The sequence below is a fragment of the Eimeria necatrix genome, genomic scaffold (assembly GCF_000499385.1).
Source record: "Eimeria necatrix Houghton genomic scaffold, Enh_scaff15, whole genome shotgun sequence".
NCBI classification, from domain to species: Eukaryota; Apicomplexa; class Conoidasida; order Eucoccidiorida; family Eimeriidae; genus Eimeria; species Eimeria necatrix.
In genome coordinates this window covers 1-138,529 of record NW_013654970.1, presented here as the reverse complement: position 1 = coordinate 138,529, position 138,529 = coordinate 1, and the positions used below count along the sequence as shown (strand labels likewise).

The window sequence follows — 138,529 nt, the reverse complement described above, 5'->3', positions numbered from 1 at the left end:
GTAAAAATGCCCCGATAAAAAGAAAGCCCACGAGCCCAAACACTGCCCGGTCGTAATAACGTCGCGATACACCACCCGCTGTGTGTTCGTGAGAAGACTCAGCGTGGGAAATGCGGCAAAATTATGGCTGACGAGCAGTGGTTTCCACGCAGGACAGCAGCAAGTAGAAACCCAAGTCCCACCAGGCTCCTCACCAGTGTGCTTCAAGAAGTCTTCCGCTCCCCTAATCATTCCTTCGAATACGTCCCCACCGGTCTCAGCAGCTTCCCAAGGCTGCCTGGCCAGGGCGTACACACCAGCCTGGAGGTGTGCAAGCGATAAAGCAGGGTTTCCTAAAACAGGGGCAACAAAGAAAGCCTGGTAACATGATGCTTTGCTCTGAGTTGAATTAGGTAGAAACTCTAGACGGCGGAACCCTGTGACGCCAAGGAAATGTGGTTGTGTCGAGTAGTGCTTAAAAACTTATGCAGTACTTCCTGACCTACCTAGAACATCTACAGAAACCAAAATCTTCGACAGATGAGATAAGAACTGCTGTTGATAGAAGTACCGCAGTACCCTTACGACATCTTCCAGCGAGAGAGCTGGCTGCTTGTGGTGCCTCATTAGTCGCACAATATGAGAAAGATCTTGCTCTGTCTGCGGTTGCTGCTTTTGTTGCAGCGCCTGAAGATCTTCAATAAGCTTCTGGCTTGTCAGATGCAGCCCATCCACCTGGAACCGAGCATCTTCAAGGGAAGAAAGACTTACAACGGAGCGCTGCAAAGCGCTGCTGCTGCCGCCCGTGTCCGCCTTAAACGATAGGACAATGCACGTGCTATCTATCGTGAGCACCCGAAAAATGTAGCGCCGTTGCCTTTGCTGCTTGAACTCCTGCATCTCCATCTGAAAAGCCGCTTCTTCTTGGTTGCACAGCAATGGGCGAACGATCAGGGGAAAGGGAGCAAATGCCACATTTGTTCTGGTGATCTTGGACACAAAAAGCGAAAGGGGCGTTTCCCAAGTTCTGCCACTTCTGCATGCCCATGCCATTCCGCTCTTCACAGAATAGTGGTGCTCCAGGCTTTTACTTTCCAACAAAGCACTCTGATTGCACAGAAAAGGCCAGCCTGCAGAAGCCAGAGACGTTTCTGTGTCGTTCCCGTTCTCTGGATCATCGGGTGCGTTGCTGGAGTCTTGTAGGCTCATGGATGAAGTAGCAGCTGCCCAGGCAGACTGCCAACAGCTTATGGCTTCAGACCCTAGATAGAATATGTTTAAATCAATCTTGATGGTGATGGGCTGCAGGAAACATTGCAGACGTATGCTAGAATGAATAGCGGCTTGTTGCGCGCGACCAAAAAGTGTGCAAAGGGCCCCGTACTCACGTGGTTACAGAAATTGTTGAGCAGGAGCTTATTGTATGTTCTCTCACCTGAAGCGACAAGCTACATTTGTCAACGATGACGACCCCATCATCATGACTATCGTAAAGGGGCTTGCGCTGCTGCAACAAGAATTGAACAAGAGCGCTGGCATCATTTCTTTTTTCAGAACATGGAGTCTTCTTAATAGTTGACTGCGTCTTGCTACCCCCGAGTTTATGACTCTTGTCTGTCAGAGTTGCTGCCTGTGGCAGTTGCAAGCAGTTGCTCTCTCCGCTGGGTGTGACCTGAAGAAACCGCAATATCGGCAAAAAATGCTGTGGAAAACAACACGCCTACTAGACGACGCTTCCACATCCAGAGCATAAAGCGACGCAGTGAAGTGGCCAACCTCGTTAAGCATAGGAGGAGCTCTTTGGAGCAACACCGGGTAGTACGCCTGCGAGTGCATGGAATCGATCTACGAACAAGCAAACGCAAGCAAGGATCACATGCAGGAAGAGATACGCCTTCACCTAATAAGAAAAATTTGTACAGGCAGGCGAAAATTAGGACACGGGGGGTCGCAGGCTTGTGGTGAAAGAGCATAAAGTAATGCCCGCAGTAAAGATAAAATTATTACCTGCAGCTCCTGTATCCTGCAAGCAGCGGTGCTGTGGAAGGGACTCCAAAAACACGCGGCTGACAAGCCTTCGAATGTTACCAATATCAGCTCCTCCGGAAGGCGGAATGTCTAGAGTAAACAAACAATTACGAAGAGTGCGAAACCTTATAGCCTTCCCCTTGAGAATATACCATCCCCTCAAATGCGCAACGAGGAAGCCTAATTTCATTCTCTCTGCGACTACGCAACTGTGAATTACACATTTTCCACATGTACACTCCGCTGCAAATATACGCTCATCAACCTGCCACAGCCTCCCCATTTTCACTAGAACAGCCGCCTTTTTCTTAGCCCTCAAAAGAGCTGCATACCTGACGAGACAGCGGGTCAGTGACGGGGCACTGGGATAAGACAGAAAATTGCAGGCGAGGAACTTCAATACGTAGCTCGAATGTCGGGGGATCAGGAGTTGGCCTCACTGGAAGCATCGTCGCCACCTTGGCAATATCTTCCTTACCAGACTTAGCAGAAGCAAACGCTTGCTCAGCATCTGAAGCTGTCTTCTGGTCAGGTGCGTATGAGCCTACAATTGTGCCAGAGAACCGGCACATTGAGGCGTATGACCACTCGGGCACACGGTCCGCGCCGCTGCTGGCTTCGCCGCTGCGAGAGCAGTCTTTCGTCAGATCCGTCGCAACATTATGGAGTTGAAGATACCGTGGCACGATAAGTAAAGAATGGATATCCACAACATCTGGAGAGACCGCCACATGGTCGATCTTCTTTCCTACCCCAGAAGAATGATCTATCCCAGACGAAACAGCAGTGTTCAGTCGCACTGGCGAATTGAAGCTCTCGCTACACATTCGAGCACTGACGTCGTATTTACTCTCGGCCGCATTGGCTATCCCCAGAGTTTCGCCTACAGGGGAGATTTGCACAAGGAGCCTCTCCTCGTGGCGAACAACTCTGAAGAACAGCCACTTTGGAGACGGCTGCGACTGCAGCGGCACGATTCCCTGAACATGGGTGTCGAGAGGAATGCATGCAACAAACGGTTGATTTAACGAAGGTGAGTCCGGCCCGGGCAAAACTCCTTCGGGACCTGCGTTGGATGTAGGTTCAGTTGTTGGAGAAGAAGGGCTTTCCTTATCCGGCCACTGCAACCACGGGTAGGAAGATACCTCTACACAAGGCGAGCAGCGATAATCATCCCAAGTAAATATTACAGTCTCCCCTGGCAGTACCAGTTGTGGGAGGGGCCACACAGATGACAGCGTTGCGTCAAGCGTTGCAGTCGACGTGTCTTTTCTGGCGCTTTTCTCTGCTGCGCACAACTCCTCTGCTACAGCAGATTCAAACCAGCACCAACAACACTGCTCCACCGCGGCATGGCTGCTCGCAGCATCAGTGACGCCATGATGCTGTAGCTGGTCAGCTTTTCTTTCAGAAGCAGCGGCCTCAGCAATGAGAGCGAGTCGGTCTAAAAGCAGCTGGACACCCTCCTCACTGGGAGCTGCGGATATGTGAACCGCATCATAAGAATGAAAAAGTGAAGCTCCGTTTTGCTGTCGTATAGTGTGTTGTTGTTCTGCCCGCCGCTGCTCCTCTAGAAGCATGTTTAGTTGTTGGGTTAAGCCACTGGATACTACCTCGCTGCTACTGTCATACTGACCAAAACTCTTTGAGTCAACAAAGCTGCTCAGTTGGCGTTTTTCCAGATCTTCGCTCTTCGTTGCTGTTCCCCACAATTCAGCGACCGCTGCAGTAACAGAGTCAACCCCAAATGCCGCGACCTGTGGCAGGCCAAGCTTTTGAACCATCTCGGACGACCGGTGGCCCACCTGAACGGATTCACTTTCCGTTTGACTGCCTCTGTGGCGGCACTGGCGCACCATCAGAGGCAGCGCGGTGTCGTTGCAAATCAAGACAACGTCCCGGAATTCAAACTGCTCTCTTTGGATCGTCAAGTTAACAGTGCTGGCGGGGCCTGCTGTTGACTCTAGACGCAAGGACGAGCATCCTAGAGCGGCATAAGCCCGATTCATAAATTGTTCTGGAGGCTGCTGTCGACGGCGAGGTAAATTTCCAGGGGCCTTCACTGAAACTCCCCGACGCAAAAGAGCAACTAAAAAATCTTGTGGCTTCACCGTATGCCCGCTGGCCTGTAACCTTCGAGGCGGTTGCTTGTGTTGATTAAGGAGGCTTTCAGCTTGGTTTTGGTGAAAGTTGGAAGATAATTCTTCTCCTCTGGCGGCGCTTCCGTGTCTTCTGAAGGCAGAAGGGGTAGCTCCCGGTAGCTTAAGAGGCACATTGGGTATACGCATGCACCAATTCTCCCCAGTACAACACAGAGGAGAGTAGCCTGACCACGTGCTCCACACTGAGTCTGACGTGCTGTCGACACTTTCTGCTGTTCTCCCACGACTGCAACCTTCTTGTAACCAACACAGGCTGGGCACCAGTCTGCAGGCACAGCAACCATTGGCAAATGTGCGTCGACTAATTAAACATACGGACATATACACAGGAAAATGGAAGTTATTTTGGAAATACTGTATATCCCAGCAATGGCGAAATGTTGTCCTCTGCATTGGGTGCGTGTTTAGGCGCTATGCATGTCGTTGTAGGACTGTTATGGAGGCGGCTAGCCACAAACACTAAAATTATGCAAAGCTTCAATGACTCGCAGAATCGCTGGATGCTCACCCCTGTAGCTGTATGGCTCGGATGCCGTAGTTGAACTGCCAGACAAGGGGTTCAGTATGCTGAGGCTGCAACTCCATAGTGAAGCCAAGAGTTTCTCGAGAAACCCCCGTATTTCCTTCGAAGAAGCAGCTTGGCCGCGCTTGGCGGATTCTAATAGGGAAGGGGCACCGACTTGTTATCGTGTACATGGGGGAAAGCGTAAGCAACAGCACAGGGCGTAGAAGAGGCAAAGGTGCCTCTAATATTGCAGCAACCACATCTAAACAGGGCCCCCCCATCGAATGCTTGAACGCAGACTCCAGTCTGGACGGCCTGGAAGCTTCGCCGCCTCTGCTTGTGGCCTTCTTGCCAGAAAGGCCTACCTCACCATTTTCAGAACCTTGAGGAGAGCTCATGCAGTCTTTCTCTTCTTTTGAAATCATGCGAGGGTATGTTTCGTAGGTCTGACGCGGTGCTGAGGGGTTTGCAGCCACACTCAGCCTTCTGGGAAATTCCCCCCAAACGTCCAAGTATTCAGAGCAGCCTATCCCTTCAGCTTCCACACGAATGGAAGATGTCTACACGAAGTCAAGGAATACAGACACAAGACGTGAGAATGCAGATCCCGTGCCAAAGGCCTGGCTGCAAGATGCACTTCGATTAAATCACTGCTAGCAGAATCCGCGAGGAGCACTGCTATAGTCGGACGAAAGCAGCGTCTTCTTTGTCAGTCAACAGTGGTCTCCATTAACGTGACTGCACAGACGACTACCACAGCATTTATATGCAGATTAAACGTTACCGCCTTCAGGACTGCCTGACCCACACTAAAATCGAGAAGTCGTATATCTCCGGTGCAGTCCTGGGTGAGGATGCTGCGACAAGGGGATTCAAACTTCGGAACCTTGGACGGCTTTGGCTGTCGTGTGTCCCCCTGTAGGTCTACCGCAGCAGCCGCAGCTGACACTGCCTGCATCGCCCAACTTGCGCCTGTGGTGGTGTTACGACGAATGATACTGTACTCAACAGCAGGCCGCTTCATATTTCTCTCCTCTGCAGAGTCTGGCTTGTCTAGCTTCCGTGGCTGTTGCAGCCACTTTCTTTGGAATGCCCACTGAACGTGTGACACCAGCCACACAGGGGCGTGCAACAGCAAGGAGGGGGAGCGTCCGTCAGATTCACAAAAGATGAGCCACAACTTGACGGAACAGGATCGCCTGTCCAAACACTCAACCTGACAGGAAGTAGAACATGGCATACCTAAAGAGTAGGAGTGAAGCATGCTTCTTTGGGAGAAACCCCTGGCGAGATCAAAATTTTGAACTAGCTCACCTCTATAAAGGTTTCTCCTGCTGCTGTCTCGCCTGAATATTCCTTCTTCAGGCTCTCAAGAATATCGTCCCTTACGCATTCTGCTGGTGCCTTACCAGCCCCTAAGTGCGAACCTGCAGCTGCCGAAGAACTGGAAACCGTTTGTGAAGGAATACTTGCTGAAGAGTGCCTTCGATGGAGTGGTGGTGGTTGCACTTGAGTCCGCTTTGACCATTGGCCTTCTGTCAGTGAGACGGAAAGAAAAGCTACTCCTGCAGTAAACCACCAGATGTTAATAAGTTGCAACACGCATCAAAGTGAGTATTTGACTAAAACCACTTGCACCATGGCAAACACAAAAAACAACAGTGAACAACTGAGAGCAGCTAGCTACAACAGAGAACTCTTTATCTGTCCCTGCCTGCTGGTTGACAAGAATATCAGCTAACTACACAACCAAACTGATTATCATTGAAGTGCCTCCTGAGTTCCCTCAAGGCAAAATAAAATAAGCGAGCTTAAAGCGTACCTGTTAAAGGGAGCGAATGCACTCGTCTCCGCTCATTCAACTGGAGTATTCCCTCTGAGTCCTCTGGAGGATCTTCCCCAGCCTTCACGGGTAGCGGACATTGAACGCGATATCTGTAAATATCGCCCAAATTCATTGGATCCATCTAAAAATGCCATATTTGGCAAAAATATCGCATCAGCGCTCGTGAAAATCGAACGCATACTGCGTCGCAGATCAAAGCAGGAAAAACATAGGGATGCCGAAGAGGTCTCACCTGATGGGAAACGGGATGTTGCTTGCGATGCGCAGAGGAGCCTCAAATGACACTTTGAGCTGTATGCAAGAGAAAGACGTGTGGAAAAGCCGCTCCTGTCGGTAAGAGACCACGATATGGTAGTCAGGTCTTCGCTTCGTTGGGGCATTCTGCACTTCTTGCTGCTCAAAACAGCGTTCTTCGTCAGTGCTTTTCGCATGTCTGCTTGCTTTGCAGCTCCTGCCGGTGCTGCTAATGCAGGGGCTGCACCGCAATAAGTCGGTTTTTGACAGTTGCCTGTTAATTGCATCTCTCCTGGCTTCACTGGCTGCTTCGTCGTGAGGCTTTTGGTGTTGCTGGCCCTCCACAACCCGCCACAATGTGTCTAGACTTAATTCCTTAGACCATGTGAAAGTCTCCCCAGATAGCAATGGTCGGACTCGAAATCTCCCTGTGAAACAAACTGAGCAGTTACAGAAGCGGCACACACAGTTCTGACGTTAAACTTTGAAAACAGCGCATGCTACAGAGATAACGTCATCACTGTCTGTTTTCTTGACGTGGTGCCAGCATAGTGAAACTTCTGACACGGGCCCGCATAGGCTTACAGTTGACTGGTACAGCCAGTGTTTCTCCAGGTTTTAGTAATGGAAGGCACTCATTTTTCTTTTTGTTTCCTCCATTCTCTCGAAGTCTCAGCTCTTCATCCTGCTGGCCGGGGCCACGGGATTCAACCAAAGGCAATAACATAAGCTGCAGTGGGGTACTGCAGGAGCTGCGAAGCACTACTTGAGATTGTACCAACAGCTGCTTCGTCCCACCACTGGCGATCAGGCGACATATTACAAAAGGAACTGATTCCTTAACAGCTGACTTAGCAGGGGATGCTCCAGAAAGTACCGTCATCTTCGTCTCTGGCAAAGGTTGAATGTAGACTCCGATGCGGTCGAGTGGTACTGGCATGCCAAGCATCCACTTCTTGGAGAAGCCATCCAAAGATTCATTATTGTTCTCCGCCTCTGTACAAAACGCCTTCGTCTTCGGAGTAGATCTCCGCAAAGGTTGTTGTGCACCGAACTCCCCCGCAGCCTGATCAGCAAGCTGTAGTGCAACATGAGCAGTTGATGCTGTGCCAACGGAAACCCTCATTTGCGTCAACGCACGTTCTTCCGACGGACTCAGCCATTCCCACCGGGCGGCGGCTTCCCAATTCTGGAGGCCGCTATCTTCGGCCTCATGAACAGTGGAGGGAGAGGGTGGGCATGACGCGGTCACCGTGTCGCTTGACTTGACTGTTGCCGTGCTTATCGCGGATCCAAAAAATCCAAAAGGCGTTTTCTGTAGAGTAGGCCCAAAGTCCCAAGATACAGGGGCTGCAGCTAAATTGCGTCCAATCTCTGCTTCGCTCGTGCTGCTGTTGCTATCATCACTGCTGCTATATTGCCCAGTTCCCCATGTGCTTCTGTTGTGGCGGTGGCACAACCGAAGAGTACGGGGGAGCCCGTATTGTTCTGCCTCGACTGCGCTGATCGTGCGCCTGCCAGAAACAACGTCTGAGTGAGCCGTTCTTGCAGCTGTTTCCTCGGGCAAAAGAAGGATTCCAAGGTGTAGCCCAGTCTGGTTCACAACATGGTAAGGTATGAAGACCTTGCCCCGTTTGGGGTCTGCTGCCTCCAGGTGTGGTCTCTGCTCCTGCTGACAACGTTCTTCATTCACTGCTCCATCGGCTTCTGTTTTGGATGCTGACTTTCCTGCATAATCGCTTACGTGATCTACGTTTTCATGCATACTTATTTGTGTGTCCTGAAATGGCGAGCAACCACTGGGTGAGGCCTCCAAAGAGCATGATGAGCATCTTCGATGAGCCTTTGAAGAAAGATGCCCTCCGAAGCAATCATTCGTTCTCCCAACAGATGCTTGCGGCTCTCGTTCGTGGAAATCCTCTGGCTCCCCGGCGGAATGGCCTTCTATATGATGAAAAGCACTATAGCGCTGCTCCTGTACCTGCCGGGCCTGCTGTTGATCTGAATCTGAAACATGCCGATGAAGCACTTGTGGAGTTCTACGCCTCCTCGTAAGGTGGCCTTGACAGGCAGTGGCCCTCCGCACTTGTCTCTGCCCTTCCTGCGGCTGTTGCATGTGGTGCGCAAAGTCACAATGCCACTTATAGAGGCTCCCTACTACAGACTGCAGCAGCAATGGAGACAAGTTAGCTTCAATACTGCTCCCTGGCGTAGATGACAACAGAATACCCAAGTACCGCTCTGCAGGAGACGTGGCACCGGGAGCTTCTGCAATTGTGCCACCGCAATTCTCAGATCCAGCAGCCCCCTTGATTCCGGATTGGAGCACGAAAGATTCATCACCTTCAAAGTGAGTCGTGACCATGTTTGTTTCCCTGTGCAAGCTTTCAAGCCCCTCCCTCATGTGAAGTTGTGCGGGGGCAAGTCGGTCGTTATCGCTGGAGCTCTTTTGCTGTAGGTTTCGAAACATGCTTGCCTCACGATCTGCAGCGTTCTTCGAAATGTGAGGGAGAAGACGACCCACTGAGTCTGTTGACTCGTCCATCATCCCGGTCTCGTAGCCGCTGCTGCTGCTGTTGCTAGGGTTCTTCGGCAGAGTTGCTGTGTTGAAAGGAACCAAGAGACCCGGCTTCCGTAAGATCCCTCGATTTCTTCCATGTCTGTGCAGGAACGAAGGCGGCCACGAAGATTGACGTTTGGACCTCGCAGTCCGGCCACCGCAGTGCCTTAGAGCAAGGGCCTGATTGTCATCGTCGCAACGCGACCTGTACGCGTATTGCATGAGTGAATACGAAGCTTCACGTATTACGAGAGCCAACGGTAGCGACTCCACTACCGGTTCAAACGCGACAGCGAGAGGATTAAAGGCCCACAAAAACAGCGAACCCTCCAGCAAATTTACTGAAGAGATCTGTTCTCGCTGAGGACGATGACGAAGTATACCCAGCGCCTCCGTACGAAGAGGGGGCAAAACAGAGCATGCCCGAGAAAAACAACTGTCAAGCATCAATAGCTGCAAAAGAGGAGCTTGAAGGCAATCTAAGTGATCATTGAGGAGCGTAACACGTAATAACGGCAAACAGGCAAGCACACGGCTTTGTCGAGGAAACGACGGGGAAGTGTGCAGATTTCTGTTTGCGTAAGGCGTTGGCGCATTTGGCCGCAGCTTCGAGTAAGTGCCTCGCCTGCCTTGCGTGAAAGCTGCACGTGGAACGGAGGACGGAGTGGAGAGGCCCTGAGTGACTACAGAAGGCGTCGGATCACTCTCTACGTACTGCTTCCGACTGAACTGCTGGCCACTTGCTAGCTGCTGTTTCAGAGCCAAGCTGTGGTGGAAAAGCCGCAGGAAAACAGCCACTTGCCTTTCTCTTCTGCATTGCTGCTCTTCTGCCTGGCGTATCTGCTGAGCAGCGCACCTGCAAATTAAGAGGCAGTCCAAGTAGGAAAGCTCCAACTCACATGGGCCAACGTGTAAAACAGTATGCTCCTGTGGATGATGGCAACAGCAATCGCAGATCCGCCCCAAGGACCCTGTATCCACCTTGGCGCTGCTCGATCTCGTGGCTCTCGTGATGCGCGAGCAACAGCTGCTATGCACGCCTATGCTTTCAGAAGCGCTTTTCGAAGCGCTCTTGGAAGCAGCTTTCGAAGAGATTTTAAGTCCATGCAGCAATCCACCTGAGCAGGATTCTGATTGACTCTGATGGGAAAAAGTAGGTGGAGTGGATATGTGACTTAAATGAGCACTAAAATCACTGCATATGATCCGTGCATTACTCTGTAAAAGCGCTCTTGGAGCCGTTGAGTCTGCTTCCTTTGAAGCATCGACAGGTCGATCAACCGGCCCAGAAATCTTGCATTTAGTGTGAACTTTGGCGAACTTCTCAACAGGCGTGTCCCGTGCAAGTGTACTTCCATCAGCAGTGTGTTGGACCAAGACGGTGGCGACGTCCGACGCATTGACGTACGCTTCCACCTCTGCCTGCGCGGTAGCACTCCTCAGCTCGTCAAGCGCCACCTCGCGCACTCCAAGCCCTTGAAGGCTTTGCTTTGGAAATACTTCGGCTGCTGCGCCTGTACGTTTACTGCCAGAGTTTAATCGCCGAAGACTTCTCCAGTGCCGTAGCTGTAGGTGCTTGTGGCGTCTAAGGAGGTCCTTCGTGCTAGCGTCCATTTGTTGCAGCGGCTTACTGTTGCGTAAGCATGTAACCGTCGCCTTTTGCAACAAAATGTCAATACCTCGGATGCCTGGGCAAAATTTGTCTGGTAGGCTACCTAGAGATCTAGTCTCGGCTTCCCTGAGAGGCTCCTGCTGCTGGAGCAATGTGCCGCCAATTTGTTTTTCCTGAGCAGATGCCATATTTGCTCTTACAACTCCCCACAACGTTCTGTCGCCGGCGCTGTCACACTTCCAAATATCCTCAAAAGCACCAGCAGCAGCTGAAGCGTCGCCAGAGGTGTTACAATGCCCTATGGGGTCTAGAATATCATCTGCACGTCTCCGCAGATTGACTGAACCACGAAGCAGCACCGAGCCGCTCTCATACTCGGTGCCATCCACAGGCAGAAGTACTGATGCTTCAGACAAATATATCACTATGTCTTTCGATGTCAGTTGGAGGGGCGGCAGCATCGTCTTCTGTGACGGTGACACGGCTGCGCAAATGCCGAGGAAACCTGCCTGCTGAAGATGATGTCTCTCGTCAATTTCCACTTTTCGAAGTTCGGCGTTGGTCTCGCAAGAACTGTCAACGCCTTCAGAATCGGTTAAGCCGTGTTCTACATATGCGCCCAGAGCATCTTTACTGCTCTGACTACTAATCCCTGACGCAAATCGCTTGACTGAGGCGAAGGAAGACTGGCACAGGGCAAGAGCTTTGCTTCCAAAATGAGTGAGGTGAACATCTCTTCGGTCGTCTCCGGAGACAGAAAATGCAGTATGGCTAGCAGTCCTAGCAAGACTGTTACTGCGTGCCCAGACTGCCGGATCAATATCGCTTAGTTGATTCAAATCATGGCGGCCACTGATGGTGCCTAGCTTCTTGTCTCCAACTGCAGCGCATGATACATCGTTGAGTTTCTTTTTATCGCTTCCCCTTCTGCTGGTTCCTCTGTGCGTCCATCGCCTTCCACCGGGACAGTTGAAACAAACTTTCCTGGCAGAACAAGAAGGTGGCTCACTGCCAAAAGCAGCCTGACTATCGTCAGATATGGACTGGGCTGGTTGGGTGACGTCACAGCTCATGGGCCACACCACACGACCATGATGATTCGCACTTTTCCAGCTATTCCCCTGCGTCATTTCTGCGCTTCCGCCGGTTCTGAAGGCCGCTGCATGCCGATGCACTGTGCCACTTGTTGCTTCGTAATCAGAAAAGAAGCCAGAAATACGAGTGATTAAAGGCAAACTCAAGACACACCGGGTTCTTTCAGACGACAATGAGATGCGCTGTTGTTTCCTCTGGCACTGACGTTGTAGTAGCAGCCGCTGAACCATAAGGAATCTCTCTTTAGCCGTCAAATTTCGACATTCTGGGATATTATGCACGACGTCGTCGAGCAGCGGCGTCACTGGAGATGCTGTGGCCCATTTGCAGAACAAACTCAGCTCTGCCTGCTGTGGCATCAACAGTTTGGCAAGAACTCCATTCTGACCCTTCTGTTGCTGCGAACGCTGCAAGCCACAGCGGAATAGAGGAACATAATTTCCACTAAATGATGGCATTTCGACGGCGGCATCCCTTGAGTCAGTTCGGCCTGCAGTTTTCCAAGCCTTACAGCAAGAAACATGACCTTGGCCAGGAGTAGTGGCAGCACGGGTCTGCGTGGAAGAACAAGAGGTTGGTTGGCAATCCTCGTTCTGTGTGTCTTTCATCTGATCTTCTAGATGCAATGGGTCTACCCATGGAGCCGAAAAAGCCGTCAATAGAGGGTGCTCGTCCTGGCGTAGCAGCCTAGGTGAGTCCATCGGTAGCTGGCTCGCTGACTGCTCCACTCCCTCTGCATCCTCTAAACGGCATCCAAATGCACTGGTTTCGGAGCCCAATGATCTGTCACCCATTTTTACGGCTGCCGCAATGGATCCTGATTCCGCCCGCCAAATGCCTTCTGTTAGGGGCTCCAACTGCTGCTGTAAGAGCCCCAGAGGGCATGTGCTATTCGTGAAAACGACCGAAAAGGGAAGAGCCAGGTCCGGAGAAAATACGGTAGACGAGCCAAGTCTCATTCCTAGGAATGTCCCTCTGACTGGAGGGGGTAGTATACGGTGAGTTTCAGATTGATATTCGCCGTCCCGCTTCCCGTGGTTGCCCTGAGAAGCTGAAGACGAAGTGCTTACCAGCAAGCCCACTTGCTCGGCCTGGTGTGGAGGCAACTGAAGCGATCGAAGCTGTGCCTGTGAAAACACAAAAATGGCAGAAACACGGCAAGTCTTGTCTGGACCTCTTGTACCACATACACACGAACCCTCCTTTTATGTTAGGAAGACCGCAACCCGGCCACGTCTGATAAGCTATCTCGCCACCAACGAAGGAGAATTGCCATAAAATGTTAAATCTTACTCTCAGACGCGTCGCATGAAGCAGAAGAAAAGGTCTTCGTCCAGCATATTCGATTCCACCGTAAGGCGGGAGGTTACTTCTCGGACAATTGTCACTGCAAAACATTGGCTGTCGCCCTTGTTTTTGCTTCAGAGCCCAAATGCGGCTCCTAAAAGCGCCACATTGCTTCCGCAGCAAAAGGGAATGCTTCTTGACAGGGTATTCAAAGGCAGCAAGGTGCAGCCCTTGAACAACTAGTTCCAAGAGATAGGTCTCATGTCCCCACTCCTCTAAAAGCTCCACGAAGTCCACCTGCGGCTCCAATAGTCCCTGCAGCGTTTTTTGCTCCTGTAATCGTTGAAAAAGTACTCCCGTATCACCGTACTTGTCGGAATTTATTGTAGACTTCCCTTCTGATGTCAGTGGGTATTTGGGGAAGCACTTCTCAGCCTTTGAATCCGTATCGCAGTCTGCGCGTTGTACTTCTTGGATAGTCTGGTGGTTTCCACTGCGGTCACGTAGGCTTCCTGCCTGTGGTTCAAATATTGCATGCTTTGATGCAGTGTAATGATCTCTGGTGCTAAAATTGTTCTCAAAAACTTCGAAAATGAGTCTTAGTGCTTGTGCGTCAAGGCTAACGGGTAGCAGTCCTGCCTCCACTCGTATCCAATGGGACGAAGAACGCACCAACGCAGGTCGTAATACGCGGACCACAAAGTCAGCGCTCCCGAAAAGGTAGCTTCCAGGGGAGCCAGAGGTCCTGCAGGTGAACTCTGAAGCTTCTAATGGTGTTGTTGTAGGGACTCCAAACATGTTGACGTCTGGCGCCTCGGCTGGAGGCAGGGCATCCAGTGAACCGCGGCTGCCACAGCGACGGCACGAACCTGCCCAAAATTCTGCACCAGAAGCCTGTTGCTGACACAGGGTTGTTTGCCCCAGTGACGATTGTGCACAGCAGTCGGTGCTGGCAAAGGCTTTCGCTCCCTCAAAAAACACGTTAATGCTTTCAACAATTCCGTGCCTTCTGCTGAGGCGCCAGGAGTTCGTCACTGTGACATTGTCGAGAAGACAGATGATTTGCCGAGCACTAACCAAATTCGACTTATTTGAATCCGCAGCCCAGTTTGTGCAATCGCTGCAGGCGCTAACGTTTCCATCCGCCGTTGGATCTCTCCTGCGATAGCAAGAATCATCTACTAAGCGATACTCCGTAGTACATTTGCAGTGTGAATAAGCTGGAGGCCAGAAAATGGCTCGAGTATCGCTCGATTTACAGGATGCCGGCAGCAGCAAACGGGGACATGAGAACCGCACTTCATAGTGGAACACATTGAACGGTAGGGTTTCCGGTAGCAAAAGGCGTTGTAGCTTTTCTTCACCAGTGTTTCCTTCTTCAACGCCTTGCGTTTGCTGCTGAAAGAGCGGCGTCATGCCGAGAATTGATCTTCCTGCATCAGCAAGCAAGAAAATGTGCTGAAGTCCTTCGTTAGGGACTATGAAGGATTTTCTGTCCAATGCATCGCTGTTAGTGTCCGCATTCTGCCCATCACCCTCCGCTGTAGGCAGAACAAACCCCCTTCTATTGACTTCTGCCTCGGACTTTACAACGCTACGCCTGGCTAGGTCTTGCAGAGAAGGTGAGTGCTGAATGGGCCTTGGTGCAGCCTCTGGCGGGCTTGATCTGCTCGCAGGCTCTCTTGTATTCGAAGAAATTGGTGATGGCACATGCGAAGAAATTAAAGTGCCGAAGAAGTCCCCTATTAGCCAATTAAACAGTCTCCAGAATTGGGAGTGCACATAAGTGACTCGATAAGTCCCCAATTCAACCTTCAGGCTTGAGCTAAGTCCAGAAAACTCGGGTGACAATGGATGCATCGAGTCAAGCGAAACGCTAAAGGCACTAGCGCTGCCAGGAACCACACCAATAACTTCCGTTGTTAGTAGTTTTGTCCTGAAGCGGAATCTCTCATGGATGGACACTCCTTTCGCGCTACATCCAAGGATCCCACAGCAAGCTGTTTGTACAGGTTGCACGCTGGCGCGGCGGGCTTGCTTTCTGGCTGAAACGCAGTTCGGATGCGGCCTATTTTCGACATTAGGGACGACACAGTGCACCGAGAAATCCTGTATGCTAGCTGTAATCTTGGTTGAATGACGATGCAGGCGAAGATTCATGGAAGCTGCTGACAAAGCCGCCGTTGCCAAAGGTGGATCAGCGCCATGGGAACTCCACAAAATATCCACAATCTGAAACTTAACTTTTATGTCTTGCAAAACTGGGTCACTGTAGACTTCTGCGGCATATTTTGGTGGGGCATCGTCTCCTTCCTCAAAAGGGGTCTTTGCGCTATCTCCCTGACGGCTCTGAACTTCACCGCAGCCATCCGCAGAGGCCGAAGTTTCGAGCTGAAACTCCTGCAGACACTCAGTGGCCTTCCCAGCAAGTCTGTAGTCCTGTGGAGCGCCCTTAATGTTTCCAGTTGCTTTGTGGCTCTCGTTGCTATTGTCGATGACGCTGTTTCCGTTGATGCTACCGAACTGCCATGCAGGCGCCTTCAAAAAGCGCAAGAGCCAAGAGACTGGGGTTGGGCGGAAATTGAGTGCCATCGGGCGCATAAAGAACAAGGAAGCACAAGAGTACGAAGTGGCCGCTGCTGAGTTCTTGCACATACCGCTGGATAATTCGAATAGTACGCTTGGCGCTTGTTGACTTATGCTCGCAGGGTTAAAGCATGCAACTGTTGGAAAACTGCCTGACGATGGTAGACGAACTATGTACCGATTCGGGCACGCCACAGGAAAGCATGGCTGTTCCAGAAGCAGCTGGTTCACCTGCAGTTGTTCAATAGTCATGGTACTTCTGCTGTTGAAGCGGCCACGCACACTGATGGCTCGAACCAACAACACATCTTCTACAGCTGCCTGGTAATCTCTCATGGTTGGACTTGACTCGTTCCAGTCTATTCCTCGCGGCATATCTGCATTGTTGTTAAGATTGTGAAAAAACACAGTCATTTTCTCACACCCAACAGAACCAGAAATGTATATTGGAATGATGCCACTGGCTTCAGTGTGCCCATCTATTCTTTGGCCTCTACTGAGTTCTGTACTAGGGCCTACAGCCGCCGCTGGATCCGGAACAGTTTTTCTGCCGCAGCTTGAGTCCACACATTCCCTGGATGAAGTGGCGGTCTCCCTCCGCAACAAGGTTGCTTTGAGGAAATTGACGGCGCTGCAGACCGAAAAAGAAACAAATGCAACTTTAAACATTTAGTAGTAGTTAGTAAAGCTTGAAATAGATTTTTGAAGTTGAAAATACACCAAACGGTGGCAGTGCTACTTTCGAATCCACAGAACAACATCAGCGTCCTCTCACCTCAATAAAGTAGTGCATCCGTAGTGACTTAAAGAGATCTCGACCTCGCCAAAATTTCCATTTACGTCTACTTGTACTTCGCAGCGCAGCTGTGCTTGCCCGTCGCTTGCTCGTATTCCATACTCTTCCTGCCGGTGATGTTTCTGTTCCTGCAATGAACTCTGCGGTATCATTCCCTGAATTTCCGTTTGCTTCTTCTCTGCTGTGTCACATCTGCGGCACGGATGGCAACCGACCGCAGTGGTGGCGGAGCTGAAAAACTGTGTTTGAAGCTGCTGCTGCTCTTTGAGAAAGCAGCGCAACTTGCGAGGCAGAAAAAGCTCCCTCGCATCGTAAATGTCAATGTGTTTTACCTCTATAACTGCCCCAAACTCGGAGGGGAGAAGGATGGGCTGGGCAACACCCTTAATCCCCCGGGGTAAAGAATGCTCCGTTTTATCCATGGGGTGACTCCTGGATTCGCCGAACTCATGATGCCAAATTTTCCTTCTATGCCCACCAAATCTGTATTTCTGGGACCGGAACAAGTGCTCGCAATGACGTCGGTCCCTGCTTGGCCTCTGAGAGGAGCACCAGGCACCTAGGCCACTTCTGCTCCCGCTTGAGTCATGAGACTGGAGCGGCTCCAGTTCCTTCTTCAGCTGCTCTAGATTGCTATGAAATAGTATGTGTGAATCTCTCAGCAGCACGCCATGGTGAGTGATAACGTTGACGCGTCGCAAGAGGTGAGCTCGCGCTGTGGCAGGAAAACAGGAGGCCTCTGTTGCCGGAGCCCTGGCAGTATGCGATCCTGCTGTTGAAGCAGTAAAGCGGTGGCCATACCGTTCATGAAGAAAGCTATCGAAAAACTCAAGGTTGACTGACTCAGCATCATTTTCCTTTCCGCCAGTGGGCTGTGGTAATTGCTTCCGCTGCGCGCTGCAGACCTGCGTTTCATGCACGAATGTCAAACGAAACCCTACAAAGCGTTGTAAGCGTCCATCGTGCATGCAGCTTGACTAATAGGCGGATGAAGTAAAATCGGAAAAAAAGCGTTGACTAACAGCATAATTCCACGGATATTGCAGCTTACAGGCAGTTCCTCTCTGATAAGATGAAGGAGGAAGCCAGCTTGAAATGAGATACTACAGTGCCAGATTCAAGTTCAGAAAGAGCACAATGGAAGCGGCAAGTAAAAAGGGGAAACACACAGGCCATTCTGCTTACTCTCAGCTCTCCAAGATGACACAGCACCGCCCTTCCCTCCAAGGCGGGGGCGATCACTGTTGGGGCCTCTATACAAACCGCATATTGAAGCAAAGCGCTTTCACGAAGTTGCTGCTGGCGTTTAGGAGAAAGACTCAGCTGTCTTTGCGGACCCGCACAGCCTGATGTCACCTGGAACCCAAGAAAGCCGCCACGACCCTCCCTAGTGCATGTGTAATCTCTCCTCATGGTTCCTCTCAGATGCAAAAGGCTGCATTGCTGCGAAACTGCAGCCAAGGCTGTTTCTGCAACAGCAGCAGTAAATCGTTCTTGGATAGTTGTCAATCCCCTCAAAGCCTTTGGATCGAGAATACAAATGAGACGACGGATCGAAAGAGACAAGAAGTTCGAGTCGCGTCCATCCACTTGCCCCTCAAACACAGTACCAACGCAATTCCCTGTAATTTGCACCGATAGCAATGGCTTATCTCCTATCTTATTGTCCTCAAACACCAGAGTCTGCTCATTCTGAAGACCCCTGCCTTTGTAATTGATCCTCAGGTAGTCTACGGAGACGCTCCCAGTTACCTTGTCGTTACCTATGAGGCCATCCACACAGACTGGGCCTACGTTGCAAACTAAATAGTTGTCTTCTGTCCGCTGTGATTCCTTCTGTTGCTGTGGAGGAAGGCGTTGTTGCTGATTCAGCTGTAGTTCAGTCTCTCGAAACGGCTGTACGTCCGTGCAGAAAGTGACAGAAGCAGAGCGCAGAAGCACGGAAGCTGACAACGTGTAAGCAGCTTGTGCGGAAGCGGAGCGAGGCTGCGCTTCGCTTTGCGGATTAGTTGCCTCAGCTGAAGTTGCCGCTGCGGCTGCTGGTGAAGCATCTTCATGCGGCGATAGGGATTGTTGCGGCGGTTGAAAGTCCAAGCAGTCGTAAAATATTTCATCGGCCTCTGAAAGATCAGAACCTTTGCATAGGCCTTCTTTCTCGTCAGTGTTCATGGCGCAAACAGCGGGCTCCACCTCTGTTACCGGAATCGTGGGACATTCATGGCCCTCCTGTCGCGTGATTTCGGAATTGGCCCTCCCACCGAAAGCAGTCAACCCTTGAAGTTGAGGGAGCGTATGGCTTGGTTCTTCTTTACTGTGGCTTCTTTGAAGTGAATGAGTTGCATTTGCGGCTGCGAGAGGTAGCGTTGCATGGGATACTGCTCTTTGTTCTATTTGAAGCACTGAAGTGCTGTCGCCTGTGAAGCGCGCAGTAGCGGGCTGAAAACCGAATCACAGCAGCACCAACAGCACACGTCAGCGCCATGGGAACCAACACTGTCACCAAACAACTACGGAGTCTGTGACTCAAGTTAGATTACTAGAAGCATTCTAGCAAAGATGCAAAGCGCTCGAGCCCGAAGCAAAGGCGGAGGGTACCTGAGAACGAGCATCGAAAAAGTAATCAAATTCTCCTGGCGGCGCCCCCTCAACAGAACTTCCCAGCTGCTCATGCTGCCCGTTGTTTTGCCACTGCTGCTGCAGTTCCTCCCCCTGTGTCTTCCGCTCTCCCCGCTCCTGGTGTCCTCGATTCTGCAGCCTATTCTGATCCAAGATCGCCTGCAGAGAAAGCGGAGGCACGGGACGAACAGAGCAGCCCGTTTTCCGCTCACTAAGAGCTATTTCATTAAAGCCAACGGCTGCTGATGTGTTTCTCGTCGCTCCTGAGCCTTGTTGTGACCTTCTTTTCCCCCACACAGGGAGCCAGCGTGCCCAGGTCTTCCCAGGGGCTCTTCCTGTCACTTCCCCTTGCTGCTCCATGAGATCCTGCCTTGCCGCTGAATGAGCCTTCAGGAGGTGTGGCAGCGGTAAAGTGTTTGTCAGGTGAAGCAACTGTTCTTCTTGCGTCTGTGTTAGCGTGCCTTGCAGCTGCAGGCGTCGCAGGCAGCGATACTTTTCGGATTTTTCGGCGCATAGGCGCAACTTAAGGGTCTCTTCGACAGGCAAAACTCCCTCTGTAGGCACGGTCGCTTGTGAGTTACTGGTGCGCGCGGTGATGCTCATCTCGCGCTGCAAGCGGCAAACCGCACGAATCGCGAATCGCCACCAAATTCCGGGATTTCCGTGCACTGAACACACATGTAAAGGAGAGGAAGTGACAAAAAACTACGGATCAGCATGCGCGCATACAAGTTGGTAAAACTGAAAGCTGGGCTGGTCTTGCGTGCGTGTCTTCCTTTATCCTGCTACCGCTCTGAATTCGTCATCCTCGTGCTTTGTTCGCAAGATCACTGACCAGTGCAAGATGGCGCGAATGGTCTTACAAGGCTGAGGACAGCCTCAGCTGTGTCAATGGCTCTGCGGTGCTCCTCAAAGCTTGCTACCAGCCACCGAAGACCCCGAACGCCTGCCGGGTTAACAGCAAGTTGCAGGCCCTCCGAATCGACTGTAGCGATATAGGCAGGGTCTGTGGTTGTAAAGAGCTTCCCTTGACTAAATACTGCCTGGCAATTATCCATGAAGCTCCCGCCGTCCTCCCTTACTGTAACACCCTCAACTCTGCTGCTGCTTCTGCCACTGGGAAGGTTGCTTTCAACCAGACTCTTCTTTCTTAAAGATATGTAGACATTTACAGGGGCCAAGAGGCACCTGCCGTTTGTGCTCGTTCTACGACACCGGCGCTGCTGTCCAGTAGGTGAAAAATTGCTCGTTGAGGACAATCGGTCATCTACATCGCGCTGTTGACCTCCTTCAGACTGCAGTTGCTTTCCTCCTTTGCGCGCTGAGGGGGGATACTCATTTTCCTGGCGAATTAACACTCGAGAAGCGCGGAGTTTCTCGATCATCTCAGTTACACTGCAAGTGTGCGGTGCCAGTAGATGCAGCTCATTTTGAGTATACGAGGAGAAGCCTCTGACATTAAACTCGCTGCAGAAGCTGTCTTTATTACTGCTACTGTGTCCCTCAATTCTGCCAGCTTTAACCGATGGTTCTGTAGTGGCTTGGTGAGAAGAAGTTGCTGCAGCTTCCGGAATCCCTCGTTTCTCCTGTTGTTCTTCCCTTCTCATGCTAGCGCGTGGAACATTGGACTCCTCAGGTGGGACAGTGCGCATACGCAGCTCCTTAAAATGCAGCCCTAAAGCGAAAGCTGCCCTAGCGCAACTGCTGTTGCTCGTTTTGGAAAGGGGAATAAGACATTCCACGCGAATATGTAAATTAAGGACTTCTACAGAGGCCCACTGGATATGGCGGTCGATCCAGTGCGATATCACACCAGCCACATTTGCTGAAAGGCCACTAGGCTGTAGCAGTTGCTTTTGCTGTTGTTTGCTGTCTATACTATGAAGCAGCGATCTCCGCCTCCGAAGCGCCAACTCTAGTAACTGGTCCCTCGACCATTCCGCTGGTCTCGTTGGTGTCAACACAACAATGACATCCTTCAGAGAAAGAAGCAGAGAACCTGAATCTTTCTTGCCATCGTATTTGTTCTGCTCATCTGGTGCAAGTGGTGTCGTCGAAGAACAAGCCGGAATCCCCTCTGTTGTCCATGAACCTGAAGAGGACGTTGTGTCTTTCCCGACGGACGCTGCAGCTGCTACAGTGAGCGCCCCCTGTCTCCCCATTTGCAGTTGAAGGTTACCTATGCTGCAGTGCAGCAACTCCAGAGGGGCTCCCACGAGTGATGTAAGTTCCTGCGGCTGCAGAGAAACACCGCTTAGGGTCAGTTGTTTTTTAGATATGTTTACTCTGACGCTTGCCGCAGTGGCACCCCGAAGCGCAGACGGGAGGACCCATGGCAAAAGCTGCCGCAGAGCAGCAGATAGAAGCTTTGACAATACAGAGGAGGTGTGGCCGTCTTCTTCACTCGTTTTGGGGGCACTCTCGGGCATATGTCCTGCCGAAGCTGCCGCAGCCAGGACTGAGGACATGGCAGCTCCGACATCATGCTCCTGCTTCAATTCCTGCTGTAGACGTCCGGCCGCAAATAGATCAATTACTTCTTTGCAGTGGTCAGCATGCATGTCAGGTCCTCCTGCAATTTTGCCTGTTTCAGTTGATGTAGTTGCTTCCGCTGGCGTGATTTCGGTAGGTGCAGTTGCTTGTTCTCCCCCCGATTCTGCAGCCTCTGTTGGTTTTGCGTCATCATTTGCTGCATTTTCTTCTTCTCGTTCTGCGTGTAGAGAGACCTTCAATTCCGCACCGGTTCCAGTGACGGTGTCTGCCGTACAGCGTGCTTTGTTGCCAAAGCCTGCGGCAGCCAGCGACTGGCTCTCTGGCTGCTGTTCGTCGGCTTCCGTCTGCCCATGACCCTCAGTATACATCTTTGCCACTGGCATTCGGGCGTCCCCGCATTTTGCAGAACTGCAGGGCTGTGTCACAACCTGGAAGGGGGTGGGTAAGAGGTCGCTCGAGGTAGTTGCTGCTTGATGCTTCAAGTAGATGCTGAATTCCTCTCTTTTGTGGCGGCGGGCAGTTAAAACAGGCTTCTTGCATTCAGTACTTTGCAGCTTCAAATGACAACTGCAGTAGCAGCAGCACCTCGTGCACCAGACTGTTTTACCAGTGACAGGAGCCTACCCGGAAAGCCCCGAGTTTGTCTGAAGCCAAAAAATGATGCAGAAGGCTCACACCACGGTCTTGATTAAATTCTTGCCTTAGACTTGCTCAGCCAAGTACTCCTAAATGTTGGCCTCTCTTTGAGGCGCGCTAGCTCGGTGCAAGCTGCTTGAGATGGAGCCCTTTGAGTCTTCTTTCCTTGGTTGAATCCCGAAAGTGCATAAAAAATGCGAAAAACGGTCAAGAAGAGTCCCAGAAGGGTGTACAAAAGAAAATGGCTTTCCGCCCTGGGGGTCCAGCGCAGCCGAATCGACGTGACGTGTGCCCAAAAGGCAAAACTAACGCAGCGCTTCTCTTTTTGACAATGAAATACTCTCTCATTTCCCAAATCAGAAATGTAGAGGCTTTATTCTGAAGGGTGCGGTCTCTGTCAAAAAGAGCGGGGCCCCCCTAGGAGCACAAGGCGCTCGCTGCTTGCTGCCTGTGTATCTGCCCCCAAATTTGCTACTGCAAGAAGCGAGCGGTTCATTTGCATGACGTAACAACCTGAGCAAGTCGAGAAATCGAAGGACTAGTGAATTCCAGGCACCAGTAACTGGGGGCGCATTCTGCGCCCCAGCATATGGCACACTTCCCTTACACATGGCGCCCAATCGATTGCAGTCATGCTCTTGCGATCCAACGATGACATGTATTTCCCGTTAACGCTACTTGTCAAATCTGAACTAGTGTCTTCAGCATAGAGGTTTGGGTGAAAGCCCTTCCTTTTGAGAGGAACACAGGGTGGGCGGATATTTCTCACAGAGGGTCCGCAAGAGGGCGGCTTCTTTTGAGTGTTCTGACCGTGTTCACAGCAAACAGCGTATTCCAGCATCGAAAAAGGAACATTTCGAATGCGACATGCTGCCGCCGACAGAGGAAAGCGTCATGGTTAGACCGTGTCAAATATTGGGCATAAACATCAGAGACTCAAGCGCTTGCTTTTCCCTCCTATACAACTACGGGTTTGATATATATTGTTTCCCGAAACCAAGAATTTATCTGGAAGATGATGCGACTGAAAAAATACCTTAGGCTTGTGGGGAGAGAGGTGAAGAGGCTTTCCTTTTTCCTCAGCCGCGTTCCAGGACAGGCTTGCAGAGCTAGGGGCTCCAGAATTGGCTCGTGCATTCAGATTATCCCGGCCAATGTGGGGCATTAGGTAGTATTATGCAGAGATTATACAATGCGAAGCTTGAGTGTTTCGCTGCATGTACATGGGTTACCAGATATCTTGAAAGTTCGTCCACTTGGTGCTGAGCATATTCGACAAATCCGGTATAATGCTACTTTCAGTTTATTTGCCCGCACAGTATCGCAATAGTGTCCATAGCAGGTAGCAGCTGAGCAGGAAGATGCATCGCCAATGATGAGCCCTGCAGTCCGCTAATGATGGTTGTTATAGAACGAAATGATGACACACTGCCTCATACTGTTCGTTAAATAGAAAGGTAATAAGCAAATATTAAGCATTCATTGGTGAACAAGGCCTCAACTGGGTGAACGCGAGTTACGTTGCTTCTTCGCAGAGGCTTGCACATTAAGTAGAGGTAGACTCATGTAGGCAAACGTTGGCATCGGGATGCTCATATGTGGCACTGAAAGTAGCACAATCGCGCACCCGATAGCCTTTGATTGCTACAGATTATTCTAGATGCAGTGAAATTTTCATTTATCATATACGGCAAGTCAGTATGCAGTGTGGGCTTGATGGCAGTGCTTGTTTTTGAGACACTAGCGCACAGGCCTGAACGGTTCCACGCTACGACTCATTCAGCTGCTGCAAATTAGTGAGTGCTTGACGATCACTAGACGCCCGTTAACTGGAGGCTAACAATAATTGAAGTCATGCTTACAATGACAAGTTCTCGCACATTGAATATTTCTGCACAGCCGGGCTCAAAACATGGCTGAGGAAGAGGGTTGGCTTGTGTTCTTTTTCCAGAACCGGCGCTACTGCGGAGCCTGAGGAGTGGGTTGTTCAGGAACCTCCCCTACTGCAGACCCTGAGGCGTCCATGTATACCCCGAAAGTCTTCGCTCTATCGGGAACTTGCAGGGGGCGTACAATCCATTATGTGCTTCTTCGTGCGCCGTAGAGTGTGGTTGTGATGTTTTGTCCACTGGGAAGCGTCATCATTCCACGTGAGAATATAAGTTGGACGAGCAAAGCATGCGAACTCAGGAGCCATAAATACGCGGCAGAAGTTGATAGCACCGAGGAATAGATACGCTTGTCGTTAGCCAGCTCCTCCTACCACAGCCGAATAGCGTGTAGCTTGCCAATAACTGGGCTGATACACGCAGGGCTGACGGAGCAGCACAGACAAGTGAGCTCTTGTCCAGCAAACTCGTATTTGCATGCCTTTAGGATAGAATCAACACTTTAGAAAGATGCTGAACTCCTGCTGCAAAATGCTGCTGCTGCAAAATGTTAACGTCGTTGGAGAGATCAGGGCTGTATGTTAGTACGTCGTCAAGATAAGCGGTGGAGCACTGACGCAGCAAATGCTGTACATGCCTACTGATATCAATGTGGAATGTAGCCGAGGCAACCTTGATTATGAACAGTATAGCCAGTTACTCAAGTTATCGCGAGACTGAGTGAAACACAGCCTTCCAAAGGCCATTGCTTTTCATAAGATTATGATACAATCTCGCTTCGAGATCAACTGTATGGAAATATTTAGCTGTTTGGCGCATCTCTAGAACGGTGTTGATAGGGAGCAGAGTAAAATCAGAAGCATTAATGGGGACGTTTGATTCTTGGTAGTTGACAGTCATGCATACTCTCCTGTCTTCTGAATTATCTTGCCTACTGTCAACCATGATAGTCGACGCATACGTTGGGAAAAAAGAAGGGCCCTCTTTACCATCAGCTTATGAAATGTGAACGGGTCCGGCGTCATTCTGTACATCAAGACCTTGGTCGGGAGCTTACCTATCTTCAGTAGGATGTGATGATAATGTTAACGCTGTGGTGGCAATCCTGCATATAACTGTCTGCGAACACTTCTGGATGCAATTTAACCATCGCAAGTCTGATGTTCTTGATTTTCTTCAAGCACCTCAAGTATGTGCAGAATTACTGCATTCGCTCTGTTCGATGGAATCCAGTTTGAAGATGGCGGTGGGGTAAGGTGGCTCTTACTCGTCAGTCGCGCCTTCTCTGTAGGCCGGAAGTGATATTCAGGACGCACGCACACACAGGAGCGGTTTTTTATGCTCCTCACGTACGTGAATGGAGGATAACTTTCCCACGCCCGGCAAAACCAACAGGACACTAAGTCCCTGAAGTGCGTGTGTTAACTTGGACCTCGTGCAGTAGCTCTTCTATTGGGATCCTGAGCTTCGCGTTGCGATTTTCCTTATGGTGCTTGAGAGTGTGGGGAAACGGTGCATCTTTCGTTGCCGCAGTTATTTGGGAGACGTCCTAGGCCAGCATCTAGTATGCGTGCTCCACTGGTGTCCTCGCTCGCACTTTTTTTGGTTATGTTTTGTGTTATTTTGATTGCTGGACTCTTTCGCTGACCACTCATGTAGCTCCTTAGTTTACCTGACTTTAAATGCCAGACTGTTAGTCCCTTAGCTCGCCTAGTCCAGGATAAGGTCATGAGGTGCAGTTTCCCCTAGGGAGCACCCATTAGTGATGCACTACCACGCCACCTCGACAGCCCCTTTTTCGCGTGGTCGGTGTGTAGCGGTTCTTTATTGGCCATGGCAAAACGAGAGGCTTTCTGTGGGCGACGTAGCACGAGGTTCGCACCTTAAGCATGATCGGGCTAGTGAAACTGCATGGTAAGCGCTCTCCCACAATCGCTTCACATTCATGCATCCGTATCTCAGAGGAAAGCTTAGCTCCCTTAACCACGCTGCACAGTAGCCTCCAGATGTTACCTGCCGTCTACAGCTACTGGTATCACATCTGAGGTGTCATTTCCACTTCAGCTCTATTGGGAACCCCATGCGGTTCGGTGGCCTTTCCTCTTTCCTACTTAACAGTAGTCACGCTAGCAAGGTCTACCTTTTGTGAGCTCTGCTTCCCTCTTTCAACATAAGCCTTGGCCACTGCTGTAGCATCTGCATATAAGGCATTGGCTCAGTCTTGCATCAGGTGCCAATGCTTCCAGCTTGGGGAGACTTACATGGCTTTTGGCCTTATCGCTGGTGCATAGGAGACTCGTCTCCCGCAATTCCCATGCTTTGCTGTTGCCTTTCGTCGCCCTTACCCTGAGTTCTCTCAGTGCCTATGGCCACTTCTTAGTATGTAGGTCTTGGCCTGTACGGGCTGGCACAGTTTGTAATGTAATGGACTTTACCCCCCCGCCTCTTGCAGGTTTCACCTGACCGAAGAGCCTTGAGTTCCCATGAGAGGGAACCTTTCACAACGTGTCCCTGTATGTTTGATTCAACACACATCACGCTGCTCATGCTGCTTTTCGGGGGCAGCGCACTCAATCGCCTTCGCTTGCCTGAAGTTAGTTGCCCCTCTGACGACATCCGCTGGGGCCGAGCTCTAATTCGCCTCCTCGTTTCCCCCGCTATCCCTCTGCGGCAACCCATACGCCTTACACTACTGGCATCTCCGCTTCTGCTTCTCTTCAGCTCTTGAAATTGACGGTGGAACCTTTCGTTAAGACACTGCACATCTTAACTGACACACTAGCCAAGCAGTGTTCCACGACACCTGTTGCAAAGAACTATTTCCTTCGCTCAACGACCTTCACAAAGGCAGCGGAATACTTCCGGTGGTCTCCTTGTTGCCAATTAGATGTAACCTGTCAAATAAGGGGAGCGCAGCTGCTGGTAGTGTAAAGGCGTAGCACCATGCGGCGCTTGACTCTCATCTAGCCTTTCAAGTCCTGTCCTGTTCCCTTTAGGTAGGTTCAGTGTACGAGAGCATCACCAAATAGGTTTGCCTTAAGTTCGCTCCCCCAGTAAATGTTGTCGGGTTACACCCTCATGAGCCGCATCGTTGCTACATTGGAAAAGGTTTTTACGTTGCCGTCTTCGTTCTGTGGAAGTCGTTGTGATGTTGGCAATGCCCGTCGTTTCACGTTCAAATGGAGAATGAAACTTTGCGACTGCTCCAACTAGCTCTCCAGTAGGATGAAAGAACGGCAGCGTAGTGCCCTTCCTGATGTGATATCTGCAGGTCCATTATTTAGGCCTTTCACTGTTCTCTTTTTTTCTTTCAGGGGTTCTACAAGGTTTGCTTTCTGTTACTTCTCCGATGCGAACCCACAACGTGCAAGTATGACCAGACCGTTAAAAGGTCAATCTCCCACACATCTTTCCCGCGTTCTCAGGGTGACTTTCATGTGTGAGTTGCTCTTTATAATGTGGAAGATGTAGCGTGGGTAGGAGCGGGAAGCAGCCTGTACTTGCATTGCTCTAAGCTGTAACCGTCCACGGTTTACTAGGAGTGTTTTTTCCCCAGCTCGGCTTTCTCAACAGAAATCTGAAGCGATAAACACCCTCATGTTTTAGCCTGCTCTGCTTAACATTTCCCATTCATAGCATAGGCCTGCATAAACCGTTCTATCGCGTTTGCTGCAACAGCCTTTGCTCTTTCATTGGAGCGCGTAACACTGCAGCAAATGTTGTTGAGGCGGTAGCATTTTCAAAGGGTTTGCTAGACCGTGGGAAAACATCACTCAATATCGAAAGTTAATTTGTGTACGGCTTTTCAAACCGCACACAAATTTGCGAACACAAGTGATAGCCAATGGAACAAAAGAGCGCCTCATCCACTTTCCGGCACTGCCTCGCTTAGGCCGGTACTCTTTTTTTCTAGCCTTTTTCCGACTGTTCTTACCATGTTGGGTATTCTTTCACTACAGAACTCGCCCTGATGCTGCGTGCGCTTACGGATCAAGTGTGGCTTAGGAACCTGTAGAGACTGTACTTTGGAGCCAGCACCCTATCTACAACTACACTTAGTGGATCCACGACTGACGTTCCAGCGGCCGTTGAGCGCTACGAGCTATTTTCTTCAGTTTGTGTATGGTAGTTGACAGATGCTCTATCAGCTCAGCTGCGGCAGCGTATCGAACGCCGTGACGAATGCAGCCAGTCCCTGACTCCCAAAACTAGGCAAATGCGGAAAGGCGTATTTTCGGTGAGTGGCAGGAGAACTTGAAAAAGAAGTAGTTAACGGTTCGATTATGGGGTGTCAGAAGCCGGGGCAAGCACAGGGATTCTAGTGTCTAGAAATCAAAATGCCCGGATTGACAACATGGGGCGAAAATGAGGCTAGCGCTAGGGGAAAAAGCAGTGGTAAAGAGACTAAAAACTGGGCGTTTTCATATCCTAGCTATAGTTTCCTCTTTGCCTGCGGTCTAGTAAAGCCATAGCATGTTCGAGGGGTCGACTTCGACGCCACTGCATGTGCCATGATGAGCCCTCTCCGTGCTCTTGTTATTTCTGTTTATTTGCCTTTGCTGTTTTTCAAGTGGTGTTGCTGGGAATTCTGGGGAATCCTAAAGCACACGCTCAGATAGCCTCGATGGGAACGGTGGGCAACTCCACTACTGGCAATCGTCCGCAGAGGTCCTTCATGAATTTCCGCCGTCACTTCTGTTTATCGAATATCACTGATAATAAGAGGAATTGCTCTCCGTTGATTGTTTGCTGCGGGGCTCACCTATCACCTTATTTCCGCCAGTTACCCCTGAGGGCTGAAGCAGGGATGCCATCCTTCTAAGCTTGCAAGACTATGCAAAGATATTTCGTACGTCACCATTGAACAGTAGAGAAGGAGGAGTGCGGCAGGCAGAGGAAGTTGTCGAGATGAATCTGCTCGCATAATAGACACAGTGCTTTGCGGAGTAAAATTCACTGGTCTTTAGGAATTGTTTCCCGAACAGGGAGGTTCCCTTGGACCGCAGAGAGCATCGTGCCATCAGACAGAGATCGTCCTACGTGCGGAATGCTCTCATCGCAACCTCGGGGCCGGGGCGTATCCCCTCCTGTACGGGAGTTTGGAGTCCCTACGGTTTGCGCAGCATGTGCAGTGATCGCTGGGGCCACTGTGGCCCTGCAAGTTTCAGGTGGGATGCGAGGCAATGTAACTGTCATAGCTGTGGAAGTTGGTGCTGCCGTGGCATTGGCTGGCTTCCTTGCTTGGCGTTTTCTGGGAGGTAGTGCTTCTGGAGCCGAAAAGGATATGCAGTGCGAACCAGCGAAACTACAGGATGCCGATGCCGGCAAGCTGCAGTCACATAACGGCTGTTGTAGTGGTGCCTGTGGTTGTGCCGGTGAGGGAGAGGCCGAGGAAAAGGAAGTGGAAGAAGCAGATATCAGCGGCACCGACCTTGAGGACTTACGAAGTAGCGATGACGACATGAAAAGAGCTGCACGCTCAAGGGGTCTGTACACATACTTTCAACCAAGTACGACGAGGCGACGAACTACAAAGCAGATGGACAGCACAAAACAGATGGACAGCGAAGGCAATCAAACCAGTGACAGGGACAACTCGACGGCTGCAACGACTCCCCCATCATCGGCTGCTAACGCTGTTGAAGGGGCCTTTCTTCCAGGACGCGCGAAGATTTTTTTTAAGACTTTCGGGTGTTCCCACAACGTATCGGACTCGGAGTACATGCGTAGGTACTCCTTGTGCTCACTGTCTCTACTCGTTCAGTGTTTATGGCCTCCTAATGGAATGGAATTGTGGATGAGAGTCAGAGGGCTGGTGTTCCCCACAGATATCACAAAGGCTACCTTGCGCGGCATGTGGAATGTGTTGCATACTTTTCCTTATGCAATATGGTGTTCGTGTCATTTGTTTTCTGCAACATGGTATTTTTTGCCCCTTACATGATTTCCACAGTGCGGCTTGTGCGTGCTTCTGCGGATATTTTTTGGTCTGCAGAAGGCCTGCTGCACGAGTCGGGGTACCGCTTTGTAGACTCTCTGGAGGAAGCAGATATTTGTGTGGTGAACTCTTGCACAGTGAAAAGCCCATCAGAGTTCGCCTTATATTCAGTCATCAGAGCTGCACTGGGCGAAATGCCAAACAATGCGGAGACCACAGGAACCTGTAGTACGAGGCAACAGGGAAGGACTGCCTATTTCTCTCAATCCCGCATGGACAGTGCGCATAGGACTTATGACAGTGGGACCCACAGCTTAGTGGAACAGCAGCAACAGCAGAAACAGCAGCACGGAGAGCAGCGCCAACGGGACGGAGCAGATCCGGAAAGGGGGCAAACGCGCACAACTCGGAGACTCACACGGAGGATCCCCTGCGTTGTGGCAGGCTGCGTTCCTGGGGCATCCAAGGGAGGCAGACGAGACCAAAGCACACGAGAGGCACAGCTATCCTGGCAAGACGCGTTGCTGTCTCAGTGCTCAATCGTAGGTGTAGCATGTATTGGGCGGATTGTGGAAGTTGTTGAAGAAACACTTCAAGGTAGAATTGTCCACCTCACGAGCGGCAAAGGGTGAGGTGTTTCAACACCACAGTGTGCCCCTCATGGCCTTACAACTATAGTCTCGAGCAATTTGCACATGGAAAGCTGGGGTAACTAGCTCCTTAACAGATTGCGTCTCACAACATCGATTTAACTTGTCGTGAAACTGCAAATTAGTGGAGGGCACAGAAGAGTGCATGATTCGGCAGTTGGAGACATTCACCGTACAATGCGGGGATCCTTGATGTTGCGATTGTCAAATTTTGCAGCTGTCATTTTTCCTCTGCAGGCTTCCGCCTCTAAATTTACCGAAGATTCGCCGCAATCGTCTTATAGAAATTGTTCCCATTAGCACAGGCTGCCTTGGCAATTGCACTTACTGCAAAACAAAGCATGCAAGGTGCGAGACGGCGTCTGTCGTTCTTCGCTGTGAGAAGGATAAAAACGTCTTTCGCCCCTCCAAAAAGTGCATCAGCGAGCTTTTCATGGACATCTCATGCACCACCACTTTGCATTGGTAGATGGACACATTAATTAGCCATTCGTAGTTGCTCTCTTTGTCTGGTGCTGGCCATCATGATGACGCAGGGGTGACCTCGGTAGTTACCCCGAGGAGGTTATTGAATCCCGAGTTAGCAGTGCCTTAGAAGAGGGCGCAACTCAGATCTGGCTTACGAGCGAAGATACAGGTAGGGAAGCTGTGTGGCTGTGGCATTACGAGAGGAGGAGGATCTTTTTTCCCGGAGGGCTGCAGATCTCCCCCTGGTACACTGCTGTAAAAAGCAAAGACGTCAAGAAGGTTTGGTGCTTAGATTAGTCCTTTGTCTGTGTTTTTGTGCCAGTCTCTCTCCTTCATTGGAGGTGGTGTGTACAGGGGGATACGGGAGTAGAAGTAGGGAACAGTTGTTATCGTGGTTGTATATTTGTGGATCTGTAGGAGCTTACGGCTTGGATATAGGGAGCAGCCTCACAAAGCTTCTCCGTCGCCTTCTGAAGTTGCCCCTTCGAGAGGAAGTTATGCTGCGCGTGGGGATGGGAAACCCGCCGTTCTTGCTGGGTCAGCTAACGGCGGCGACAGACATTTTAGGCCATCCGAATGTATTTGAGTTCTGTCACTTGCCGGTGCAATCCGGAAGCAACCGGGTCCTCAGTCGTATGGTCCGTTCAGCACTTACAGTATCCTTGTTTGAAGCTCAGAGGCTTTTATTTGCATTGCTTTTCCAGAGGAACCGAAGTGCTTTTGTGGTTTCGGGCTGCCAACTTTTCTGTATGCACATGAGTGGCGTCTGTCGGGTGCTGCAAGATATTTTGTTGCATGCGTTCAGTGGTTATGGCTGAAGATGAAGAGTTGTCTAGTTACTGCGGCCACGTTGTCTGTCTGCCGGTGTCTTGATTTGTACACAGAAGCGTGACTACACGGTGGAGCAATTCAAAACAGTGGTTGACGCGTGCCTTCAAGCCCACCCAAAAATGAGCATCATGACTGATATCATCTGCGGCTTTCCGGGGGAGACAGAAGAGGACCACCGCCAGACTTTGGAGCTGTTGTCAGAGTATAGCTTCCCCGTGCGTTATTCTTAGTAGCACTGCGTTGGCATCGCAGCAGGACACTTTGGCAGATTTTTGCCCGGCCGTTTCTTATTATTTCATTATGATAGCCTTAGTGTTCAAATGTAGGTTGTTACTTGTGCATTCGTGCAGGCAGTCAACATCAGCCAGTTCTACCCCCGCCCAGGCACCCCAGCGGCAGCAATGAAGCAACTTCCGTCGCAGGTGGTCAAGCGACGCAGCAGAGAAGTGACGCAGCTCTTCGAATCCTATACTTGCTACGACTGGATGGTCGACACAGTTCACAAGGTGCGCTTTAGCCACGTCCAGAACTGGTTTCTGACAGGCGTAAGCAGCAGTGGCTCGTCAGGCGGGAAGGACGTAGGAATTTTCAGGAGGCAAGGTAGCTTTATTTGGAGTTCGGGCGAATTTTTCCAGCTTATGGCCGTTCCCAGGATGTTGTGGTGCATCTCGAAATGCTGTGCCGTCCACATTGTCTGTTTTCCGAGGTTGCTCAGGTATGGTTCTCTTTCCATTCGGATCGCAGCGACCACACAGTTGGCCACACGAAACAATACGTCAAAGTCCTTGTGGACAGGCACGTTTTTTGCACCCTATAGTCCTTCCTATTTTCTGCACAGTACATAGCTTGAGTTGTGAGCTTCTCCGTGTCTTTGTCTTTTTGTAGTTGCCGGTTGTGGTCTCCGCGGCATCTTGCAGTGTATAAACCTTTGTGCTTTGTGCTGTCAGCATCAGCATGCTTTTTGAACACCAGTATCCTTCTTTGTTTTCAGGGACGAGGCGCTTTTGGGGCGCGTCTGCCTTGTGCGGATAACTTCGGCTTCAAAGTGGCACTGCTGGGGAACTCTTTGTGGCCCCACGTCTGCCTGACTCTCACGTAACATCTGGCGTTCTATTGTTACCCAGTTATCAGAATAAAGCATGCATCAGCATGCATCAGGCCAACAGCTAGAATAATAACGATTTGGGATTGCTATTGAGAGCGCTATGCTGCTGATACTCAGCAACCGCGGAGGATGTGCAGGGACAGCAGGTGCCGTAGATATTCCTTCTTGTCGCGTTCCTTGGCGGGAGTAAGATTCGTGTTGTTTTTTTTTCAAGTGAAATAGTGCATTCTGTAAGTTGCTTTGACAGAAGAGAAAAGGGAACTCGACAGCTGCTATATGCTCACATTACTGGGTACCGCGTAAAGCAAACAGCTTTGGGAAACAGATGCAGCCAGAGTTGTGTTGGGGTACCATTTGTCCTAGGGCGGCTTAATAGAGCGCTGACGAGTCCACTGATGATGATTTTTGGCTTGCTCCTTTTTCTGTACGTCTTTCAAACGAGTTACTTGTACTTGAAGTATGCAGCTGGGCCAAATGTATGAAAAGTATCTACTGCCGAAGGTACATTTGTACTAGGCGGTGTAGCTTTGCCTGTGAAGTAGGAACACGCAGAAATGCATGCCGAGAGAAGACCCTGCTCGACAGGGGACGAGGAGCCAATCGTATTTATGCAAGCCTTTGAAGCGTCGCAGTGCGGCACAAGAGCACTGATGACATTGATTATGAGTAGTGATTCCACATCATTCCTGTGAATATGACTAACACAGAGTTCCGGAGGCTCCCAGGGAGTTGAGGAGGAGACTGGGGTCTCCGTTGCTCTCTCGAAGGAAAGCCTAGCGCATGCACTTGCTACCGAAAGTAAAACACTTTGCCTGGGTGTATCCTACTAACGCTGAACCGACAATAGCGGGAGTATGAACGGGCACCACATGTCCAACTCGTAAAAGAAAGAGGTTGAAAATGAGAGGTACCTGGGGGCGAGCACGGCTATCGAAAATAAGCCCGTAGAGGAGCGAGTTCGCCATCAATCGTTTGCCATATATATTGCTGGTGGTGGAGTTAGTAACTGGCTCTCGGTCTGCATCACTTGCCGCTGCTCAGCAGGCCTTGTACTGCGAACTCATTACTCTGACAGTGAGCCTCTAAACCGCCATGCAGGGGGCCACTCTAGAAGGGTTCAGTAGTTATCTTTGCCCTTCGTATTTACAGAGAGTTTCATGTGTAGCACGCTAGGGTTATAAAGTAGAGACTGTTTCCCGTTTGCAGAAGCCCTGGAACCAATGGTCCGAGGAGCGTTGGGTCTCTATGTTTTGGTGCTCCTGGAGCCGATAAAAAAACAGATCTTCCAACTTTCCGGCCGTCCGTAGTAGCTGCCTGTGGGGCCTTCTGAAACTATATGTATTTGTGATAACCATCACTACAACCGCAAGGCTCTTTGCATGAGATGCTTTATTGTCTCATACCTAACGTAAAATAAAAGCCACCACGAAACATTTTCATTTTTTGGGGCACCATTATCTAGTAGTGCGTTGATCTGATCAGTTAATTTGCTAAATTTTAAATGGAGACAATAGGCGCTTCTCTGCTTGACCAACAATGCGACAGCCTGTAGTAGCTAGCCGTCCATCGAAGGCCGCTTTGCCTGAAGATCCCACTTCGCCGTTCCTTTGCAGACCCGCTCTGGCTTGGCTGTAAAACGTCTGTAAATATATATTAGCGCTTTAAAGCGCTACACCTAAGAACACGCCCGCAACACTTTAGAACACGCGTCGAGCCATCCCTACAATTTCCGCCATACCGAGCACCGTGTTGCTCGAAGCTTGCCGCTGGTTGTCTTCCTTGCAGATTGCACTCTTGAAGCATTGACAAGTGTGGCCTAGCTATGTTGGTGCCCTTGAAGTAGCAAAGAAAAATTGTGCGGATGCAAGGCAAAAAGCAGTAGAGGCGACCGAAGAGGAACGACGAATATGCATTGCAGGGGCAGCCTCGTGTTAAGTCACTGGCAACTCAAATTTCAGAGGAAGCCGTTACTCAAGTGAAGAAGCTGCTTGACAAAAAATGTGTGTGAGTCACAAAATTTCCATAAAGTTCACTGATGGGGTCAGCCAAGGTAGTAAGCTTCTACAGTAACGCATTCCACCCGATCCACTGTGGATCCCGACACCACAGCCCCAACTGCTGCTCCTACTATCGTGACGTCCTTGCACAATAATAAACCCCGCTTGAAAATATTTTTTAGTAACACTGTAGTTCTGTTTTCTCCCTAGATTGTAGGTTTGTGTTGTTTTGTGCCGGTTCAGCACACAGATGAGCTCTAATAAGCCCCGGCTTCCAGGAATTCTACACCATTGGCATTGAAAAGCTTGTTAGGTTATAGCAAAGACTATGTACACCATTTCTGTCAGGGAGCGAGGCTCTGATATGGCCACTCCGTGCCGCATGGACTCTGAGGCTGGAGTGGCCGCTTCCCACGTTTCATTGACGTTTCTCAACGTTTTGTAGGCTCTGAAAGCTGTCTGTTTGCTCCTCGCGGGCCCTCTACTCGTTGTCTATCTTCGACTCCCGGATCATGCTGCATGTTATATAGAGATGGCTCTTCGGTTTTCCTCCCTCCCTAAGTGTTTTTGTACGACCCCGCCGCGCACAACCTGGGGCCTTGTTTCACCGTCCCCCTGCGAACTACCTTCGCATGTGTCTCTACCCCTGCTGCAGCTTTCTAATGCCTTATCAGTTTCACGTAAAGAGGCTGTCTGCTCGCCTTCACCTGTTTTGAGGTTGCGTCTTACACGCGTCGCAAGATGGACAGGAGATTCATCGAATCATCAAGCCGCTCCTTCTAATCACGCTGGCCGCATACAAAATAGTTTACTAGACACCCAGTGGCGGTGGGCAGCGCGAAGGGAGATGGGCACGCTAGCTCACGAGGGGACTATTCCTTCGCCCCTTACGAAGCCCAAGGGAGAGAGTCGTGAAGTAGCTTGCCCCTCGCGGCCCGTACCTCTACGCCGCAGATTGCGTTCTATTAGACATCTCGATCCAATAGTACAGAGACAAGTGCTTAAGGAGAATCTCGGCAGGCCCCGTTGCCAGCGGGCGCAGCGTTTATTGAAGAGAGGTGAATTAAGCTTCCTCAGGCCCTCCGTTCTCTTCCCACTTGGGCCACTGCCTTTCTTGTCGGTAGCCCCTAAAGAAGGCCGCTGTTCATGGTTCCTGAATCAAGTGCATCGCTGTGTGACATGTATTTCGGTGTTTAAGGTGATCCCCATTCAGTATCAGCGCGCTGCCCTCTCTTCCTCAATCAATTAAAGCCTCGCCTACAATTGTGGAAGAAAGCACTGACTGCGGACGAGCTCCCGCCCTCTTTGTATCCCGAGGTACCGTTCCTTCAGTCAATCAGTCAGTATCCTCCGTCGTGCTCCTGCCCAGGTTAAGTAGGAAAATGTGGGGAGGGGGATCACAGTGAATGAGAGAATGAATCGACTGCAATACTGTGAAGGCTTTGTAGTATGCTTACGGGCGGCTTTTGTGGTGCCGAGTAAATGATGATGCGACGCAAAGCGAGACGTCGGTTTGCATATTGACTCGTTGGTTACAAGTGCCGTGGTCCATTCGGGGCCATATGTTGTTTGTTGGCTCTAAGCAGTTCAGGAAAGGTCCTGTGCGCCTTGATTGTGATATTGTTTACGAGTGCCACAGGTGGCGTTTGCGGGGAGGTCTAATGCAGGGAAAAGCACCCTAGTTAATGAGCTTTGTGGACGCAGCGGCACCGCCGCCGTCTCGAGGAGACCTGGGAGTACCCAAGAGCTGTTTTTCTTCAAGGTGTGCACTCAATTTTGCTGGGAAGATAAGGATCATTGGGCTGTTGACGATGCTGCCGGCTGCCTTGGGGACGCAGCGCTTTTTGGATCTCGTAGAGTGCACATGGCTACAGCGTAGCAGACACATCTAGCTTCAAGCAACACCGGCAAAGCCAAACAAGGGCGAAGCAAACCTAATTGAAACGAAACTGACAGAAGTGGGATGAGAAATACAGAGCCAGAGATACTGATGGATAGCGAATTGATTGGAATAGGCAGACGGCGGAAAGAGGACGTGCCGGCCAGGAAGGTGTATTCTCGAAAATGCTTCGTTTGTATTTGCGCTGAATTGTAGGCAGGATCTCCATGCTCTTTGTGCCTAGTGGACCTTCCTGGATACGGCTACGCCGAGGCACAACCGTCGAAGCGATTACAGTGGACAGAAATGTGTTTATTTTACCTAAAAACCCGCCCGTGAGTATCCTGCAACGCTTGCACTACGAGTACGGACGCGAGCGACGGGGTCTCGGTTTTTCCCGGAGCTCAAGCTGAGTAATCAGAAGCATTTGCACCGACAGCGTAGCGGCTCTCGTTAGGGCATGGGTTGTTCTGTCCCGCTCCACCGAGAGGCGCTGGATAGATTGTAATTTTCGCTGCGGCGACGCTAGTTGGGCGTTCCAGACTTCCACACTAAAAGGGACGGAGGCGTCAGGCGTGATTTGGCAACTGGCTGGTAGTGAGGAAGCCATTCTGAGCACTAAGTAGAGTGTTCCTTTTGCTTCTCATGTTGCTTCTGCCGGAAATCGTGCTCAGAAATCTCAGACGAGTCTTCCTGCTCGTTGACTCCCGTTGGGGGTTGAAGTCGAGCGATCTTTGTCTACTGTCTTTCTTCGAGCGCCACCGCGTCCCCTATCAGATCGTACTGACAAAGGCTGACCTGCCTGAGCAAAAGTCTCTCATAAAAGTCCTTCAGCTTGTGGGTCTAAGGTGCCCTTCAAAAGATAACTTGGGCTTTTATTGTCTTTTTTCTCATCCCTGGGCCCGTGCACGTTGCGCTTGTGGAAGCTTTCTTCGGGTATAGAAGTCCTGCTGTCATATTTTTGGGCTCAACAATTCCTGGAGGTAAGCTGGCTATGGGAAATATGAGAGTTGCATTCGGTGGTGGGTCTTGTCTCAGGTGACAGAAGAAGTCAAGAAATTTAAAGGATGCGTGGGCCCCCCCTTGGCAGTTAGTGCTCTTCGCCACAGGGGCCTCAACCCTCTTCGTGCAGAAGTTGAGAAGTTACAGCTTTCTAAGGAATTCGTCATTGGCCGGCTTCGACTTCAGGCAAGCAGAGAACAGAGCAGTGCGCACAACCATTTCCTTACAAGCCTAGCTTTCTTCCTATCTTGCGAAGTAAAGCTATGTGGCGACCTGTGCCTAGGCCACAGGGAAGAGATTACCATTCTTAGACTTTTTTTGATATATGCAGCGTGCCCTGGGAGATGCCGGCCATGTAAATACTGGGCTGTGTGGCTCAGTTTGTTGAAGGCTTTGTGTTGTCGCTAGGTCTCCGGGAATGAAAAGCGATAGCAGTCTTGTGTTTGCGTGTGCCAGGCAGCAAATTTGGTAGAGGCGCGTCGTCTGAAGAAGGAAGCGCGCAAAAGGAGAAATGACCTGAGCAAGCCCTTCATTGCTGAAGATACACAGAAGGCAGCGTCAAGGCCGGTGAAGTCCACAGCAGCACAGGTTCCTCACACGCAGCAGGAACAGCTGGAAGGCGCACAGACTACGGAGAGCCCCGTGGCGAGAGCTGTGGAACGATGGGGCTCGCTTCTGAGTGAAGATGTCATGAAAGGGAGGAATGTTACGAGTATTATCAGCGCCTTTGGTGATGCGTCCCTCATGGGAAGTGCAAATGGTGATGTCACGGAAGATACGGCTGATGGGGATGCAGTGAGCGAGCCACCCACACCTGTATCCGACCCTCTGTACGCCGAAACTGCGGCAGATCAAGCGCCTGGAATCGAACATCATACGAGGGAGATTCGAAGAGCTACGGACAACGAATCGCTGAGCCCTTCGCTCGCCGCCGCAGTAGACAGGGCAGCAGGGGCGCTACCGCTGTCTGGTTTGGCATGCGCAGAAGCGCTTATAAGCGATTTACTGCCGGATCCTTCGCTCATATTTTCGCGTGTAGAAGGACGTTTGAAACGGCATGCAGTGAGTGGCAAAGAGTCAGTGTCCGGTGTGTTTTCCAATGGAAAGACGACCGAAGGCGATGGGCAAGTTCTGGCGACTCGAGGGGGCTTGCCTTTACCTCCTCAGAGCGTCTGCATCACCGTGGAGCCGAATATTTCGACCTGGACTAGCTCGGTTTATCATGAGGTCCGCTTTGGAAGGTCACAGGACGTTGCCGCTGATTCTCATGCTAGCATGGAGAGTAAGAAGTCTCGAACATTTACCCTAAAGGGCTGCGACGACTGCGATCCTTCCCTAAGGCCTCCTCGGTCGGTTTTGTCATCTGCAGTCCCTCCTCTTGGTCCAAACCATGCACAAGAGAATCTTCAGGAGTCCAAGGAAAATAGCATCACCACGACAGTAGAGCATCACGATAGTCATCATTTGAAACCAGCGGGCAAGCGGTTGCTGGACCTGCTGCACGACAGTGATTGGCGCACGCGTCGCCTCAGTCGCATTGCTGCGGAAATCGATATGGGGCTCTGCAGAGATCAGGAAGCGGAAATCAGCGTTTCTAGTCCTCATTTCGCTCCAATTGACAGTGGTAACAGGAGACATACACCAGCACATCTTTGCCCGCCACAAGGCAACCCAACAAAAGCAACAGCAACCGAAGAAAGACCACGCGCCTTCCCAGATTTAGGGGCTGTTGTAAGCGCCCAAGAACAGCAACAGGGATGTCGAAAGCAGCACAATGCTAGCATGAACGAACGTATTTGGTCAAGGCAGTGGCAATCCAGGGGCCGGTTAGGAGCCGCAGCTGTGCTAGATTCAGAGTCTCTTGCAGCAGAGGCACTTGGACAAAGCACAGCGCAGTTAAAAGGTCGCACTGAGTGCCCTCCGGACCCATCAAACTATAAGGGAATCTACGAACTTGACATGAACCGCTGCTATAACAAGAAATGGCGTTGCGAACTTGTTCCAATAGGTGCGTTTCTTCTACTTATTCTGTCTGAGGTGCCTTCGGCCTTTTTCTACGGGCAGTTGTGACTGCCAGAGGATACTGCAGCAGACTCTCGGTGGTGGCCGACTGCTCGCGGGTTTGTTGGTGTTTGCAAGTTTCACAGGAGACGCTCCTCAATATGAAAAACTGAATGCCGACCAAAGACAACGGCAACAAAATAAAGGAGATGGTCATACAAACACCACAGGTACGCCGCCCTTAAGGAAATGATGATGCGTCTTTATCCCGATTACCCTTTATCCTGTCTCAATCGCAACGCCTAGTTGCTTCATTCACGTTGGCTCTGTAGAGAGAACAGGCTTGAAGCTGGCGTCAAGTTTATATAAATGGTCTGCTGTGGCGTTCCATAGGGCGTAAGAAAGTTTTCCGCATCCCAGATGACTACATAACTACTCGCGAGGACAGGTGCAAGGCAGTTACAAGCAGGCTGGCCCTTGAAATCCGCTTACAGAGAGCTGAATCCCACAGGTCGTCGGATACTCTCAAACCGCACGAGGAAGGGAATCGAAGCGCTGCTGCTTCGGTCTTGTCTGCGGCTCAACGGCGTCAGGAAGGTCGGTTGAAGGAGCTTGCATCAGATGCCATCAGGAGGAGGAAAGGCCGTTCTAAAGAAATGTCGTGGGATGCCGCCTACAAGAAGTGGACCCGTTGGGCAAGAGCTAATCCAGGCCTCGCCAGGTAAAAATAATTGTTTGGTGAAGAGGTGCAGGCATAATACATGTAGCGAAATTCATCATCCCCTTCCCTATGGCGCTACTGCGAATCCCGCCGTCACGGGTACGGCGTATCTGATTGAAGCGCGGCTGCTTGTTGTAACAGTGGAGGCGGGCATGTGGCCCTCAAAGAAAGGCTATGTTGACATGCGTTTCGCCAATATTCTGTGAGTAGGGAAGCGCCGCGACCGTCCAAAGCTCAGCTGTTCGAAGCGTTTCGGTGGGCCCCATTGTCGATGCAACTTAATCACTGGCTCATACATACAGATATAATTCGCCCTCAGTGGTGCAGCTTGCTTCAGCTCATTGTTTGTAGAGCTGCTTTGCCTGCCCATACTACACAGCCCCTATTACACAACAACATGATGCTAGCTCTTCCCTATTGTCACAAATGAAGCGACCCGACCTTCTGTCTCTGGCCTGCTTGTCTGAGTTGCTCTGTGCTCAGGCGCAAAATGGAGAAAGCAAACATGAGACGCACTAAGGAGCTCAAGAGAAACTCTGCTGTTAACTTAGTCAGCAGCAAGGATCAGAAGTAAAGGTCAAACGTTCGAATCCGCCGGCAGGCCACGAAAGAAGCACAGCAGGTGGCAAATTTAGCTGCTGCCTCTGTAGATGGAGTGAATTAAGGTGCAGGGCCTCTCCTGAGACTGTTGCCACGTGCCACCGTGGTTCTCACCGTACAGGCCATGTCCCCTTGACACGGGAAGTCGCAAGTGGCGCTGAACTGATGACTAGTAATAATGGGCTCTACTATTACTAAAGCCGTAGATAGAACTACATGGTTATGCCTTCCGTATGCATGTGCATACGAGAATGTGGGGAGAATGCGTGCAACCCAAACATACTTCAGACAACTGTCCCGTATAAATGGCCAAGCAGTTGCTTTTAAAGGCCTGACGACTGGCACTCGGCTGGCGTTCCGAATGGAGGCCGGCTGTGTAGCCATGCAGCTCGCCCGACCAATAAAACATTGAGCAGTTTTGTGGCGACAGAGTCTTAATCCTGATAAAACTTTGATGGCGTCCCTCCCCATCCACAAGACCCCAGAACCCTGCGTGAAAGTGCAAGGTTTGGACTATCCAAACCTTTGCTGTGTCCACCCTCTGGAGGAAGAGGACAGCAAGTCATCGCGCTGCGCCTCAGGTGAGTTGTCACTGTCAATGGCCTCGAAGCCATCCGCCGCTCAACTTGACATCGCGGTGTCACGCTTCATGCAACCGGACGAAGTACCCCAAACTCAGGCAACGGCAGGTCAGGCCTCTGCCACTGTTATGCGTGGAAAATTGACATGCATGCCTCGGCGAGGACACAAAGTCACTGAGCCTTCAAAAGAACCGTTTACTGCGTAGCGGCCTGGCCATATGCTGCTTTGAATGCTTCCACAATTTCCTCGGAAATTCCAACGTGGATGTCCTGCAGTTCGTGGCCTTCGAGACCTGTGACACGCACTCTGGAGATTTTACATTCTGGCAAAGTGAAGCTGTGCATGCGTGTTTCGTAATTGCCGCTAACGTCTTCCGCGTTAACGATGATGTGACCTTGGCCCCCAAAGTAAGAAAAAGCCACAACAAGCTGGCCACCGTCTGCGCGGAGTTTTTCTTGACCCTCTAGTATAAACTGGTTCGACGAGTCTCCTGGAATATTCACCTGGACCTTGTTACCACGGAAGTTCACGTAAACCTTTGCACACTCCTTCAGGTCCACGGCAATGTGCATCGGGGACATCGGGGTGGAAAACTTCACTGACCCATTTTCAGGCCATGGAACAGACTTGACATCTTTGCTTGTAGAAGCCTCTGCTGTCGAAAAAAGCACAGCCAAAATTGCAGAAAATGCCCCGATGCTCTTCATTGTGAAGGCTCGACTGTAAGCTGTGCACACGGTGGAAGAGAAGCGTCAGCAAAGGTTACCGTTGTGGAACCAGAAACTCTGGTTTCACGGGAAACGTTTTCTATCAACGAAATAGTGAAATGCTGCGCTAGTCTGCGACTGAAATGAGTTGATGGAAGGAAAAAACACTGCAAGGGTTGCCGGAACCTCCACCAAGGCGATCATACAGTTCGCGTCATTCCACACTTCCCAAAGATAGAAGCCTAATTAATCAAGGAAAAATTGAAACATAAATGAAGAGTTTGAAGCTTCTTGCAAAATGGAAGGTAAAGTTCCTGTGGAAGCAATGAAAAGCAGGTTAGCAGATGTGGCCTTCCGAGAGCTCGTTGGCTAGCGCTAGCCCGGATGTATCATGAAATGGCCATGTGACGCTCAACACGAGCAATTGCAATTAATGATAAAGAAAAAAACGAGTCTTATATTTTCCTCAGATATTCGGGTCTGCTTGAGTGGACTGATTTTGTTCATCCACTTGCGTAGCATCCACAAAAGATCGCTCGCACTACTGCTCTCCACCTGTGTGGAGCCTGCGATTTGCCATTTTTTGTTTGTGATTTTTTGTGGATGCTGCAACATACACAGGAATATCCTGCTTCAAAGCGGTTAGTCCAACAGTCTTTCACAGATACTTCAGCTTTTGTAGCTGCTGGCTCTATCCGTTGTGGCTGTTGCCCTCCATTCTCGAGTATTTGGGATGCAGCGGCTTGGCGACGGTCGTATTGATTGTTTCGGTCAAGCCAGTATTCAAGCCAGAAATACGCTTAGTTTTGATTTGTATGATCGACCGTGAGTACTTCAAAGGTTTCTTCTGTTATGCAGTGCCTACTCGCAGTAGGGAACGGAGTTCTCTCAGTTTTAGCTGTAAACTAATTTATGCTTTAAGGCGACGCTTCGGAAAGTGATCCTGTTTTGCATGTTTTTAAAATGTGTGGGTGTTTATAGCTAATAAGCCGTTATACAAGGTTGCCACTGAGTTGAACAACTCAACTGGGGAGCCCTACCGAACTGCGTGTTTGAAGGTTCCCTCAAACCGAAGAATCTTACCCATCTCTGCGCGTTTCCAGAGGAGCAACTGCTGAATGCTGGGTCCACAACGGAAGTCAGCGTCTTCTCTTGTCCCAAACTTTGGGCGCAATTTTAGGAGGTATTCCACCAAAGCTGAGTCTATGCCCGATGACACTGCTAGCCGGGCCATTGGGCAGCCGCCAGAACACTGGTGACGAAGCGGCTGCAGGCTTGTTGCTTTCTTTCCTCACCCTTATGAGTCCACCTAAAAATGCAGTTGTGCAGTACGTGGTTCCCAAATCCCATATAAGCGTGTCGAAACGTGCAAGACCGAACACGCCGTTTGTTCACACTCGCTGTGGTCGCTGAATACAGCCGCCCTCCAAAACCCACGCCTGCAAGTTTGCAAGACGCAAGTGAATGCACGTTACATTTGATACAATCACGTACGTATAATGCGGTGCCGTGCTCGGACTCTAAGCAGATCCGCTAACGGCCAACTGGTCGCGTACACCACGATAGAAACTGAGCCTCAGTCCAATTTTGCACTGGTACTTACAAATTAACTCGTGTATATTGATCCACGTCCACCTGCTCAGGTGAGAGGGCTGCGATAGAAGCTGCTTCAGAGGTTTCAGCAATAGCTACTAAATTGCACGCTAAGGAATCGAGCCTAGCCATTTGGGAAGCAGTAGACTGTATTCTCACTTTGCGCGTGCACCCTTTAAAAGTTGCCTACAGAGCAGATAAGTGGGTACCTTCGGCTGCCCTGGTTGGGAAGGCCGATGAAGAGTCCAGGATGCAATCGCTACGGCCTACTATTGGTGTAGCAGCCGACCTACACTACGCGCTGCCTTACTTCCAGTTAGTGGAGGCCTGGCGCGCTGAGCACTTCTTTTCTGTATCCGTTATGCCTTGGCAAGTGATATCCGAGTGTACCTCGCGCAAGTGTTTTGCTGCAACCACATTAGAAGAGCTGCGCAAATGGACATGTACGCCGTGGTTATCTGGAAGACCAACAGTGCTAAACGAAACCCTTGTGGGCCGGCTAGATACATATTCGAAATGGAAATCGGCGAGTATGTATGAAAATGCTTGTGTCATCGCTTGAGGTGCCTTCCAAGATTACAGGACCCGCAATTTCTCTAGCTTTTTTGTGGCATTGCTACTATTGTAGTAGGCTAAGCCAGTAGTTTTTCAACGGGAAACTGACAACTTTGGATTCATCGTGTGTTCGCGGGACGTACTGTGCATTCAAGTGTAGACCATGCTAATCTAATGCTTCATTCAGTCTATATGGGACTCGCCGCTACCATTTTGGGCTCGCTAGGAGCTTTGCCAGAAAAATGCATGTAGTGAGCTGGGCCTAGTTTGGCTCCTACGTGAACCTCTGCATGCAGAGGATTAGAGACACGTAGGAACCCTGCTGGAGCAAGCTTATTACACCATATGCACTCGAAGGATGAACGTCTGAGCATGCAGTTTTATGAGACCACACTTCCCCTCCCTTCTTTCTGCAGGCACCTACTCTCCTGCGGCAACAGAATAGGCTGTGGAGCTGAGCCATACTAATGCTTGAAAGAATGCTACGGAGGTACTGTAGAACATGAAGAGAAAATGGAAGCAATGAATGTTAGTAAGCTAGCTATAGAGGGATACACCCGAGCCATTGTGAGAAGACAGGGATTGGGCTTTCTCAGCTGGCCGCATGCGCCGACGCAAGTGGCGGCGCCATACTCGCAATTCTGTAAGGCAATTAGTGAGATGTTGGTCAGGCTCCCATGCAGCCTCGTCGTCAGGGATGCCCCGCCACTTCACTAGGTAGAGAATTTTGTCTCCCTTATTTGTCTAATCCAAAACGTAGTCAACTTCCTCCTGGGCGACGGCCTGTGCGGAACAGGCGTGATTCAGGAGGTGCTGGCCTATGGGGCCTTGTGCTTTGGAGTATCAGGAGGTTGTTGCATACTAACGGGCTATCGGCGCACACAAAGCACCCGAAGAGATGCCTGCGATTTATATGTAATCCCCTCAGTTTCACCGATTCCTGTAAGCCGGCTTTCGGTATTCACTCGCTAGCGTCAGAAAAACTCTGCGGAGTGACTGCAGCTCCCGAAAGGTCACTACATGCAGATGGATAACCCATCCGTCCCCTGGTTATGCATACCTTGCAGGTATGTAGCTCAGGGCATACAATTTTGTTCGAGAGCCAAGCCAGCAGCAGTGCGACCATGAAATGGGTTTGTATCGTGCTCGAGCAGTTCAAAACGTCCGTGAAAGGCATTTTCCAGCCGGTCTTTCTTAGCCATGCGAATCTCATAAAGGCCTGCTGCAAGATCAAGTGTACAGAACTATTCGGTTTCCCATAGCCTCCCTAGGGTAGCTTGAATGTGGTGCAGAGCAGAGTCACGAAAAGTACTGAGGTCCTTTTATGCATGATAGTTGGCAACCATGAGCATTTCTGTGACGGGTGGACCATCTTCGTACTTGCGAACCATGATGAGGGGCACAAATAGAAAAACCACCTCGAGCCTATTCACTGCATGCTTGAGGACTTCGGTGCCTCTTGCGTGTGGAGTGCAAGCAGGTCCCGTCGCATTCTGCACAATGGGACCTTGCAAGCTTGCTTGCTTGATTACACCAAGATAAGGTCATGTGGACGCTTTGATAGTAGACCTGTCGGTAAATTATCCGGGAACACAGCTTGTTCTCTGAGCAGCTCGAACACCTGCAGGGGTTACCTCTATTATTTGTCAGGTGACACCCGACATTCAAACTCAGCGTAACCCAGGCTGACGGTGGCCCAAGGCTACTCTTCTTTGTCAGCCTCGCTTTCTGGAGAGGCTATTGAGATGCATGGATGAACTGAAGGTTTCCCACTGCATTGCTCTGCTAACGAGCAAACGAGTGGCTCTTTATGCTCCTCGCACAAGCCAATGGTGTACAGTGTGCCCACATTTGGTGAAGCGAGCACGGCGTTATGTTCCCCTATTGCACTTGATACGTGTCTCCTGGTGGCGTGCGCGTCGCGTGGCTGCTCGTTTGTAAGCACCCTGGCCATAATTTTATGGTGTTCCTTGCATAGTTTGTTGGGCGAGGAGAGGAGCAGAAGAGTATAGTCATCTGTACAGCAGTCATCTGGGACACCTGTTTGGCCAGCAAATCGTCGGCTCAGGTGGGATCTGGTACTGCGTTCTGTCCTGCTCTTTTACGTTGTTTTGTTCGGTAGGTCGCAAAATCAATCATTCACTTAAATTCGTAGCTTACTGAAGTACAAGTGCTTGGCCAAGTTATCGGCCATTTGCAAATGTAGTCCTACGTCAACCTCTTAAGGCAAAGACCTCAATAAGACGCTCCCCTCTAATCATTTGCTCCCACAGAGCATATACAGAAGCGTCACTACGCGGCGAGTAAGCAGGCGCTCTTTATTAGCAACCATGAAATGAAAGGCTTTACCTATACAGTATTCTCAGCCGCCTAACTGTGATCGGGCTAAAGAATATGTGCGGCACGCTCCCTGTTCAGAAGCGACCAGCACTCATGCCCGACCATCTCAACGACTAGAACTTTTATGTTTGCGGTGCTGCACAGCAGCCACCCGCAACTGATCCGCCAATTCCGTAACTAGTTGAGCGCTCCACCAATGCTGCGTATTCTCCCTGTTTATCACTACTGGGAGCTTCATACGGTTCCCCTTGCTTGTCCTCTCTCTCAGCCTGTGTGCTGACATGAGTTGCGGTAGCAACTCATGTCAGCTCCAATTCCAGTGATATGCGTTTTCCGCTTTCCTTGTGCGCCTTAGGAATTACTGCAGCCATTCAGCCTATGTCAACCCTTTACTCTCGCTTCAGGTTTCTTTGCTACAACGTCGGGGCGACTTTGATGGCATTCTTCCACGTGGCATCGGCACGCAGCGGCTTCCCACCTTGTCGCTGGTGTCCAAGCAGATCATTTTCAGCAGCTGCCATGCTTTGCTGTTTACATACAGTTTTTGTTCGTCCTTCTCATGAGACCTGTTGCTGCCGCTAGCTCCATAATGCGTTGGCTAAAGTGGCGCAATTAATACTGTAGTGGGTCTCACCTCCGCACCTCTTGCAGGTTTCTCCCGATGTGCGAGCCTTCGGTTCTCATGAGGGGGAGCCTTTCGCCAACTGCTTCATGCCGATACACTCAGAACAGCCATGTCGTTCAAGTTGCTGGTCGGAGAGTGGCATGGTCTGTCACCGTTTTCCGAAGCCGGTTGACTGTCATGGATTTTTGAGCCAGACAAAGCTCTATTTTGCTTTATCACCTTTCCCACTCTTCCCTGGGGCTCCCTTGAGGCGTTGCACTGCTTCCACCTTTGTTGCTGCTCCTATGCATTGCTTAACGGCGGTCCCTTTTCTTAGAACCCTGCACAATTAGAATGGCAAGCTAGCTTAGTAATGCTCTAAGAGCGACGTTACAGGCACCTCCTCTTGCAGAGATCTCCACAAACTCAGCCGACTGTCAGCGCTGGTCACCTTCTCCATCGATAGCTGCAATGAGTCGAATAAGGCCCACACAGCTGAAAGCGCAGATATGTAGAAAAATCTGACACTCTAATGCTACTCGTTTCTCCTTTCAACTCCCTGTATTTCTATATTAGGTCCACTTTACCAAGTTCACTAACGTCTAAATTCTTCTGCAGCTGGCTTCCCCACAGGCGTTGCTCAGGGCGTGCCTCCGTAAACCGCATCTCTGCTACCGAGCGAAATACCCTTACGCTGCCATTAATTTTCTTTTGCAGCGGCCGTGGCCTCAGTGAGTTCAGTCTCTCCACGTTTAAATAGAAATGAACCCTCGCAACAGCTCCAACTCGCTTTAAACTGGGATGCTCCCTGGACTGGTCGACTTATGAAGAGGCTTTTGCTTATGGCTTCCTCAGAGTACCCTTTCGCAGGACTTCTCTAGTGTCTCGAAGAGCCACATTTTAGCATATAAGCGCTATCTGCTGTCCTGCATGACTTGGCTTGCGAGCATCTGACCGTGTGCAACTAATTAGAGATCCCTGGGACCTGAAAGACTAAGTCGTTACGATTTGTGCTGGTAAAATGTAAAATGATATATCTCGGAAGACCCCCGTGTTTTAGTCAGCTAAAACCATCACAGCTCATACGCGGCTCTCCTGCTTTGGCAACATGCGTTCGTAGTCATCATTACTAACAAAAGATGCTGCTAGACACTGGAAAAGCTCCAGGCAGTATCACTGTAATTCCCCCTTTTAAAGCAGTGCATTTGCCTTCCTTTGATGTTTTCTCCTCACTGATCGGTCGTGCGGCACGCATCAGTGGAAGTGCCGCTTGCCAGCTCCATACCGTGGGCGGAGCTACAGAACCCGCCAGGAGTAACCACCTGTTAATTAAGTCGTTCTGCACATTTACTGTTTCCATTTAGTACGTCGATTTGCATATTCTGAAATATGTGGCCCTGAAGGTCATTTCTGTGCTACATTTTAGTGCTAAACACTACGCTTTGTGCAATTTTTGCCCGAGTTCCCACCGGTCTACTCCTTTGCTACAGCGCAGAACCTGAATCAGTGTGGGCGCATGCGTTCGCCTACAGTTTCATGAAAATAAACGACTCCATGCACAAGGCTTGTGAAAAAATGTACATTTCCAGCTGTTTCTCATTCACACAGCTCTCAGACGCAAACCAAAGCGTGCTTTAATTATTTACAGCCTATGGCTCCTAGAGATAGGAGAACAGAAAAAAGAAGCGGAACAGAAAGTCAATGGACTGAAAATCTACAATGGAACTACCCATGTTTTAAGAACTCTCTGGTTGAGGACCGGCGTTGAGAGCAAGTCATTCAGCCCAATGCGACGAAGCGGTGGTGGTACTTTGTGGAGACATTGACAGCAGAATGCGTTATTCCGGCTAAAAGACAGCAGTAGACAATGCATATTTGGTTGAGTGTCTGTCCAATGAATGCATAATTCCACGCCACCCCTTAAAAGGCGATGTGCCAGCACGGCCAAGGGACGACCCAGCCCTGGAAACGACGCGTAGGTGGATGAGTATATCAAACTCCAACTACAAATTTTAGCGGAGAAAGTCTGCTTCGACAGAAACTCATAAGTCCAAGACTCGCCATCTATATGCGTTTAGGAGAAAGCGCTACCACCATTGATAACTAGAGCATTCCTGCGCACACAGCATCCGATAGAAGATCTCAATGAAATCTAAAGAAGCCTAAACTGAAAGATTAGCACACTGTTCATATTCCAGTTCCCTGATTTCCCGTGCATCAACGTAAAAGCAAATCCATCAAAGGGTACGCCTGCGCCAGCTCAAAATGCAGCTCCCGCACGCCATACTTCACAGCACCAACTCTTTTGATTGAATTTTCTAGCCTCCAGCCAACTACGTTTTGCACACATAAAGGCTGCGCTTTTAGCTGATGTTTAGCAACGCTGGCAGTTGCAAGACATCGCTACACTAGATGCGTGGTACCATACTCACCTCACCAACGACGAAGTGCCGCCGCTGCCTACACCTGCGCGGATCTGTGTGTAATGCAATGAAAACGATGGCTCTGCGATAAAATGACTGGCATAACTTGGTGTTCTTTTGGGTTATTCCTTCAAAATCAGCTCTGGTTCCCCTTTTCGTGAGCATTTCCGAAGCCATGCACTCAGTCAACAGAGCCCCAGCTACTGCTACCGTGTGCCTTGCTCCCAATGCTGCTCAACTCAACTTCAATCAAACGCTGACATTCTTTACCTGATTTCTTTCTCTCTGTACACTTTGGCCCGTCTCTCGTTAATTTCTATCTGTTCCAGGGTCACTGCAGACTTCAGCACCGCGCCAGCAGTCCCCGTGAATTGGTTACGCCCACGGCTCGCTGCAAATCCACAGGAAAACGCCATAGTTTGCGGGTTCCTCTCCTGCAGTTCCACAATATTTAATATTTAAAGCTTGGTTTGAAGGCATGGGAGGCTTTAGCAACATCTTATTAGCCGTTCAAGGGCCCTCCTCCGCTCCAACTGCTTGTGTGTTAGACGAGTTCAAGAGAAGTGGCGTGGAGATATTTCACCAGGCCTGTACAGTGTGATATCAAGCTTTGCCTTCAGTTTATCTGGACTCAAAAATTAGGTGGTGCGCAGTTGCTTGCGCTGAGCAAAGCCTGGGATCCTGCGGTCCTGCAGTCGAAGTCAAACTTGGGGGGAGGGTCATGAGCAACAGGAACAGCAGGAGAGAACCCTCTACTGAATCAAAACAGAGATCTTTCGGCATCGAGGCCGGTCCTTCAACTAGGATATACCAACAAAGGCGGGGAAAGAAACCCCTGTAGCAGCTTCTGTGTGGAGGCCATACAGAAGACGATGCAGAGCTCACCTTAAGCCCCAACTCGGGGCCTTCGCCCACGCCTTTCCGTCTTGGCTAGCATTTTATAGATTCTCTGAGGGCCCGTATGCCCGCTGGGAGTACCGACTGCCGCTACCTTGGAAGTTTTCGGTGCTGCAAAGCGCTTCACTGCCATCTCAAAGCAAAGAGCAATCCACAGAGAACAAGTTTGGAAAGTACCCGGGTTTGAGAAAGGATTCCAATGCGAAAGCAGTGTACTAGCATTGATGATGCACCGCCCATCCCCCCGCATGGAAGGAGTGGACGTCAAACTGGCCTCGAAGTGCCGGCGACCAGATGGAAGCGTATGGTTGAACGAGTATCGCGTTTGCGAGAAGCTAGCAAGTAGTGAGCGTTACACACCACTTCTTTACTGTCGTCTACCTCAGCGGCGCTCCCGATGTGAGATATTCAGAAAGCCGTAATCTTAAATCTCCGAGGCAGCCCCGCCGTGCTTCCAGGGTTTCTCATGCTGCTAGCTTTTGTCATCAGCATTGGCCGTCTGTATTGGGACATTACTATTCCTTTTTATTCCTTTCCTATTTCGTTGCATCCTTTACGTCAAACGGTGCATCGAGACGCGTCTTGTCTCATTTCATCAGTTTCCGATTAGCACACTGGTCTCGCTGCTCATAAGGAATTTCGGGGAAGTTGTTTTGTCATTTCAGCTGAGCTTTCCAGTGTCTTTCGGGTAGAGGAGGCAAACCCAACCAGTGGAGTTACCACAAGCTTTTGCTGCAAACGGTACCGGAAGATGCTTCTCTTGAGACGTAGGGAATATCGCCCTGGCCCAACTGGGATGGGTTTTATGGCCAAAATGGAGGATGTGAAGGAGGAGGCACGCATATTGGCACTTCTGGATCATCCACGATGCTTGAAACTAAAAGATGTCCTCGACTCCAATCCGGAATCGGCGGATGGCAAAGTCTATTTTAGTCAGCAGCCAGCACCAGATCCCTATTCATTAGATTTTTTCGTTTTGTAGATGTCGTTCAAACTTAATTTGTCTAGCGCACAGCACACATGTTGCTATGGGAGTTGTCTTTGCCAGCGGGGGCAAGCTTACGATTAATGTATCCTATTGATTCTATTGGTTCACCCATTCAGTTTCAGTAGCCATTCACATTGTATGTTTGTGCTTGCTCAGTTACAAATTTTTTGCCTGGAGGAGCATTGATGGTGCTAAACCCAATGCGAGATGACGAGCTAGTACGAAGCTGCCAACTGAGCTCTGATGCGCCAGAGTCGGTCGTGGCAGACATGTCTGTCACTGAAGATATAATCCGAGAAAAGTTTACTCCACAATTGGAAACGTTAAGAACTTTCACAGAAGCCCAGGCAAAGTGCTTCATTCGCGACGCTGCAGAAGGTTTGGCGTACTGTGAGGCCACTCCTATTTTTGATGGGCTATGAAAACAGAGCGCAACTCTCATAGTGTCTCACATATTTGCAGAAAAGCCGGCAGCGGAATCGAGCCTAGCTGTTGCGGGGCCAAGCGAAAGCATTGATCATTAGTGAATGTACTGTTATTAGAATGTTGCTGCTTAGAGCACAAGGGCGTGCTTTGAATGTAATTCATTTGCGGATAACGTGTTGTCACTTTGCTATTGCTTTCGGCTTGGCTCAGTGCACGAACATCTTGGGATTTGCCACCGGGATCTAAAGGTAGACAACCTTCTATTAGGCGCCGATGGCAGAGTCTGCGTGGGTGACTTTGGGAGCGCCGAGAAAATTGGAGCGAATGGCAAGGTTAGACACACAAAGGTGAGAGGTTTTACGTGTTGACACTAAAGTCAACACGTAAAGCGTGAGCTAGTGCTGGCTCGGAGACTGTGGAATGTTTATGGCCGCTTTTCAGTCTGCGTGCACCCGGAAAGCGTAGAGCAAATCCCCAATTCTTGTTCCTTCAGAAGACAGTAGACTGTTACATTTGCCAGTCTCACCAAAATCACTCCCTTAGGGTCTTGTGAGTGGCATCTGGGTATTGTATTGGGCAGACAGTGTTCATCTGACCTTCGCACATTCATGCAGCTGCAGATTCGGGTGCAAGCTGGCTTGCACTAGCTTGCGTTATGACGTATAACTGCAGGGCACATACATGTTCATGGCGCCTGAGTGCCTTCGCCCAGTAGAGGAATCCAAGCCATACGAAGGACATGATGGCCGCGCTGCAGACGTCTGGGCGTTAGGAATCTGCGCATACGTATGTACTGATATTTTCTCCTAAGCACTGTAGCTAAAAATATTTGGGACAAACTCACTGGCCACTATTCCTGACTGCGATGAGCAAGACTGTTATAGGAGCATCATTTACGAGGAAGCGTATTTACCTTTGAAGCTTCAGGATAGCAGTGTGCACTGACGCACATCAGGATGCAACTAAGGTCTATGCTTTCATAATAGCAGGCGGTAGATCTTAGTGGTCTTTTGTTTTGGGCGTTCGATAGGTCATGGTATTCGGATCAGTTCCTTTCAGTGCCAGCTCGATAGAAAGTCTATTTGAGGCTATTGGGGAAGGAATTGTTACAATTCCGGACAGCCCGCCCATTTCACCGGAGCTGCGTGACTTCTTCCTCCAGGTCCTCCATCCGGAGTGGCAAGACCGTATCTCTGTACACCAGATCCTAGTGAGGCTTGTGTCCTAAAGGGGTGGTGCTTCGATATAATCTCAAAGGAATGTCTATAGGGGTTTGCGAAGCTAGATATCGTGGGCTACCGACAGCACATTCGCATGCTTTGTTTTGACTGTGCAGAAACACCCATGGGTGGCATCAGCAAACAGCGCGGATGCTGCTGCGTATGCCCAGGCGCTTTTGCGGCAGCGTGCAGAACGTCGCCAGCGCCCAGCGTGACATTAGAACTGCCGACAGCAGTTGCAAGAAGTGTTGAGCTGCCCTCCCGAGTGGCACGTTTGCCCCCAAAGCGCTGAAGCTGGAGTTTTATATACTGCTATGGAACATAAGCGGGGAGACGATCCTAGATGCCAAAAACAACGCATATTTGTACGTTTGCGTTTTGTCTCTTGACACGACATAATACTTGCCCATAGGCGCACATGCCACAGGCGTACAAGCGCTTCAGTGCCCTCAAAGCGAAGTGTTCTTGTGATCTGTTTCCTGCTAAACAGGCACTCTGACAGAATAATAGTGCCGTATTAGCTTTCACAAGTCCAGTAGAGGTCCCGTAAAACTGAAGAGGCTCCACTGTGTGCCTTTTTGGACGGCCTTCATCCAACAAAACGAATTAAATAAAGCGAGGCCACGCAATCAAGAAATCGTTCCAACTGACCTCGCTCGTAAGAAGTGAGCTATTCTATTTGGGTGGCTTCGTTTTTAGGAAATTAGCTAATAAGGAAAGCTCGTTGAATACCCCACCTTGCTCGCTGCAACAACTCACGGCGCAGCATTGAACACACGTTTCGGCAACGGGGATGGCAGCGCACGGATCAATATATAATACGTGCAATATCTTCAGCGGATACCCACACTTGCGCAGCAGTGGCACTGATGCGCTCCCGGTGGGGCAGAACGCAGCACCTTTTGTGGGGAAGTTGATTCTTCGGAAGCTGTGTTTCCCTAACTCGGTACAGGACCGTAAACGCTACGTGTGCATCACGCTGAGCGTGCATCCAGATAAGACGCGTATATAGATAAGACGCGTCTTCACGAGCACATAAATTCCGTCAAATGGCGTGCGGCTATTGTGAAATAAAAGGCAAATGGAACTTCGTTTTTCCTAGTGTTTAGCTTCACCCCAACTAGGAAGGCAACTCAGCGCCTCGTCCCTTTCGTGGGAGGGCTGCGCTGTAGCATTCATGAAGATTTCCTTCCGTTCACCCGGCAGGTCCCATTACTTTCTTGTCACTCCCACACTATTTCTACAGCCCATGGTGCTGAAGTATCTGTCTGCGGGACAGCAGACCGTGCGCCAGGGAAACAAAGAGAGTCGTACAAGCGAAAGTGGTGTTTGATTGACAAATATGTCACTGCCGCTGCTCACGAGGTGCTCAGCAGACGCACCGCATATAAATCGTGTCCATGAAACAAAGTTCAGGCCATTGGAACGCGTTGGCGAGTACAGCAGACTGGCATGCACCATGGAACACGCGTTCGGATGGCTGTAAGCATGTGAATGTGGTAAGAACGACGGGAAACAGCAAATCTAATGCTTTACGCAGCGCCAACATGGCAGCTGCCCGTCGTTTGGCTGGGCACGCCCCTCATTGGTCACCTTTCAAGTTTTGGGCTGTACTGCAGTCCTCTGTTCCAGTCGAAGCCCAGAGTGCCTTCTCCTAGCCAAGTAAAAAGATCAATACTGTGGCCGCCGCCGCACTGCGTCTCTTAGACGGAGGGGCTTGCTGGCGTGGTGATATGACACTGCTTGGAGGCACAAGGCCTCCTCAGCTGCCCCAAAATCAATCCGGTTGCAAATGAGCCAAGAAATGCGTAAGGCAACAGCGCGCTGTGGCAGTGCCTTTATCAAGCTGAAGTCATAAACAAAGAGGCGACCACCTGCGCCCTGGCGGCGGAGCTAGATTTGAAATCACTGTAAAGCCGGACCATTCTCAATACAAGGTCCATCGACTTGGCCTGTTTCCCTGCATTTTAAGCAATCACTTTTGTAATGTACACATGGTGTCATTATGCAGTGGCGACGAGGGTCTACATCTTCCTCAGCTGCCAGTAGCTGCACCATGATGGTTCCATAGAGATGCATCCTGCCAGGCACGTAGTGATCCAAGCAATTCTACTGCCTTCTCGGCATTGGAAAGGCCACATAAACAAGAAAACATAAATGAACGCCGTGGGAAGCTATGAGAATCCGAGCTTTTGGTCGTCCTGCGTGACTCATTTGGGAGCACGACGCGCTTCGGGAAATATACAAGCATCCGAGCTTGTACAAAGTTTCACTAGAATTATTCTAGGAAGAGGACAGAGGACTAGGCTTCGCCACCTTTACGGCGGTGCCATATGCTGTGTACTCAACATGCATGCTTTGAAGACCAGATGTCACAAGTCGCACACTGACAACTGCATTGGCACCCGCTAAGGCAGCCGCCTCAGCAAGGCGCTGAAGTGCAGATGCACGCGTTTCTTTCAAAAGGTCATGAAGCAACTTCTGTTCGCCACCAAGTTGCTGCTGGAGCTGCTGCCTCCAAATCTCCAAGACGCTCCGGCCTCGTACTGCCGAGCCCTCAGCGAAACCTGCACATACAAAGTGCATGAAATTCTCGTAGAGCTTAGCCCCTGTGGGGGACAGCGTAACAATGACTCCTTGGCGCTGTTGCCAGAAGTCCCTAGTAGATATTACTCGCCACCGACTGCATCCATTCCATTGCCAAGATACTGTAAATGGTGGTCGGTCAAAAATGTGGGAGCTTGTTTATAATTACGCAATTACTAGAGCAGCTGTGAGAAGTGTAGAGAATTTACCTTTGTACTGAATAATCGAGTGGCCAGGAATTACTGGCGACGTCGACAGGTGTATTTCCGCTCCGTTGACGAAAAAATGGAGCGGCTGAGCAGGCTCACCTACATTATCTTCCAAATCCACCCCTGCTACCGCCTGAGCAGCCTTCAACCACTTGCTGCGGGTGTCCTGGCAGGTTCCCTTTGTGGCAGAGAAGGCGTGCACGGATGCACAAGTTGTGTACCGTACGTTTGGCTGTCTGTCGACCGCACCAGAGACTGCCCTCACAGCGATCCTGCTCTGTCGAAAACAGGCGCCAGGAAATGCTTGAGGAGAAAGGCAGAGGGACCCTGTACATTGAGAGCGACAGCGCGTGCATTCGATAAGCGCAAGACCTGTGCGGAGCGTTATTGTAGGTCTTCTGCTGCTGAGACGGCACAGCGCCACATCCCCGAAAAAATTTTGTATTCTTTGCATTTGTGCCCAGGAATTGTTCTTTACAGACTTGGAGCCGACAAAGGAAGTACTTAACGAAGTTTCAGAACGTTAATCGACTAAGAATCGAAGGCGGCAACTGTGTACGCGTCAGGGTCAAAGGATCACATAACCATCGTAGTTAAGAATCTGCGCAGCACAGCCTGAGTACAGCTGAATACAAGATTGGTTACACAGTCACCAGTTGCTGGCTGATGGAAACGGCAGAAAAATGAACCTCCGTAGGCGTTCAGTGCCACTGAAGGCGCAGGCACAAAAAACGCTATACGTTGGCCAATATCCTGCAAAACTGCATCCCGCTACAATCATAAGGTTGATTTTGGAAAGAAAAAAACATACTCAATGTAAAAACAGGCTTGCAGTTCCACTTCTTCTCACTACTACTACTGTACCTAAAATAACAAGCCCCGACATGCGACGTACTGACCTCAACGCCCTTATGTTTTGAGGCAGTTTTAATTAAGTATACGTATCTGGTTCACATTTATAATCTTTACTAGGATTTGCACAAGGCCCCTGGTATGCTTTGCAGCTTCCCCTTCAGAAGCAATGCTGGGGGATAGATAAAGAGTGAGCAACTGCATATGTGTTCGCTGTATGCACTCGCGCACAACTCATTCATGCGGGTTAACAGATATTCTGCAGTATTACGCGCTACTATTGACAGAATTTTACTCTGTCTGTACGCATCTGTGGAAATAAGTGTGCATATTTCTACCTTGGCATCGCCAGCAGTGGAGCTGGATGAGGCCTAGAGCCGCCACGCAAGCCCGTGCCTGCATTGCTCTGACACTTAAAAGCACGTATACATCATCGTTGTACCAGAAAACAGGCAGGGTCGCGCCAACTCTGCAGGCATAGGCATCTTCGCCATGTGCTAACAGACAAAAGCCTCAGCGACCTCGGCAAATTCCGACGCGTGTGTATAACCCAGGCTCAGTTCTTAAATAAGCCTTTAAATGGCATATGATTCGCCCGTGTTCGAAATGGAACGATATGTTCGTGCTATCGGGTGCCTAAGGGAAGAAGCTGCAGCTGATCTGCTCCTCGATGTGGTCGGCCTCCCGATTCCCGTAGTAATTGCAAGCATTACTTGCTCTAGTCTATTTCCTTGTTAAAAGCGCGATGCTGGCTTGGGGAAGCGGAAGGTGCCTCGAACCAGAGAGTTCCGAAAGCCAACTGTTCACTCAGAAAACGCATGGTGGGGTTCCACAACCGTTTCGCTCTCAACCCTGTGTGTTTGACCTACACAATCAGCCGTACAATTTGGTGGCAGTGATGTTGTGTCCAACACCATTCTGGAAAGTTGATTTGCCGCCACCGCGAGCTGTGGAAGCTTGAGAACCCTTTAGGGGTCTCGATGGGCATGCTGGATTTTCCCCAAACGTGAATCTCATAGTCGATGAGCCGAGTTGTTTTGAAAAACTCTGCAATTAGTAATTTTCCAAAATAAGTGCATCGAACTTTGCGGGGTAGTGCTCTAATTGATGAAACGTGAGCAACGTAACTACAGGCGTTCAAAGTGAACAGTTCCGTTCTCGGCCAGCAAATGCTTCTTCCAGTTTGTCTAAATCTCGTTCGCTTCCATGGCAGCGGAAATCATTTTCCACTCACGTGAGTTACTTCTTACTGGATATGTTTCATCGTGGTCGACGGCAGCTTAGAGCCTGAATTTCAGTTTAAATGTATATATATACACAGAACACTGTCTTTTCTACTTTCCATAGCTACATATATATAGCTACAAAAAGTAGAAAAAACGGTGTTTTGAATGTGTTTGGATACTAAATCCACAGTAACAAAGTTTGTGTCTACAACGGGTGACGGCAGTGTGCAAGCAGTGGAGCTGGCACACACCTACACGACGGAAACAGCAACACGATACTGTGGGAGCTCCCTAGGCAGCTTTTGGAAGCCTTTACAGCAGACGGCTTTCGTATTATGAGCCCTTCTTGAGGCAAATGCGCTGCGCACTGGCCTTGTTAAATTCCTACATAGGCTCACATCACAACTAACTAGGGGCACTGGCAAATATTAGAAAGATTCGACAAATACCAATTTTAGTCCACATTTCCAGGGATGCTTCATTTTTCATCAGATGCATGGTGTACGACCCATGGCAGCCTGAGTGCTTCTTGCCAGCCCCAGCAGCAGGGTCAAATTGCAAAGCGAATCTGGCCTTAATTTCTCAAGAATAATTATCTTTGTGTGTTTATTACTTCTACTTAGCATCTCAATCTACCGAATTATCGGACCTTGGAGGCCATTTCTGGGTTGCGTTGTAATACTATGCACTGAACTTATGCCTTCGGAGCTGGGAAGGTAATGCTGCAAACAAGCACAGTAGTAGGCGAAGCCTTCGAAAAGAATGCACACATACGTGCAAATCAACAAATTAAGTTAAAAACACCAGCGAGCACAAATCAAGGTGCTGCGCGCAGAGTGCTCCAAATGTGCAATTGTTTTATGGTGAAAATGCAGCCTCTTTACTGCGTTTCAGCTTGGCTATGCACGAACTCCATGATCACCAGATATTTGTAAGCTTCCCTGAGCATCTTCCTGTAAAACGGCAGTTACCCCTGAAATGCATTCACATCTTCAATTAAGCAGTGGCAATGTATTGGGACTTGTTAATGCCACCTTAGTTCACTTAGTAAGTACACGCTATCAAAAGTCTTCACCGTGGTTAGACAGATGATCCATTCATCTGTGTATTGAACTTCACGTTTCTGCCCGTCAGTTAAACAACCATGCAACATCACAAATTGCAGCAAACCTCTAACATTCGATGGAATGTATCAAGATGCATTTGTACTTTTACTCCTTAGTTTAGATCCAACTAATAGCCAAACGCAGTTATTTGACTAAAAAGCTGCGATATCACGCTAGCCATTCAGAGACGATATCGCTCGCTTGGAATGAGACGAATTCTGTCGGTGCTACATACTTAACTCAACAGCCCCATCATACTAATACGACACCAATATGCCACATGCCTCTATTATCTCTAAATAGAGAAAATTTCCCCTGTAATTGCTCAGAATATCTCTATGGCATCCATCGAACAAATGGCTTCACATTCCCCTTGAAATGCTCCAAGAATGTGCAGAAAGTTTCGTGCGTGTCTCTTGACAATCATGTGGTGGAAAGCTTCTATCCTGCCAGTGACTGTGCGCCATTATGCACCTTTCGCAAATGAAAACTATTTCGGTGATTTGAAGAGGCGCTGCTGCTGTAAATCATTCAAATATTTTCACTGGCAATGGGTTTTGGTACCTCACGGAGTGAACGGTAGTTGAAGGCCAGTTATCCCAGTCGCATTCCCAGTAGCTGCAGCAAGTGTCTTCTACCGTCCTTTGAGTCTTCAACCGCATGTCATCAAAGAACTTTGTTGAGACGATGGTGCGCATGGCACTAAACTCGAAAATGCTGTTGGACTTTCGCAGACATATGTGCTTCGATGGAACAAGTAGCAGCTGTGAATATTACTTTACAGGGACATCGAATTTGGCAATCAAAATGGCATTAAGCATTGCTTCCTTAGCGTAAAGTTCCAGTATTCCAGCCGTATGGTGCTCCTCCAAATGCTTTGCCTTCGGACAGCCGCAAGCTTCTTTTTAGTGAGCTAAGTCCAGCATGCCCCCTTCATACTTCTGTTCCTGTGTGAACTCGAAGATACTTCTTCGGGCCAGAAATTCCTTTCAGGACACTCCATAAAGTTTCTCATTCTTTAGGTGCTTGATTTCATCCTTGATATTTCTAGAAGATGGAGGAAATTCGTTGTTCTGGCATTCGCAATCCTCTTATACATGAATGCCACAGTATTCTACACCCTCAGCTCCTAGCCAGGCCAATGGTGCCAGATCTCCGCGCTGCCGCTGTCATAGAGCCTAGTGTAGTAAACTTGCCACGTTGAGTGGACAATATCTAGGGTGGTGCATCACTGGGACACCAAGATACGTGTTTACGTATTAGGCAACGTTAGGACGGCTCTCGAGGCCATCCCTGTTTGAACTTTGCATACGTAGATATGGACTTTCTTTCGATATTCCGTTGTCTGCAGGCCGCACTCCTCTACATAAAACAAGGCCGCTCATAATGGAAAAGAATAAACGAATGGCTACCTTGTTACCAGTGACGTGCTAATACGTTTGCATATATCAGGACCAGAAATAGAAAATTGCAGCATCACGTGTGTTGGACTCCATGCCTTCACATCTGTATGAGGGCTTAGTACGAGAAACGATAAATCACCACGGCGCCCTCTGAAGGTGCAAATGCACCGCAATGAATTCCACCGCAGAAAAGTTGCTTCGTAGAGAGCGGAACAGGTGATGATCGTGTTATTGGAGCTCTTTATAGTACCAAATGAAGCTGCAGCAAATGGACTTCTTTCTGTAGGGAAGCACCATTGTTCCGGTTCAAATCCATATGGAGATGCTAAAATCTACGCGCACTTGTAAAGGCATACACACAAGCCTTCCACTGCAGACCTAGCGCCCTCGCCCTGGCTTGTCTCAGCAATGCGTTATTCTACCTTTCGAAGTCAGTGTACACAAGGCCGTTCTGAACTCATCTGCCACAGCACAGCTACCCATTTCAGCATGAAAGAGCCTTTCTCTGCAGTATTAGTTATTATTCACTACCGCCTACCATGACATACTGCGGCAAAAAATGCCGAGGACGCAGACTAATTCATTGAGAAGAATCGGGTCACGTAGCAATATGCCACTGTAGAACCGCATCGAGGCTGTTGCAGACAATAGCTGCGCACTCCGACGTTACACGCTGTCAAACAACGTTTACTGCCAAACCTGCCACGCTGATGCCGCGCACGTTATGTCATTTGAAGCAACACTGGTGGCTCACCACAGCCAGCTCAATAGCGTGCAAAGCCAAGTAGCTACAGCATCTCACTGCGATCACCCCTGGCGTCGCTGCTGTTGTTGTTATGTTCCTGTTGGTGCTCCTGCTGAGCCTACAATGTACAACCCCTGTTTACAGCGAATATAACAGGCACGCAAGATGCTGGAAGCGCAACCAGCAAGAAGACGGAACACCACATGGCGAATGGCCACCACCGTGGTTTGTCTTGCATATCCTTGTTGAAAAGAAACCCCAGGGATAGTCCTGAAACACAAAAAAAGAAAACAACTGTGCTGAAATGCTGATCGTGCCGCTGCTTCCTGGTATGTGGTGGCGCTATGAAGGAAATGAGCATAGAACGGGCTTTGGCGCTATTAGAAAGGCGATGGCTCTCAGCGGCACAGCGTAGACGTGCAAGGGCTGCCAGTTCCGCACCGCAAATAAGGCCTCCCAGGTGACCCATCTGGTCGATATAGCCGCCGTTGAGGGTGAAGGCAAAGAGGCCCATAAGCAAAAAGAACGAGATAATGTTTGTCAACAAACGGTCCCGATGCTGCAGTCGCCGCCAGCTCAGTGCCAGTTCGGCCATCTCCACCCCCATCATCCCAAACCCTACGATACAGGAAACAAAGAAGTTTGACGGCGCACAGAAAATCGAACTCTGAACAAGCCCGAACGCAATTATTCAAGACACTCAGCACTCGGCATCTGGAATGAATGCCATCGTTTCTACACAGGAAACACGTGTTCGGTGGCCATCCAGGAATTGCTACTTCTTCCTTTTGTTCCGTCCCACCATTGACGGCAAGTTAAAAAAAAAGCCTACTCTTTTCTAGGTGTCCACGACCGTTTTCTCTACTTATTCACTGCTCTGCTGCATCCACCTTCTCCGCTAGCTATAGTAAACTGTACGGCGTCCCTAAATGGTGGTAGATGACTAGCGGTGAACAATGAGACAGAAGGGCTACTAACAGCCAGCCACGGCGTTCCCTGAGACGCCTGATACGGCTGGCTGGTGGGCGCTACAACACTAAAGCGGACTGTATATGGCTACAGTTTCCAGATTTGCAGGCGCGCTGAGCTGATCAGGCTTGGGGCAACAGCTTGTACACGTAATGCACAACATTAACATATACGCATCCAGAGAATCTCTCCACTTCAAGATCACATATATTGAGAGCGGACCATCACAAATGGAGGTACAGTCAAGCGCGTTTTCGTGCATTTTAAAGGACGGCACCGAGCATCGAGTGTAGGCAGACTGTACGCATTTTCGCCTTCTCCAACTGTCTAGCTAACCTTATCGATTGGTCAGGCTGCTTCATGAATACATGCCATATGGCAAGACAGGTAAAAACTTGCCTGCTGTGCTAGCACCAACCTTCACTGTACCGCAAAAAAGTGCTGCCGCTGAGAGCAAGTTGCCATAAATAGCCGCCGCCGCGTAGAGCAGAGCGAACTTCAAATAGCCATACCGTCGCTCAATGCCAAATCCCATTCGCAACTGGAAAAAGACATTGAAGGCCACGTGTAACAAATTAGCATGCAGAAAAGAAGCTGTCAGCAGCCTCCAAACCTGGCCCTTGGCCACCAAAGGGGGGACATTGGCGCCAAAAGTGACCAAGATTCCAACTGCAGACCGAAGCACACAAGTGTGACAAGACACACGCGCCAGTATTACCACGTAGTGACACACTGTCAGATGAGATGTAAGATGCGGAAGGAAGAAGCGAAATGAAAAATACGCAGGGATGAACGATCAGCTATCGGTGGATCTCTTAAGCTAACGGACCTTCACAGATCATGGCGAAATAGCAGCAAGACAGCGAACACGCAGCAACTGAGCATCTACTAGAGAATGCTATGGAAGCGTGCTGCGACTAGGAAGCTCACTAGATGGAACGAGAGGCATCTCCGAGTCTAGGGCAAGCGTTGTAATAAAAACAACCCAATCTGCTACAGAGATGAGAAGCAGCAAAGATCGCAGCCTGAAGTAGGGAAAAAGCAAGTCCAGCACCCTCAAGGCTGTCGTCCTGCTAACAGAGGCAGAACCCCCACTGGAGACGCTACTGTCTGTGCTCCGCGTTTCAGCTGCGGCCAGACAAAAGACAAATAAAGCAACGGGAAACAGTGATTACAACCGGTGCCATGCAGTGAAATGACTCCAAAGTAGGGTCCCACAACAGAGCTAATACGCTGCTGCAACACTTCGTCAGTCGATAGCAGCTCACGCTGCTGCTTTAAATAATATACGTATTGAGACGCCGAACCAGCAAGTCAAAGGCTGTCCCAGATGGCTCACCTCGTATAAGAGGTAACGCCTCACCAGTTTCCGCATCTCTGTTGCGCTGCTCATCCTCCTTGCGGAGGTCTGCCAACGTGCGGACAACCATGATGGCCCTTCTCTCAATGTGAGTCTGCTGCTCGTGCAGCTGCTGCTGCGCTAGGCCAGGGGTTAACCCCCGGAGCCCGAGATGAGCTTGCGTCAGTCCAAAGGGTACACGCCCAATACCAGTCCGGTTCTGCGGACAGGCAATATCGTTGCCCAGAGCTCCAAAGCAAACTAGAGGCACAACTCTGGAGAATTCGGTGTTCAATAACTTAAAGAGTGGACGAAGGACTTAAAAATTGTGGAAATCGAGACTCGAGGAGCGGCTGTCTCGTGGCTCCTTTAGAACGCATGCTGTCCTAAGAAAATGCTCAGCAAAGTTAAAGGAACCTCAGAACTACAAATATGAGAAAATGCGCATCGAAGAAGTAGTGAATCAATGCAGATCGGGACGCTGCTCCTGCCCAACTATGCAGCTTCACACTCTACCGAAGCTACCGCTGTTTCACTGGAACTGTTCCCTGCAGCTGAATCGCCTCAAATATGAAAGTATAGTTATTTGGAATGATATTTTGTGTAATTGGCTGTAATGTTCTGGATGGTTGAAGCCACTTCACCTCTTGTGTGCTCTTGTGTGCGCCAGGTGGTCGTTGAGTCTCCCACGCATTTGACCCAGTCCGCAAGTGCTAAAGAGTAGAGGAAGACCCGACTCCGTAAGCCTTGCTTAGCACAAAATGAGTGAACACAATGTCTTGGAGAACCCACTATGGATGAAATCAGTCTCACAAAAGGCCATGTACGACCGGCGGCCACCGAAAATTGAAGATGGTCGAGCGCTGGAGCTTTAAGGGATTGAAACGCAGTTCACGAAGCTGCGTAGGCAAAACTCAACGCATTAAAGATTACACTTAGACTGCCGAGTTTTCCAGCGCCCGTTGGCAGGCTCAATTGTCCTGGGTCACTAAAGGTCTATTCCAACACGCCAGAACCAGTTGTTTGCTGCTTCAGTGCCTTGAGTTCCCTAATTTAATATATTTTCATGAATTGGTTCAGACTGAGCTCCTCAATGAACGACTACTTCTTTTGCCATCCCTGGCTGAGCACATTTCGATGTCTGTGTCCGTCGAAGCTCGTAGATGCCCTACCATTGAGAAATCCGTAGCTGTGACGCTGGGTGGATTCAGATGAGATTATACAATGAGAATATACATAATTTTGGAAGCAGTCAAGGCATGAGTGGTTACCGGATATTGCACCAACAACCCAGAATTTCTCTGGCTGCAACGACGTACACAGGCAGAGTGTAGGTGCCTCCTTTTGTTTCCCTTATGAAACAAAAAGGACTCTTCAAGCCCTAAGAGTTCTCGAATTTATACTCCTCCACAGAGAGGGCTAGATGTGACATTATGAGCAGTTCCAATGCCAGTGCGGAAGGAAGGCCATGGCCGTCTCAATGGCCACTAGAAACCGAACTTGTATTACTTGGCACAAACTGGTCGTTCGAACGACCCCTTCACGCAGAACTTGGGTTGTGTGGCGGACTCTGTCTGGCCCTAAAATGTATACGTTCTTTGTCCCTGAGCTTCGTTGAACTGCTACGTTTCCAGACTGCTTTTGCTACTGGACAGAAGTTGGCTTAATTGGAATTGGAGTCACTACTTGAGAAAACGAAGGTGGAGAAATTTTGAAACATTGGTATCTACAAATTTTGACCACGGTCCAAACGTGCGGGCACTAGTGCAGTTAGAGAAGGCAAGAAACGTCAGTGCATGCTTCAGGTTCGCTTGATATTTTAATGGTCTCACGACAATGCCGTTTTGTTGGGCAGCTCCACCAAAACTATCTGATTTTTCGCAGCCAGAGTCGAGCCTCCAGAAGCGTCGCTGATAATGGAGGCCACGCCCCGTGATCCAGCCGCAGAACAAGAGAGCTTAACTTCTCCGTGGATACTGCAAGCTAAAAACTGGCGGATGCTGCTTTTTACAAGGTCGAGAGCTTGGGCTGTTCGTTTGGACAGGCCAAGCCAGGAGGGAGCTCACAGCCGTGTCGTCGCTTCCAACACTACCCTCGCATATTGCTTTTGTGGCTAACTGAATGAGCAGCTCTTGCATGCTTATGATGCGGCAACTCACGTAGGCCTAAAAAAAAGGTTGTTGCCCCAAGGATATAGCACATCTCTGCGAACCTTACCTACAAGTAATAACAGTAGAGCATTACCTGCGGACAATAGCATACCACTGCAACCTCCGGTGCACTTCCGGCGCTGGGTGGAAGACCGACGACAGGATGAAACAAGCAGCTTGTACCTCCTGCTTAACCGGAGGCTAGGTTGTATTGTCTCGAAGACACTAATGCTGCGCCCAAACTCAATTCAACTTAAGTGACGCAGTGTGCTCCCTGCAGAAGGTAAAGAAGCAGGGATAAATCCGTATTACCTTGGCTCCGTAGAAGGCCCAAAAAATGGTTAGAATGTAGAATGGTTTGTGAACAACCACTTTCCAGGAACATTGAACCCTTTAGCCGCCATTCGAAAGCCAGAAATGCCATTTTCGGGTTTTGACCAGATAGTCAATGCGCAAGTGAAAGAGGAGAGCCCAAAACCTTCAGTTTCTTGGCTGCGTTCCGAGAGAACGGGCAAGTACTTCGAAGTGGACACTACTTATTGAAAGACCACAAATATAAGCGCAGCGTGCTATGCATGCAAGTTTTGAAGCGTGCACGCAGCGACCCCGCATAACACACTGCGCATATATTTGTTTTAAAAAAATGCTCAGCTATAGTAGCTGGCCGCTGAAAACAGAAAGAGATGCAGCGCTAAAGGCATCTGCTGCGGACCCTCACGTGTTGTAGTACTCCTGTACAAACACAGAGCATAGCAGGCTTCCCTCTTCAAGAATGTTGGCGTAAATGTGCCACCAGTCACCCTAACCATCACCAAATGCTTCCAAAGAACAAGTCCGTATTGTGACCGTTTCCATATGATGGGAAGTCGCCGCGCGTTGATGCCGCTGCAGCTAGGCAGGAAATTGAAGATGAGAAGCTGAACTGTTTGACGGACCAATTGAACGGCAAGCCTTTCCAAAATAGTCCTAGCCTTGGAAAACTTGCAAGCTTAATCCGCCTGAAGAATAGCTGGAGCACATTGGCGTAGCTAACAGCTAGCATGAACGTGACACGCCACATTGCCGTTGGGGCTAAATAAGGGCAACTGCAACAGCTAGTATGTCCTGCGCTGAATCTTCCAGGTGGTTGGCTGGCCTCAGTTGAAGGACTTCTCCGGCTTCCTCAACATTGAGGGCGAGTCGAGAAAGGACACCGTCAACATTCCAGTCGTTAACCCAAGAACCAAGAACCTGGGGGGTAAGAGTGTTTGCTTCTCTGTCCATAGTTGCCCTGCCGAGGAACTTCAAGAACACTGAAACTGAAAACTCTTTGCTATTGGGATGCTTGATTATCGAGTCACTTGGCAAAGACAGGGCGAATCTCTGAAAACCAGAGTGAACCAGTCGATCGTTTTCTAGCTGCAACGTCTCTGCTTTGACAGAGGCAGCCAGTCTTTCTGCAAGAACTCTAGGGACTGTCCCTGCGTCTTCAAGCGCTTTGCTGGGGACACGAAAGGAAAACCCTGTCATCATTGCCGTAAAGTCTTCAAAGGTGACTTGGTCCTTAGCACGTCTAAGAATATGTAGCCGAGGCAGGGGAGCCGGTTCTCTGCCAAGAAGCTGTGAGCCGATACCCCAAGTGTTGCACAGCTTCTCAATTTCATTGAGGAGCCAAAGGCGCCTTAAGGATGCCTCCAGTACAGTTCGAACTAGGAATGCATCCATCACGGCATCCTCGTTAGGGTCACTGGTGAAATCCTGGATGTCTAGAGCCTTTTCTGCCAAGTGTGCATGCTGCTGCAAGCACAGGAAGGGATCCGCCACAGCATCTCCAGAATTTGGCATGTAGTTTTTCTTAAATGCCGCCTGCACAGCTCTAGATGACGAACTCCATGCCAAATCGAGTGCCTTCATCGCCGAAGTAAGAGATCTCAATTCTGCAAGCCTCTTCTCGCGAACTTCGGATGCCTTATCCCCTCTAGCACTATCGTCTTCCGTCTGGTTCTCCTGCCTCAGCATCTCACCTTCTGCTGGAACATGTTCAGTAAAGAAACTTGGTTCTTGCTTTCCCTTCCAAGACGGAACTCCAAATGGTAAGAAGGCCTCAGAAAAGGCAGCGTTTGCATTGGGACCTTGGACACCGATAAGTGAGGCTTCCTCGGCTGGAGAAGCACTTGTACCCGAACGTATGTGCTCGTAAAGAGCAGACTTGTTAGATTGCTCGATTGCTTCTTTACTGGGATGTTGATTTCGCTGAATCCATTTGCCATAAAAGAGAGCACCCCCAAACGCCCCAACTAGGACACCTGCTAACAGAAAGCTTGCAAAAAGCGCGAACGACATATTAACTGCACCCCTGGAGGACAACCCTATACTCTGTGACCTTGACAATAAATCGCCTGGAAGCGCTGTTTTCTCTTCAGAACCAAAGCCTTCACATGGCGACCGTTCCCCGCATTTGGGGGTACTACGAATGTCGCCTTCATCCACTGCGATCATGTGAAATCCCTGATTATCACCAAGTGCCTCTTTCCGCATTTTTTTGTGGTGATAAGATGTTCAGCCCAAAACCGCTTCCAGGGAAGCTCCCTCAGCTCCCGTAACACTGCGCCACTGAGGAAGGCGCGAGCGGCTCCTGGCTTCCCAGAGAGCTAAACAGTATCTAAAAGCCACCCCATGCCAGGTGTTGCCCCTGAAACGCAAGATATATAATAATTTTTTGACATACAGAGACAATGAGGGGAGTTAGTGGAAAGGGCTATGCTGTTGGTCCAGTGACAGGACCGCAGACGATCGATCAGAGAGCGTCCCCAGGCAGATAACAGCCAGTGTGCACCATCGCGTGAGTGCTGATGAACGCAGACGCGTGCCTGCTTGCCAGTTCTGTATAAATTTTATCTTTGGGAATAGGGTTGTCAGCGTCCGAAACCGTATGCCCTTTGAATACCGAGATACATTGTGGGATCAGCCGGCTCCTCCCTTTAACCGCAGAGAGCCCTCATGGAGCCAGTTATGAGCCTGTGGTATCTCACCGAATACCCAAAATCACTCTAGCTCTGAATGTGGGCCTGAAAACAAACTATTCTATAGCGCCTGCCTTCCTATGAGCCCGTCGCTAAGAAGTTGACAGTCTGCTGCTGGTGTAGGATGTGGCCAGTCCCACCCACAGCCACTACCGTGGGATCGCACAATGTGCAATAACGGTTTTTCTCATAGTATGAAGATACGTTGTTTTGCCTTTAAGCGGAAAGTTGCGCAATTTTACGCAGAGGCCAAGGGGCAGGATCTTAACTTACTACTGCAGTGCGCAGCACTACAATGCTGCATAGGAACGACCTCCGGAGGTTGTGATATCTAGTGTTATAGATTTTAAGCCCAATCAGAACTGTTCCAGTCTAAACAGCGTGACTCTTGTCGGGGACTAGGCTGAGGGTCCTCCAGAGCTAGGCCACGTTTTGGGGCTGGCTGTGCCACAGGTGCGGCCAGCGGTGGCAAGCACACCAAGAGACACGAAAGGGCTTCATGGAGGAGCAAAAAAGAAACAATAATATCAACAGTGCTTTTTTAGGGCTTAATTGTGCATCTTGACGCTTAGTGTGCGCAGCTATGTAGCCGATCTGGATTCCCGCATAGGAGGCACGCTGGGCACAGGTCACTAGAGCTATAATCAGTCCAACTGAATTTAGCTATTAAGCAGCCGGCTGTGCAAGGGCAATGAGTTATGTGAGGACCCAAGAGTATGAAGCTATAAAGTAGGAATGGAGTGATGGTTTGTGTCAAGTGCGCTGCTCTAGGCTGCTTGAACGGTGATGCACTTAGCATGGAAGCATGAACTGCCAGAGGCTTAGCAACTTTGAGTGTACCGTGCTTTTCCAAAACATTCCATGGATTAATATGACTCAATAGAGCCATATTGGAGGAAATGCGTCCCGATGGTGCATAGCATGGCCCATAGGACAGTGCCGAACACTAGAACTGGAACAGAAATGGCTTTGAGACGCCACAGAATCTGGGCGGGCACTCTTGGCAATGTTCATGCGTTAAAACTGCAAACGGCAAGAGCATTGAGGGTAGCTAGGAGCTAATAGCGCTGTAGCGAAGTTCAGGACTGGCTGCTAGCAGCCTCGCTGCAGCTAATGAGGATTGTGCAAGCTGTGAGCTCTGCCACTGAGGCAAACGCTCACTTATACTATTCTTCCCTTTCGCTCTCCTTCGCTAAATTTTTGGCTTTTTCAACTAACATTTCATAGCCCTAATAAGTAGGGCCGATCCAGGGTTCGGTACACTGCAAGGAAGAGCTGTAGCAAGCAAAACTACAAAGAAGCCCCAGAAATGGTCCCTTGAGTCGAATAATTCCGAAGATGTAGATTAGCATACTAAATACAAATAAGAAACACAGGAGCATCCTTGGGCGATAACGCCCACTGAGCTATCCAGGTTGGCCCGAAGTTTAAGGCTGGCAAGACGCAATAAAGCCGCAAGCCCACGCGGTGGGGAAGAGGGATGCATCCCTCGAAATAAGGTTTGGATGCTGAATTTTGCTTTTTGCGAATAGTGTTCCATATGAACATACGTAGCCAGAGCGGCAGACACCTGGGGACGAACCTGGGCTTAAAACTCTACATTCTGGGGTCTGTTCTGGGAAACAATATCTGTGCACCCCAGTAGCACAGAGCACATGCATATGTAACGTTTATGAGCCACTGGGACTGTAGCATCTAGCGTGTAGGGGTGCACTAGCTGTCCACCTGCAGAATGGATGCTTGATAGGTTCGCACAATCAGACAGCTTCCTTAATGCCCAGCGCTCACGATCATAGTCAAGCAGGGCAGTGCGGATTCCTGACAGCAGAAAATAGAGCTCACCAAGATCTTACTGAGACCCTGCAATCAGGTGGGTTGAGGAAGCGACACCCAGCATCTCTTCACAAGTGGACCACAATTCGACCAGCCAGGCAGGTTGCCAGGCTGAAGCGGAAGGTGGAGCAGCTGCGGGGTTTTCTTCTTTATTGGAAGGTGAAGTGATGGATTGCACTGGCATCACTGCCACTGCCGAACAAAGGCGGCGGCACCATGAGAAGCCTTCATAATGCAGGAAAGGCGCAGTGTACGAAGGTATGCCTGGGCCAGTGATACTGGGGAAGCGAGCAATGAAAGCATTTAGATGGTGATGCACTTATGGAGTGTGCCTACTTTAAGAACACAAGGGCGCATACGGAGAACAGGGTTTGGTGCAAAAAGTGATATTCCCCTACGACTTTGCATTACTAGCTGCGCAGCCTTTATTAAGCATATTGCAACTAACAGGTGGCAAGGAAACAGCAGAAAATGCTTGGATGACTCTGTGAAGATCGCTGCAAGAGGGAATGGGATGCCTGCAGCAGAGCGAGTGGAGTACCACTTGGCTTGCCTACCACTCGAGCAGTGTAGGGATTTAAGTAAGAGGCCACCGCCAAATTCAAGGAATGGACAGAAGCAATCACTAAGTTTGCAGCAGTGCAAGACCTACTGGAAGACGCAAAAAATACTGAGGAGGGGACGCAAACAATTAGAGCTCTGCTGCAGTGACGGAAAACCCACGAGAGTCAACCGAATCCAGGTCAAACGAGTTTGACAGAATATGCCGCCATCCGGCCGGCAACACAAATGGCATGACATATCATGAACACCAAGTGCAAGGGATTAGGAGCAGGCTGGTAGGTCAGGCGAAAGCTGGAAGGCGTGCGGAAGTGAGTGCCACCAGGCTAGGCATTTTGCCCCTCCATCCTTCCCAAAGAAGCACAAACTGATAGGTTTCACGACAGGGGGCAAGAAACAGCAGCATGAAAGCAGCAAAGCCCACGAATTGCAGGAGACGAACCTCCGAGCCGCCATCAAGAAGGTGGAGGACTGCTCTGTGCAGTCGGCCTAGAGCCGAATGCCACCGAAGTCTTTCCAAGCTGGAAACAACGGCTCCTGAAGCAACAGCAAGGCGGTGCCATATGCCTACACGCTACAGCGCTGTCCGAGGCATATATTAAAAGAGGGGAGCGTAGCTCACCAATGCTGGAGTTAGCCACCTCGACTTTTGTCAGCAAGCAGTTAGAGGGGGACAAGGTAGATGAACAGCATGAGTGAACCGGTAGCGACGGACTGGAAGCCACACCACTGTGGTGACACAATGACTGAATACGAACGGGTGCGTTGGGCACTTTCAGCAGCCCGATCGCAGTTGAGTACGTCACCTACACAAAGCCTGCCGTTTGACTATCGCCGATGTAGAGCAATTACATAGCGTCCGCGTGGTGGCGGGGCTTACTGGCTGGCAGGGGGTGACCGTCTAGAAAGGTATGTCCTCATGGGACCCATACGTTATCACCTTGTAATCGAATTAGAGCTTCTAACGGACCAAAAGGTAGCGTGTTACTACGAACCTACGTAAATGGCCAATAGTGCGATTGATCAATCACAAAAGATCGTGGCAAAGGAGCAGGACAAACAGCGCAAGGAGTACGCGTGGGCTCAAGCTGAGCAAACAATGGCATGCTGGCCCACAAGACACCCCAAATGACTCCAGCAGATGGGGCTATATTCCTTTGTCCCAACCCTAAAATCTACAAGGCCTTCCGCAGAACAAATATATTGGGGAACCGCCGTGCGACGATTAAGCTAACACGAAGCACCTACCTAGGGAACTACAAGGAACAACGATCATACTATGGCTTTACTGAAGCACCTGCCTAGGGAAATACAGGGAACGAAGATCATACTATAGCTTTACCGCGCGTAGAAAAGCTATCTACCACTCATGTATGTGACGAGCGTCATGGGCCACTACTGTATGTGTTAGCAAAGCAGCGCATTTAGACCCGTACCGCCCAGTCCCACACTCCTTTTTCTGGCCTGCCCACAATTCAAGGCTAACGAGAAGTATTCTCCTTTGCAAACCTCCACCCTCGACTACACAGAGTTCGAAGAGCGGGAACAGTCAAACAAGAGCATACGGTGCCCACACAGGTACTGGAGGTGCTCAAAGAATATCACGTAATGCTCCCAAAATGCTTACCTGGAGTGGTACCGCTATGGAGTCCATATGACAATCGCAAACTACTGGTGCCAGGAATGCATTCAACTACACTCTGAGCAGCACTTCAAACAGCGAAACTTCGACTTTACGACCCTACATGTTCTCAGTAGCACGACGCTATTCGACTTATCGGCGCATCACGCTATGATGTAGGGGCGGTTCTCGAACAAGATCGCACGCCAGTTGGCTTCGTAATTCAGGTCATGAACTGGCTTAGCAGAGGTATTCGACGTACGGCGAAGTGGTTCTCGCCTTCGTCACCGGGTAATTATCCTCATTTATTGCATGCTGCTAGGGCTACGGAGTACACGGATCATCATGCCCTCACGTACTTGCAGCAATGTAGTGTGTTGAAGCTTCTATGTCGCTGGACTGCTCGTTGGTTATATTTTCAAATGGAATTCGACAACGTCATAATCACATCCGCGAGGTGTACACAGCCATAGCCAGGCGGCAGATGCGGTAACCTACCCTGTCTACGCCTTGTGACCCTTCGGAGGCTACAGTAAGTCCCCACGGCGAGATAGCTTCGCCAAAGCTCGCGTACAAGAGCCAACAAACTGCCTAGAACGCTAAGAGGAGCCAGACAAGCTATAAAGCGATTGCAGATATACGCCTGCCTCTAACCTGACAGCCCCTTAGCTTGTCACTGCCTTCAGTTACTACGAAAGGGGTACATAGGCCAAAACGCCTCGCTTTCCATCTGTTTGACACATTCACTCTTCGGAAGCAACAACATCCACGGCACCTACACTACAACTGCTTGCGACGCCCACATTCCTACCAACTATACCGACTGAGAGTGCCCTCTCTTCACATGCATGAGTGTCGGCGGATAAAAGGTGCCTGATTTTCGCGGTGCCTTTCATCGCTGCAGCTCAACAAGCTGGTGAAGCAACCAGAGTTGAGTTCCGCAACCGCCACCTTACTTTCCGTTTTGAGCTGTTTAACCTGTGAATCTGTATTCACGGCATTCGGCGAATCTGCATGCCTTGCCGTGAATACCTTACTCGCATGCTGTACAATTACCACGAACATGCCACGGCCGGCCATCCCGAACAAAGCAACACATTCCTATCCCTCAAAAAGCATTATTATTGGCGAGATGCGCGTGCCTATATTGCAGCATGCGTGGAGTTCTGCGTTCAGTGTTGCGCGTACTGATCATTCACCCAGAAGCCTGGAGAAGTCCTTCAGCCGCTGGGAATTCCCTCTGTTATCTGGAAGTCATGCCAGCCTAGGCACAATACCTGGTCCGCCTCACTGTCTTCGCTAATGATTCCATTTTTGTGCTTATTGACAGTCTAAGCTCAATTTATTCCCATGAAGAAGACGTTGACAGCAGCTGACAATATTTAATTCCCTGCTGACCGCCTCACTCGCCACCATGGGTTCGCTAAAGTGGTGATTTCCAAGAGAGGCATGCTGTTAGTCAAGCATCTGGTATCAAATATGCAACCGGTTCATTGTCTAGCTCTCCATCTCCTCCGTGTATCGCCGCAAAGCGACGGACAAACCGCCCGAGTTAAACGGAACCTAAAGCAGATGCTCCACTTTGACGTTCATTCTGGGGATCGGGAGTGGAATTATATCCATGCTGCTCTAGATTTCTTACCTCATATGACAAGCCAGTTCTCAAGCGAGCGCTGAAGTCATGATATGCCAGAAACCTCTTACTGCGACCGACCTTGATATTTTCAGCTCTGAGGCACTCACCCGAACACCCCCAGTGATCGAATTGTCCCAGAAGCTCTTTTACGGGGCACAGGGCGACGCTGTACGAGCGAATTAACAACAAAGCTCCAAACAGAGAGCCGTCAAGGATGCCATTAGGGACATGGTATGGCTCAGTAGCAAACATTTATTGGCAGCCATCAGCTGCTACTAGAGAATGCATCGGCACTGTGGCATACTGTTTAGAGATGCCGCCAAAGCATTGATGCACTAAAATTTCCTTCTTTTACAGGTTGTGCCACAGCTCTTCTCAATGTTCATCTGGTCACAGAAGCCACAGTTGACTGGATTGCAGTGCTGGAGGCAGCGTGGTATGATTCTTTTCAAATGTTGCATTTAAGAAGGCGCCCTAAAGGAAATTGTGGCCCGTTGCGAGATGATACTGCTGCTATTCCATGCTGAAACTGGAATTTTCCAAGACACTGTACCACCTTCAGTTCGTTTGCCGCTCTCAGGGCGATTCGCTACGCGCAATGAGTTTGATTTTGTATGAGAGCCAATATGATGCGTGTATCGCGGCTCCTATCAAATGCAACAAAACCCTTCAACAACAGCTTTTAAGGTTCCCCAAACTCAGAACCGCCCCAGAGGCGCAAAACTTTCAATCGCATCCCTTTTAGCAAATTTTGGACACATTTCACTCTTTTTCCAAGGTCCTTTTCATCTTTCCTTAACAGTATTATCTTGCACGCAAGGGAACAAATATCGCATATTTTGCAAAAACTGCGATTTGCATCAAAGCACCTTAACCTTCTCTGAAACATAGTGCTTCTGAAAACTTGCCACTGTTTTCTTCCCTTAAGAGTGAATGTCGGCTCAACAAAGGCTCTACAAAAGTGCATTTATTGGAATAGGAATACCCTTAAGCGCGTCGCTGCAATGGCTCCATCGTACCATGCGCACCTTCCCCTGCGTGTGTAAGGCAAAGCACACTACAACAAGCCGAAGAACAAATGACGATTCTTGAACGGCAAGACCCACTGCGCGAGGCACATGGCCCTTGCCTTGGTTAATTGAAGTCTAATGAGACGGCTCCGGACCATATACACAGAAATCGCGGAGGTTCGAGCACCTCAGAGCAAAAGCCATTGATTCGACCTAGCACTGCTCCACGTCGTGGCAAGGGGCACTAGTCCAAGCGAACTAAAATAAGTTGGCCGGGAATATCTCCCTGAGTAGAGTATCTCTGACCCGGGGAGATGGTGCCACGCATTGGGCTCTTCTCGGGCTGATCTCACGAACGCTATTCCGGAAAGATCTGTTCTATCTTCATGAGCGTAAATGCACAGTGTGAGCATCTACATTTTCACTTTTGCTTATGAACTTATAAAATGGGAGTCCAACTCCGTACCATCCCAACTCTCGCGTACGTCCATTCCTCTGAAAAGCTACCAAATCATTTCTTGGCCTCATGTTGAATGCCACTAACTGAGTCTAATGCTAAATAGTTCTGAGTCCATCGAAGCACAAACCATGCACTACATTTTGCTGACTCATCTGCACGCCGCTTCAATTATAGTGTGTGCGGGCCAAAGCTAGCGCTTGCCCTTCAGAGCTGCACAGCTTTACACTAGTCGCGCCCAATTCTTCTACTCAACCTAAAAGCTGATCACTTGGGCAGGTCCCAGAAGCATACATGAGCAACGAGCGAACCGGCTGGAGCTCTTTCTGCCACGGGCCCAACAAAAGCTCGCGTAAACCTTCCCGCTCTCCAGCAAAAACGAATTGTCTGGAGAAGTCGTCCTATAAATGTGTTGCAACAAAACAAGCTGAAGCCCAATGCGGTGGAATCTAGATGCTCGCACTCGCTAAGCAATGAAACGCGGCAGCAGCACCACGCACCGATTCATCTTCCTTGTGTGGACACCCTAGACACGCAAGGTAAAGTCACAGAATCGAGCTAAGCAACTCTCATGGAGCTTCGACAACCCCAAGCTTAAGTTTGCGCGCTGCTTAGGGCAGCAGAGCACTACATGACTAGGTCAGCAAATAGTGCCAAGCCACCCGCACCAGGTGCGGCATCTCCTTGTCCTGAACAGGAAAGCTGCGTATGGTAGCTTGACAAGCTGCTGCGATAACGAATAATAAGATACGTAAAAGAACGATGAATTGCCAAGGTTTGCCTCCACAATTTTTAAGGCGACTCCCTCACTGGGAAGCGCGATAAGCATCCCTATTTCACAAAATGGCTGAACAAAGGCGCCGGTACGACAAGTAGCATATTGCATCAGCTTGCACTGCTCCACTGTACTTCATCCCGCTGCGTCTCCCGCTGGCCAACAGGAGTCTGCGCAGGCCTCTCTGTAAATGCACGCCGGCGAGGAGAGGCACTCCGATCCCGTCGGCTCCGATTGCGTTTCTGTTGCTCTTGCTGTCTCAGGTCACGCCGAGCCTCCAGAGTTGATAGCCATTGCTGACGCCTCTGTTCACGTTTGGCAAAGTTCAGGGTTGCCCTCCTCCCCTCTGCACTACCAGGAGCCGACCCCCCACCATCACTCGCGCCACTGTTACAGCCGCTTCCCTGTTCCCTACTATCCCAACGCCCTCTCTTGCTGGCTGACGCGCCGGTAGGCTGAGAAACACTCCCGCTAGTGGCCGGGTCATCTACCACTCCTGCCGGTGCCGTATCTCCTGTCGCAGCCCGAGCAACCGCCGCTGCCGCCGCTGCCGCCGCAGCAGCTGCTGCCGCTGCCTCTGCTATAGATGGCGCATTAGATGCCAATGATTTGTCAATTGGTTCTACCTGGCACCCCGTGTCAAATCTGCGACCAAAAAAAAACAGGAGAAAGCAATGGGAACTCATGACATCCAGTGCTAACTGCCATCACTCCGTGGAATCCCAAGAAAAAGCCACAAAGAACGGTAGTTAAGTGAACGGAACAAGCCAGATACTTGAATAAGCATACCCAAGACCTCCGAATGACGTATTCTGCTGCTGCCTTAGCTCTCGGCCCACTTTGCCCCCTTGCCAAACCACCCGAAGTCCAGACAACCGTGCCTCTCTAAAAGGTGCTGCAGAAACAGAAAGTTTTATGCCAAACTTGAATTCTGCTGAGTTTCGCCGTACATTTCTTCACAGCACCACGCACAGAGATAATAACTACCATCAAACTGGCACCGTGGAAATCGACAGAGCGAACAACAATGCAACACTCTGCTTTGAAGCTGGGCCAATCCAGAAGGCTTTTGCGCATTAGAAAAAGCGCTACCATGCCGCTAAGAAGTACGTTAAAAGACGTTGAGGACTTGGAGTTTATCGCTTCCGGTGCCCAAACTTACGGAATTGCATGGCAAACTCCACTAAGGACCGTGGGACACTTTGGCCGCAAGTCTGAGAAAGCCATAGAACGATGAATGAAACAAAGTACTACGTGGAAAAAAGAGTAGACCTCCGAGCTGGTTGCCGTGTTCAGCCACAAAATTCCCACAACCAAACACATCTGGTGGGATCGACAAGGACAGCAAAACTGTAACAAGAAGGGCAGCTGGCACACAGACCTCCATCTTCTCCACAACAAAGGCGGCTTGGCGTTTTTCTTGTTTTGTGAATAATGAGCATGCGAGACCCGACCGACCAGCTCTTCCCGCACGGCCAATGCGGTGTACATACACCTCCGGATCATTTGGCGCATCGTAGCACACCACAAGTGAAAGAGCTGGCGGAAAATCGAGTCCCCTCGCAGCAACATCTGTAGCAACTAGCACTAATGGGGTCCTGGCAGGGCCTGAATCTCCTAGGAAGTGATGCTGCATGCGACGCATGACGGCGAGACGCTCCCCTTGCTGCATTCCGCCGTGCAGAATCGCCACATCTAAGTAACAAAAACGGCAACAACAGTATCAAGAAAGACTCCGAGCACAGTAGAATAGATTGATGCACATTAAGTAGATCATGTACAATGGAAGCCCGCTCACACTCGTTGTAGGCCAACACGCATGACATATCAAATCTTGTCTCATTTGTGTATATTGGAAAAAAGTCTACAGATGTCAAACAAGCGAAAATATGCCAAATAAACACGTCAGTGCAGAACCACACTGCGCCGACCATCCATGCGAGTTGTGGCGAGACAGAGCAGTTTGCCCGCTGCAGAGCGGCATTCACGAAAAATTTGCGAACAATGCAGCAAACGCATTGTCACTAGGAGACTGACAAGGGAAGAAAACACCCTAAAAGCTCCTATGCAGAGCGAAAACGCCCATAATTACAAGCAGACGCTTCAGACGAGTGCACTTGAAGAGCTGTCACACAAAGCATAGCAGAATGCCCTCACTGCAGGCCCGGGTACAGAGAACGAGAAATGAAAGACGCCTCGATTTCTGCAACCCGAAGGCTTGAACGTACACTTGAAGGTCTGATTAGCATTCCTTCGCAAGTCTTGCGAGCTTTCGCCGCATAGGAGACGTGCAGCGGCTGCTCGGGATGCAGCGTCCCCAGAACCCCCCGAAGCTCCTGCAACTGGTGCAGCTCCTGGTGCAGCTCCTGCTGCTGCGGTGCCCGACCCACATCGCCCTTCAGTCACTATTTGCTGCTCAATAGCACCCTCAAGAAGGAATGCTAGATCTTCGACTCTCTGCTGCGAGTTGCAGAAGACGATGCCACCTGCCTTCGCCGCTGCTGCAACTGTTGTCGGTGGTGGCCGTAAGCTGTATTGTTGCTGCTGCTTTTCAGGTTGCTGCGACAGTGTGAGCAGCCCGAGCAGGTTTTTGGACAGCCAGTCAAACTTGGCTTGTTCACCGTCCAAAATCTGCACTCTCTGTTGGACAGTGTGCGCCGCCTGCGAAATGGAAGGTGAACATTGTCACGAAGCATTGGGGAAAAAAGTAAAATCTGGCGCCAGTTCGCTTGACTGCGTATCCCTCAAAGCTTCTACTCAAGTTTACAGTTAAAATCTTGTGCATACACACAGGCTGTGTTCTACAGCGTATTGCCGTGGCTACCAGCTCACCTGCCCTGCTTCGCCGACGGTTATTCGGATTGGATTGCGAAGAAACTTACTGCAAACGGAAAATTGGCACGGACTAAAGTTCACGGCTCTTGTGAGCAGGCGACTGTGAGGCCACTACGTTATTCAGCGACGGCGAGAGCCCCACCATGTTCAAGTCGTCAGCTGTCGAAGCACGCGCATAGGATGTATCGCGCTGCTACTACTGCCCAAAACACTTACTTTGCAAGGGCCTCGCACTTGCGTGGCATGGTGGCGCTGAACATGCACGTGACCCTGTCTGGCCGCAACGATGAGAGGACTTCTTTTAGTTGGTTTTCAAAGCCCATTTGCACCATCTTATCTGCTTCATCCACTACCGCCATAACAACTTTCTCAAAAATGCCAGCGAGGCCCTTCAGGCTACATAAGTCTATCATACGTCCAGGATTGCAAACTACAACGTCGGGACCACGACGCAAGGCGCGGAACTGCTCGGTCTTATCAAACCCGCCAGCGACCAACAGACGACTCACAGGCACGTCGGCCCCTCCTCGCGTGAAGCTGTGGATCTCCCCATCCACCTGCACGGCCAGCTCCCTGGGGAGTAAACAAACAAATAAACACATAAGGTGGCAAATCTTATCTTGTTACTGGCTCAGCAAAAGCGGCCACCGAAGAGCTCTCCGGCGTTCTTTCAGGTGGAGAAACAGCGCTTAAGCACCAATGAACCACTAGGTATGCTATCAGCGCTTTGTAGGAAAAGTACTCAATGCTGCACAGCTACTAACATACTGGATTCCAAAACACAAAAGGCCTTCTAAACGTGAAGCGCTCAAGGCACAAAAAGTACATGATTAACAACGCACCTGGTGGGGCATACGATAATGACTGAAGGCCCACTTCTTTGTTCCTTTGCTGTTGATGGAGGCGCATTATCGCTGGTTGCGTGGCGAGTAAGCCACTGGTCCTTGTCCTTAAGGCTGACGACGCGAGTCAACGCGGGAATGAGGTATGCGGCCGTCTTCCCGCTTCCCGTCTGAGCTACAGCCAGGCAGTCACGTCCTTTCAAAAGCACTGGAATGGCCGCAGCCTGAACCGCCGTGGGCAGTCGGTAGTCGCGTCGCTGCAGAGCAGACCATAGGCCCTAAAAACAGAACGCCGAGCAACCGCAAAACGCGGTGCAATGAAGTGTGAACTCGTTCAAAATATTCTGCAGGTCGACACACTCACAGCTGCAAACACTATTCGACGCAACCATATTTTAAGCAAAACACGCAGCAGTTCTTTACAGTTCTGATGTTCACAAGCCAAGCTGGCCCTGCAGCAGTGAACTGAATGCGCAACCAAGCCAGAACAAAAGCCATCACTTCCCATGCAGCTGAATCGGAGCATGCAAAGCCACAGCAATCGCCTTCAAAAGGCCCCTCAATACGAGCTTCCTTTGCTTTGCCGCTGCTAGTACTACTGCATATTTTGTGTGTTCCCTACCTTCGGGAGGGAGCCCTTAAGGTGAAGGAATGAAGCAATTGGACGAGGCGCTTGTTTGCCTGTAGTATGAAGCTGCAAGGAATCGCGGACCTCTGCAACAGCCTCTAGAGTGAGAGCTGTCACATCAGCGTGCTCTTGGTATATGTCCACCGTGTATTTGGGATAAGCAATCCTGCACACGGAAAAAGAGTCCACACCAGCTAAACTGGAGCAAATAATCTGGAGAAATACATTTATGTACATGGGCAGTACTTCAGTGGCAGAAGCACGACCATCTAAATGATGCACATAGGCTAAGGCACTGTGAGCGCATACTCATCGTGGTTTACTACAGGGAGAGACCGTCCCCTCGGTTCATCCTCATCATCAGTCGCCGCGCTGCTGCTTTGTGTCGGTGCTTTTCTCTTCCCTCTAGCGGCTTCTTTTAGCTGCACCAGAACAAAAAATGCAGACCTGCAGGAAAGACAGTGTGCTCAACCCCCCGAACTCCGCCGACTCAGTCCTTCCTCGGTTCAAGCACGTGCGAACTCATGCCTTTGTCTTAACACTCATCTACCAGCCCTCCCACAACACACTGAGATGGCTCTCTGGGCGTTGAGGTGTTCTACTGATTCAGCAGCGATGTCATCGTCATCAAAGAAACGCTCTTTGTCCGTCCTCTCCGCCTCGCCAGCTGCTTCTCGACGTTGTCTTTCTTCTATCTCGGCATTTTCGCGAAGCAGCGTTTCGTTCACACCATTCATGAATGCATCGAGCGGATCCACCTCGTCGTCCTCCTGGGAATGCTGTAGCTGGCTCCCTGGAGGCGGGAGTTGGGTGGATTCGGCGGGAGCCGACCCCTTCTTTCCGGACTCGCGCTCAAAGAAGGCCTCCATATCTATATAGAGACGTATGCGCACGTTCAAGTTCTTTGCTGGTTGCTGTACTTTCCACCCGCGCAGCGCTTGCTCGGTCTTGCCGTCGTCGCTGCTGTTGCCTCGGCCACTGCTGCAACGCCATATGCTGTCGCAAGTGATGCTACTGTAGTGAGCAGCCAGTATTGTATACAAGCTAGCAATTTGGGTAGAGCCTTTGTCCCTGAGCCGATGCCTAGTCTCTGCCCTGTGGGGTTGGCGTTCACCCTCGAAGAGCCACTGCTACCGCTGGTGATCCAGGGCCTACAAATCTGGAGGTCCCAGAGACCGACGGCCTCGAGTAATATAAAAAGCACACCAAGCAGAAAGCAAGGAGACGAGCTAGTCTCCTCCCCTATGTCGGGGAAGATGTGACCACCTTCTACTTCGCTTTTCGCAGCCTTCTACACCGGCGGAAGCAGCAGAATAAGACTGCAAAGACGTGCTGATGTGAAGTTTCTTTGTTCTTTTCATCAGTTTGGAGCTGTAATAGCCCGTCATCCCACTGTGGATCCTTATTATATAAATCGTAACAATGGGGCTTGCAGTGCATGCAGCAACCGGAGGCCCGAGTAATGAAGTGACAGGGAACGTCAACTGCAACCTATCCCACCAAATTCGTTTCTTGTATGCAAGCGCCGCCTAAAAAAATTTGCATTGTGCGTAATGTAAGCTGAGTTCACATGTTCACCTTGGGTCTTTCATTTTGTCGATGAACTCCATAGGCGTCTGAGTTCTTCTCAGGCCTCCTGTTCTGACTGAACAAAAGCGGGTGAACACTACGCTCACCCTCTTCAGCTTAACAAAAGTAGCGGCTCCCAGACCAGAAGGGCAGTACAGTACGGGTATGGACACCCCACTGCCTCATGAGGCTGTACCACCAAAACACGAACTGGGCTGCTACCGTAGGCTAGCGCTAACTTCAACACCTGAGCCCAGCTTGAGCTGAGCACTATGCTCCACAAGCTTTCGCTCAACTCGCTACGGAATAGAACAGTTGTGAAGCGATGCAAAGACTACCACCACTCCTATGCGAGCCATCACTATTCAGCACAAATTTGCCCCTTTATAAGTTTGAAAAAGACGGCAGGCTGTCTCCGCAGAAGAGCGTTGAAGGCCCGCACATCATGCTATTCTTAAGGCGTACATGGTCCTGGTGCTCTCGCCGTCATGAATGCTAACATGACGGCCCGTCCCAAAACTACTGCGAAGCGCAATGCCGGTGCTGTTACGCAGTGTCCAGCGCCAGTATACTGGTGGGTGTCCAGTATCATCTAAGCGCTCGGAAGGAATGGCATGCTCTCCAAGAAAACCTCTACGGGTCTCACGGTCATGGAAGGCAAGGCCAGGTGAAATCTACAGGTGTTGGGCTCTGTGTCCTCACATGACTAACACAGGTAGGCCTGCCTATCCAACTGTGCACAAGGACTGACGGGCGACCCAGACAAGCCTGCGACACCGTCAAGCAGCTTTGCGAGTCTGCGCAGTCCTGCTAGCATAGGCTGTTTTGAAAGCTTCCAATTCACGCTGTAGGTGCTCAAGGAATTCATCATCTGGGTCTTCATCATCCCAGCCTGCGCACCACATAATAATAGTTTCTCCCTTTGGATAGAACAGTTTGTCGCACAGCTCTTGCTCGGCAACACTGCCTACAATGTGATGAAGAAAGGCGTTGACCAGGTGGTTGAAACACTCAGTTCGCCGAATGAAAGACTCCGTGCAAAATGTAATCACCTGCTGCATCCCAGTCTTCGCTCCACTGCTTTAGCTCCGCGTCCACCGGCACTTCACCACCTGCAGGTGCGCATATGCAGAGCCAAAAGCCTCCTGTGCTTTCCCCCTCTTGAAACATTTCCCACAAATCTACTGCAGCTTTAATGGCGAACTCGTTATGGAGCTATCTGCCCACAGTTTCACCGGAGCTCTCGGATGTAGACTCTGTCGTGTCCTTCATCTGCATGGACATCGTTTTCTTAGTACAGTAGGCTACTACTGGAAACCCCTGCCACCCAACAACTCAACATCTCAGCGAAAAATATTTGACTTCGAAGTCCATTCTCCTTGCGTTCACGACCCTCGGGCAATTCTGTATGGTCATAAAACTCACCTATCTCATCGAACTCTTCTAACTCGTCATCTGGCTCATCAAAGGCCTCCTCCTGAGTTTCTGCGCCTGTCTGCTGAGCTGGGGAATCGGTGCGCTGGGGCTCCTCCCCTGCTTCGCCCTGGGATTTCATTTGTGGCGCTGAGCAAAAAATAACAGTTCAACGTGCGGCGCCAATTGTCAAAAATTTGTAATAGTACGATCTCATGCAGCAGCACAAGTACCCAAACGTACCCACGAGAGGTGGAAATACCGGTGGAGCGACACCCCAGCCGTCTACCACGCCAGGCCGCCCGTATACCAGCCCACGAAACCGAAGCGTGGCACTTTCATAGCACACACAATGCTCTCAAACCGTCAGAAATATAACACGGTAGCAACAACACACTGGGCGTGGTATTTTCAGGTCAACAGCGACAGCGGCTGCGATCACATGCAGTCAGCGGCTAACCGTATGGTGAGACGAAAGGTCAACTTAGTTGGGCCTCCTTTTCAGTAGAAAAAGGCTTTTCAGTGGAGCTGCAGTCACTAAACAGACAGCCGTAGCATGACCATCGCAGACAGATGGCAGCCAGCCCCAAGCAACTCACCGCGCTTAACAATCCTTCTGAAGAGTGCAGCGACAAAATACCCGGAGAAACGAGGACCATGCAGACATTTAAAAACTCTACCGTTCTGATTTTCCACACAGGATTACCGAATTGCTGGAGGGTGTCACTAATTGCACATTTGTCCTGAACTGGGTGCACTCAGTACGTATGCAAGCCTATTGTGTAAGAGTTCCCCTGTACTACCCCAGGCTGCTTAGGGAAGGAACTACGGACTCCCTGTTATCATTACAAAAACCGCGTGAGAGTAAGCTCAACCAGCGTAGAAGTTTAGATTTCTGTGGGCTTTGCACAATACCTTTCATTATGAAAGGCGTAGGAAGTTACGAATACATACTGCCTTCGTAAGATGGAGTTTTCTTACAGGAACTATCTACGTGATAACTCGATTCATTGCCTTCTTTTGCATACATGTTGTGTAGGAAGCTCTGCTGCTCTATCTGGGGTAGGGTGTCTTGGAGTGCGATACTGGACTGCTGCCGGAGGAGGACCGGAGCTCGGAGCTCGAAATTCCAATTTTGCACTTCTTTTCGTTTTTTTGTGTTTTTGACTGCTTTTTATCACCCCTTCCGTCCTCTTGGGCTTTCGCTAGCATTGTGGTGTCTCCTCCCTTTACGGAAATGTCAATTGCGTGGTGCACAGCCACCACTCGTTATAGTTCATAACCACCGTATTTTCGAGAAGCTTAGCTTTTGATGAAGAATTACACAGTGTCGTCAGTATTCGGGCCCTTGGCTCTTCGCAGTCCCGCCCTTCATGATTATAGTAGGAATCCCCTCCCGAAGCTTCGTTAATTTCGACTACTACCGTACTAAATGAATCCTTGACGCATCCACTTGAGACTCTTTCTGCCTACGTCCCGTTTAAAAACCGACACCTAAACTGTAAATGAATATATTTCTGCTTGATACTTACTACTTATGCACCACAAAACGTTTCCACTGGTGCAAGGACGGGAAAAGAATGCGTTTCTTCTGGCATTGGTGGCGCAGTCAGGTGAATATAAACAGCAGAAATTGATGTGTTGTGGAAATAAAATAATCAGCTTGCCAGCATTATTGGATCGTGTAGGATGGTTTACGGAGCCACTGAGTACTTGTGGCCACAAACCATGGAACGTTATTGAGTGCTGCGATTTACGCCCTTAGCTGGGGAGATCAACAAAAATCTCTTCACTAAGAATCAGGAAATTGTAGAGCATGCCTCCAATAAGCAAGCTTCTAAATCACACTATTCTTCCCTTCCTACAGGCAGTACGTAACATTCTTCGAGTAGCAACTGTGCATATTGCTTATCTTAAGCGCGCTACAGCCAGTGATTATCTGAAGGCAGTACCGTAAGTAACTTGATACACAAGGATAATAGAATTCAGCTTGTGTCCTCAGGGAGCAGTGGTGAGCTGTCTATGGGTAAGGCGAATGCTTCACCGCGCTTAATCTCTCCGTTTGCTGCTTAATTAAACAGTCAGGAATTCGATCCCTGTCAAGAAGCGTGCTAATTTTATACTGACGAATAAATTTGTACCAAATGAGTGAGTTAGCAGGAAATAACAGCTTCACCTTCCCGTGTCACGCCGTTCCTGCTCGAGCAGCTTTCCTGTTGACGTACTACTGAGAAAAGTTGCCTTGCACTTAACGCCATGCAGGCAACATACCGCTTTTTTTCTAGCGCATTTCCCTTTTCGTTTCGCATATTTTGTTCTGTGGTTCGCCAGTTTTTCGGGCGGGCTCGCCTTCTGAGCTAAGGCAAGGAGGCAGTGTCTGCCGCACCTTGCTATATACGAGAGAAGAAAGAAAACTGCTTCAGCACTCTCCATGCATTACAGTGTTGTGTGCACGCTCTCCAGCAAGTGTCTGACAACAGCGGGTACTTTCTAAATTTCTGGCGGGGGTAAGCAGCCTGCCGTCCCCAATGGGCCTCTGTTGCCAACCTCGGCAGTAGACACCTCAAAGGCCTGAACGCGATGCGCTCGCTCTCTCTCACCACACGCATATCATAGTGTGCTAATTAGTGCAGAGTTGAAGTACAGAAGAATCCAGCATGCTGTTGGGTGCCGGGAGGAGGCAATTGCCTGGCCGAATTTGGGCGTCAACTGACTGTTCCTCACCACTGCCATGCCATTGCACCTACTTGGCATAACGCGAGTCATCCAGGAAGCGCCCGTGTTGCAGGCCTCGCGCTTCATCATCTACGTATACAAACGCGCCGATGTGCGCACTGCTCAAATGCAGCATGACTTGGTACGCAACCGGTCGCCTGGTTGGGGGGGAACACTTAGCGGGCTTTAGACAATGGCGAGGAGCCCATCATTGTCGCCATTCTGACGAGCATACGTGCACCGGGACGACGCGCACCGGATATTAGTGTGCTGCAGATGCTTTTCTCTAACTCACAAGCACGCGTTGACAATTGTGGGATTCTTGTCTCCGTTAAACAGCAAAAAAAGCAGAGTGGCTCCGATAGGTGTGATTTTGCGAGAAAGACAAGTGCCGAAGCGAGAACCAGCCGGGGGCTCTATTCTTCACGATCTACGCAGCATTACAGTGGAGGCTCGAAATACCGATTGGGACCATTTAGTTCGGAAGATGCGAATTGCCGTAATAAGTAGAAGTGATTAACACGCAAGTTTCGCTCAGTGCGCCCTGAAGCTCGGCTCAGAGTTGAGAGCTGGCGTGAGGCGCTGAAGCTTTGATGCGACGTACGAACAAGCTGCGAATGACAAACATCAGAAGGATACCACGCATCCCTCAAAAGACGGACTAGCGATACCGTTGTTTGCTTCTTTTTTAGTGTCTAGCGGTACTCGCCTTTGATAAGTAGTATTCAATATGGACCTATACAGCGAGAACGTGAGTGAGGGAAATGTTAGTGCCAGGCCAGGTTTAGCTCTTTACAATCTGCAGGCTGCCCCAGGAAAGAATTCTCTAGCATCTCATTAGAACAAAACACGTGCGCAGTAGAAGGTTTGTGAACCCATGGCACTTAACTTTCCGGGGCACACTATCCATGCACGTGAGGGACAGGTGCGTAATAGGTACATTCAACCAGACATGCTTCTGAATGCCCAAGTTCGCCAACCAAGCCAAACAGGAAAGCAGGAAGCTCCGAGACCCCAAATTCAAGCTCAATAAGGCACCAAAGACGCCCTGCAAATGTGTGAGTTGAGGAGACAACACCCAGAAGACAGTCCACAAACGCATAAAGCCAGAAAGGCTGCCAGGTTACGGCGAAAATGAGCCGCTGTGAATCTTCTTGCTCCACTCAAGTGGCAGTTTTTCAGTAGCACTACAACCGCTGCCACATGAAGTGGGGGGCCGCACGAGAGCACTCGTTAGTGCAACACCGACGGTGTTTACGCAGGTAGGCCTAGTTCAATGCAACTGCTCAAAGAAACGATACGGGAAAAGGTTTACCGTGGGGTGCTTTCAGGCGTTGGATCAACCTAAAAATTCAGGTGCGGAAATAGAGTAGGAAAAGAGAGCGACATATCGCTACGTTTCTTTAGCCCTAGCTGCACGGCCATTTTAGACAGATTGCTGCTAACCTGGGGCAAAGAGACAGTAGCAAACATTTCGCTAACTTTGAGAGGACCGCTGCAACAGTAAAAGCGATGCTTGCCATTGTGGAGCTCGTCGGGTACTGTTGTGTGGTTGTAATAAAAGACGACACCGTCAGCTTCGAAGAGTGGAAAGAAGCAGTAACAAAGTCCGCACCAGCAAAATGGCCACTGGACGGAGCAGAAAAATAGTGGAGGAAACAACGGAGAAAATTAGAGCTCTACACGTTTAGCTGGCGACCCACGAGGCCCAACTGCACCCAGGTCAAACAAAGGTGACAAAAAGCTTTGCGATTTGACCGGCAACACGAGCGGCATGATGTGTCGAACGCAAGTGCAAGTGCTCATTTGCCGGAAGGTGATTCTTCAGGGGACTTCACGGTTCGTAGGTTAGGCAAAACCTGAAAGATGGCGGACGTGACGAACACTAGGATAGAAGCTGTGCAACTCCACCCTTTTCAATGCAAGCGTACTGTTAGGGAATCGAATGCACTAACAGGTCTCATGATAGGGGCAAGAAAAAACAGCATTAAAACGGCAAAACCACGAGCTGCACAAGACGAACCTCCTAGCCGCCAGCGACAATGTGGAGGGCTGCTTGTGTCCCGCCAGCCTAAAGCCGAATACCATTGAAGTCTTTTCCTGCTGGAAACAAACGCTCCTGACGCAAGATCAAGGGGATGCAATGGGGATACAGGCTACAGCACTGCCACAGGCGTATGTTAAAAAAGGAGAGCATAGCTCACTTGTTGTGGAGCTACTCAAGTCAACCGCTGTCAGCAAGCAAGCGGAGGTAGAGGACAAGGCGGAGGAACCGCATGAGGCTCTCTTTAGTGATGGACTGGAAGTTATACCACTGTGGTGGACGATAACTGTTTACGGACTCGCCGGATGGGAATCGGGGTTTACTGCGCAGCATGGGAACGAGAGCTGTGCTTGTCCTTGAGATACTTGGGTATGACTGTGAAACAGTTCTGGGCAAGGGTCCGTCGCACAGTTTCAATAGCCCGATTATATTTCAGCCGCTAACAATGCAAATATGCCGCCTACAAAAAGTTGTCATTTTACCGTTGCTAGTGGGATGAACCTGCATTCTGACCGCGTGGTGACGTTACTGTATATATTTTGTAATACTAAACATCTAGTGGGGGACTTCTTCGTAAGGGCTGTACCAGAAGATCCTAGATTAGACTGGCTGGCTGGTCATTGGATGGTCTGGCACTTTTACTTCGATAAACTCCGAAGCTATTCGATAGTTGATTTTGTGTTCTACCAGTCAAAAGAATACAAAAGGCAAAACAGCAGCCGCAAAGAGCACGGGAGCGGAACTCACCTGGGCAAGCCTGCTGGTGAAATAGGTGTCACAGACGATTAACACGGCTGCATTCCTCTGCTCTTCCTAAGTATGCAGCAAATTCTACAAGGCACACCTCTGAAGCAAGAGGCTAAAAGGGGGAAGAATCTACATTGAAAGCTAGAAATGCTTTTGTCACCATATTTAGCAAAGGTCAACTCAGCGTTTCCTGACTTTTAAATAGCAATTGTTGCTGAAGCGATTGAAACTGAAGTAGGTCCCTTGAGAGATGGAGCTACAAACCTGTGAGCAATTTTAGGAGTCTGCTGGCGGAAATTTAAGTGAGTGCTGCAGTTTCAATTAAAGACAAATGCCTTGTACCATTCAACTAGTAAACTACAGTCCCAAGATCAAGAGCTGATCTTGAAGGCCACCTGCACCAACATTGCCCCTTTACAGATGAGCGTGTAGTGGCTAAGGATAAGTGCAGGAAAACAATGATGAGAAATCTATGTAGATAAGTGATGCTATCTAGCACCCATTCACAACTTCGCTACAAGTAGGCCGGTTAGTCATAGTGATCGGAGGAATATTCCAGTTCCATCGTACGGCACGGCGCGCAGTCTGTTCCATTCACAATTCAAGATCAGGAAACTCTGTAATTCTTTAGAAATAACCCCGAGAAGCCCAGATTTTCAGTGGCTCGCACTGTGACTGCAAGTCCATGTTTGCTGAATTACCTACTGTATCTGAAGTACAAGCTCAGACTTGTTATCATTTAAGCAGCACTGCTCTATATTTGAAGGTCCAGATAAGGCAAGTAAGTACCCACCAGTTATCGGGATGAATCATTAGGATTTCCCCTTACGCAGCCTGCCACGCTGGGTTCACTCTTAGCGCTCGTAGTGCGACTCATCGTAGTACAACCCTCTAAGTTGCAACATTTATTAATCTCAGCCCCTTCAGGTTGCAACATTTATTACTCTGCACATGAAGCACTATTAGACAGTTTTTAGTTGGAGAAACCACACTTTTGCCGCAGACCTTGGAACAGCGTGCTTTGCTGGAAGGCTAGGGATTGGGGCTCACCGTGTTACCGCTGGAACGTGCAGACACATACGCATACAGAGGGACACCAAAGGCTATGGAATGGCCACACTAAGAGCAGACTTGAATCGTTCGCTTTTAAAGGGTCTATTTGGGCTTCTTTAACTCTATTGGGTTCAAAGGTACCTATGTAGCAAAAAGGGAAACCATGTTGGAGCGAGACGAGGCCGCAGCTCACTGCAGAGCTCCTACGCAAAATTGCATGATTGCTGCGTGTCTCTTGTTCGCCGTAGCGTGAAACAACTTCGTAACAACGCGAGCAATACTATTTAGGTGTGTCTCAATTTATCGCATCGTTATAGTTTGCGACTTTTCTCATTGGGCGCAGCGCAGACTGGAGTGCCTACACCAGTGGCTCACTCGGTGTTTGATTCACTCATGTAAGCTTTCGGATCTGCTAATCGTCAATCTGTGGCGTGCTCTGAAGAGGAGTCCTAGGGCCAGATTTTCATCGTTTCCTTTTGACGCAGCAAGGCCTGGAAGCATTCCCTTGTGCATTGTCAGGGCTAACCGATATATGCTCGTCCCATATATAACGGAAGCCATATCCTGCTGCTGTCTGCCAGACGATGACCTTGGGGGTAGCAATGCTTTTCCTTTTCTTTAATCGCATAACTGTGCTGGCCTAATTTCCGTCGGTATTTTGGTGGGGAATTGGAAACACGTCTAGGATTGACTACGACGAGTCGGCGCCGGCCACTTGTTCAACCCTTCATTGTATTGGAGTTTGGGTGCAACAGCTGGCACTTTCGCAGTGTCACTCTGGTTCTCTCCGGCACAGAATTTAACACTGATCGAGGATCCAGGACCGTTCAGGCCTTTTGGCAGTTCGGGTTGCTTCGAGCTGACAATGCGGAAGCTCGGCGAAGCCACCGAATTCGTCTACGGGTTGGGCATAAGCTCCCTGCAACCAGCAAATAGAGAGGACTACAATGAAGACACGCCTTTGCGTTTTGTCAGTGTGCAGTTACAGCTCCCGGATTCGAGCAAGACTTTAGATGTTGGTCAGTGCACCATCCGGCTTGCCTTCCTGGCCCATTGGGGACATGCAACGTTCAATGTAGCCTTAAAATTAGTTGCCACACTCGAGACTTAAATGAGGAGCTGTGAACACGGCGGGCCTCCTACGTCCTATGACAATTGGATGGCGCTTTAGCAGCCCCGGGACGGGAAATTTTCTTGTACTGTGGACGATTCATGATGCAGACATCCACGCCTTCCTCTTCGAACACGATGGAACTTACGTGGATTGTGTTTTTTACAAAAACCCCACTTTGGCTGGTAAAAGCGTCCGGCTTCTGCAACAGGAGCAGGAACTACTTGTGGACCTACGGTACATACCGCAGCGGTGTAGCTTCATCGTGTGTACTCTGGCGATATATACCGGCGGCACTGTTGCTCAACTAGCGGATGGCACTGTCCAGGTTAGTACTGCAGACGAGGAGACTCACTTGGGACAGCGAATACATTCATGTCACTTTGTGACCGCGAACTTGGCCGTGGTTGCGCTTGAATTAGTGGCAAAGAGGCAGAGGTTGACGCTGAAGAGTATTTGTTGTAGGAAACATTTGAGGCCGCCACAGTGGAGGTTACAGACATAAGAATGGAGCTTTGCGCTCATACTTATGTCCCGCTGCTAGCTGTATTGTGGCTGGCCTTGCAGCTGAGCGCCCTAGTCCCTCGCGCTGGGCTAGAGGAGGACACGGAATTTCCACACCTTCCTTGTGGCCAGATTCCTCCGAGCTCGTCCGACTTCTATGAGTGGGTGTGCCTAGGAGTGCTCCCGCTGAAACCAAGAAGCAGTGACGGAGAGGAATGCGGCATGATGCTGTGCCTGCTCGCACAGCACGGCAGTTTCTGGTATTTTAAACCGGTTTTGAAGCCCGTCACAGCATTCACACCGCAGGGCCTTATTGAACCAGCACAGGTACAACGTCTTCGACCAATGTTAGAGGGCTATTCACCTTACATGACTTATACGCAGACTGCGTGAAACGAAGTGTTCAGCCAGCAGGCAGGGGCCGCTTGCGTCACGTGTTATTATTGTGGTTCTTTAACTTCAGGATTTCGTCACAAAGCACATCGCAGGACTGAACGACAAGTCCCGTGGGCTAGAGCTTGGCGCTTTGGTCAGGGCTGCTCTTGATGGCACACACGTGGAACTCGACCTGACGGATACAGAGGAGAGCGCAACAGTGAGTCTATTTCTTGCGTTCAAGGAAACACTTCGGAAGCACTGTGTTCCTTGATTTCAGTGCTCAGGCGTTCAGTTCTTCTCGTGCTCGGTAGTTAAAGAAGCAGCATAGAAGGCCAAGGAGTCCGTTTTCTTTGGGGTCTGCTTTGTCTTGCCTTGCATGTGTTCCAAATCTTTAGCAAGGTGCTCTGGCACCAAATTATGAGGAGGATGTTGAAGCTGTCGACTTGGCGGGGAGTCAGCAAGATAGTCAGAAATCTGAAGCCCTCTGGTAAAATGAGCTTTGTAACTTTCTGCAGCAGGCGTTTCGGAAATTTCCCAATGTGGCATTTTCTTTTTTTAGACGCGCCTCACCATGGTTGCCACTGACACGTGAGTTCCTGTATTGGTCATTCGGACGGCTTTCGGCTTCACCTGATGTGAACAACGTGCGACTTTTTTGTTGCAGTGCTACTGATGAAGAAGTGGCGGGAGGTGAGGGTGGCGATGGCGAGCTAGCATGGAGTGGCAGCGAGCAGCAGCATGATGGCTTTGTTTCTGAAGAACAAGCGACTTACCGCACAGGGCGAGGTAGAATGCATGCAGGTGTGGATCCGGGGGAAGCCGCTGGTGAGCAGCAAGCGCCAATATTGAAGGCTCCTAAGGGTTTTCCAAGCGGCAGTGCTTCAGCTGAGAGCAAAAGGAAGGTGGCTCCCCAAAAGCACACAGGCGGCTACATACCTAAAGATGGTGGTGGCACTGGCTTTGGAAATGTTGTGGGACGCCGTGAGCACTCCCGGCACCGTGGTGTAGACCATGGAGAAAAAGACACGAATATGCAAAAGAACGTTCCAGACAGGTTAATTAACAGGGAAGATCTTAGTGATGCGGAAGGGAGCTACCGAAAAGCAGAACGGTCCATTGATAACCAGGTTCGTAGAGGTACTACAGGGAGGGTCACCCGCCCTAACAGGAAGTCAAAGACCAGCGGTCGGTGGCCTCGTAGCAAGTAAGCCGGGGCATAGCCCGCAATTGACGTCACCAACTTTGTCTAGACATGCAGCGGCATCTGGGCAGTGTGAGCGCATTCGCTTCCGGAGTTTGGCGACAGTGTAGCTGCCACGCGCGCGAACGTCGTGCTGAGAAGCCGTTTTATGTGCTCTGCGACCCTTGCAGCGAAGCTCTCAATGGACAACCTTTGTTTACATCGTTCCCTCTCCCAAATGGGTACAGATATGAGCAGTCTGATGAGTCACGCGCAGAGCACATGGCGAATGTAGCTGGTGGGGACGATTCGTGGAAGCATTCTGTCGAAAGGCGCTTAAGTGCATTGGAACACTCCGTAGAGGACATACAAAGTGACATTCAGACCATAGCCGCGGCAGCGTCTGAAATGCAGAAGAACACTAAGGTTTACCTCCAGGAACTCCGCGAGAAGTTTACAGAGCTGAAGGTACGAATCACCCGCAAAGTGGCATCTTGAGGTCATTGTCAACGGATATAGCGCCGTTGGCTGCATAGGATCATAATGCGTGTATTTTCATCACCCCGCATTAGATGTGTATGCGAGGAACTGTTTCTGAATGGCTTGTGTGCCCTGTTCGGCAGCATCTGCAACGTGGGTACCTTTTTGTCTTCAGAGCGACGTAGCTTCAGACCTTGAGTCTGCGCTGTCGGGCCCTCTAAAAGTTCTTAGCACGAGAGTAAATGGCATCACCAGTGTAGGAACTGATGCGGGGCAATTCGCAGAACAAACGAAGAAGCTTTGGGCAGTAGATCGAATGGTGCTTCTTGCTGAAAGGAACTGGCACCTGCTAGCTCAATCCATGTCAGAGGTAAGTAGTGTGTAGATAGGTCTGTGTGCGTACCTTGGACTAGCTAGTACTAGCAGCACAGCTATGGTGCTTATTTTGGGCGTGCGTTGGGAACATTGATCGCAGCTTCGCTTCCAGTTATCGGGACTTGAGCAACGCATTACGCAAGGCGCACGCTCAGCAGATTCCACTGAGCCTCCAACTGACGGCCAGAAGGTTTGGCTAATTAGCAAAACAACAAGTTGTACTTCATAGAAATTTGTGCTTCGTTGGGATTATTTTGAGAGTCCTGAAGTGTAAGCAAAGGCATGCCGCTGCTGTATGGGGTCTTCTGAGGCTGTTCGATTTTGCACTCAGGGGCTTCCTGTATCGCTGCATTCGTGCTCCCCTTCAAGTGCTCCTCGATCACACAATTCAAAACTCACCGAAGCACAGAATTGCACTCCAGAGGGTGAGGTGAGCGTGGCGGGGAGCCAGCGGCAAAGCACATTTGCCTCGAAGGCTCTGAAGGAACTCAGCCACATGCAGATCCACGCGGAAGCATTTGGCGCTTGTTTACGGCAGCTGGCGAGTGGTACCGCCCCCGATGGTTTAAAAGGGCTTGATCCGGTTGAACGCCGAGTTCTTTCTTTTGCGGGGACTCCCAAAGTATTTGCAGCGTTACACGAATTGGAAAGAGCTCTAGATACTGTCAATCTGTGTAGCTCAGGGGTTGCCGGCACGCGGCTTTACTGAGTGCCGCGATAATGCAAGCTTCATCTTGCTTGTACAGACTGCAAGCGCCAACGTGGAGTTGGCGCTTGCCGTCTGTATAAGTTCTCAGCTACGCAGTGGCCGAAAACTCCTAAAGCTGAAGGAGTGCGTGGTTTGCTGCTTGCTATTAATTTTTACAGAATATCATCTCCGAATATGCTGTTGCACACTCACTCAGTAGGATATTTGCTAGTAGGTGAGCCCCGAAACCCTCATTTCAAATAGCAGGAACTGCATAGTTTTTGTTTAACCGTTCTGTTCCATGAGCGTGGACCACGGAAGTTAACCTTGGTGTTAGGGGACAAGGCAAAGATAGAGCCATGGTGTGTTTCTTGTTGGGGTTGCGCTATAATAAGGAGCTCCCCAGATCTGTTTTTTTTGAAATTCATGTTACTCAGCTATAGTCAGTACAAGAAACGTATGATGCTGTTACCTGTTCTGCCCATGGACGTGAGACACTCTGGATGTAAAACAGTCTTCGTTTCAGTCCGCTTGCGTGGGTGAACCTACACTGGATTTCGAGTTCCGCAGTACTAATCTGTTGTCCAACTCGAAGAACAATACGGAAAAGCTTTCTCATCTCCTTGAGAGCTACACACCACCGATGCAGCCGCTGAGGTTGCGACTAAGCCGTATCGGCAGCAACAAAGCTGCGGCTAGGCAACTAGCTATTCTAGTCCCACGAGCTTCTGCTAGTTCGTCTTGGACACCTATATTTAAAAGGTGACGGCGAAGAGGGTACGTTCCCGTGCAGCATTAAGAGTTGGAAAACCTGCACACGGCAAGTATTTAAAAAGTCGACTTTCACGGCGTGACTCAGGCAGGAACACTTTAAAACTGCTGGCAGTTTACACCGTGGGAGTAGCTTCCCCACATTTTGCTTGTGTAGGTAGGCTGATTGGTTCATCCGCATTATTGCGATGGCAATCAATCAACAGACGGCATCTTGGACATCGAGATGCGGTGCTGTGGCGAATTCTTCACACGCTGGCCTGTAGGTACGGTACAAGTATGTTTACTTGACGTAGCGCTTCTGCCCCTACAGATTGCCCGCACGAAAGCCAGTGCCCTCGCAACCACTTTACAGGCGAGTAGAATAATGCCAATGATGATGATACTCACTAGGCCGAGAGCAAGCAAAGATGCAATTAGTATACAGAGGTGACACAAATACATGCGACTTTCCGTGGGGCCCCTCCAGCCTTGACAGGTCCACTGGCCAATACCACCCTGACGCTCTCGCTGTTTCGAAGCAAATGAAGACAGGAGCTTCTCCTTCGCAAGACGCCCTGTGACCGCGTCAAAAGTCCGTGAAAGGATCCATGTCTTCGTCTCCAGCAGTTCCACAAGCATCCAACTGTCGGCTACTGCACGGGCCCCTCGGTTAGTGACAGATATTCCTTCCTCTAGCGGAGAAAGGGAAGCTTTTCCCGCACTTGGCTGACGATAAACTGCGGGTATATCCACAACAGTGCATACCAAATGAAGATCTGCATCGAGATCAGCGAAGGCGCCTGCGTCGGCAGGCTGGCTTGCCACTCCCCGATGAAATAACTCATTTATCTCCTCACGCTGTTGTTGTCGTCGCGGGCTTTGTAGCTGCATGCACGCCCGTCGTAATAGCCCATCACTTGCTGCAGAGAACAGCCCGTGAACGAGCAGCCGATGCATCACTTTGCTCTCCTTCGACGTCAATGAGTGAGAATTCTTTACCGCAAGAAACCGTGTGTGAATGATTTTACGCGGCAGTAATCGCCTTGAAGCTGCTGCACTGGCTAGCCTAGCAGCGCGTAGCTTTGCAGACATGCGTGCTAGCTGATCTGTTGCGGCACTGAGGCGCAGAACTGCAGCATCACCAAAGGGAAGGCTATTTCTATACGCTTTTCGGCGGGAATCCAATTCGAATATCTTGTCCCACAGCCAACGAAAAACTGAATCAACGAGGGACTTCGACTTCGGCACGCTTGGAACAGCACTCCACGGAGTAAGCAGGCTGCATGAATCGAATAACTTATTCCTTGTACGCGTTGAGTTGATGTCCACGCCATCTGACCCCTCATCTTCACAAGCGTGGCTCACGAGCAGCGCTGAGTGGAGCTGTAACAATCGCGAAAACAATATTGCATTATCACCGAGCGCGGACCACGTGTAAGTCTCAAAGTCATGTGACAGATCCATGAGACGCTCCAAAAATGTCGCGCGCTCATAACGCTTCGTTTGCAGCTCATTCACCAGGCGCTTGCGCTGCTCCTTATATTTCTGAAGTTTGTCTTGAAACTTAACCGAAAGGCTCCGGGTCAATTCACGATGCAAGTTTAGTGGCCGTTTCTGCTGCCGCTGATTATGAATGTCACGCAGTGTTTCATTTTTCTCCCTCACACGAAGAAGCTGAACAGTCGACCCAGAGTTGCCTCCCGAGCTCTGTAAAGCATCGTCTTGCTGTGATGCCGCATTTTCGTCCACAGAAGGAAACAAAACAATGTTCAGCGGGTTTTCGATGAATTCAAGCTCCCCGAAATTGCGCTCCGTGTAGAGCAAACGAGGCCCTGAAGCAAAAACTCAGCGGCTTCGGAAAGACCAATGAAGGAAGGAACAAATACCAAACCGTGTTTGTCGTCATCATGTAATTGCATAGAGCTTTGGAGGGAAGTCCAGTACCTGTATTGTCTGAATTGAGAGAAGACGCAAATGGAAGCCCTTCAGTTAGGAAATAGGTAGCTAGTTCTACCATTGCTGGAGTAGCTCGGCACATTGACTCAGGCACGCCATGCCCCAGTCCGCTGCTAGTCATATCAAAGAGATACACACTTGAGTGGTCTTCGCTGAGCCACTCATCCTGCTCCACTTCATCAGGAACAAATGGCGGCGCCGGGAATGCCCCAGAAAAGGCAGGCGCCCGTGGGCGCCTCCATTCTTGCCTCGGAGCAAACACATTTGGCTTCGTTGCAACACGGAAAAGGGCTAACAAGAAAAATGGGAGGTGGCGAGGAATCCACCGGAAGAGAGGTGATTCGGTGTGCAATGGAATACAGCATTGCAATGAAGGATCGCAGCCACTGCTCGTTTTGTGGCCTTCAGCTTGTCCTTGCTTCAGATCCAGCTCATCGCCATCAGAGTCAGCCAGTCGCCGTAGTTGCTGGAGGGGAGTAGGATTCCCAGTTGTAAGATTGTGGAATGCAGTCAAAAAGCTTCTGGCTTCTGGCTCGTTAAGGCACCAGTTTTCGGGGAGGCGCTGGCAATGTACAGCTGAAACAGATGACTCAGGAGATTCGCAACACCCCCCTAACATTCCAAGAATCTGCCTATCGTACTAACTAACAGAAGCCGTACTCTGGCCAGTAAATAAACTAGCACCTATTACAAGCTGCCAATCTTTGAAAGACGTACCTGCAAACTCCGCATAGTGCGTGTCCCCTGAGAGGATAATCGGTGTTTTAGCAGCAGAGCCTGCTAGAAGCGCAAAAAGCCGCTCTCGAGCCCATGGGAAGTGACTCCAGGTCTCTGTTACTAATCTTACGCATGCATACACAGACAGAATGGGGTGTTTGGATGCCCACGTGTTTGTGTCTGCCAGTCCGCAAAGAAGTTCGGCAAGGAAATGCTCCAGAAAAATCAGTGGATAACCACTTTAAGCACACAAGGCCAAAGCAAGAAACCCGACAGTTCCACTTCAGTTAAGCTAATACAAGCACGCAAAATTGGTAGGGCTTGCGAACAAAATCGCCCAAAACTGCCCGAAGGGCAAACCCGCGAATTACGCGGTGCACGTAGAGCAGGAGTATGCCTACAGACAAGCTGTTTCTATTCAGAAACTAGGCATTTTATTTTTCTTGCCTGTGATTAGCAAACGTCTGCAGGGATGAGACAATTACATTGACATCTGCCGTCGACATTTGAAGTTCCTGCTGTAGCCACGCCCACTGCTGCTCTCCAAGCATGTCACCGAGATCCATGAGCCACCAGCTATCTTTTTCAAAGCTGTACATTTTCATACATCGCAAGACTTCATGTGCGGCTTTAACATGCCTCATAGGGCAACAGAGATTTACAGCGCAAAATGTGCCTGCAGTGCCCTTGTCATCTAAAACTTCTGCCCACACTGGTGGACGTACCGCAGGTCAAGAAAAATCAATTTAACAGTCAAATCTTCCCCCAGGTAGATTTGGTGAGATGAGTACACGCCTCTCCATTCTAGCGAGCGAATGGCCTCAGATCTGCTTACGCCCAAGAAGTCGAGCATGGCTTCCTTCGATTCTACAGCACAAAAGGAGATATAACTCAACCGCAACCCGAATTCTGTAGTTGAAGGACACTGCTTTTAGGACCTGCGGAGACCTGTGGCTGAGTACAGGTTAGGTCACCGTGCAAAAGAGATTGACTACGCACTGGATGCACACCATATTTGAAAGAGTACATCTTGTTGGCATTGTCTTCACCCATATCATGGTCATCCCAAGTCCCTACAACAGCAGGTACTCTCTTCAAGAATTCCTAAGAATGACACGTAGGCAGTAACATAAAACAAACAACTGGAGATAAGAAAGTCGACGTTCAGTTAGAACAGTGCCAGTAGCCCCAAATCAGTAACGCCCGGGAAAATCTGCACATTTCTTTCGTCTGACCCTATATTCGTTATTGGCAAGTTGACTATTGTATGCTGCGATGAGGCCTGGTGGCGGGATTGGTTTCTTCCCCTCCGAAAGCTTCCACAAAAAATTCCTCGAATCTTTTGCAGTTGGAAGCTGCATGTGATCCGCTGCAGACATCGTTCGTAAAGGACATACGAATCAATAAGTCGGAAATTTATAGAGTGTTTGGAATGAGCAGTGCACGGATCGTCTCATTGGTAGCTGGTCTTCATTAGAACACCAAAACAGGGCATTGTTACCATATACATTGTCCCCCATCCAAAGAAAAGCCCGAGGCTTTCGGCGGCTGATGTATTTCCAGACACGCCGCCCTTCCAAATCATGCTCCTCATCCAGCCCTGAGTGACGCGACACCAACATCTTCGGTGCAAAGCATCTTCGCCCAGAACGCACAGTTCCTAATCCTGTTTGCATTTTCCGCTTCTGGCGTACCTTCTGGTTGTCTATTGCACGAAGCAAATATAAGCCGGTGCGGTTCCCGTGGGTGGTGACCTAAGTCGTGTGGGGGAAAAGACGATACGCGAAAGGACTCAAAAGGCTTCCAGAATGCAGGGGATGGGTTGAAAATGTAGCTCTGGTCCCATTTTTCTTCCCCCTCAAAAGTTGCGGGGGCCCGATATGCTCCTGCTGCCAATTTAGAAGAGCCCTCTTGAGACAACGCCTCTGGTACGTCCTTGCTCAACACGACACCCCCATTGAACAGGATTAGCAATGATAAGCGACAAACGAAACGCACAGCTAAAACACCTCCTGTTGAGCCTCCCCATGTTGCCTTCACATTCGACAAATGAACGGGACCGTAAAGATTTCGAGACTTCATCGCCTCTGCAGCGTTGTTCGCATTCACCAACCAGAAACTTGGGCACTACTTCACCAGACATCCAGCTACGCCAAAGCGCTCATGTCCAGGTAACCTCCCAGCTACCGCTCTTGTTTTCTCGGCGAATGGAGGAGGAAGCAGCCGGCCTGGAGGCCGGTGAATATTATGGAGATACAGCGACCAAGACTGCGGTCATTTCCATGTTCAACCGTCAGCAGCTATCAGCGATTCTGGTGACACGGAGGAGCTGGCAATGAAAACGCTCGTCATAGAAAGGCTCTCTGAAGGACCACCACTGTGATTTTATAGCAAAACACACTCGCTAACAAGTGGCCAATCCTCACCACATACCTCACCCTCCGTCACCGAGGAAAGCCACCGTGCTTCATGAACCACACAATACTGTGCACAGTGGTACGGCAATGTCTTAATGGAGTGCATCCAAAGCTCTGATTAGACATGAAGAAGTTTCCTGCAGCCCAGGTCAGCAGCCCGCCAGCCCCAACTGAGCCCGATGTAGCCATGGTATTGCAATGAAGGGATCAATGTTCCCATCGAGAACAGGGGCACCAACGCGGTTTATCTAGACACAATCATCTGTCCGGGCTCCTTGTAAGTATCCAAAATCACGAGGATGGGAAGTATACACAGGTGATTTGTCGGAAGCCGTCGTGGAGCTTACGAGAGCCGTCAGCCGAGGGTCTTCATCATCTGTCATAATGCCGAAGTGGCGTTTATTTCCTCAATTACATTTTCTTTCTCACGTGAAGGAAATTCGCTTGCGGTTATACCCAGGCCGGACTGCGTCTGAAGGATGTCGACAGCTCGGTTGCATGCTGCGTAGCGACAAGATCCGGAGGAATTTCCCGAGCCTGAAGTCACGAGTTGAGTTCTTAGGGTAGGCTGCTTAAAGTTGATGGCGTTTGGGTTGGGATGAGTAACAGCACTCTCTGGTCATCGATGCCACTTTGCGAGTGGGAGCATTCAACCCAGAAGATTGCAATAGCAACATCACACTGGAGAAAACTGCAACGTGCATTCGCCCTCCGCAGGTACGATGCGCCGTCTGAAGTCCATCTGGAGCTAAATAACGGAAAGAAATTTAGGTGAGGGAGTTGGACGAGGTAGTTGGATGGTCACCCCTTCCGAATAACTGACTGCTCAGGCTTTGGAAGGGCAGCGTGTCGCTGCTCCCTCCACTGATACTGGTGGAGCTCGCCTCATTTTAGTCCTATTGGGCGATTCTGTGCAATGCTGTGTATGCTGAAGACTACTCGCCGACGGCTTTTCCCTTCAAGAGCTGCACATGCGCATAGACCGTGAACAGTATCAGCGTAAGCCAAGCCCGTATTCTTATGCAACTATCTTCATACGAGTCTGAGTAGCTTCTCCTGTCGTGCATTCCCTCGATTTGATGAATTGCACTTCTCTGCAGTACATGTGGAGCACATCAAGGAGCACGCTGCAGACGCCGTAGCTGATGAAGATGGGTAAGACGTGGCGCTGACGCCAGAAGAGCAATAGTGCGTCAAGATATCTTCTAATCCAGGCAAGCCAAAGGGCCCACAAGAGCGGGTGCTACCTGGTAGCCACCATTATCAGTTTCAAAGGATACGCACCCATCCACGGCTTACTGCACGAGGCCTTGTCACTATCCCGGTCCACCGTGAAGTGAACTGTCGAAACTGTCGCAACTGTTAATACGTAGCGGCGTTGCCCCGACGTACGGGTCCGTCTCTAAGCGTCATGTTGAATGGTTTCCTCTACAAAGCTGAAGCTCATTGGTCCGTTTCTAAGCGTCATGTTGAATGATTCCCTCTACAAAGCCGAAGCTCGTTGACCACGCGCACCCATTGCTTTCAGCGCGAACAAAAGGACTACATCAATTCTCCCTTGAGTCGCAATTTCCTCGTCTACTGGCGGCCAACAAGGCCCAATTTTAGCACTCAAGTGGCAGACTAGCACCTCAACTGTTCGTAAAATAAATTTGGCTCGTGTTTCCTTGTACAAATGAGCTGATGCTCACAGTGTGATAGACATGCTCCGTGCTAGCGTGCGTTTCTAAGTGTCCCGCATCAACACGCGCGACAGCAGGCTGCCTGATTCACGCCCAGCCGAAGTCCGATCACCTTCACAATTGAAGGTCAAACGGCAACAGGGAAAAGGCCAATCAGTATTTCTGCGGCACTTCGGATGCTTGCTAGCACCATGTCCGCGCGAGGCACGGCAAAAGGCTTTCCCCAGCCCAAGTTCGCGAAATTATCGGTTACTTATGGTTGGCACTGCCCCTGAGTCGCAAGTTCCTCCGTCTTCTTGTTGCATCCTTCTCTGTACCCACATTAACGCTTCGCGCCTCCCTTCATAGAGGTCGTTCACATCAAGAAACATGCCACTCCCATTCAAGTCATGAAGGTTTTCGTCGTGCAGCTACTTCTGCGTTTCTTCACTGCTCTGAGGCAGCTCTGGTTTCCCGCTGGCCAAAACTTATTCTTTGGCAGCCGCGTCAGCAGCTGGAGTCTCACTTTTCACGGACAAGAATGGATGAGTCAACAAGTACTTCTCCGGCAACCAGTTCGAACCTCGTTCCTGCAAGCATTTAACAACTGCACACTGACAACCTGGAGTCAGTGGCCAGCTAAGTGCGGGATGGCGAGCATGCGAAGCTGACCACGTGGAAAGGCCAAGAGTGGTGAGATGCTCACTTTTCGCCTTCTGTCTAAATAGCGGGTCATCGGATTGCTGTTCTCTGCTCTTTCTCTCTCCTTGTTTGCAAGCATCCATTCCAACGTGAAGCGCTTTGGCCGAATACCTGCCACCGCGGAGCGCAGGTGTGTAGCATCTAAGTGTTTTGCAACGCGTCTTCCTCGTATGATGCATCGTCTCCAGCAAAGTGAAATTTGGCGACATGGCATACTTTGAACGTACCAACGAGGGAGAAAGTTGTTATCATGAAGGCGACAGTTAGGGAAAATAGTAGTAGCGGCACAGACGCCACTATCATGTTATGCTGCAGCAGCCATGCACTGCAGAAAAGAAGAGAACAGACAGGACTTTTCCCTAGAGGGCCGAAGGCTACTGAATGACAGGAAGGGTTGTGTGCACACGCTACGAGCTATAGCAAAACCCTTGAAAATACGTGAGCCTGGCTGTATTGTTGGACGTACTAATGCGCGGGACTATCCCTTGCGAACTGCCCCTTGTACACTGTGTGAAAGACGCCAACTGGGGCCAAATACCACCGCTGCCAGTCATACTTGTGGTTGTACGTGGTCTGAGTAAGGCGATACACTTTGGGGCTGCCATCTGGCTCGAACTCTCGCGGGGGAGGGGAAGGAATGTGCAAATGAGGGCTGTGAGTGGCAATAAATCGAATATCAGAGATGGCAAATGGGGAGAAGCTGCATTTGCCAAGTCTGGCGGCTGCACTGTTCAAGGGCAGTGCCGCAGGTTGTGCGCATGCGCGACCAAGAAGGCAGGGCAACATTGCGAAGGCTCGCAAAAATGTCCTTATTTAATACAGGAAATACATCTATGATTGTTATTTTACTTGCGCAAAGATGAGCTTTCGCAGCATGCAGGTGGGACTGTTGCTGGCTGCTGAAGAGCGGAACAATGGCGAGCGCATTCACGTCAATTCAAATAGCGTGGAGTGGTAGCCTACCTGTACGGAGCCAAACTGGAGACACTCCTCACAGCATTTTCCAACTTATAGAAATACAAGTTTTCACTCACATGGTGGAAGTATCACTGGCGTTTTTTATGTAACAGTGCCGAAACGGAGTGCCACAACTCTTTAGGAGCGCACAAACGCAGAAACAGTAACTGACGATGATGGAAGTGGAGCCTCTGGTGTAACAATTTTATTTTTATAAGTATAGTGCAAATGTTTGCAATGTTCAGAGAGACTGTCACGGGGAAGGTATCCAGATACTACAATATATTGTTCCAGAGTCGTGGGATTCCTGCTCTGTTTTGCCTTCCATGGCCTCCAAAAGGGTTTAGCAGAGTTCAATATCTACATTCTTTGAACTAAGCGGATTTCCTGGAACTGTTCTTTTGCTCAAGCTAATTATGCGTTTGCTACAGCACGTAGTTCACCAGCTTCAGGAGGCCTTTACTAAACTCGCGATGCTGCTGGGGGGAGTATTGATTCAGAATTGCCCGGCAAAGGCCACCTGGGTGCATCTTCCTAGGAAATTCATCACTCTCTTGACATAGTATCTCCTTCTCATTCCGCACGGCCTGCAAGTCCGGAAAGGCCCTTATTTATGCGTCTTACGAAAGAGTAACATGGGGACCAAAGGCGCATGTGGCTCAAACGGGCGGACTACTGTAAATGCCACAAAACGAGAAGCGCCCAAAACCATCCGCTTCCTTATCCAGAGACCAGTCATAGCCTCAGGCTGTCTCCCCTGACCTCATGCTGTATACATGTAAATGTAAGCATATGTTTATTTAGTCCTCGCGTGATCAGGATCGAGGGAGACAAAGGAGATGCCGTACTGCGCTGTTCCTACTGCGCTGTCTTCTAGGGTATTGTCCCGCGAAAAAAACGCTCTAGGAGCGACGGTAGGAGGCACTCCGAGAAGACGTCATTCTGGCTGTGTGAATGAACCTGAAACAAAGCACCGCTGACGGGGCAATGAACCGTTTTCGGTCGATGAGCTAACACACGTCCCTCATCGGGAAGCGCAGGAGGAAGCAGAAGGGGCAATGCTACGAAACGCGACAGCGACAATCCAAGGACGCGCACGCCTTCAAAACAGCGGAATGACACAAACGTCATGGGAATGCCGGCTCGAGGAGGGACAGAAAGCCCTCCCCAGGGTCCACGAATATGAGGTGAAGTACAACTACAACTACGAAGAGCAAACAGTTGAGAGCAGCCGAGTAAAAGCTTCAAATGCGCAGCATAAAGTGTATTCAGTGCTTAGCAGACTGGATGCCTACAAAGACCCAAGCTTTCCACAGAGGCAAGATTCCACGAAGCCCCCACAAGATTCCCGTGCATACACTTGAGTCCCAGCTTCCAAGGAGTAACAGCGCACGAATTTGGAGAACGTTCCAATGAGAAGCCCGTCGAACTAGATGATCAGCTGAAACTAAAAACCGTGCACGATTTAACAAAAGCGCTTTATTCGGAAGCTAAACGCCGGGAGAGTCGGGGATTTCAGAACAGGAAACGAGAACCGGCCAAGGGAACTTCTCTATTGTTCATGTGCCGAAAACTCCCTTTACTAATAAGTAATTTCCAATATGCCGCGTCGACGTCTGAACAACGGAGACAAGTCACTGGAAGATATGTATCTGGCTAGCAGCTGGGCCACCGCCCTCGTTGTGCAGCCGCATGTCACCTTCCCCTATAAAATACCATCATATCTTTACCATGTTTGTGGTTGTTCTACTCAGGGGCTTTCAATGTTTGCCCTGCCTACCTGTTTTACGGGTGCTTCGGACGAGGCCTGTTCCGGTGTTCAATGATACACCTCCCATGAAGGCGCATATCCCACATCGATGGCACAGATCTTCTTTTGGTCGGAGGATGCGTTGAGTGTGTTCTACTCACTATGTGTGTGAGGAAAGCGGGAGCTCACACCTCCCAGCAAATGTCCCAAGCCGTAGTGCTCCAAGCACTGCTTAATTTCTACGTAGCTTTACCAGGCTGCCTGGTCACCTGCTGGAAAGTGGGGCAGCTTCGAATAACCTCTCCTTTGCACCTCCTATGCTCCACTTGCCCCGTGACTCCTTTAGTTTCGCTGCTTATCAACGCCTCTAAAGCTGCTCGTACCAGTTCTGAAGGCTACATCATAGTCGCTGTCCACTCCAACAACCTGGCGTGGCTGCAAAACGTCTAAGGGTCCCTCCAACCCACGGTTGTTGGGGCTTCTTGCTGACGCCATAGCCACTTCGTATTCTACATATATTGGTTCCGATCTACGCAGCCTCTCAAGGTAGCTTCCTGTCTCCACTGTACTGCTCACCCTGATCATTCCTGCCCTCCGTCAACGAGCTGGGATATAGAAGGCACACTACTCAACTGGTGGAGGACGCGCTACAGCGAAAACACTTTACGGTAATAGAGTGGCGCTGCGTCGAGCACACAGCGCCAGCGGAGGACTAGGTGGCTTGACTCTCGCTATTTAAACGGCTCGGACAAGAGAACCCAACATCCTGATTACCTTGAAACCCCCTTCGGGATCCAAAATGACCAAAATGAACTCACTTTGCGGGCTACGGTTGGTCAGGCCATTCCGACATGAACCGAGTGCATGAGGCAGGACTCAGTGCAACCACGCAGACATCTGATACGAAGCCCCTCCTGGGCTGGTGCTGCGACCGCTGTAGCCACAACTGCACGTCCATTTGTACACGAACAACGCCCAAATATTGCACGGAAAGAGTCCACGCTGTTTCTTAGTGTATGCTCAGGACCTACGCTTCGCTGCAACTGGTGCCTTGTGGGGAAGTACAGCCTCAGAGTCTCTTTGTCGCGCTGATCATCGAGTGCCATCATTCGTCTTCTCACTGTCCCCTAATGGGCAACAGCTGAAAAAAGGCGTAACCACGCTACTCTCTGCTAGGCGCACTCCGCTTTTCTCTAGCCCTACCAGTGGTGTACCTGTATGGAATCTAGAGGCCCGCTACGCGGTGACTGGCACGATGACGCCCTGCAGTTAAAAACGAGAAGGCCTCGGTAGTCCATGGAAAGCAGCACGAGCAGTGCGCACCTCACTATTTACGTGTGTAAACATTTTTACACATTGAAGAAAACAGATATCAGGACGAGCATCTCGCCTCCACAAGATGGCCCTTCGTGCGTGCCTCCAATCATGCTTTTACTCCAGCTCTTCACAGCCCGTGGCAGTAGCCGCAGTTCTTCGTTCATCTAAGTGAGTAACACTGCACTGTTCAGTGAATGCCTAGGCACTCGTCACTACCATTCAGTCTCCCTGATAATTCTTAAGACCCTACACTAGACCACACGCGTTTTAACTAGTACGGGCCTGCTATAGCCGCAAGCCCAGAAGCATCTATGCACAACCAAATCACCACCCCAAACAACGCGTTACGTTTGGTGTCACCATTACCGGCACTAGCCAACCCAGTCACCTGGAAAAGTAACGTGACCGACCTTAAAAAACTCTGAGTACTGTGCAGTTCCGCAGCATGAACACAAGATCATCAATATATCGCCAAAAAGTCCCAGACGCCTACACAGAGGTGTTGTACTGCCAAAGGGCCTGGTGAAGCACCATCCCTCAGACGAGCCAGAAGTCCCTATTCCACTTTGATCGTTCCCGACATGCAGAACAGCGAGGCAGCACATTCAGTCATGAGCCTACTCTACAACTCCAGCGATTTTGTTGCCCTGGCCGCTGTGGTTGATGAAAATCTCAATGCAACGCAGTCAGCAACCGCTTAAGGTGCGACGGTCCACGCATATATAGTGATTATCAACTGTAATTCCACAGCAAGTAAACGCTGCTGCCTCACCAAAGAATGCAACAAAAGCCGCCTTAACACAACAGCGAGACTACTGGCGCATCGCCATCACTTTTCGAGCACGAATCCTTAAAGACACATCTATGTCTGTGCTGTTCGCCTACCTCTGCAACTAGAGCTTTGAGGATAGTCAGTGCGCACAGCTTACAATACGGGACAGCCGTCACTGCGGCCAAAATCTGAATACAGGCTAATCACGATCATTTGACCGGCCACGCCGACGATCACGATCCCTGTCCCGGCCTGTACCCTCGCACGACAAACTGTAATACAGTAGATCAGTGCACAGCGCGGGCTCTACTACTGATACTAGCTGGAGCAGCAACGTCTAGACGGGAAAACGAGTCCTTAAAAAGCTGGCAGACGCCCCACCTCGGCTTGGTGATCGAACGGGGGAGCGCGACACACTCCGGGACTCGCTGCGCCTTCGGCCCCTACGCCTCTCGTGCCTGTCGCTCCTAGTGCGGCGGCTTCTGCCACCCGAGCGGCTGCGACTTCTGCTGCGCTCGTGCGATGCTGAAGAGGTGAGCAATTAACAGGACATGCAATGGGCAAATTAGTTCAAAACAGTCGCTATTGTCCCTACCACTGTTGATAAGGAAACTGTACAGTAGGCGTTCTAACGCCGCAATTTCTCTATACGTTGACTTGCAACCTCCCACTCAAAACTGGATGCTTCCCTAATGCCAAAGTTTCCACACTCTTTGTGCGCTGCGTGACATTGGGTCGTTTGCTGACCTGCACGGCCGCGAGCTGCAGGCGCATCGTCATTATCCCATCCCCTCATGCCACCTCCAGTGTCTGGAATTGTATCGTCTGCAAGAAATGAATGCGAAAAACTGGACCAGTGAGGTTCACTGAGCACGCACACGATGCTACCGAAGCAAGCGCAACCACTGCAGTCCGCAGCAATTTAGCTGCCTGTAAGACGTGTCGCAGGTCGGCAAAGAAACTCACATGCTACAAGAGTTGGAGGTTTCGGTGGAGCGGTACCCGTTGCAAACTGTTTGATCTGTTTGTTGAACTCTGTGGCCATCATTTGTTCATGTCTACGCACCAACTCTTCGTTGATGCGTGCAGCCTGCAAAAAAAGAAGTGTTAAGGCCGAACTGCACAATGTGAGAGGTAATGGCAAGCCCACAAATAAAAACTGGATAATTCTCTCAAGCTTCGGTGCACCACGGTTACTCCGCTCACTTCCTCTCTCTTCCTCTCCATTTCCAGCCTCCTGTTCTCTAGGAATTCAGGTGGAATCCCCGTAGGAGTATTCTGCGCAAAAGACGCCCGACATTCTGCACCTACGCTACATCGCAAGCATTTCCTAACACTTCCAGAGGTCCGTTCAGCACATCAAAATCTTCCTCCAGAATACACCAGCAACTAGTTTGTCGCCGCGACAAATGGCCTGCGCAAGTACTAGACGGAACCTCAAAAAAGTGCCAGAAGATTCACGCGAATGCTTTAATGATGCACGCAAGCATGAGCTAATCGACAGAGCGAGGCATGCCTACCTGGGCGCTCAAAAGCAGTTTCCACAATTCGCGGACAAAGTGAGTTGCTTGTTTGCCAACGAACCCAGTAAGGGATATAGCAAGCTTCTTCGGGCAAAGGTAATTCTTCCCTGAACAGGACCACAATCACCTCGAACAAGCACACTTGCATAAACTACGGCCAGCCACAAAAGTCAACAACGATGGGCAACTATCTGGATTTGTCAGCCGATATGAACCGGCCACACTAATCGGCTGCGCTCAGAAAGAAATCCAATTTACTTTCATCGACATCCGCAGCGAGAGCCTCTTCCGGCACTAGCTGTGACAGGCAGTAGGATATGACGATATCATCTTCGAAACCTACGTCATTGCAGAAGACACAAAAGCATCGTAAAAAAAAGTCTTTCAGCCGCTTTGGGTACGGGTCGTAGAAAAAATACTGCATCTTCGTGCCTTGAAGACCTACCCAACAATTCGGTGATCTTGTGGTTGATCCACGCTTTCATCACTTCCACATTCACCTTGCTCATGTCAACCTCTTGATCAAATATGGCTGGCCACTGCAAACACGAGACTCCAGCAAGTGCACAATGTAATTTTTCTCTTCCGAGAAAAATGGAGTGCTACGCTGTACTGCCCGCCACATGCCGGCATCGAGCTGCTGGATGAGAAAAGCAGGAATTGCTACCAATCCTCCGCAACCCCACTAAGACTCACTTTTCGCTGAGCTATGAGTTGACTGTCCTTATCTTTAAAGAACGGTGTTTGCTCTTTGGTTGTTCCTTTGTAGAAGTTCCCCGACATTTCCGATTCACGGATAATCACAGCACAAGAAAAGGCGGCAACAGTGCCAAGCAGCTAGCTTACTGCCCCCTCCGCTGAAGCAGGAGCGCTTCAGTGAATACTACAGTGTTGCAGTCAACTTGAGGGGTTGTGGTTTGCATGCAACCCCGGAGCGGGTCCCTCAGCTGTATTGGGCAGACGTCCAAAGCATCGGTATTCTTCGTCGTTAAAAGATTAAGGCTATAGCAAGAAGCTTAGTGCCTGCGTTCTTTGCAGATCGTAGTCCGTGTCAATTCGTGCGCGTCGTGACCGAGTGATCGGCGTCCTGGCAATCCGCTGCAAGCCCGCAGGACATGAATAGTCTTCAGCTCCTCTTCATTTCAGCCCCTTATCTGGCTGTGCACTCTGGCAGGAAAGAAGGAGCTACCTCGGCATGAGTCAAAAGAGCAGATGAATTGCTTGTGTCAGCCAGGCCAGGAGAAGTGCCAAATGCGTGAACGTCTTTCACGCGGAAGCGAGAACAGCAACGATTCGAATGCTCAACAATTCCCCTTTATTTAAGAATATAGCAAACAATAATTGCTCAGCATATGGGCCTTTGGGCTACTTCAGATTCATTCATATTCGTTGCATGCACTGCCTTTCAGGGCCCCCAAAGGGGTAGTGGACTACCGCTTGGTTTGCCAGAGCATCAATGGCAAGTAAGCCCGATATGGGCACAAATTCTAGCTATGAAGCGTGGCCCTAATTTCAATGCATATAAAAAACCAAATGGAACTAAGTTTTTAAATTAGCGGCTGGAAAGAAGCGTATTTTATGAGTCTCCGCTTCACTCTGCTGCTGCGGCCACCCTTCATACAGGTACTCGATCAGTCTTCGCGCAGAACAAAACGGCACTTCTCGATTTTTACTGTCCTTATGTGCCTTCCCCTTCATTTTAGCAGGCACGGCCACGGTTTTCTCCTTGAAGCTGCGCCAGTGGGCCGGAGGGTCCTCACTGCCCTTCAAAAGAGGAAGAGTTGGTGCTTGTGTCCCCTGGGAACACCGTCAGTGAAGCCCTGGAGATAAGGCTTTTTTGGTTGACAAAGGAAGTCGGCCAATTGGTTCCGTGCCTTCGACAAAAAGATGCTCTATTAAGGGTGAATGCTTGCTACCAGTGCGCCCCTCATCAGTCGGTTGGACCTGGGCACGCCTATTAGACTATGGCATTTTACAAGTTCTATCCAGTACTCCTACAATATCTGTCAAGAGCACCCTTAAAAAGTACACTCCTCCATTGATTACTCTGCTCGTTGCATTGTGACTCTCGGGACCACTGTGACAAGCCGTTGAAGGTTTCGGGAGGGTTAACGCCTTTCTCGGTGCCACCGATTACATCATCTCACGCGATCTTCTGACTAGACACTAGCTCCTCAGGAAATTTTTCCTTGCACATGAGAATCTTTATCAGAAGCAGGCTGGGGCATCCTTTTGGCTTCAGTGCACCGAACAACACCGTGTGACTGGCTGGGCTTTACCCTTAGCTTCGCTCGCTCGCCTTTTCTCTTAAATATCACGTTACTGAGAACGTGTACTGCACTTTCAGTTGCCATATGTCGGGTTGCTCCTTTTCGGCGCTGCATGCAAGAGACCTGCGCCGTATCTGTGTTGGGTAGGACGTTCGTCTCCCCTAGCGCGTAATCGTAGTTATCTCTGTCTCTCTGCACTTGTCTCCAGGGACCAGGGTCTGAAATCAACTTCTGTGCGTTTCACCCATCTGCCGCATTTTCGTGTCTTAAAAAGGGCCACTGCTTTGCGGAGTGTCCCCTGAAGTAAAGCTCGAAATACGTGAAATTTATTTCCGCTACTCTTTCGCACTTACCACCTGTCTCGAACTCTTGCTGACCAATCGCACTGGTGTTGCCCATTCGTTGAGGTATCCTTCAGGGCTCGTCCATTATGGAGAACCTTCTCGATCCCCTTATATAGCATTCACACAATCAGTCTCGGGACATCTTCAGTTTTCACTCTCCTCGTTTGTTGAATTGAGGAATATGCCGTCAGGCAGGTTGGAAACATAAGAGCAGCCCCCAGTAAGAGTGCCTAGTGTATCGAGTTGCGTTGCGTAGTCCCGTATTGACTCTATTCATCAACCGTTGTTACAGCATGAATTGAACAAAGTACAGTGAAATGAATAATAAGGAGTCAGGCATGTAGAACTGATGGTTCGCGCACTGAGGCGTTTGTATGGATTTGCCCGCAACCCGCAGAGCGGGCCTTTCTGTTGGGAGTCGAGAGCCTCGGCGCCTTCATGGTGTCGTATTTCTGCAAAACACAGTTCCACTTATGTGGTTTATTTTCCTGGTATTCAGTGAGTCTAGCTCGTGTTGGCTTTGTGCCCATTTGTACTGCCCTGCAGTGTACAGAGTGTGCCAGCGCCTTCATCGCGGGTTGACCCTTCCGAAGCCCGCTCATCTGCGGGAGAGAATACATATCTGTTGAAAATGTTTTAATTATTAAATGCAAACCTGCTTTATATCCTGACAGTGTTCCTTTTCTATGGGATTTGGACTGTTTTAGAACTCCCCGTGAAGTGGTTTTTTCATAAAGAATTTCGCGGGCCGTATTTCATTCCCATATGGCCTAGACGAGTGAGAATGAGCAATATTAGTTACTACATGCAACATTTCAACAGTAAATGAAGTGCAAGACTATATATACACCGAGAGGGAGTGCTGTAGCAATTAGTGTGGCAGAACGGTACTGATCCCTGCGCAACATGGCGGCACTCTGACATTACACACGGCACGCCTGGGAGAGCTAGTCACACGAAGTCCAATCCAGATCAGACGTAGGCTGCGAAAAACAGTAAAAATATACAACCACATTGATATGGATGCTGCTAAGACAGTAGATTTCATCTCTTCCTCAATGGTCGTGTGAGACCAGCCCCAACGAGCTCTTTCAGTGTCTCAATGGTAACATGCACCCGACCGCCCTATATTTCGTAGATATAAGGTTACCTCTTCGTTATTGCCTTTTAGAATTTAGCTACCAAGTCTTGTGCGTAAATTCCATTAGTCTTTGGCCCTCTATGCCTTTGTAGACATTGTCACCGGGCGACCACCGGAAAATACCACCGAGCCCGACATGCGCCTCCATACCCGGCGGCTAAAACCAGAATACTATATTTTTAATGGCTGGAGAAGGACCTGAAACCGGTGAGACTCTCAACGCTTTACATCTGTCTGCTCCAAGAAAGCACAGGAAGCCGCACGCGTTATTACGCGTGCGGCAGAAAGAACCCTTGAGTTGAAAGCTATGGTAACGGTAGGCGTACAATCGTTTCCCACTCCTCCGAAGTGGCTGCAACCGTAACGAGAAGCTGGTTTGCTCATCTTTCGCTTCCATGCCCTTTCAGATGTACCCAAGGTGGACTGGGCTTCGAGCCACAGTGAACGGAGGATGGTGACGCAGAAGACCTTGGATGCCGAGCAGAAGCTGCCTGCTGATTCGAAAGCGAACCTGGATCGAGGTATTAACGCTAATAAAGTCCAATTAATTTATGATGGAGCTGGCACGGCGACAGCGAAACGCGCTGCTGACCACTGCGTCCCCCAGTGGCCAGAACCCCAAGGACTGGATGATTCTGAGAGCGTCGTTAGTGAGCTGATAAAACGACTAAAGGAGAGCCTTAGCGAACAGGCAGGGAGCTGGTGGAGGGCATCCATGGCTAAGGTTGCGAATAGGCCCCTCCTCGCTTCATACGAGACTTCTTCTGATGAAGTATTTTCAAGAACTGCCCAGATCCAAGATGAGCTGGTGTCTGTACGTCAGAATCTTTGTCGAGAGCAACGAAAAAACTAGATACTAATATGAGGGAATGGCGTGCTTGATTTCATTGTCCGCTGATTCTGGATATTCTCTTCCAGCGCCGTGCAAACGCAGGGATCAGATCATCTGGGAAATACTGTCGATTACTCCAAGCACGCCATCCAATGTGTACTCTAGCTCCTCCATGTGAATTTTTTCTCGCGTCGCATGTGTGCTTCAACTCAGGGACCGAATGAAAACTCAGTTTTTAGTAGCAACTGGCACGATCGCCTTCAATGGGCATTCCACAGAGTGCTAGCACTTCGTGAGTCGCAGGACTCAAGATCTGCTAGTCAGCTTAGAAGACGGCTTTTCGAGCGCGAGCTGGGCCTCAGTCAGTGAGCTGACACCAGTGTTTCAAGCATTCCGTCGCTCGCTTTCCCCATGGTTCTGCGTACGTAGAATAGTCTGTTTTTGCTATATGAAAATTGCAACGCAAAACAACGCATCGTTTTCAGGGGAGGTTATCTCAGTTGACTAGGAACAATGTGTTTGCGGAACATCTAGGCGATGGGTGCGGTGATGTTTCTTATTTTAATTATGCAGTGAGATTGGATCATTCGCGGCAGCGGCACGTGCCGCGGCAGTGGTGTTACTGCACTCACTGGCACTGGAAGAAAAAGCTCCCTTTACAAATCAGCCACAGCCCACGAGACAGGAACAACCGAGAAAAGGCCCAGCCCAGTGCTTTGTGCGCATCAAGCCAGGGGAATATCCCACCCTATGGAGCGTTTATCGACCAAAGTTTGCTGACGGTAAGGCGCAGGGCGTGAATGCAGGTGTGCTGCACCTAATTTTAGTAGTAATGTGCTAGGAAGTGCAAAAAAATTCGACGGTGTTTTTGGACTGGCGATGCTATTCCTTTTGCGTTCGCATTTTTGCGCTTTATTAGACCAAGTTTATGTCTTCGATAGTTTGGTACTGACGGTTATTGTCGGAGAAGCCCAGGCAAATGTCAAAACAAACTTTGCGAAGGAAGTTTATCTGAATGACATCAAAGGCCGGCAGGCCATGGCCGATGCAGTGTATGCAACATCCTTTGCGCGGAAGTTAGGGCGGGGCTTGCATCCTCGAAGTTGTTCTCAACTTCGATACAGTCAGCAGCGCAACTTACAGAACCAAGTAGACACAGTATGGGACCTACATGACCAAAATAAATTTGAGCGTGCGAAACTCGGACTTCCAATCGCTTGCCTTATTGACTACGCGGGCTTCGCTGTATTAGTTGAGCCGCTTTTACCCTTAAGGTAACGTCGGTTCCAGTTCCGAATTCGCCTGTCGACCGAAAAATATTTGAAAAATTTTAGAGAAATTCCACTTGTAGGGTGTCTTTGTAAGGGGTAGTTGCTGTCGTGTAAAGCCGTTTTTGTATCGCTTTGCTGTGGCAGCCCGGCTCCGGTGAACGTCCTCGAAGAGCTGGTAGCAGACATCAGGCGGCGCCTACCTGACTTCGCACAGCAGTGTGGGAGCATTGGCAATCCGCTGGGATGTTTTGACGCTCTGGACAAAGTTGACCGCGCTACTTACCACAAGTTCAAAAACATCGCTGGCTTTCTCAACCTGGCTGTAGGCTCTTCCGCGTTTATTCGCTTTCGCTCTCACGCAGGTTGAAGTTGGCACTTTTGTCCATGACCGTGTCCCAGTATTGCTTCTGTTGCTCAATAAAAACACATTTAAGGCCCTGCGAAGTTTGGACGGACTAGCCGGGCTGCGTAGTGCTGAATTCTACACTTGCTAGCCCAGATAAAGTCGCCAGATTATTTAGCTCAAATGTGCGTGGGCCTCCAGGACTACCCGTTCGCCCGGGGCGCTTCAGATTTTGATGTGCCGTTGCCACAAGTTGCACTTTGGAGGTCCCAGGTGGACCAATTTTGCATTTTTCGCAACCTTCATGAGACGTTGCCTCCAAAATATAGTGATGGGAAAGTGCTGCCGGTATGGATGTTCACCGCAGCGTCAGACTTAGCGGCTTACAAAACCAGAACTGCATTGCTATAGGCTCAGTGTTTCACTCTAAATGCTCACGAAGTCCAAGTCTCTTCTTTGCGCTGTGTGTGCCTCCTTTACCTGTACAGGAGCAGAGGTTCCGGCAGGAATTTGTTTCCCGTGTTTTTCACGTTGCCTTGCCATGCACCAGCAGAGAGCAACACAAAGCTGCAGAAGGTAAGGGCAGATTTTCGTTGTTTTCATGAGTACTCTCTTCGCACAGGGTCCCGTGAATATGGAAATGCTTCTTAGGTGTCGCTGTGTTTTCAGTTTCTGCGTCAAATCTTTTCCAGCGTCACGTAACAATACGAGGAACAATGGAAACGCTTTCCTTGGCTGTGCGTTCGCTTGACCTTGCCATTAAGCAAGATCTCGTACCCACCATTAATGCGCTTCAAAAGAATTTTCTTGACTCATATGACGTTTCACACGCTCTTCATTCCCACGGAATAAACATACGGTATGACATTTTCTGTAGTGCTGTTTGGACCAGTTTCCGGCGTCACTCAGTGTGCATGAAAAATTCACGTGCAGTTGTTGCCGGGCTGCAGAAATATGGCACAGCTACTAGATCATGGCCCCTCCTCTCCATTCAAAGACGCCATTATCCGTGAAATAGTGGCGAGATCAGCCAAGCACTTGTTTCGACTGCAAGTTGAAAAGCTTATTGGGAGCGGATTGGTCGAGACTAGCCACATAGAAGAGATACAACGGTGGGCCTGCGCGTATTGTATTGTAGAAAAGCACTAGCATATTTACCACAGGGCGTCCACCTTTCAGCTGGTACCTTTGCAACATTACAGTATCCCTAAATGCATAGAGCAACTTCGGAGCCGTCAACAATTAGTCCGTAACCTAGGAAGACATATGATCATGGAGGAGAGGCTCCTATGTAATCTGTTAATTCTTTAACACCCCTTTCTGGAAAGTTGTTTTATTTCCTTCTTGAATGCTTGCATTCAGTTTGGTGGTAAAGCTTTTCAACCTGGTCTTGTCCAAAAACGAGGAGTCGAGGATTTTTTGGCGTCACCAAATCCTTCCACTGGCCCTAGAAAGGTGCGTTATGAGGAGCAGTGCGGCGTGTACGGGTCGGATGTTTCATATGCAGGCAAGAAATTTTTTGAGCAATTAAGGGCATTTCTGCCTCCAGGTACAAGGTTGACTTAAGCGACTTGGCATCGCCAGAAAATGTTTGCACGTTCTCCCTATTTAAGGCTATGGAATACAATCTTAGTAGGTCGCACATCGTTCTCCGCTCCAATTCGGAACGCTGGCTGTATACCAGCACAGCAAAGCAAACACAGTGTAGATATGAGCGATTGGGCTACATAGAAGTTAATGCGAATCAACTCTTCTGAATACTGCATGAATTCGTACTCCAAAGCAATATTGGGAGCACATTACATTTGTTACCCAGTAGGCGGCGCCACCAGTTCGGTTATTGCTCTTTACTTGAAATTGTTCCGGTCTCATTTCAACTTTCATGCTCAAAGCAACAATGAGATAAGCAATGTGCGACAGATGGATCCCATGCGTAGGCCGCAAGGTGCTACCTGCCCAGCCACAACGTCGGAGCAAAAGCTCCAGGAACTTGTTCTAAAGTTCCGTTAATTTGTTGTCTGTAATTTAATCAGGCGTTCAGTATGACGATAGCGTGGCCGTGCGCTCAAACGATTCATCTGGTGAAGCATCTCTTGAGCTCCGACTACCATTAACTGTAGCCGACTTGTCAACTTTTTCTACTGGTCGGGATTCTCTGCTCTTTGCCCATGTTTCACAAATTCGGGCGGCTCTTCTAGGGAGCTACTCTGCGGAGACACGGCCCCATGATGACGAAGGGGACTCAGGAACACAGCTTCGCTCAACCAAGCAGCTCATGCGACATTTTGAAAATGCAGGTTAGACTACCCAGAGCGACACTTATATAGGGGCAAGTTCACTTCCATCATGATCTAGCTTTCTTCTAACGAACGGCTCTACATATTTAGTATCTTTGCTTAGGGGAACACGCCATTCTCCACTGGCTAAGACACAGCCTGGCACAGCCTGGCAGATTGATATGACAGTTAGTCTGGTGTCTCTCTCGTTGTTTCCGCGGCGCTTACTTGCAGGGAGAGACAAGGAAAGGGGTGAAGGTAGTAAATTGGGAACACCTTGTACAGTGGAAGAGCTGAAGACGTTTGCGGAGCTGCGGGCAGTTCGAGGATTTTATCCCAGGGTTCACCTTGTTGCTCCAGATACGCTGGCGCTCATGCAAGCAGCTGTCGCCTCGACTGCAGTTGGGTCGAGTAGCACTCCTTTGGATGTGCTATTAGATAATATGAAGGCTGGTAGGCACTTGAATTTTCCAGCAATATCAGGAACAGGCGTGAAAACCTTCCTCTTTACTGTGTGCTGACACCCACGTTCGTATAACCTGCGGCTGGCAGCTGCGTAAAACATTTTATGCCGTAGGCGTTGTGGTTCCCGCTTCCCGGGAAGAAATATGGGGGAGTGGAAACTTTGCTCTGCACGGAGCTTGCGGAGCAATTAGGGCAGCCCTTATGGGTACGGCCACTGACAGGGTTTGATTATGCCATGGCATGCCGTGGCGTGAAAACATTACTGGCTAGCCTGACAGTACAGTTACTTCATTGTTCATTATTTTTCATTATTGACCAGATACTTCTATTCGCCATTATTGGGGGGAATTGTGGATGCTGCGGTTCCCCAGCCCGTCTTTTCTATCCTGGGCAGCGCATAGTTTCCCGTTTGGAACTTTCTGCGTTTACTTTTCAGGAACAGGATACCCGTGCCACCCGTACTGCCTTGCATTCGACGAAGATGAAATGCTGCATGAGGCATTTTTGAAGATGGCAGACGAGAACAGGGCACAGTCACCACTGAAGCAATGCCTTCGATACAAGAGAAGAAAACTCGCCTTGACCCTTGCTCTTCTGTCAAAAGCAGCAATAGGTACTGATTTGTCTTTAAAATTTCGAATGAAACTGCAGCATTTGTCAGGGAAGGAACGTGTATTGGTTGTGTACTCATCTTGCTGTACCGGTGCAGTCGGTTGTGCCAACAGGAAGCGATATTTTCTTGCTAGGAAAGATTCTGCAGCAGACTGCCTACATCATGCTACAGCATAATGAGATTAGGGAGGCTTCCAGCATCGCAGATTTCATTTATTCGAGAATACCAAATGGATTATCACTTCAATCAGAGGCGTTGCTCATCGATATGCAATGCACCACAAAAGGAAGTAAGCATGTTTATTCTGCATGGCATCTTCAAATTTACCGGAAGTTCCGTTGACAGTTCACTCCTTCAGATCAGGCTCCGAGCTATTGATGGTGAATTTCTGCTTCAGATCAACCACAGGACGCCCTGATTTGCTATCGGAATCTAAAGCCAATTTTGGTAGCCATGGAAGGGAAAATGTCACTTAGACTGCTCTTGGCTCACCTTATGCTGGCCTCATTTGCCTTCAAAAACAAGCGTTTCAATTCCGCCATTTTGCACGCGTTCAGAGTCCACAGAATATCGACGGTTGTCAGTAAACGGGCCTTGTAAAATGCTGCATTTAGTAGTTTGGACGGGAATGCCGCGTGATGCACCAAGTACTGGGTTGAGGTTTCAGCTCAAAAGTGCGGCTCCTCCTCTGCGGGGTCAGCACTTTGCTTTTTCTGACATTTCCTTTGGATTTTGTCCCCTGTCTACTTGTGCGCTGAATCTCAGTGTTTCGATACTGGAGGCGCCCATTGGGCTGCTGTTGCAGCACTACGACTTATCGGTGAGCACTACCTGTGTGCACTGTAAGAGGCGAAAGGCAGCAATGATATATGCACATTACTGCTCTTCAGTGTAAACGGTCGCTATACCAGTCTATTTGCAGGCGATCCGATCGATACCGGCCCTCTGGAACTTTTAGTGTGCTTGACTGTACTGCAGCACGGTCCATGCTTGAAGTCCAGCGTTGCTCGGAGGCCGTTATCATCTTACAGCACACTGTCAGAGCGGCAACAGCTAATCCCGAGCTGCCTACGCTTGTGACGCATATGAGCCGCTTCTGGTTAGCTGCAGCTTTTGCCCGGTAAGAAGCCTTTTGAAATCCTAGAACGGCTGCGTAGTGTTTTCCCGTCATTTTCAATCACAGCACACTGTATTGTTGTCTTGGATCTTTCATTTCTGTTCAGAATGGGTCGCTTGGAGAACGCCTCTGTCGAGGCGCAAAATATGCTCGCTGGACTTGAATCTCAGCTCGGCGCAAATCATGAAGCGACGATTTCAGCTCTCTATCTTGCAGGTTAGCTCAGAAAGCTCCTGTTTACGCCAACACTCCTGAAGAGCCACGCAGGATAGCGGAAGTGTTGGAGGAAGACAGAAGTACGCCAGCGGTTAGTCGTTCCCAGATGCACTGTGGTTATTTATGAGGATTGATGCATCTGGCTAGTTGAGGATTTTGCGTCTGCAAATGGATGCGCTCCAGCGGAAGTAAAAATGCGGATAGGCTGCCTGGCGCTTCAAAATCCTCCTCTTAAAATTCTAGGGACTGGCTCTGAGCAACACTCCACCGAGAACGAAATATGCGGTGCTCCTAGTGAGCTCCAGGAGCCCTTGCTGTGGAAGCCACTAACTGCTGAAGACTTTGAAGTGTATGAGGAAATATTTCGTGACCGAGAAATGATACAAGCGCGAGCTGTACGGGCATTTTCCAGAAAGAAGCAGCAGGAAACATATTCCCGTGACTGGGAATATCACTTTGTTCGCCAACCACTATGGGCGAGCGATTGCATCGTTGCGTCTGCACAGGGGTGGAATGTCTAGCTGTATGAGGCATCGCTCTGTCGAATTGGTTATTTTCATGTGCAGTTGGGGTAGTGAAGAACTCAGGGCAACTTTTTCTGCATTTCTAAGCTCCCGTGAAGCTTCGTATGCATTTTAGCTTAATGCTGTGGAGATGTACAGGACGCCGAACAGCTTTTTCTTGCTCTTTTCCGGCGCCTTCTGTTCCGGGAAGACAATGTATTCATAGAAGTATACAAGCCACCTGGCCTAAACCGCAAGCAACGTCTTCGACAGATATTTTCAACGCTGAAGCAAATTTTGAAGCTCAAGTTGTGTTCGCTTCCAGTTTCTGTCCTGCGAGTTAGTCATGCAAACGAGGCGCATCCGTTGAGGGCTGAAGTGGCACGAAACCAAAGCTGCTGTAACCACTTTGATATGTTAGCCACCTGGGTTGTTGATAATATCGCTACTTTGTAGCTTGCGTGTTTGATTGCCGCAGCTGGTGGCTCATCGCATCTACGTCGCCTGCGTCGCGCAGAGCTGCTCGTCTGCGGTGCGCACTTTCGGCCTTATGGAACAGGATCAAGTTGCAGAGTCTGAGCAAGAGAACGGCGACGGCAATAGTGTTGGGCCTTTGGTGAGCTTTCTGTAATATGATGCAGACATCTGCAGCATCATATTTTCAGCACACAGCTTGTCTCTCAGTGTCATACTGCCGGACGGACCAAAATCAAGCTGCTTTTTGGCTGAAAGTCAAGCTTCACCTGTTACACTGGTGCAGTACCTTGGAGCCGATCGTACAAAGGTCTACTTCAAAAAGTACCCTCGCCTGCAAGTAGGAAGGCGGAGAACTTCAGCAGCTTCACCGAGGCACTTGACTACGGCAGCTAGTACTGACATGCGCACGAAGTTGGCACGTCAAGTGGAAGAGGATTCTCATCCGGACTATCCATTTTCATTCTATTCCCAGCAGAAAGTGTCAGGAACAGGACGCCGCAATGTGCATGGCCATGACGTCTTATATGCACGCGTGGATGGATCGTCCGGCCTGCGACCAGCGCAGTGAGGTTCACCCTAAAAACAATTACTTAATATGCAGTCCCTCATTTGGGCGTGAGGTAACCCGGCGCAAAACCAGCTGCCACCCGCGTATTTACAGCTGTGAAGCACCTAAAATCTGCGTGGCACCAAAGATGTGCGACCACGCTTCCCTGGTGCTGCGTGACACCAAAGATGTGCGACCACGCTTCCCTGGTGCTGCAGGGAGCACGACGACATAATGCTACAGCTACTTCTCTTTGGCAAGGGTCCTTCTTCTCTGAACGGGGTTCTTAAAAGCTGTTATATGAGTTGCTTGGAAGACCGTGACAGAAACCCGTCAACGTGGTGCGGTAGAGTAAAGGCAGTGGTGGCCCCAGATTAATTCCTCCGCTCCTTAAACGTGCCCGTGTCTTAGGATTCATTTGAAGATCTTTACCAGGAAACAAGCATGCCTTCAGCTTCGCTGCAGTGTGGCCGTGCTTTTTGCGGGAGGTGGCTTCAAAGAATTTTGTAACACATGTCTTCCTTACTACTCAGGTTTGACGACATGATATCAGATGTTCTTACAGAGCGGGGCAGTTTGCAGCACTTGCGGTTTCTCATCTGCATGTTGCGTCACTTCTTCACGCTGTCGCAAAAGTCGCTATTTATTACTCTCGCGCTGGGAGATTTCAACAGAAAACATGCCAAAATCTTCGTCCAAACCATGCGCACGCAAGAAATCGAGGCTGAGGGTGAGCATTCCCCAAATGCCCTACGCCGGTATCTTTGCATAAGGTGTTTACCAAAATGTGACCGGCCTGGATTGGACAGATATTGGGGCAACATTCCCTACATAGATTCTGTGGTGACTGTTGTGCCTGTCGTGCGATACGCGTGCAGTTTCTCGAAAACTGGTGCTAAAGAGAATGATCAACAAAAGTCGAGAGGAAATGCCCGAGAGTACTGATGGTAATGCTTGAGGCTGTAGAACCACATGATCCAGCCGAGAGTGCATACGGTACGCAGTGCTGTCTCCAGAAGCTTTTCAGGTCACCTGTGAGCGTCCTTCGGTACCTGCCCTGCCTTCAGATTACTTTGAGTATGATTTCAACTCGCCGAGACCATTTGACCTAACCATCGGGATAAGCCAGTGCGAGGACCTCCTCAACTCGACTACCTGGACTGGTACGCTATCTCAGGAATGTAGTACTATTTGCATCTTCACGACCACCTACTTGCCTGTGCGCTTTGACCTTTAACCTGTCATGCAGGGTCGGCGCTGCGGGTCGCTCGTTCTCAACTTGACTTCACACTTACGAAGCAATCACTCACCAAACAAGGCCCCACCCAAGCGTGGCAGCAGTTCATCAGTAAGCAATGAAGAGTGGAACTACGAGCCTTATTCATAACTGCTTCACTTGTTGCTAAAGCTAAAGTGAACGTAGATTTTCCCGTCCGCACCAGGTGCCCGTGGCACGCTGCAGTAGAATTTACTAGCGGGCCCCTCATCTGCGTGACTTGCTTGAAGGCGAAAGTGAGCCGCTGGACGGCGCAGGAGCTGATGATGAAAAGCCACTGCGGGCAACAGTTGGTGCCCAACGAAGTGATCTCGCCGCAGTTGAGGAGAACTATTTGAAAATACCTCCTGTGGGTAAGGGGAACATATCGGGGAAGACTACATGGAGGAGCATGAGCACAGCTGCACGGCTCTCGCAGATCCGTTTTGGTGGCAGCAAGCATCTAATCACAAACATGCCTCCCATTGCTTATGGTGTTATGAGGGACATATTTAAGCCTCAGCATGACTCAGAATTGGAGGCGTTCGGATGCATTGAGTGCCTCCAACCACCAGACAAGGTTCCGTTCATTGGTGGCTGATAACGCAGTTGAGGTGTACTCAGTCGTTTCTGTCGAATTCCACCATTTGGCGATGCATACACTGTACAACGCACTACGTATACAGATAGACTTGTGGTGGTGCCTGGGGCTTGGAGGGTACAACGCTTCGTGTCCCGCAGACAACTTCACTGGGTCCACGGGCTGCGCAGTCGTCAATATGTATAAACGCATACACGACGTGCCACGTAGCACCACTGAGATGAAGCACCGGACTCAGCTATGTGAAAATAGAAACTCAGTTAGCTGCTTGCCCCAACTGTGCACATGGCACCTAAAAGCGCACAACAAAAATAAGCAGAATTCTAACGCAGCGTGCTTCCACAAGCCTACGCATGCTGGTTGTTCGGGAAGGCCCTGGGCAGCCTAGCAGTGTCACGGTCGCGACTAACATAGATATCACCCGCCAATGCGTAGCCAGACTGTAATGAAGTGATATTCAGTCCTCTTGCACCACCACATGGTTACTCCAGTATTCCACCGAGCGCGCGTAAGCTTCGCGATTTATGGACACGCCGCTGCCTCCCTCCTCTATGAGCGCATTCCGCATGATCCTGGAGAAGAAGGACATCAGATTTCGCTCCTGCAAGACTTTTTGGAAGCATTTGTGTCGCCTTTGCTTGCCGACACTTGAAAATATGGTCGTACGATTGCACGTGGAGCGGGATGGAGTCACACAAAGCAACGATACAGCACTACCGTCTATTCAATACGAACGGTCGAAGTTGTCAGGGCAGCGAGGCCGTTCGACGTTTCTGTTGTACCGTAGTTGCTTACGTTATAGGGTTCATAGGAAGCTCAAACGGTTCATCTTGTGCCTTAATAGACACTATGAACCACTCAGGCTTGGTTGGATCTGAAGAGAAAAGCAAGCAAGCTTTCCGCGACTGTCTAGCTGCCGCTATTCTACACAGGGCAACGCGACACCAATGCATAGGACAGAGCTGCATTTCGGGAAACCCACCGATAAGGACTTCACTCTTTGTCATTGCAGCATTTTCTTTAGCGATTTGCTCCCGAGAGTAGAGAATTAGATCTATAAGTACACGCAGGGCGCACTGTATTGTCACATGCGATAAGTGTCCCACAGCACCTCGCGAAGTGCATGCATGGCGACCAGTTATCGCCAATTATTCGTGTATCTCGTGGCTATGAAAGTCAGCCGTACCGAGGTATTTAGCACGATGCAATTGATGTCGAACGACGGACGCTGGCAGCCACCGGGACAAAACAGGAAGTTCTTCTGGCCTCCGAGCCAAGTACCCCGTGCTAAACCAAGCAGCTACCACAGTATACGAGTGAGAACCATAAGAAGTTCCATGACTGTGGTTGAGGATGCATAGTAGTCGTTCATATAAAGGAACTTCGCTAGCATTGGACGCCGCCGAGCTGTTTCGTTTTAGGCCACTTACCGGATATGGCCTACATTGTCCTCTGTAATTGGGATCGCAGAGGCTCTAGCTTCTGTGAAGTTTTCAATAAATAGGTGCTTGCAAAAAGGGGCGTAGCCGTCAACTAGAGTCAAGCTTTTTCGCTTCAAGATCTCGTGAAGCTAAAGCAGAAAAGACATCATACGAACAGGCGTGTCTTCTGTCCAGCTTCAGGCATGCAAGATCTGGTATATTTCCTCTGCGTCAAAGTATGCTCTATGATTCACCTGTTTCATAAACATATCTTTATCCATTGGAATTACTGTTCCCGGGTACTTCGGATCATCGAATTGCCTAAAGCAAAATGGTTCTGCGGAAACCACACAAGAGGCTAATGCACGTACTCTCACGACAAAAAAATGAGCGGATAACCAAATGACCAAACATGACCCACATATGCATCCGCAAGCTCTGTATAATTGTACTCCCACACAGTAATATCACCTAGGCCGACGGATAGCATTCCCTCCGGTGTATGTGTAGTTGCAGCGCCTTCTGAAGCCATTCCCACTGAATGACTGAATCCTCTTCTCCTGCCGAAATTGATCCCCCTCTGTAGAACTGTTGCTCGTGCAGTGAGCAGAATAAAGCTCGCAGCTCTTCCCAGTCTAGCAATGTGCATGCCGTGCGACACCGCTGCAACAACACTTGGATGTGGACGTCCTATGCAGAGAAGGAGGTTTCAACTGGAGGAAAACAATTTGGGAATCAGGGACGTATATACGGATGGTGAGTGTGAGACGAAAAAAACATTGCCTGGATGGATCTTTAACTGGCAGGGCGTTGCCACAGAAAGAAATGCTGAGGAACTGCTACTAATCCATACACAGTTCTTTTAAAAAAGAAGCTCCCGCCAGCATTATCCTCTACTAGTTCTATTTTACCTTTGTGTAGCTGAATACAAGCGCTATGTAAATGCACTTCTGGGATTTTGGGGCTTTGGCTTACTTACGGAGGCGGACACTCCCCGCACCGGCAGCTTCTACCTGCATGCCATTCCCCCAGTGCTTCATTTCGGGCAGAAACAATCGGAAATAAAGTCCTTTCCGTTGACGTTCCTTTTGTGGGTGCATCGTTGACGGATTTTTGTGTGGCCACAATGGTGTCAGCATCCGGTGCTGCTCAGGCCCGCAGCCACATGTCGCGAGGGAAGAAGGCTGCCACAGCAGGCAAAGCTACTAAGATCAAGTTCGTTATCGACTGCCAGAAGCCTGTTGAAGATAATATTCTTGAGGCCAAGGGTTTGGTAAGTCGGTTCAATGCTTGATGGGGCGGACTTTACGTTGCGATGTACGGCGTTAGTAGACCTTGCAGCTCTTTCCCTTGTCCTTTCTCTGTACTTTTTGACGTCGTTTAAAGTCTTTCGAAATATTCCAATGTCAGAGTAGGGTTGTGAGGTGAGGCCTTACGAGTGCTTACCCCACCCCACACCCATCATCGGCGCTGTGGTTCCGCAACACGTAGCCGCTGTGATCGGCCTCGTAAATAGGGCCTAACTCTGCGGAAATGCATGCACTAATGGATATATATAGTCTGGCTGAATTGGTGCATCCCGCGCACGGTAAAGTGTGAAACTGTGCCTGTAACGGTTGTTCCGAAGTAGTGGGAGTCGTATTTTGCTGGTGTATATACGGTTCGCCGTGAGAACAGTCGGCGGCAGGTTTTGGGGCTGTTTTTGCGCAGGAGAAGTTCTTACAGAGCCGCATTAAAGTTGCGGGGAAGCTGAACAACTTTGGAGAGAAAATTGAGGTTTTCCGGGAGAAGGCAAAAGTATGCGTCACCGCCGAGTTGCCCTTTTCAAAGCGTTACCTGAAGGTACGGCCACAGTTGTTGTACTTGTGCTCAGCACACTTGGTTAGTATGAAGGGGAAGGCTTGGTCAGTTGAACAACTAAATAGCAGCGTAATTAAGAACAGGAAGCCTTATTCTAGGACGCGCCGACCATTCTTAGTAATTCCTGTCACCATCTGCTTTTGCACAAGACGAGATCCGTAGTCCGTACTTTGTGCGCAGTACCTCGTGAAGAAGTATTTGAAGAAGCAAATGCTACGCGACTTTCTGCGAGTTGTTGCAAATAACAAGACGTCGTACGAGCTGAGGTACTTCCAGATGCCCCAGGACGACGAGGAGGCGGCATGAACTAAGCGCACTAGCGTGTCCAGAAGCGGTCTTCTTGTTTACAAATCAAACAAATTTCTTTGTTTATTGCCTGCCCTTAATCGGCTTTTCGCAGACAGGTGAAAGCTAATTTGGGAACGGCTACGCTGCAGCAGGTTGCGTGCATCAGTAGATATGCCAGTACCAGAGAAGCCCATGCGTAGTGTAGTGGGCAAAGCGTGTAGTCAGAAGAAAGTTCAATTCTAGACTCAAGTTTTGTTACTGGAGCCGCGCCATGCGAGCGCTCCCGCTGCAGCATGCTGCCTGCGGAGCAGCAAGTCCTGCTACCGACGAACTTTAGACTCCCGTCTAGAGTCTAGGGGGCATTCGTCGGCACTGACTGGGGGACAACGCACGAAGCAGCCGCATGAAAAGCCTGGCAGTTCGCAGTGCTCTCGCGGGCGCGGCTGTGCGGGAGCAGGCGGAAGGGGGAAGGAAGAGAGGCCCGTGACTGCCACCCATGACCTCACCGTGGCAACGTTGGTCAGCCTGCCTGTCTCACACCTTTGAAAACACTGCTGCGTCCACGGCCGTATAGAGTCCGGTGCCTCGCCTCCAAGCACCAAGGGGATTTCTGGCTGTTGCTCAGCGTGCGCTGTGAAGTGGTTTTGTTCCGTGAGCACATGTTCACCAACGGTTTCATTGCCGTGCACCACACAGCAATCTTTCGGCAGAATGCTTCGGGGCATTTTGCAATCGTGTTGATAATCGGCGATGGCGCTAGTTGGCATTTCGAGCTGCCACGTGCTCGATAGCAAGTCTTCGACGGCGGGCACTTTTAACAATTGGCAAAGAAAACAAGGAGAAACAATTTAGTATTTAATGTTTTTGAGTCTCAAATTGAAAAAAAAGAAGGTGGAATTCCCAATTGCCAGGCTCCGACGCTGAACGGCAACGTTGGAAAGGGCATGACAGTTTGACCTGCAGAAGTGAGCAGTTTCGAAGAACCAGCACCTTTCGGAAAGTACAAATAATAACCTACAGAAGCAATTCACTTTACTCGATACAATCATTTGTATATTTCGAGGAGAGTAGTAGCCAGCATCTATGCTGCTCGAGCAGTTCGTACACAGCAGCGGCATGAAGGATCATGATGAGCTGGGCTAGGATGCGCTGAGTTCCTTATGCCTGGTCTGAGTGCCAGTACATTCAACTAGTAGTACCGATGCTTTTTACAATTTCTGTCTGTGCCGCTTTGGCTTCAGTCGACCTCACTTAGAGGGACCATGTCGCTTTTCATTAGGAGGTTGTCCTTCCGGTTCATCAAGACAGCAATATGTACTCAGTGTATTCTCCGTAAGGATCCCGTTTCCTTGAATGTTTCATATGTTTTTACTTTTATGCACACATGAATCACTTTTCAGAACCCATATTTATCTCTTGGTCACTTCTTGGTGTCGAAGCTTTCGAGACACGGAACCTCGGTAGTTCCCCCTTGAAATCACCGCTAAATGATGGACCCCACGAGAAAAATGGCAAGGGAGTTGTTATTTTAGCCTCAAAATGCAGTTGAAAAATTGAAACACGCTATAAAACCAGGTTCTTCCAACTTTTTTCCGGCCGTTCAGGAGCAGGCCTTCACGCCATCCTCACTGCCATTCAAGCTGGTAAACATGCATCATATTACTCAACAGATGGGCAGGCCACCACCCAGACCATTCAAATTGTAGCCTGCATGGCTTCTACGGGCCGCCGATGCTATTCCAAGCAAAACAGCCCTCCCCACCTCGCTGCCCGATGAGAAGTTGCACGATGGGCTGCAGGCGACGCAAAAGATAGTGCCTAAGGGCTCTCAGAGCATCGCCCCTCCACTGTCATTCCTAGTAGATTCTGTGACACAACCACTGGTTTCGGGTCTCCACAAGAGGCAGCCTCATGACTCGCACACCTCTGGAGCCAAAGCGTTTGCCGAAGAGCCAACGCATCTTCAAACGGAGGAAGACGAGCTAAGGAGGGGAGATGGTTTCATCGTTGGAGCTGCCTATAGCGGCCCAGATTTCCAGCCGCGAGAGCCTGTTACGATCGGGGAGCCTCCGATATTTGCAATGCAGAATGTCTCCATCTTGCCACCGCAGGCTCGGAAGCCAATTAGTTCAGCTTACCGCCAATTTACTTCTCAGATGCAGAAAGCTGCAGTGGAGTACTGCACAACGAACAACTTGAATTGCAGCGAACAGCATGCCCTCCAGACTGCTATTTCTGTGGCACTGAGGACATCTCCGGCAGCCTCCATGTTCAGGCAGATCTCAGCATCTCTCAGTGCAGTTGAGGTAATGATGCACTATATATTGCCTCAAAAGTTGAACTGGAGACAGTAAGAATAAAACTTTAGGGGGCGGTGGCAAGTGCTCTGCGGCCTCTAGGCTGGCCAGGGGACCAGAAAGCGGTGCCGAAGCCGCCGCCCAAGCCGCCCGTTCAAACAGCAGAAGCCGTGCAGTTTGCCTTTTCACTTGTGGGGACTTCAGTGGCTCTCCTGAGGAGTTTTGTTCGCGTCACGAAAAGCCCGCAGCCACTAATACCCCTGGACACGTACGTGTGGATGGAAAATAGAAAAAGATGGGCTGCGGTGACGTGGAGTTCTTCAGGCAGCTGCATGATCATCACCGCAGCATTCTGTCGAACCTATTATACAATGGCCGGCAAACAGAGGGCTGCTCAATGATAGCGCCGCTGAAGCTGGCCTCAAACTGTAGAAGTTTCATTATTGAGGTTCCTGCGCGCACAGACAACTGCGTAGGAAACGGCCTTGCTCAAGGTAGTCTGCAAAAGGAGATGTGCGGTGATAATACTGAAAAGTTATCTTTGCACAGGCGGCGCTCTCACTTCATTAACGGTGCATGGCTTTGAACTTTCGTGTCTCTCCTCACTGCGGTGCTCTCAGCAGTACATTGCACATGAACCATACAACCTCGACGGCGGATACCACTTGACGTCGAGATTGGGGGGCTCTCTTTCGTTCGAGAAAATAATACCCACGATTGATCCTCTGGACAGGTCGTCTAATATGCTGTATCTGTACAAGTCCGAGGAAGGCAAGACTGCCAGCGAGATACTGAAGTCTTCACACGTCGCAGTCAGCGCCATCCCGGTATAAGCTTCGCACCTCCTCCTTCAACACTGCAGTTATGCGAGTCTCTGAAATGCAGCACGAGGATGACGTTCCCGGGCCGTTCGCTTACTTGCCCATGTCATCATTCGGCTTTCCTCCTTACCAACGCAATGCGCCACCCGAGTGTCAGAACGCCGATGAATTTCCCTTTCCTTACTGCCTTCTACACGGAGTATCTCACTGGCGCTTCACTGAAGTCCGTCCGAATTCGTCTCGTCACAAGACGAAGTACTTTCCAGCTATTGTTTCAGTAAGTTGTAACGATGCACTGAACACTAGTCCCTATGTATACATGAGCGCGAGCCAGTTCCATGCGGACTGTGGAGTTTAACAGGCATCTGTTACATTGGACTGGGGCAGACTGCTATCCGTGATGCCTTCTGGTGCTTGACTAATCTTGTCCTATCGCTGGCCCACTTTGTTGCATTTGTAGGGAATGCATCTTGTCCGTATGCAACTTGTCTACAGAGGGATTCGCTGCACAAAAGGCGACTGTGTATACACACGTTGATCCCTTCGCAGTGACACAGGCTCGGCCTCGACATATCCGCATACTCTGCATGGCCCTAACTGCGTTTTCCTAGCCCTGCGCAGTCTAGAAAAGAATGCTGTCGTGGCTTGCCCGTGTTCTCTAAACTGCGGGACCTATCGCCCAACTGGCAACATACAAGAGAAGAAAGACGCTCCGGCAAAAAATGCAAAACTTTGTGGCGAAGGCAGTTGTCCCAGCTCCTCCTCAATTACTCTTCAATGGCTGTTTGACCCTGCCATATTTGTCATTGAAATCAATGAGTCCGGCCTCGATGGCCTTCTCGTCCCAATAGGCAACTGGCCGTTTGGTGCTTACCAAAAAATTGACTTTGCGGACATCAAGGCCCACGCAAAAGCACAAGTATGCGCTGACTGCTGCAACACTCCTCCCCACACCAGCATTGCAGTGAACGTAGACGCTGTGGCCGTTCTGTTCACAACCGCGCAAGAAAGCAGACAGGGAACTTCGTGAGGGAAAGAACAAAATATACGCATTCGGCACTCTGCCTTGTTCTTTCTCCCGTGAGGTGGGTTGGGGGAAGCAGACTACCTGAATCAGGGCATCTAATATCAGGGCACACTGGGCCACTGCAAGCTTCCGGCAAGCATCACTCATGTCCTCTGTGGGCATCCACACGTAACGGAGGCCGGCGGACTCGTACAGCTGGCCCGCTGCCTCCGGCGTTCGCTTGCTAGCCAGCGGATCGGGGAAATTTGTCCTGCTCACCAGAAATGGATGACAGTGGGGAAAAAAATAGCAACTACAGGAATACAAATAACGACGAGCACACACTCAGTGATCTGAAAGCGCCGCCAAGCGTGCTCCCTCCGCTGCCTGACTTCGAAAAAGAGGCCCCATTACCGCCACCGTTTGGCTTACTTCATGTCATCTGCAGTTTGCATATTGAAAACCACGGTCACTTTCAGCTCCTCCTTCAGCTGTCGGATGTGCTTGAGCTGACGAGGGCAAGATCCCACGTAAAGATTTGGGAGAATGCGCGAGTAATGCATACGTCCCTGTGCCTTCACAGTGTTGTAGAAAAATGTTGTGTGGCCGTGCTCACTAGCATCCCCAGCTGCAAACGTAGCACACAACTGCATCTGCGCCGATCTATCACTCCACAGTCTAGCTGAACAGGACAAAGAACCCCAGAGGCTCCCAAAGCAAACTGCTGGAGGCCTGCGTGTAGCGTGAGTTGTGTTGTGTCCACTGTGACGCGCAAGAACCAAGTACCGTTCGGGTCAGCCGTCGTCTTAGCGCAGGTCTGCTTAGCAAACACACTGACTATCTACTTTTTAAGTATGCTAGGTGCTTGTACACTCCGCTGTTCTAGACCGCCTACTCCTCGGATCCTCAAACCTGGAAACCTTGCACAGATACAGTACCTCCAGGCTCCCACTTTCAGATTCATCCACCACAACGTCCATCGGATCGAAGAAGAACTTCCTGTTAGTCTCCGGGCCAGACCCCTCCCAGATAACATGTAGGCTATTGGAAGGCGGCTCGGCATGCTGCGCGGGAGCGGGAGGAAACAGCCAAGTACGCCATGTGCAGGAAGGGCTGCCGTAGGCAGAACGCTGAAACGATTCCCCAGGTGTATCTGGCACGTACGGAGCCACAGGCTTTTGTGAGTTCCACAAAATAAATTTGTATTCGAACTGCACTCGCTTAAGAGGGTGCTGCTCAAGTATTGCAGCAATACGAGGTGCCCTGTGGTCAACACGGCAGTAAGCCGCCGCTGCAATACTTGACGCTTCGTCGTTTGTTGAAGAAAGTGTATCTGGGAGAAATGCCGAACGCTGCGTCCCTGCCGATGCGGAGTCTCTGCAGGTTATAGCTGCTATTAGCTTATCTGAAAAAGTGTCAGCAGCACCTTCCGTGCCGTTACACCGATGGCTGCTGGACCCTGCTGCCCCTGCAGCGGACTGCCCACAGCGTTCCAGACTTTTCTCGTTGACCTCCACGTCTGCGAACCACAGGCTGGGTTCAATCCCACCTTCAGAAGGCGAGCTGTATGGCAATAACGGGAGGCATTTGCAAGGATCCCAACGACCTAAGAAGTCGGGGCTCCCCGAAACTCCTAGTTGAGATCCAGGCGGAACAAATGCTACGCAGCTAAACCGCAGGCGCATTATGCTGGTTGCTATGGTGGAAAGCCTGCGCAGCGAGAGCCCTGTTAGACCGTCAGCGAACGAATACAGCACTCGTCTCGCTAGAGCAGGGTTCCGCGCCGCCTTGGGCTTTCGGGCACTGCACTTTGTAAGTGTGACTTCGGGTGAAAGTCTAAATATGCTTTATGAAAGGCTAAGTCGCATACAGCTACGCCGCCTTCCCTTCATGGTGGAATGGCGCAACGAACAGGTGTGAGCGAGCTGGACGATTTAACGGCCTTCAAATAATGAGTGGGCTCTCCCAACTGCTGTGACAAAACCTGGATGATAATTCTTGATTCCTTCGTCATCAGCAGAGAAATGGCAAATGCATCGTTCGCCATTCTCCTAGGCCGTCGCGACAGCCCTGCGAACACGTGGACCGTCCACAACAGATTCAAGCTTCGTCACACCACATGAGGTGAATGGATGCTTTCACTCCGTCCTGATTCTTAAAATGGATTCAAGTGCCCTCTACTAACACTGATATTTGTTGTCATGCCGCCATGGTCAGTTCTTCCATGCAATCTGGTTGCTGTCATATGGTAGTCAATGCACGATCCAGATTCAAGGTGAGGCGCTCATCAGACTGTGCTGTCTCTGACGAACGGCACACGGTGTGAGCTCTAAATATACTTCTTTCAAATTTTCGTTTCGAAAGTTGTGGCATAATGACGCCGAAGCAACCAATTCACCTTGGCGATGTAGATGGCTAATCATGCTGTATTTCAATGCGCTACACTCACTGGTAGGTGAATCAGGTGTGCTGATCTCATGTACTGTATCAAGCCCGTGGCACGTGTAAGTGAAGTGTCAGAGATAATAATAAGGCACAGTGTTGATGCATGATGGTGTTATTTAGGCGTTTGAGTTAGATTCGGCGCTAGGTGCAGCTAAAATGCTCCCCATATGGGGGGCTTGCAGACTACGTAACCAATATTGTGAAACTGAACAACAGAAGATTAGTTCCGCTTGTCCAAAAAGATGACTTCATGAGGGCCTAGCTCTAAAGTTCCACTGTCAGCGGATAACTCTGGGTGGGACACACAAATGGGAGGCTTCATGAAATAGCACGAGGGAATCATCCGCAGGCTAGCTTTTTTTCTCCAATATGAGGATTTAGTGGCATGAATAATGACTTCTTCAGCTCTCTGCCTGTTGTTCACTGCAGTACTGCTTATATTTCAAGCTAAGAAGCATATTAGTTGTAAGTTCGTGCCCCCTACCGTGCAGCTGATGGTATGGCTTGCTGCTAACCACCTGATCAACTCATTTGATGAATGAGTTCCATGAATAGCAACCACTTGGCCGAACTTCGACCAAAATTTACGAATTTCACGCATCTGGCACTGCCGACCCCCAAATATCATGCCAAATTGACAGTGTTGATGCGTTGAAGTGTGAGCTAAATCTGACAAGCGTAGGAATTCACCCCTTTTCCAAGTTTTAGTATCGGCCAGGGAAATGGACGCATACATAAGGTGGAAATACTCTAAACGTGCGACTTCAAAACCGAGTCAGCTGCTGGAGCGCAAGTTACGTGCCAGATATTGAAGCAACAACATGGAAAAGCATCAGGCTCCCCAGTAAAAAGGCAGTTGGGTAAGGCAAAATTTTTGTTGAAAAGAAGGAGAACAGGGGGCCTTCCAGTCCCCTCTCTGCCTTGTGGAGCTCTTCACCAGTTGTTAGTAGAATGTTAGCACGGGATGCACAACAGAAACGTGGACATGCATGCATGTATATACGCCAAGGCCCGTTTGTGCAGGAAAGTTGAACGTTTGACACTTCAGTATCAACACTAATTGCTGTAGGTGATGTCCAGCCTTCAACACTTGCTCTTATTGACCGATTGGGGTAAAGGACTCCTGTTGTGTACTAGAAAGGCTCCGAGGTGGCACACCTTTTCGCTAGCAGCTCCGCCTTCTGCCTCAAAAGGCTCATCAATAAAAACTACTAGAATCAATACATAACTAGGGTCAACTCAGAAGGCACCATAATCTAAGTGAAGCATTATGGCTATTGTATTTAATGGGTTTGGTGAATCAGGCAGACTGCCGTGTAGCGTATCAGTACGCCCTAATGAGGGAGAGCCTTTCTAACTGTGACTGTTGTCTCTTTGGAAGGCGAAGGCTTCAGGCATTTCCAAATTTCCTTTTTCTCAAAACTAGGGGAATTCCCCCCCCCAAGCGTCGTCTAAAAATGGTTCTTGCCGACCCATGCCGCTATACCGGCTTTCCACAGGCGTTACAAGGATAGCGTATAACGTGGAACGGCGCTGGAACCTCTGACCAATGTTCATCTGCACGACGCAACTAGCGAGACCCAACTGCTGCCATCTCTTGACCTGCTTAGGTTCCACTCTAATTACTTAGGAATTCCATTTCTGTCGAGAAAAGTGCCAAGCAATGAGGTGGGTGGCCCGTCAAGCAGCTGCCCGCGTCAAAGCTATGTCACTGAAAGTTTGTTGATTCTCGCAGAGGCTAATTTAGAATCCATGAAAGGTACGAATACTGCACTTTTCGAGGAGAGATTGCATGCTGAGCTAGAGTGCTTACAGCTTTCCATCATGTGAGCCAGCGCGGCGTGACATCTAAATCACCTGTGGGCCTGCAAACCCCAACGCTTCCGATGAGAATCATCTTTCCAAGGATACATGGAACGACGACGCAGGACACTACAGTGAGAGTGTACCGGAGACTAGCGATGCAACGGGGTAAGCCACCAGCAATGTGCCTGGGGCTCTAGTGTGCAGCAATACAATGCTGTGCAGACACATCCTTCAGAGGCTGGATGCTTCGGAACCAGAACAAATAGCATGCAGTTGTAAAGAATCATAAAAGACTTAGTGTTGCAGCATCTCCGGTTCATCGCGCCCTGTAGCTAGGCTCGAGGCTCGGGGTTTGCTGCTGCACTGATGCTGTAGTGAGCGGAACTCTGCTTGGCTCACATGTATCTGTCCTGTTCTGAATACTCAGCTTCAGACCTATCAATTCTCTCAAGTGACACTGTTTAAAAGCCAAAAGAATCCCACCACCATCAAGGTGGGCACACATCCCTGTTCTCGCAATATTTTTCTCTCTGTATGGGAGTGTTGAGCGCTGCAGCTTCGGCGTCTCTTTGCAAGCCTCATGCCCTGGGACTGACTGCGCCGCATACATCATCCCTTTGCCATGGCTACGCGGCCTAGAACGCTCGCTTCCAACCACGCCTAGGCCCGCACGTTTAATCGTTCCGTCTTCTCAGTGCTAGGACGGCTGGGCGCCCTACTGCTCTTGTCCACCGGCTCGGGCCGGCCTCGTTCATACGTAGGACAGTCCCGAGCATAGTGTCCCACACCGCCACACTTCTTGCAGATTTCCCCCAGACGTCTGGTGCGTTCCCCTTTGCTAGGGCAGACACGTGCCGGATGTCCGCGACCCTGACACTCAAAGCAGTTAGTATGGGTTCCCCCAGGAAGATTTTCAATTTCCTGGCGCCCTCGAGGTCCACTAGCTTGGACGGCAGCCCTAATGGCTCTACTGGTTCTTTCTCGGAGTTCCAGCACACTCTGCTTGGGCTCGTAGAGCCGTGTTGAGGCAGTCGCCGCTTGTCCCCACGACTGATATTTCACTTGTACGTTATTGGTTATTAGAAAATGGAGGTCTGTCGGTAGCCCGGTGCAGTAATAGTCCGCGAGTTCGTCGAGGGCAAAACCCAACCCACGCTCCGCTACAGCCGCAAATCGGTCCGTGTATTCCTTCGGGTTACCATTCCACCGTACTTTAGCTAACTCCGTTAACAATTGACTCTGTTACATTGTTCTGTCAAACCGCTCCAAAAGCCCTACGGAGTGTAGGAAGTCATGTGGATAAGCTGAGGTTGTTTACTGACAGGGTGAGAACGGTGCAAGTCGAATGCAGCGCGCGAGGGGGCACTAATCATATTCGCGTACACCTGATGAGAACGACGTACAGAGAGTTCCATGCTCCAAAGAGCGAGAAAAAGAATAGATGAAGGCGGTTTTCGCTTGTTCCAGTTTGCAAGAGTTCTTTTTTTGTGGATAAATTGGGGGACTATGCTCTTGATATGAGCAATTCCACAGGATTCCAGAGAAGGGACCGCGCTCGCTTTCTTGTAAAGACACAAGTAGTTACCGATGGGCTGCCGAAATGTACTTCTTCCTGGCTTTTTCTTACCACACTAATGAAATTGGCTTCGATTTGAGGCTTCAAGCCTTCTACAGACTAGTTTCTTTTTGGTGGCATGATCCATGGTACCATTTATCAACCCTTGAATCTCATTGCGCTACCCTCCTACCCAACAGAAAATCAGGGCGGCGTACGGCACTACACAGCGGAGGCAAAAATTATTTCTCAGAGCAGGAACGAGCTAGGAATGCCGTGCTCCCACAGCACAGCCACTGTAGTGCACAGACACTACAATGGGGCTGGTTAGTGCTCTAGAG

The 138,529-nt window shown here is 49.9% G+C and overlaps 21 protein-coding genes across 21 annotated transcripts in view; 9 read left to right on the top strand and 12 right to left on the bottom strand.

Annotated features, from left to right (window-relative positions):
- ENH_00018150 (hypothetical protein, conserved) overlaps positions 1-22,182 on the bottom strand; it is a gene marked incomplete at both ends in the record, with an annotated part of 23,631 nt that extends 1,449 nt beyond the window's left edge. Inside the window, 16 exons of the mRNA XM_013584357.1 lie at positions 195-332; positions 486-1,281; positions 1,415-1,651; positions 1,756-1,824; positions 2,340-4,434; positions 4,678-5,234; positions 5,459-5,890; positions 5,989-6,239; positions 6,497-6,609; positions 6,753-7,194; positions 7,340-13,148; positions 13,315-16,525; positions 16,670-17,595; positions 17,876-19,126; positions 19,286-19,974; positions 20,142-22,182. Of these exons, the coding sequence (XP_013439811.1) occupies positions 195-332; positions 486-1,281; positions 1,415-1,651; positions 1,756-1,824; positions 2,340-4,434; positions 4,678-5,234; positions 5,459-5,890; positions 5,989-6,239; positions 6,497-6,609; positions 6,753-7,194; positions 7,340-13,148; positions 13,315-16,525; positions 16,670-17,595; positions 17,876-19,126; positions 19,286-19,974; positions 20,142-22,182 (19,057 nt within the window). The remainder of the gene's footprint in view (positions 1-194; positions 333-485; positions 1,282-1,414; positions 1,652-1,755; positions 1,825-2,339; positions 4,435-4,677; positions 5,235-5,458; positions 5,891-5,988; positions 6,240-6,496; positions 6,610-6,752; positions 7,195-7,339; positions 13,149-13,314; positions 16,526-16,669; positions 17,596-17,875; positions 19,127-19,285; positions 19,975-20,141) is intronic.
- A 7,189-nt stretch (positions 22,183-29,371) lies between these two features.
- On the top strand, positions 29,372-33,028 carry ENH_00018140 (radical SAM domain-containing protein, putative; the record flags this gene model as incomplete). Its single annotated transcript, XM_013584356.1, has 8 exons — positions 29,372-30,050; positions 30,320-30,890; positions 31,150-31,260; positions 31,449-31,549; positions 31,798-32,018; positions 32,265-32,426; positions 32,562-32,717; positions 32,927-33,028. 8 exons carry the CDS (start codon positions 29,372-29,374, stop codon positions 33,026-33,028), a joined length of 2,103 nt encoding a protein of 700 aa, XP_013439810.1.
- Positions 33,029-37,837: 4,809 nt separating this feature from the next.
- On the top strand, positions 37,838-41,490 carry ENH_00018130 (GTP-binding conserved hypothetical domain-containing protein, putative; the record flags this gene model as incomplete). The annotated part of the gene is made up of 6 exons (XM_013584355.1): positions 37,838-38,017; positions 38,231-38,449; positions 38,651-40,202; positions 40,342-40,425; positions 40,589-40,916; positions 41,400-41,490. The coding sequence occupies 6 exons, from the start codon at positions 37,838-37,840 to the stop codon at positions 41,488-41,490; spliced, it is 2,454 nt and encodes an 817-aa protein (XP_013439809.1).
- Positions 41,491-42,292: 802 nt separating this feature from the next.
- On the bottom strand, positions 42,293-42,805 carry ENH_00018120 (hypothetical protein, conserved; the record flags this gene model as incomplete). The annotated part of the gene is made up of 1 exon (XM_013584354.1): positions 42,293-42,805. One exon carries the CDS (start codon positions 42,803-42,805, stop codon positions 42,293-42,295), a length of 513 nt encoding a protein of 170 aa, XP_013439808.1.
- Positions 42,806-51,441: 8,636 nt separating this feature from the next.
- ENH_00018110 (protein kinase, PfPK7 homolog, putative) lies at positions 51,442-54,066 on the top strand (the record flags this gene model as incomplete). The annotated part of the gene is made up of 7 exons (XM_013584353.1): positions 51,442-51,562; positions 51,883-52,149; positions 52,362-52,595; positions 52,842-52,978; positions 53,304-53,417; positions 53,662-53,841; positions 53,968-54,066. 7 exons carry the CDS (start codon positions 51,442-51,444, stop codon positions 54,064-54,066), a joined length of 1,152 nt encoding a protein of 383 aa, XP_013439807.1.
- A 2,068-nt stretch (positions 54,067-56,134) lies between these two features.
- On the bottom strand, positions 56,135-57,100 carry ENH_00018100 (hypothetical protein, conserved; the record flags this gene model as incomplete). The annotated part of the gene is made up of 2 exons (XM_013584352.1): positions 56,135-56,418; positions 56,746-57,100. The coding sequence occupies 2 exons, from the start codon at positions 57,098-57,100 to the stop codon at positions 56,135-56,137; spliced, it is 639 nt and encodes a 212-aa protein (XP_013439806.1).
- Positions 57,101-62,067: 4,967 nt separating this feature from the next.
- On the bottom strand, positions 62,068-64,377 carry ENH_00018090 (rhomboid family domain-containing protein, putative; the record flags this gene model as incomplete). Its single annotated transcript, XM_013584351.1, has 5 exons — positions 62,068-62,248; positions 62,420-62,596; positions 63,343-63,616; positions 63,878-64,075; positions 64,287-64,377. The coding sequence occupies 5 exons, from the start codon at positions 64,375-64,377 to the stop codon at positions 62,068-62,070; spliced, it is 921 nt and encodes a 306-aa protein (XP_013439805.1).
- A 3,130-nt stretch (positions 64,378-67,507) lies between these two features.
- On the bottom strand, positions 67,508-68,953 carry ENH_00018080 (hypothetical protein, conserved; the record flags this gene model as incomplete). Its single annotated transcript, XM_013584350.1, has 1 exon — positions 67,508-68,953. The coding sequence occupies one exon, from the start codon at positions 68,951-68,953 to the stop codon at positions 67,508-67,510; it is 1,446 nt and encodes a 481-aa protein (XP_013439804.1).
- Positions 68,954-77,441: 8,488 nt separating this feature from the next.
- ENH_00018070 (ATP-dependent RNA helicase, putative) lies at positions 77,442-82,505 on the bottom strand (the record flags this gene model as incomplete). The annotated part of the gene is made up of 11 exons (XM_013584349.1): positions 77,442-77,976; positions 78,121-78,226; positions 78,494-78,545; positions 78,713-79,026; positions 79,560-79,992; positions 80,164-80,212; positions 80,383-80,739; positions 81,009-81,286; positions 81,631-81,802; positions 81,946-82,058; positions 82,206-82,505. The coding sequence occupies 11 exons, from the start codon at positions 82,503-82,505 to the stop codon at positions 77,442-77,444; spliced, it is 2,709 nt and encodes a 902-aa protein (XP_013439803.1).
- A 1,479-nt stretch (positions 82,506-83,984) lies between these two features.
- Positions 83,985-84,760, bottom strand: ENH_00018060 (hypothetical protein, conserved; the record flags this gene model as incomplete). Its single annotated transcript, XM_013584348.1, has 3 exons — positions 83,985-84,097; positions 84,258-84,317; positions 84,631-84,760. 3 exons carry the CDS (start codon positions 84,758-84,760, stop codon positions 83,985-83,987), a joined length of 303 nt encoding a protein of 100 aa, XP_013439802.1.
- Positions 84,761-92,042: 7,282 nt separating this feature from the next.
- Positions 92,043-95,914, top strand: ENH_00018050 (hypothetical protein, conserved; the record flags this gene model as incomplete). Its single annotated transcript, XM_013584347.1, has 10 exons — positions 92,043-92,196; positions 92,399-92,616; positions 92,856-93,119; positions 93,256-93,387; positions 93,566-93,657; positions 93,835-94,374; positions 94,542-94,818; positions 95,006-95,200; positions 95,306-95,395; positions 95,537-95,914. 10 exons carry the CDS (start codon positions 92,043-92,045, stop codon positions 95,912-95,914), a joined length of 2,340 nt encoding a protein of 779 aa, XP_013439801.1.
- A 945-nt stretch (positions 95,915-96,859) lies between these two features.
- ENH_00018040 (hypothetical protein, conserved) lies at positions 96,860-101,401 on the bottom strand (the record flags this gene model as incomplete). The annotated part of the gene is made up of 10 exons (XM_013584346.1): positions 96,860-98,478; positions 98,591-98,599; positions 98,741-99,178; positions 99,320-99,444; positions 99,767-99,910; positions 100,045-100,186; positions 100,330-100,423; positions 100,555-100,688; positions 100,821-100,919; positions 101,014-101,401. 10 exons carry the CDS (start codon positions 101,399-101,401, stop codon positions 96,860-96,862), a joined length of 3,192 nt encoding a protein of 1,063 aa, XP_013439800.1.
- Positions 101,402-101,526: 125 nt separating this feature from the next.
- Positions 101,527-102,895, top strand: ENH_00018030 (hypothetical protein, conserved; the record flags this gene model as incomplete). The annotated part of the gene is made up of 5 exons (XM_013584345.1): positions 101,527-101,611; positions 102,197-102,299; positions 102,454-102,507; positions 102,671-102,735; positions 102,837-102,895. 5 exons carry the CDS (start codon positions 101,527-101,529, stop codon positions 102,893-102,895), a joined length of 366 nt encoding a protein of 121 aa, XP_013439799.1.
- Positions 102,896-103,885: 990 nt separating this feature from the next.
- ENH_00018020 (Chromosome II, complete genome, related) lies at positions 103,886-104,885 on the bottom strand (the record flags this gene model as incomplete). The annotated part of the gene is made up of 4 exons (XM_013584344.1): positions 103,886-103,987; positions 104,104-104,210; positions 104,327-104,424; positions 104,566-104,885. The coding sequence occupies 4 exons, from the start codon at positions 104,883-104,885 to the stop codon at positions 103,886-103,888; spliced, it is 627 nt and encodes a 208-aa protein (XP_013439798.1).
- A 1,229-nt stretch (positions 104,886-106,114) lies between these two features.
- ENH_00018010 (hypothetical protein, conserved) lies at positions 106,115-106,420 on the top strand (the record flags this gene model as incomplete). Its single annotated transcript, XM_013584343.1, has 1 exon — positions 106,115-106,420. The coding sequence occupies one exon, from the start codon at positions 106,115-106,117 to the stop codon at positions 106,418-106,420; it is 306 nt and encodes a 101-aa protein (XP_013439797.1).
- A 2,320-nt stretch (positions 106,421-108,740) lies between these two features.
- ENH_00018000 (PWI domain-containing protein, putative) lies at positions 108,741-111,201 on the bottom strand (the record flags this gene model as incomplete). The annotated part of the gene is made up of 10 exons (XM_013584342.1): positions 108,741-108,777; positions 109,053-109,147; positions 109,277-109,455; positions 109,643-109,720; positions 109,862-109,985; positions 110,102-110,173; positions 110,416-110,525; positions 110,677-110,757; positions 110,864-110,957; positions 111,115-111,201. The coding sequence occupies 10 exons, from the start codon at positions 111,199-111,201 to the stop codon at positions 108,741-108,743; spliced, it is 957 nt and encodes a 318-aa protein (XP_013439796.1).
- Positions 111,202-114,355: 3,154 nt separating this feature from the next.
- ENH_00017990 (hypothetical protein, conserved) lies at positions 114,356-124,689 on the top strand (the record flags this gene model as incomplete). The annotated part of the gene is made up of 27 exons (XM_013584341.1): positions 114,356-114,380; positions 114,581-114,987; positions 115,219-115,370; positions 115,579-115,787; positions 115,925-116,279; positions 116,421-116,598; positions 117,108-117,195; positions 117,289-117,478; positions 117,570-117,731; positions 117,982-118,074; positions 118,169-118,251; positions 118,653-118,916; positions 119,130-119,348; positions 119,797-119,973; positions 120,371-120,552; positions 120,739-120,793; positions 120,952-121,093; positions 121,197-121,306; positions 121,490-121,701; positions 122,288-122,425; positions 122,570-122,850; positions 123,052-123,174; positions 123,367-123,563; positions 123,712-123,780; positions 123,901-123,996; positions 124,083-124,181; positions 124,340-124,689. 27 exons carry the CDS (start codon positions 114,356-114,358, stop codon positions 124,687-124,689), a joined length of 4,656 nt encoding a protein of 1,551 aa, XP_013439795.1.
- Positions 124,690-125,146: 457 nt separating this feature from the next.
- Positions 125,147-126,759, bottom strand: ENH_00017980 (hypothetical protein, conserved; the record flags this gene model as incomplete). The annotated part of the gene is made up of 7 exons (XM_013584340.1): positions 125,147-125,261; positions 125,485-125,563; positions 125,672-125,743; positions 125,876-125,976; positions 126,120-126,259; positions 126,365-126,447; positions 126,582-126,759. The coding sequence occupies 7 exons, from the start codon at positions 126,757-126,759 to the stop codon at positions 125,147-125,149; spliced, it is 768 nt and encodes a 255-aa protein (XP_013439794.1).
- A 477-nt stretch (positions 126,760-127,236) lies between these two features.
- ENH_00017970 (60S ribosomal protein L22, putative) lies at positions 127,237-128,276 on the top strand (the record flags this gene model as incomplete). Its single annotated transcript, XM_013584339.1, has 3 exons — positions 127,237-127,383; positions 127,821-127,952; positions 128,151-128,276. The coding sequence occupies 3 exons, from the start codon at positions 127,237-127,239 to the stop codon at positions 128,274-128,276; spliced, it is 405 nt and encodes a 134-aa protein (XP_013439793.1).
- A 2,063-nt stretch (positions 128,277-130,339) lies between these two features.
- ENH_00017960 (hypothetical protein, conserved) lies at positions 130,340-131,388 on the top strand (the record flags this gene model as incomplete). The annotated part of the gene is made up of 3 exons (XM_013584338.1): positions 130,340-130,608; positions 130,760-130,823; positions 131,176-131,388. 3 exons carry the CDS (start codon positions 130,340-130,342, stop codon positions 131,386-131,388), a joined length of 546 nt encoding a protein of 181 aa, XP_013439792.1.
- Positions 131,389-132,139: 751 nt separating this feature from the next.
- On the bottom strand, positions 132,140-134,067 carry ENH_00017950 (hypothetical protein; the record flags this gene model as incomplete). Its single annotated transcript, XM_013584337.1, has 4 exons — positions 132,140-132,364; positions 132,485-132,653; positions 132,815-133,010; positions 133,278-134,067. The coding sequence occupies 4 exons, from the start codon at positions 134,065-134,067 to the stop codon at positions 132,140-132,142; spliced, it is 1,380 nt and encodes a 459-aa protein (XP_013439791.1).
- Positions 134,068-138,529: the final 4,462 nt, after the last annotated feature.